Here is a 143,195-nt window from a genome sequence, read left to right as displayed (position 1 = left end):
TTGTTAGGTCTGCTATATCAGTTATGGCTCATCTATTTGTCTTCTAGGTTTCAAATATTTTTGTTGCTGTTGTCTTTTCTCTTGCTCCTTTTTTTTTTTTTTGGTCATTTTATCCATTTTTTAAGTGTACAATTTTTTTTTTTTTCGGTATGTGGGCCTCTCACTGTTGTGGCCTCTCCCGTTGCGGAGCACAGGCTCCGGGCGCGCAGGCTCAGCAGCTATGGCTCATGGGCCTAGCCGCTCCGTGGCATGTGGGAACTTCCCGGACCAGGGCACGAACCCATGTCCCCTGCATCGGCAGGCGGACTCTCCACCACTGCGCCACCAGGGAAGCCCTAAGTGTACAATTTACTGGCATTAATTGCATTCACAATGTTGTACAACTATCACCACTATCTATTTTCAAAACTTTTTCACCACTCCAAACAGAAACTCAGTACCCATTAAACAACAACTCCCCATTCTCCTCTCCCCTCAGCCCTGGAACATTTATTCTATTTTCTGTCTCTCAGAATTTGCTATTCTAGACATTTCATATAAATGGAATCATACAGTAGGTGTCCTTTTGTGTCTGGCTTATTTCACTTAGCATCGTGTTTTCAAGGGTCATCTGTGTATCAATGTTCTGTTCATTTTTTTTTTTTTTTTTTTTTTTTTTTCTTGCGGTACCCGGGCCTCTCACTGCCGTGGCCTCTCTCGTTGCGGAGCACAGGCTCCGGACGCGCAGGCTCAGCGGCCATGGCTCACGGGCCCAGCCGCTCCGCGGCATGTGGGATCTTCCCGGACCGGGGCACGAACCCGTGTCCCCTGCATCGGCAGGCGGACTCTCAACCACCGCGCCACCAGGGAAGCCCCTGTTCATTTTTATGACTGAATAATATTCCATTGTCTGGATAGTCCACATTTTGTTTATCCATTCATGTGTTGATGGACACTTGAGCGTTGTTTCAACTTTCCGGTTATTGTGAATAATGCTGCTGTGAACGTTTGTGTACAAATATGTATGTGCGTTTTTAAAATATAAATTTATTTATTTATTTATTTTGGCTGCGTTGGGTCTTCGTTGCTGTGCACGGGCTTTTTCTAGTTGCAGCAAGTGGGGACTGCTCTTCATTGCGGTACGTGGGCTTCTCATTGCAGTAGCTTCTCTTGTTGCAGAGCATGGGCTCTAGGCTGCGGGCTTCAGTAGTTGTGGCATGTGGGCTCAGTAGTTGTGGCACGTGGGCTCAGTAGTTGTGGCACGTGGGCTCTAGAGCACAGGCTCAGTAGTTGTGGCGCACAGGTTTAGTTGTTCCGCGGCATGTGGGATCTTCCGGGACCAAGGCTCGAACCCGTGTCCCCTGCATTGGCAGGCGGATTCTTATCCACTGCGCCACCAGGGAAGTCCCCAAATATGTGTTTAAATCCCTGTTTTCAGTTGTTTTGGGTACCTACCTAAGAGTGGAAATGCTGTGTCATATGGTAATTCTAGTTTGACTTTTTGAGGAACTGCCAAACTGTTTTCTACAGTGGGTGCACCATTTTACATTCCCACCAGCAATGTATTAGGGTTCTAATTTCTCCACATCCTCACCAAAACTTGTTTTCTGTTTATTATAGCCATCCTAGTAGATGTGAAATAGGATCTCATTGTGGTTTTGATTTGCATTTCCTTAATGACTAATGATGTGGAGCATCTTTTTTTTTTTTTTTTTTTTTTTTTTTTTTCTTTTTGCCGTATGCGGGCCTCTCACTGTCGCGGCCTCTCCCGTTGCGGAGCACAGGCTCCGGACGTGCAGGCCCAGCGGCCATGGCTCACGGGCCCAGCCGCTCCGCGGCATATGGGATCCTCCCAGACCGGGGCACGAACCCGTATCCCCTGCATCGGCAGGCGGACTCTCAACCACTGCGCCACCAGGGAGGCCCTGTGGAGCATCTTTTCATGTGCTTAGGGGAAGGAGCCGTTTGTGTATCTTCTTTGGAGGAATGTCTGTTCAAGTCTTTTGCCTATTTATTTACTGGGTTGTTTGTCTTTTTGTTGTTGAGTTGTAGGAGTTCATTATATATTCTGGATGTTAAATGCTTAAGAGATAATGATTTGCAAATATTTTCTCCCATTCCCTGAGTTGCCTTTTTACTTTGTTGAGAGTGTCCTTTGATGCACAGAAGTTTACATTTTGATGAAGTCTAATTTGCCTATTTTTTCTTTTGTTACCTACACTTTCGGTATCACAATTAAGAAACCATTGCCAAATCCAGAGTCACAAAGAGTTGCCCCTGTGTTTTTTTTCTAAGATCCTGTTTAATTTTTCTTTTAAAAAATTGCTTTACTGCCAGTTTAGTGTGGAACAGAACAGAATGCATGTGTTCACTCCTTCTTTAACTAGAATCCCCTCTAGTCCTTCAAGATGTCAGTATCTCAAAGGTTTATAATGAGCATGTCATATTTTGAAATGAAGATATGAACATTAAACAAATACAACAGTTTTTCAGAGCCTAGTTAGAGGTTTCATTGGTTTGTTTTTTAACCCGGGTACCTTTTCCTTTCTCGGCGCCAGAGAATTTCCGCTGCCTGTGCACGCATGAGAAGGGCTTTGGCTTCAAGGGCAGCAGCTTCCACCGCATCATCCCCCAGTTCATGTGCCAGGGAGGCGATTTCACCAACCACAATGGCACTGGGGGCAAGTCCATCTACGGGAAGAAGTTTGACGATGAAAACTTTATTCTCAAACACACGGGAACAGGTAAGACCCGATCAGTGGCTGGTGATTGGTGGGCTGGGCTGGGGCAGGATGACTGTGTGGGGGGAATGATGGGCTGTGGTTCTGGCTGACAGGTTGGGGGTCTGGAGGGGACCCACCCAGTGAACAGAGGAGAGGCGTTCGGCCTGGCTAAGCAGAGTGAGCTTGTTTCTATTCATGTACTGCCCGTCCCCCCACCACATCCGCACTCCCTGTCGGCCTAGCTTATATTCTGTGGTCGGCCAGTGTAAGCCCTTGTCTTCCCTCCGCCCCAGCACCCGCCTCGCTCTGTCAGACTCATCCAGTAAAAAATTTCAGTCGTTGTTCCCCCAGCAACTAGAAAAAACACAGAACTGTACTGAAATTTATGACCGAAGCTCTGCAGGAGGCCCTCGGCAGCCGTACTAGATAGAGCTCCCTAGTTCACACTCAGTCCTGGTCAGAGACAATTCCATCCCTTCCTTCATTCCCGAAGCCTCCACGTCACCCTCTGCCTCAGCTGATGCTTGGCCTCCTGCATCTGTCCACACATGCCCGCTCTGACTTCCCTCCAAGTACAGGGGCTGAGCTGTCTTCCCTCTGCTCGTGGCCTGGACCCCTACTCCTCTCCCCTCCTTCGGAACCTGGCTTCTGTGGATGTGCCCTTGCAGCCTTGTGTAATGTGTTTCCCCTGCTCTGCTAGATCAGTCCATCAGCACAAAAGCACGCGGCGTCCATCTTTCAAAAAAATCTTTGACTCATGTACCCCCTCAGCTATCACCCATGCCTCTGGTCCCCTTTGTAAGCAAAACTTCTTGAAAAAGTTATGTAGACTCCCTGCCTTCCGTTCTCTCTGTCCCCCTCTAGACAGACTTCTAGTGCCACCTGTCCACTGAAACCACTCTTCTCAAAGATGCTGGCAGCCTCCATCTTGCCTGTAGTCAGTTCCCGGTCCACATTCCATTCCCCCTCCCAGCAGCATTTACGCTCCGCCCTCTACTACCAGACGTCCTGAGGGCCGGGAGCAGGGTGGAGGGGCTTGATGTGGTCATTCTCTCCCCCAGGCCTGCTCTCCATGGCCAACTCTGGCCCAAACACCAACGGTTCCCAGTTCTTCCTGACATGTGACAAGACGGATTGGCTGGACGGCAAGCACGTGGTATTTGGGGAGATCACGGAAGGCCTGGATGTCTTGCGGCAGATTGAGGTGGGCGGCCGCCCGGGCCCCCGGTGCACAGCCGTGTGGGAGGGCAGGAGCGGGGGCTCCGGGGCCTGGAGAGAGAGGCCACGGCTGCTGCTGCTGGAGAGGGTGGGGGCAGGGGGCGGGGCGGGTATCCTGAGCTGCCCTTTCCTCTCCACCCTCCCTCCCTCCCCTGATTCCTCCTCTTCTGTTTTGCCTGCAAAGGCCCAGGGCAGCAAGGACGGGAAACCCAAGCAGAAGGTCATCATCTCCGACTGCGGGGAGTACGTGTGAGAGGGCAGCTGTCAGCCCGGGGAACCGGCAGCCCAGGTGTCCCGTTTGCAGCAAGCAGGGCTTTGTGTCCTGGCCCTTCCTTGGGGTCAGCGTGGGGCAGCTCCTCTGCAGGCACGGCCTGGGCCGCCTCTGGCTCTTCCCCAAGTGGGGCCGTGAGCCAGGGTGCTGCCCTCCGCACCGTGCACGGCTGTGCGTGCCCTTCCCAGGCCAGGGCCTCTCCTGGGCCCACCTGTGTGGATCCTAGACGTTTTCTTCTGGTAAAATAAATTCTAGCTTTTGAACTGCTGCCTCCAGCTAGTTCCTGGGAGTTGTCAGAGGTTGCATCTAAGGCTAAACTGTCCCCCGAGACAGGTTGGTGAAGGAATAGGAAATAGCGTCTTCCCCACAGCTTTTCTTTCTTCCCTCGGGCAATTCCCTGAGATGTCGGATGATATATCTTCAAGCCAGATACCCTTGTCAGACCATTGTCAAGACCATGGGAATCAAAGACAGTGGAAAAGTTCCTGTCTACAGTGCCTCCACTCCCAAATCATGCTGCCAGGCTCGTAGCCAGTGGGTGTACTGCTCAGTCTCTGTGATTCATTTGCTCACTTTCATTCTACAGGTTTTTTAAATGATATTTTATTACCCAAAATGCCTTCTCCATGCCAGGTACCGTACCTATTTGTCAGGAGACAAGAGGTCAGCAAACCCGTTGGGTCTAATCCAGCCCACTACCTGTTTTTGTGAATAAAGTTTTATTGGAACACAGCCACACCCATTTGTTTACATACTGTCTGTGGCTGCTTGCTTACTACAGTGACAGAGTTGAGTAATTGGTGACAGATACTGTATGGTCCCTGTATTAGAGTTCCCAGAGAAACAGAACCAGTAGGGTGTGCCTATATGTTCATAGAGAAAGAGATTTATTTCACGGAATTGGCTCTGCAGTCGTGCGGGCTGAGAAGTCTGATAGCTGCAGGGCAGGCCAGCAGGCTGGAGCCCCAGGAAATAGTTGATGTTGAAGCTTGAGTCCAAAGGCCGTCTGGAGGCAGAATTCCTCCTCCCTCAGGTGATCCCAGTCTTTCTGTCTTAAGGCCTTCAATTCACTGGATGAGGACCACCCACGTTATGGGGCGTCATCTGTTTTACTCCAAGTCAACTGATGTAAATGTCAATCACATCTGAAAAATACCTTCACAGCAACATCCAGACTGGTGTTTGGCTAAAAAGTTGATACCATGGCTTAGCTATAGACACAAAATTAACCAACGCCGTCCCAAAGCCTAATATATTTACTATCTGAACCTTTGCAGAAAGTTTGCTGACCACTGATGAGACAAGTGGTCTCACCCATGCTGAGCTCACAGTGTGGTCCCTGTGTGCAGCCACTTCCTGGAGCTCAAGTCAGGCTGGCTTCCCTCCGCTCCCCTTCCATGGACTGGTCAGCCAAGTGACTTTAAAGAACCCTGACCTGCTGAAGGCACTGAGCAGAGACTGAGCCCTGTGGCCACTAGATACCTCCCTGTGGTGGTGGGGGCGCTACTCAGACCATTCAGAGTCTACCCGGCTGGGCTTTTACATGTTGAGTAGAAATCTGGACGAGGCAGGAGTGTGGCCTGTTGTCCCCTGGCCCTGGTGACCCCAGGAGAGCTCCTGTTGAGGGACGATGGCACTCTGGCTCTACCTCTGGCTCCCATGTGCCGAATGGACTCCTGGTCCTCAGCTGAGCCCCCTTTGCTGCAGCGGACCAGCTTTCTGTCTCCTTGGGCCTCAGGTGTACCACAGTTACCCCTGATCCTTATGGAGCTGCCAAAAGAGACCCCCCACCTCAAGGCCCAGGCGCCCCCTCTGAGTGTAGACTGTGGCCGTCACAGGTCAGTCTACCTGACTGCCCACAGCGTTAGGGCAGGCTTTAGTGAAGCAGGGTGATGGCAGTGACTTCAGGGCTTTTATAAGAGCCAAGAAAGGATATGTATGAAGAGCTTAGTACAGCCAGCCCCCCAAGAGAGGACCGACTCCTGATAGCCTAGGGAGGTTGAGACCAGCCAGCAGGTTGGGAAGCTCAGTGGGTTTGGAGCTACAGTGGCCTTCCCAGTGCCCCTCCGGGTGTCCACAGGTGTTAACTCACTGTCTCCACACCAGAACCCTGTGCAGAGGTCAACCAAGGCTCAGGTGACATGACTGTTCAGGTCACCCAGGATGACGTGGCAGAGCTGGGGTTGGAAGCGTGGCCATCTCCCCATCAGTCGTAATGGAGTCCTGGGGTGTTTCCTGAGCTCTAGCCTCAGTCTACAGCAGGGCAACCCCAGGCCTGTGGGGAGACAGAGTCATGGTCCCCATGGTTGGTCTGGGCCCTACTCTGCCAGGCAGGACGGGGAGCCCAGAGTCTAGGGAGCAGTGGCCTAGCCACCTCGCTCAGCCAGTCACAGCACAGCACTCACCCTCTGTTGCTCAGAAGGGCTCTGGCCTGTGGGAAGTGGACCCGGGGCGCTGTGGGGGCTTTGCTGCAGGCTGAAGGTCAAAGCTGCCTTCCTGGGACTGCCTGGCCTCCCCGTCCACGTTTCCATTGCTCTGTTGCTCCAGCACCAGGACTGAGAACATGGGGCTTCGCTTTGCTCATGCATCCCCTCACTAGCTCCTCCAGGGCCGGGCCCCATCTGTGCAAGCCCTGTGACGGCTGCATGGAGGAACAGACCTGGGGGTGTAGCCCTGGGACCAGTCCTGTGACTGCTGGACTTTCTCACAGTGTGTCTGCTCCAGATGATGCCAGCACAAGAAAGTGGTTGTGGGACCTACTTTTTAGTAGTGAAAACTGAGTCTTATGGAGTTCAGGTGATGGAAAACTAGACAGCCATGTTTTCAAAAAATATTTATTAACAGGGAAAATTACACCATATAATAAAATGGGAAAAGCACATCTAAAGCAGTTTATATAATACAGTATGATCCCAATTTTGTACAAATACCTATCCGTAATATGTAAACATCTATATTTTATACGTATTCTAAGAAAAAAGCCTAGAAATAAATTCAACAAAATTTTTCTAGCATGTTTATCTGACTTAGAGGATTATAGTGATTTGAATTGTTTTATTTTTTGTGTTTTTCAAACTTTTCTCCAAAACTGCATTACTTTTGTAATAAATGAAAAGCACATTTTTTTAAAAAGTGGGTCAAGTGCTCACAAAAGGCCTCCCCATAAGGAATAACACTTGGAATGGACAACCCCTGTTTAAACTGCCAAAAGGGCACCTGGTGGTGCTGAGTGCCTTCAGCAGGCCACTGGGATCCCCTTGTCTCTGGGAACACAGAGCACAGTGTCACAGCCCTGGCCACTGCCAGCATAACTGGACACTTGTCCCAGGCCTTTAAAGCAGGTGAGAACACAAGTCCTGCCCTCAAAGGACTGCGGTGGGAAAAGCACAGCTCTAAAATAAAACACCACAGAATACATTCTGGGAGGAGGAAAGGTTTAGTGGACAAGCACGGAAGGGGCTCAAAATTAGCAAATTCATTTGTAATAATACCAACAGGTACCAGCTGTTAAGCATTTATATGCCAGATGTCCTCAATGTTTGTGTCCATATATGATCTTTTTAAATAGCTTGGAGGGAAAGCCAGTATCCTGCTCTACAGAGGAAGAAGAACCACGATTCAAATCCATTTGGCCCCAAAAATCTGTACTCTTGCTGTGCTGCCTCTTTTCCTATTTCTTAGGGATTTTTCCAGAACATGTTACTACCTATGTTAGTTTGAAGACAGTGAACCTCACATTATGATGGCTTGGTCTTGAGGCCGGGATTGCACCGCAAACACCAAAACTGTTGTGCATTTCACCTTAGCCTTTTTTCCTACGTGTCCTCCCTGCCTATCAACTGTCACTGATTTCTTACTGCTGTCAGTGGGTCTGAACTGACCACCCTTATTTGTTCTAGTCTGGCCAGGTAAACAAGCCAGGCTCTGAGCAAGAGTACTGCAGCTGCAATGCTTGGCTAAGCAAACAGATAACTCTCGGGATAACATACATGGGCTTCGTGTCCATTCACAACTGTTCCACTCCTCAGGGCTTTTCCTATTTGATTTCATTTGGTAACTGGATGGCAAAAGTTGCTGGAAGTCTGACGGCCAGGTACATAAGCAATAACTTACTGTTTTTCAGTTGTTCTGCTTGAAAAAGGATTGTAACTCCACTCCTGCTGTGCACAGCTTGATTGGTAGATGAGGTGTACTCCACATCTACCAACCTTTGGATAATATGATAGACATTCCTGGTGTACCTGGCCAAGCTAATCACTGGCTGGGCCTAAAAATAGCAAATTAAAAAATTGTCAAAAAAAAAAATTAGTTGTCAATTCCATTTTAATGGTAGTCATTGATGAAATTACCATTAATACTACCATTTTTTCTGGTAATTTGTAGCTGTGAGCTAACATGTTTTGATTTTTCCATTTCTGCAATAAAAAAAATTTTGAAATTCAGAAAATTACAACTAAAATTTTCAAGTGAAAAAAGTTAGTTCTCAAAATAATCTGCTAATTTAAGATTTATATTTACCTAAGAGATAATCCTCCATGTTGGGAAGAGAGAACTGTTAGGTAAGTACTAGAATAACAAATAGGTTCCATGTTACGTGCCAGCTCTGATTCGTGATGGCCACCTGAGCTCCGTGTTCAGGGTTACCAAGCTGCCTCTGGGCTCAGTGTGAGACAGGGATGGCAGACAGATTGCCTGGCTGAAGGCCCTTTTCAGATCAAAAAGTCCATGCTTCATGTTACAGATGGGAAATAGGCCCAGAGGAGGAAGCCACCAACTCATGTTCCCTAACATGTAGGCCAGAGCTTAGATCCCTACACTGATGGGAAGCTCACCACTTTCCAGTCCCCTGTGTCCATGGGGAGGGTCTCTTCCTGTGCACTGGCTCCCAGAGGCCCTCCCAGGTCCAGGCGGAGGGGCTGCTGTCCTGCAGCAAGGCCCCAGCCTCCACCCCTGCTGCCAGACCTGCGCTCCTGGAGCCCCTCCTTGGGGCGCAGACTGAATTCCAGGGCTGCACGTCCCGAGCTGTGCCCGTGGATTGGGGCGGGCCCAGGCTCTGCTTTTAATGACACAGTATTTCAGGGTTCGGGCAGCTGGACGCAGTCTGCTCCACCAGGTAAATTAGAGGCTTACCAAGTCAGAAATCAAATAAACACTCCAACTGCCGGCGGCCGCTCCAAGGAGAGCAGTGGTTTCCGGGAACCTCCCCACCCAGCTCAGCTTAATTACCTCCTGTCACTCCCCTGGGACGGGGGCCTTTTCTCTGGCTCACAGGCCCCAAGAAACAGGACAGGGCTCCTGGGCACACAGGGTGACGCAGACTTGGCTGACCAGGCTGTTTCTGACAGCTTCTGGACACGGGCAGGTGCTAACAAGCTTTGCCCTCGCTCCACGCCTGGCCCCACGCTGCCCTGCGTCCCAGAGCGCTGGAGGCAGGAGATAGCAGAGAGTTTTCACTCCACATGCCAACTCTAACCTGGTGGTGGCCACCTGGAGTTCTGTACTGGTCATTTTGAAATTCTATCCAGATTTGAAAGAAAAAATATCAAGGTTGATTATTGATGACAGCCGTGCAGAAGGTTAAGGGAAACTATGTCACCCGTGCTGGGCATTGTCACCCTGGGCCACCCGATGTATCCACCATACTTGGCTCAGCAAAAAGATAACTTTTCCACAGAGCTGAACTCCTGATGGTTCAACATGGTGACAGACAGATGGGGTCAATAAAGCCCCCAGGATTTTTTGTTTCCCTAAAGTGTCCGTGCACTGCACGTCTTCCCCAGACAGCAGAGGCAGGTCAAGGGAGGAAGACAGGGAAGATGAATGCCATCAGCCTTGGCCCTAAATCATGCTGTTCATTTAGCTCTTTCTAGAGGTGACCCACATGCCTCCTTGTGGCCAGCGGTTTGGTAATTCAGATCCACAAATATAGCCCACCGAGGGCAACTCCACACTCTAACAGAAGTGCCCAGAAATGCCCAGTTTTGCACCTAGGAAGGGCAGGCAACTGGAGATGGAACAGGACCTGTCTACACAACCCCAGACCCTGTCGTGGACGGTGAAGGGCCTGAGGTGGCCATCCTGGGCTGCAGGTGCCTCTGAGTTCGTCCCACACCTGCCCACAGCTGGGCCAGCAGTGGACAAGGGCAGGTCCTCAGGACTCTCTGCCAACCCCAAAGAACGGTCAGCCCGTGCCTCTGGGGAGGGGTCTGGGGTAGGACCCTGCTGCGGACGTAGACCACCAGGCCACAGTTCCACCACCGCCTCAGGCGCCGGGCGGGGGCGGGGCAGAGGACCAGCCCCTGGCAGGATATGGGCAGCGGAGGGGCGCCCTCGCTGCCGCCCTGCCTGAACTGTGAGGGCATTGGGGGGTGCCCCCTGCGGAGGGCTGACCTGACCCGGTAGGGGCGGTGCAGCAGCCGGGGCGGGGTGTCAGTGGCAGCCGCAGGCGCGGACCACCATGTTGCGGTGCTTGCGCAGGATGACGTTGTTGCTGCTGTCGTAGTAGAGCACGGAGGTGGCGCTCAGCTTGGTGGGCGCGCAGCACGCCTTGGGGACCGCGTCAGGCTTCATCAGGTGCACCTGGCGGGGAGGGGGCGGCAGGCAGAGGCGTGAGAACCGCGGGGACCCCGTCCCAGTCCCCAGCTCCTGCCGGCCGGGCTCCAGCTGCTGGCCCCTCCCCGGCGCCATCTCTCCCCGCAGCCCTGCAGGTGCTGGCGCGAACTCTGCGCCGGCCCCGCCCACCCTTGGCCACCCCGCCGCTGCCCTCAGGCCCAGCCTGGGCACCTGTGGCTCCTGTCACAGCCCCTCCCCCCAGACAGGACGACCCTGACCCTGCTGGCCCCCGGCACGTGTGCCAGGTCCTGCCTGCGCCCCTGCAGCGCCGCCCCCGGGGTCCCCTCTGCTTCTCTCTCCTCCCTGCGCTTCTGCAACGTCCCTGATCGTGTCTTGTCCGCATGAGCTGTTTCTGGTCCGTCTCCCCCTCCAGACTGGGAGCCGGTGAAGGTCCGTGTTACACCTGCTAGCGGCCAGACTTCTAGGCTCACCCTTGGGGTGTCCGACACTGTTGTTTCTCAAAGCACCTCCACCCCTCCTAACAATTTCTAGGCAGGGATTGTTCTGGGCAGATGACCACTGAGGGCACAGGGACCGAGTCACCTGCCCAGTTCCATGGCTGAGGCCGAGGCCGCGGCACGACTGGGACCTGGCACGGGGATCCCGCTACCCTCCTCCAAACAGCTCTACCCCTAAAGACAGCCCGACTGAGTGAGCTCTTGCAGCCTCTACAAAAATATTTATCTGGAGACTGGGCAGGATGAGCTGCCGTTCACCCTGGACTCTTCATCGGGGCCCCACATGGAAGGGCCCTGAAGGCAGCCCCCCAGCCTGTCAGGGGCTGGAGAGAAAAGGGAACCTGCTTCCATCCACCGGGACCTCCCAGGCTTCATGGAGGCCGCTGAGCAGGACCTGGGCGAAGCCGTCTCATGGGGGGCCCTGTCCGGCAGCCTGGCGCCCGGTCCCCAGAGCCCAGCCTTACCCCAGAAGCCCCAGCTCTGAGCAGCCTGCTGCCAGGACAGGCTCCATCACCCCGACCTTCTTCAAGGAAGGCAGCTCCCCAGGGGTCCAGCAAATCCCATGTGACCATTGGGAAAGGAGGCATTATCCTGGGGTCCATGCTGCCTTAACTCACTTGCTCTAGGGCATCACCTTGAACAACCTGTAACTACAGTGTCCAGGTCAATGTTCTAGAAAGAAGCCTCAGCACTAAAAAACATTTAAAACACTTAGCAATAAGCAGCAGCAACAGTGCTCCCATTAGAAACTTTTTCAGCATTTAAAGTTTCCCCAGACACCAGGGCATCAAAAGCCTGTAGAGACACAAAGAGCCTAGAGGGGGGACCCAGAAAAAAGAGCCAACGGGAAAGGAACGGGAGGGGAAACCAGAAGGGCAGGGGGTACCTGGTGACTCCTGCACAGGAAGAGGGGGCAGAACCCACACGTGTGTCACCCACCCCGACCCTGAGGGTGTGTGTGACACACAGGAGGCCGAACGTGCCTGTGAACATGGTGCACGTGTGTGTTCCGAGGGCACAAATAGCCGTGTGGGATGCCCGCCTATCATGCACGGGCTGTGCCTCTGACCACCAGCAGGCGGGGCTTTATAAGTCTGGTACCCACCGCATGGACATGAAGGTCCCCCACGTGCACGTGTGTTCAGGTGCACGGGTTGGGGGTGGCCCACACGGGGACCAGTTTCTGCACCGCTGTGGGATTTCACTGCATGTGCACACAGAAAGGTTTCCATGTAGGGAAAGCTCCCTGACACAGCAGCGCTGCCATCACCTGCTGGCTGCACACGCCCCTCTCCCCTGCAAACCCCTCCCCTGGGCGTCCAGGCAGAGGGACGTGGTACTGACCAGGGACTGCAGGATGGCGTGGTTGGTGGCGTTCATGCAGGAGTCCAGTGGGAAGGAGCACTCCCCTTCACAGTAATAGGCTGAGTAGCCTTGGGGGGCGATGACCCAGTCCTGGGGGCAGGTAATGGGAGAAGGTGAGTCCCATCCATGTGCCCCTCCCGAGCCCCCCAGTCCAGCACCTGTCACAGCACAACTCAGGGCTGCCCCTTACCCCCCCTCAGCCTCAGGGCCCATCAACCCACCCTCGGGCCCCTCCCAGAGCAGTTTCCCCCAGAGGCCTGACATCCACCGGAAGACCCTCAGCAGACAGGGCTGGGCACGATCTCCGTCCCCTTCATGCACCATCAGCGCTCAGCTTCGTCCTCCCCAGCCCACCCCCAGTCACAGCAAAGGCCAGAGGCACTGCCCACCCTGGCCTCAGTTTTCCTGTTGCAGCTCTGACATTTTATGGCTAAGGATTCAGATAGTCTCCATTTTTTCACAAAAAAAAGCACTTTTCAGTACAGAAGCAACACATTCTCCCTTTAGAGAACTTGGAAAAACACAGAGGAAAATAAAACAAGAAAATCCAAATCCCCCATGATTCTACCTCCTCTTGGACATACACTTGCCATCTTCAAGGTGGGGACTGTCATTTAGGAAAGAGGGAGAGTCAGGAATTACCAGCCAGCCAAGGTCCTGGAAGCTGACATAGAGCTCATGCCGACGGCACACCTGTCGCCCATGGGAGCCGTGGACGTCGTCTGCGGGGGACAGAAGGGGCAAGGTCTTTGCTGGGGCTCCTGCCCTGTGCACCCACCACGGGGAGCTCCTGGGGCGGGGGACGCCCTGATGGGCTCATTTGTTGAGTAAATGAATGATGGGAAACTAACACATTTGGTCTCATAAAGCCCAGCTCTGCAGCTCTGCTGGCGCCGTGACCCTGGTCAAGAACCTTCAGTGGCTCCAAATGATTCCCCGTGGTTACAGCCACCCCACGCTCAGCCCAGCCTCCCCTGACTTTCAGCCTGTGACTCCCGATGGTCCACTAAACAGCCCGGGGACCCTGTGCCGTCCAGCAGCCCCTCCTCCTTTCCTCCGGAGACACCCCTGACCTCATCCGCCTCTCCAGCCATGCCCATTCCACAGGACAAGTGGCTCCCACTGAGGCCAAGCAAAGCCTGGCTCCCTGTGAAGGAAAGGAGGGCACCAGGGGGCTCTGATCCCGATGGGCTTGGCCTGGTAGGGGCACCTTCACACAAACGCTTGGATCCTGCGGGGCTCCCGGGGCAGCACCGAGGGCCACCAGGGGCATCTGATTTTGACAGGGGTGGCGGGGAGGGGGGGCCTGGTGAGCCAGGGAGGGCAGGAAGGGACTTCAGGGCGGCGAGGGCAGATGCTCAGAGCCCTGGAGACCGTGCAGTGGCTGGTCCCCAGGGTGCAGGGGCAAAGCGGTGTCAGGAAAGCTGGCTGGGTGACTGACCATCAGCCTGACCCCACTGAGGCCAGGAGGGTTCTGTCCCCACCACTTGGTCCCCAACCTCACCGAAGATCCCCGGCAGTTTGTTTGGGGGCGGCAGCTCGTTGGTTCTTTTCGGCAGCCTCCTCTTCAGGGGCCTCACTGCCCGAGGGGCTCGGACGGGGCCGGGGCTCGCCCTGAAAAAGGTGACCATGAAAGGCTGCTTGGAGCGCGGTGCCTGTTGCCCCAGCAGACCGGCCAGGCCAGGATCCACGCTGCGCCCTGAGACGGAGAGAGCAGAGAGGGCGGTCACTCGAGGGTGGGGCCCTGCAGGGGGACACAGCAGGGACCTCTCTGTGCGTGGGCCAGGAGCACGGAGCCTGAGGCTGCAGGGGACCCACTGGGCCTCGGTTTCCTCCTCTGAAGACCCGAGTCCCAAGTCCAGCCCCAGCCCCCAGCGGGCAGGTCTGCAGGAGAGGGGGAGGGTCCTCGGGAGCACAGGCTCGGGATTAGTGATGGGCCAGGGCACCGCCAGTTGTGACAGCGCTTTACAGCCTTCAGTCAGTTCACGTGATGATCTCAACCAGTCTTCATGGTGACGCCAGACCCATCATTTCACTGGGAAACATCAGAGCCCCTTGGTGACGGCTCGGAGCACCACTACCGGGGACTCTCAGAACCAGGGTTCCCGTCCATCTCGGGGCTCCGAGGCCCGAGTTCTACCTTCCACCCCATCCTTTCTGGGGATCAGTGTAGGATTTACAACACCCAGCTGGCGGGAGCGGCTGCCAGGACTCAGTGCTTGCTCTGCTGAGCACCGCCCGAGAGCAGGCCACTCACCGTCCTGATGCCCCCAAACGAGACCCCAGGCTCCACGGGCAGAGACATTTACCCCAAGTCCACGTTCAGACACGAGCATCTAATTCCAGAGCCCTTCTTATCCATTTAGGTTCTTAACCAGCGGGTTTGTGGTTTGAAAAGGAAGAAAGAGAGAAAAGGCTGTGGGCAGCGACATGACTGGGGCCTCAGCCTAGGAGTAGTGATGCTTGTAAAACTGGGATTTTACCCGCAGCTGCTTAGAGCCTGAAGATGCTGGAAAAACACACTGGTTATCCCTGGAAAAGTCACCTCCACCAGAAAAACTATCTTCCTGTACCTCTCTGTAGTTCCAATGACCTCTTGTTTTTTAATTGTCAAAGTGATATACAACAACTGTAAAGAAACTTAGAAAAAATATCACCCATAAAACCCCTCCCCTGCTACAATGCATCATTTTCATTTTTCTGGGATATTTTCATATGTTAATTTAAATTGTGAGCGTAAGAAAGAAGTCTGTATTTTTCCCAATTTTTCCACATAAACATTTTCTCGGTTGTTAAGTCTCAACTATGAACATTTCAAATGTATAAAATTCCTTTGAGTAGGTATATCTGAATATTTAGATATTAGTTCATCTTTAGACATTTATTTCCTGGCTTTCATCATAAAGATGAGAATGTGATAGAACCTCTTCATTTCCTTTCCCTGTGGAATTTTCTCACACTAGACAACAGGGGATGACTACAAGCTCACTGTTAAGGTTTCTTAAAACACAGGGCCGAACATCCCACTTCCATGTACATTTCACCCCAATGTTGCAACAGTGATGCACAGGCATATACACACATGCACATATATGTATGTGTACACACACGTGTGCATTTATACAGCTAGTGTACATATGTGCACATGCATAAACGTTGTGTTCTATTAGTGGGTCTCATGATCCTCCACTGCACATTACAGGTCAAGGACATCGCCGGCCCTTACACAGCTGTGCATTATCCCTGAGTCCATGCGCCAGAGTTGACTAAACAACTAATCGACCAGAGACTAACCTTTGACCTATGACATCACCTGCCACAAACACGCACTGGGCCCATCAGAGGTGCCACTCAGGGATGACCCTGCTGAGACAGGAGCTGACACTGGAAGGGGCCCAGGGAGAAGCCGTTCGGGGAGTCTGGGTGATGGCAGGTTAGGGTCACGAGGAAGAGCAGGCCCGTGAGGATGCAGAGCCACAAGACACACAGCAGCGCCGCCACAGCCGGAAAGGCCCGTGAGGGCAGCAGGAGGAGGCCGTGAGCGACGGGGGCAGGCGGGCGGCTGTCCTCCACGCGGCACTGGAGCGGAGCTCCACACCTGGTGGACACATGCGGCGGCCTTGGCCCAGCAGCCCTCCAGGCCTGTGTGTGCAGCTGCCCTGTCCTGTGAGTCCCTGGAGAGCCCTGTCCACTGAGAGGCCAGGGAGACCTTCGGTGCTCCTGAGGCTGTGTTCACTGTAGGCTTTTCTTTGTGCAACTGTCTGGCCAAGGATCGTATTGGGGTCTCCTGGGCACAGAGATATTGGGTCACAGGGCAGGCCCCGGCTGTCCAGGTGGTGGCCCCCAGGCTGCCTGGCTCTGGCAGGACCCTTTCCAGAAAGCAGAGGCAGGAACTTCAGAAACCTCTGAGGCCCAGGGTCCCTGCTTCTAGACCTGAACTGTGAGGGTGCTGGCAGGCATGCTGTCCCCTTTGTGAGAGACGTGGGATGTGTGGCCACACCTCGAGATGAGGGCCACACTGTGGCTTCCCCCTGCACGCAGGTCCAGATGAAGATGCTGCTCCTCTGGGCCAGGAAGGCCCCTGACACCTCCAGCCTCCCCCCATTTCTGAGTCTACCCCATCAGGGCCCGGATGTCTTGGCAGCTCCCCTGACCTATCCCATCCCTGGGGATTCATGCCCCCTCCCCCTGGGCCAGGCCAAGTTCTCTCCCCAAGGCCTCTTTCTGCTCTGGGTGCCACCTGCCCCTTCCCTGCAGCCCCTGCCCCACCTCAGCCTGCGGTCATGAATGTGACCCTAGTGCCACATTGAAGGACAATCAGGACGCCTGGCTGAAACCCTTGGAGGGGAGCCAGCTGTGACCAGGTGTGCTTTTGTCCCACAGGGTATTTATTTCCTCACCGCATGAGAACTAGGAACTCAATGCTTTTCCTTCTTTCTACTGCTGAACAGCCCTGTAACCCGTCTGCTTCTGGAAACCTCTGCCTGTCCCAGGCTGATGCTGGAAGACGTCTCCCAACATGCAGGGCAGATCAGGTCCTCCTCCCCAGAAGCCCCAGAAGGTGCTGCACAGTCCACTCAGTGACATCCATCCACTGCCCGCCTGGTCATGGTCCCCTGATACTCTGTGGCTGTCCCCTCAGGTGCACTGTCGCTCCACTCCAGGATCCGGGCCTCCCGTCAGGGTGAGGCCTCAGGGAGACCTCTCTGAAAGGCCTTCCTTGACTAGCTGTTGCTTCCTGTTCTTACCTATGAGCTCCCATCCATTTTGTGCAGCCCTAGAGCCGCACTGAGAAAGCTCAGCTTCCATGGCAGGCCTGGGTTTGAACCTCACACACGCACACACACGCAAACAAATACTCATTTTTTTCTGTTTAGTTTGTGAGACTGTGGATTCAGGATGAAGTACCTCACTGCCCCTCATGAGTTTCAAGGGAGTATGAACAAGAGGCTGGTTTAGGCTCCATAACAGAGAAGGGTCTAAGTGTCTGATCTGGACGACACAGGAACACTATGATTTAAGAAGAGAAAACCCATCTAAGTCCATTGCCCGGGTTTCTAGAACTCCTCCCATCCTAAGCCGCAGCCTTTGGCCACACACAGACGAGCTGTTTATTCACAGAGGAGACTTCCTGGTGGAATGTCGGCACCAAACAGTCTCTCCCCCTTCAGTTGCCCCTATTACCAGTTTACTGGCCACCTAGACGGTCGTGCTTCCCTTCTAGAGACATCTATTTAGCTACGAGGGGGAGAAATGTGAGAGGCAGAGGAAGTGAGGCTACAAGGAAACAAAACTTAGCGACAAAATTAAAGTCCCCAGAAGGAAAGTCAATAGGGCCAAAGGAAAAAATCTTTCATTTAGACAGCGTTTCTCCTGGTTACAAATTCACATTTATGTGTGTATGTTTTCATTGTTCCAGTACACTAAAACGGTGACTTCCGCAGACTCTGGGTGGAGTTGTTCCTCCCCCATCACTTTTCCCTACATTTCATGATTCACTCACGAGAGCAGGCACTTCAGTGAAACCTTTCCCATGGGATCATCTCAAGCTGCATAGAATTTAATGTAAAACCACAAACAGGGCGGAGGGTGATTGGAGCAGAGCTTTCTCAGAGCTCACAGGACGTATGTATAAGGTCAGTGCCTCTGTTTTCCTTTTCTTTTTAACTAAAGGCATGTCCCTCTTGAGAGAACAAAGCCTATCCAGTGGCAGCCAGTCTGGGACAGCAGGAGAAAGCCGGCCAGATGCTGGTGAAATGTAGAAATGTGATTGTGGCTTTCTCAGGATGCAATCCAGGAGGTTAAAGGGAGAAGCACACGCTCTGGGACCAAGGTTCACTTTCTGGCTAGGTTTCGACCTGCTGCATGGGTCTGAGATTCGGGGAGACGGTAAAGGTGCTCCCCGTGCTTTTTTTGATGTCCTCCACCATCAGGCCATCCCAGAGCTCGATCAGGGTCAGTCCTCTCTTTTTCTTTAATTAATTTATTTATTTATTTATTTTTGGCTACGTTGGGGCGGGCTTTTCTCTAGTTGCGGCGAGTGGGGGCTACTCTTCGTTGTGGCTCGTGGGCTCAGTAGTTGTGGCTTGCGGGCTCTAGAGTGCAGGCTCAGTAGTTGCGGCGCACGGGCTTAGCTGCTCTGCTGCATGTGGGACCTTCTCGGACCAGGGCTCGAACCCGTGTCCCCTGCATTGGCAGGCGCATTCTCAACCACTGCACCACCAGGGAAGCCCAGTCCGCCCTTCCTGTGCATGTCAAACACGGCCTTCTCGGTGATGATTCAGTCCACACACCGCTTTCCATTCAGCGGCATGGTGCATTTCTCCAAAATTTTGGGTTCATTACCCTTGGTGCAGTGCTCCATGGTGACCATCACTCTGGTCTCGGTTCTGGACACCAGATCCATCGCACCCCCCATTCCTTTCACCTTCTTGCCAGGTATCATCCAGTTAGCCAGGTCACCGTATTTGGAAACCTGTGTGGCTCCCAGCAAGGTTAGGTCGATGTGTCCCCCTCGAATCATGGCAAATGATTCATCGCTGGAGAAAAAAACAGCCCCCAGGAAGAAGGGTGACTGTTTGCTTGCCCGCATTGTTGAGATCTCCGTCCACCTCCTCTTTCAGTGGAAACGGACGCGAGCCCAAGATTCCATTTTCACTGAAAAGATGAACGGTTATACTGGGGCTGATGTAGCTGGTGGCCAGAGGAGGGATTCCTATGCCCAAATTGGCATACAGGCCGTCCTCAAATTCAAGAGCTGCCTGCTTGATGACCCGTGTCCTTATATTATCTGCAGACTTGCATATTTCATCATCCTCTTTCCGCATCGTTAAACGCTCATTTTTTTTTTTTTTTTTTTTTTGCGGCACGCGGGCCTCTCACTGTTGTGGCCTCTCCCGTTGCGGAGCACAGGCTCTGGACGTGCAGGCTCAGCGTCCATGGCTCACGGGCCCAGCCGCTCCGCAGCATGTGGGATCTTCCTGGACCGGGGCACGAACCCGTGTCCCCTGCATCGGCAGGCGGACTCTCAACCACTGCGCCACCAGGTAAGCCCAAACGCTCATTTCTTTTCTCATATTTTTCCCCCTGTATTCCTCGATCTAAGTAAATGTTAGGAACATGGATGTCCTCTGGGGCAAACGACCCCAGGTCCACAATTTCTTCAATCTCTACCACTGAGGTTCTCGCAACTTTGCACATGGGCACGTTGAAGTTCCTGGCGCTGGCCCTGAAGATGACGTTTCCTGCCGGGTCGGCCTTCCACCCTTTCACCAAAGCAAAATCGGCCGTGACGTCGTGCTCCAGAAGGTAGTGCTGTCCGTGGAACTCCCTCACCTCCCTGGGCTGACTCAGGATGGCGATGTGGCCGTCCTCTAAGTACTTGCTGGGTGCGCCTCCCTCCTGGGCCAGGGTTCCGTAGGCCGTGGGGGTGTGGAAGGCGGGCACGCAGGCGCCCCCCGCGCGGATGCGCTCGGCCAGGGTGCCTTGGGGCGAGATCTCCAGCTCCAGCTCGCCCGCCAGGTACCGGTGCTCGCAGAGCGAGTTCTTCCCCAAGTACGAGCAGACGCTGCGGGCGATCTGCTTGGTCCCCAGGAAAAGGCCGAGCCCGAAATTCCCCTCCCCCACGTTGCTGCTGACCACGGTCAAGTCCTTCACGCGTTTCTGAGCAGCGCCCCTATCAGGCTCTCCGGGATCGCGCAGAGGCCGAAGCCCCGGGCCATGATCCTCGCGCTGTGTCTCTCACGGCCTCCACGGGGTCCGCGTAGGACTTGGCACGCGCGCGGGCGCTGCTGGCGAAGCCGCACACACCGCCCGTCGCCAGCGCGGGCACCGAGCGGCCGGCGGGGACCCGGCGCCCGAGCGCAGACTCCAGGAGCCGCAGGGCTGCCATCGTCCGCTCTGCTCCGGCTGGGGCTCCGGCCCCGGGCCCAGTGGGGACAGGAGGCGGCCGTGCGCGCCCCGCCCGCGCGTCACAGGGCAGGGGGCTCCCGGCGGTGACGCAGCCGCCCGGCTGGCTCCCCGCCGCCCCGCTCCGTCTCCGCGCTCCGAGGGCCCGAGGCGCCGAGCTTCCCCGGGCCGCGAAGGCGGGAGGCGGGACCGGTCCGGACCGTCAGGCGGGACTGGAGGGATCCGGGGACTGGCGCACGGAGGCCCCGAGGCGACGTCCCTCCGGGGAAGCCTGGGCGCCGTCTCCTTCGTCTCCTTCCTCTCCATCGTCACCCTTCCTCCCCGGCGCGCTACTCCCGTCCCCCCGCCCCCAGATCCACCTGCACGTCAGCGGTTCCTACACCTGTGTCCCCAGCACGTACTGTCCTGGAACCACAGTTGTCACAACTAATCAACCAATATTGGTTTCTTATTATTTACTAAACATCACGATCTACTCAGATTTCATTAGTTTTCTCCAGTGTCTTTTTTCCAGGATCCCACCCAGGGTCCCACATTGGCATATAGTCATCACAACTCCTTAGGCACCTCTGGGCTGTTACAATTCCTCAGACCTCCCGTGTTTTTTGATGACCTTGACAGTTTTGAGAAGTACTGGTCAGGTATTCTGTAGAATGTCCTTCAGTTCCAGATTGTCTGATGTTTTTCTCATGGTGAGACTGGGGTTCTGGGTTTTGGGGACGAAGACCATGGAGGTGAAGTGCTGTTCCCACCCCGTCAGATCAAGGGTGTCTGGGAGCTACATGACGTGCTCATGGGAGCCTGAGCACCCGGCTGAGGGGTGCCGCTCAGGTTGCCCCTGCAAAGGTACTGCCCCAGCCCACGGCATACTTTGGGAAGCAAGTCTGTAAGCGTAGCCCACACTGAAGGAGGGGGAGAGATGCTACACCCCCTGGAGGGGGAGTGTCTCAGAGGGTTGTTTTATAGAACGCTGAATCAGATCCTGTCCCCCTCCACTGCTATTAAATAAGATGACATTTATTTCAGAGTTACTCTTTTGCCCACTTCTCTCAGCCTCCTCACAGCCGTTGCCTAGCCCCCTGTGCTCCAGCCATGGTGGCCCCCGCTGTACCGCAGACACACCAACCCTGGGCCCACCAGGAGGCTCTCCCCCAAACACCTGCTAAATGAATGAAGGTGTGAATCCTCATTCTACAGATGAGGAAACGGAGGCTTAGAAAGGTAAGTAACCTGCCAAGGTCACCGAGTTAGAAGGCTGCAGAGCTGAGATTCACACCCAGGCCTCTGCCTCAGAGCCTGAGGGTGTGAGCGCTTCCCCTCGCCCAGCCCAGGACGGGAACTCCTGGTGCAGAAGGCAGCTCCGTAGAGTAGAAAGAATCTCCCATTTCTTGGGGAGGGAAAACATGGACTCACTCTGAGCATCACAACTGTTGGTCCTGCAGAAGGAGAGGAGGCACTCTCGGCTGGTAGGGGGTCTCCCGCTGTCCCGCACTGCGGGAACCTCGCTCTCTACCCACTGAGCCCCCGCGGAGGGGTGGAGGTATCCCCCAGCGGCACAGGTGGAAAAGGCCAGGCCTCCAGGGCCACGTGAGGGGCTCCAGCTGCGTCTGCCGCCAGCAGCTTCCTCGGAGGAGCCCCCGGGGGAAGGTTCGCTGATGACCCGAGTCTTACCATCATCTGTTTCCACATAGAGGCGGAGTCCCAGGTCCTTGTGACGGTTCAAGAGCCAGCGGTCACTGGCTGCTGTCACGTCCAGCACCAGCCAGCCCTCATCCCCAGATCGGAGCGTCTGAAGATCCAAAAAGAACAAGTCAGACTCCCTGTGGACACGAAAGAACAATTAACCGAGGGCCGGCACAGCTGCCTTTGTGTTTCCAGTGCCCTCCTGGGGGACCATTAGTGGGGCATCTACCCGGCCTGGCTCTGACCTGGGGGCCTTACATGCCTTTTCTCACTGCGTCTACCGTACAAAGGTGTTACTGTGCCCGTGTACAGCTGCGGAAACTGAGGCTCAGGAGCTCAGTGACCTGTCCATGGTCCCACAGCTAGGACAGTAGGATGGGGACTTGAATCCAGGACTGATGCTGGGCCTCTCCCCACGGTGACACGAGGCCTCGGGCCAACCATCTTTCTTCTCTGAGGGTGGGCTGCCCAGGAAGCTCCCCTTCTGTCCTCCGGGAAATGTCCCCCCCGGCACCCAGGGCTGGGCCGGACCCTCCGACAGAGGCTTGAGCGGGCCCGCGGGGCGCAGGGCAGGCACCTGTTGGACTGCTCCAGGACCACCTCGAACATGCTGACGTGGAGGGTCCAGTTGAGCAGGTGGGTACTGGGCAGCTTGTAAATCCTGAACTCCGCGGCCGTGACGGCCTCCCCCGCCGGGATCTGGGTCAGGTCAAAGCGGAACTCCTTCCACTGGAGCTCCTGGTGGCCCAGGGTGCGGTCCCGCTCCACTGCAAGACAAAGTGGGGCTGGTGGTCACTTGGGGTTCCAGCTCGGGCTCTGGGGTGGGCAGGGCCAGGTGGGGTCTGGGGGCCTGGGCAGTCTGGGTGGGACCGCTCCCTCCTCGAGAACAGGCTTGTCCCAGCTCTGCCTCCTGGGTGCCGAGAAGGCTCCGGGAGCTGTGTCATGAGGCGCCTGGCACGGCACCTGGCACACGGCAGTGCCACAAGGGCAGTGTCCATGTCTGGTCCGCAAGCCCCAAACCCAGCCTGCCCAGCTCAGCACCCTGCTGGCTCTGGGACCCACAGATGGGGCACAGGACAGGTCCCTCCTCTGGGGAGATGGACATCAGACCCAAGGCAGAAAAGGGCCACGGTGGCAGCAGGGACATAGCTGAGTACACTTGAGCAGGATGGGGCTCCCGGAGTCAGCCGGTATGTGGATGGGAGTTGAGGGGAGAGAGGGCTTTGGAGCTGGGCCTTGAGGGGTGAGAGTGAATTTGCCACGATGTCAAGGGAGAAGGACGCTGCAGAGGCAGGGTCCAGCCTGAGCAAAGGCCTAGAGCCGAGGAACGACAGCACTGGCAGGGAAAACAACAGCCATAAGACCCAGCAAAGGGTGAAAGGATGGCAGGACCCTTTTTGGAACAAGGGGAAGCAGGAAGGGGGCCGGAGGGAGACATGGAAAGAACCAGGAAGAGATGAGGTAGGATGACAGCTCCTGGAGATGCTGGGTCAAGTGCTGGGGAAGCTGGAGGGTCCCATGGCATGATCTGAGCAGGCTTCCCGGAGGAGGTGACACCTGAACTGGCCTTGAAGGATGGGACTGAGTCTTGGTAGGTGGATAAGGTGGGGGAGAAGACATTCTAGGCAGAGGTCCTGCACAGGTGTGAGGTGCTGGGGCCGCCCACCATCCCGCAATATGCGGCTCAGGGCATAAGTCTGGCTGTGGCCTGACTGCGGAGAGCTGGAATTCTGGCCTCGGAGCGTGGGCTGTGCTCTGGCCAGTGGGGGGTCAGGGCTCTGGGCAGCAAGGGAGTGTGGTTTGAGGGTAGAGTGGAAGCTATTTGTGGAGGCGAGGGTAAAGCCCAGGCTGGAGGGGACCCAAGGCAGGCCAGTGGCAGGGCTGCTCTAACAGTCTGGGCGAGAGACCACAGGAGCAGAATAAACCCCATATTTCCCCAGCTGCCCGGAAATGCCCAGGACAGTATATTTAGAGCGTCTCACTTTAGCCTCCTGTCACTTTCAAACACTAAAAATCTGTGTTTCCGCAAAGCAGGGGCGGGAGCCTCCCAGAGCCTTCCCCCAAAACCAACACTGAGATTTTAATTACACGTCTGTGAGTCTTTTTAAAAATTCTCTCTCTGGCTACTGGACTCAGAGACCACAAGTCACCAGGCTGGTGGCAGAGGCGGATGTGGGAGCACTTCCTGTCCTTGCGGTGGAGACCAGGTCCGGTGATGGATGGGCAAACAGCTGTGCTGGGCGGGGCCAGTAGACGCATGTTTGGGCAGGAGATGGGCGTTTCATCCCCTGACCAGGGAGGAGAGGAAATAGAACCTCCATTGTCTGACAGGGTGCTGGAGCCGCAGTAAATGCCCAGCCACGAGCCAGGCTGTTCCAGGGGCAGCGTGACATAAGAGGATCCGGGTCCTCCCATACAGGCAGGGCACGGAGGGCAGGGTTCTGGACCTTTGCCGAATGATGCTCGCCATGAATATCACCATAAGAGTCCCGTCCTCCCTACACACTCACACACAGAGCTTTAGGGACAATTTCTGTGGATTCGGTAACTGCAGAGACCACCTCGGTTACATGGCTGTGTAAGCATCCCTGATCTGCAGGATGAAATAGGTCCCGGCTGTTGGCTGTCACAGGGTGTGGCCCCGAGAATAAGGAGGGGTCACTCAGCCACGCCCTGAGCCCGACCCCTCTCAAAGCATTCTTAAGTATATCTGCCCCCAAGGCACAGTGGGTGACCCTTGGTGTGTCACTGGGAACCTCTGTCTGCAGGCCTGACACTGACTCATTCATGTTGTATCCACGACTGAGGGAACAACCACAAACCTGCCAGCTCCTGCGGGCACCAAGCTCTGTGGCCTCCCTCCCTTGCTGAGCTGGGGGCCCGCATGTGCTGGGTCAACAGAGCCCTGTTCACCTGGGCTGACCCCAGTTCCAAACTGCCATCCTGTGGGTTTGTGAAATCGATGCCCACCCACACCCTCACCCCCGCAACAGTTCCAGCACAGGAAACTGCCCACCCCAGCAGTTCCAGGCAAGCACTAGAGGTGGGACACTTTTAGGAAAATGATTTTCATCAGAAATTGGTGAAATGTCCTGAGTGTGGAACTGGGTAAAGAGAGTAACTCCTTTATCTGACAGTCAATGGAGAGGGGAGGGCGAGGCCACCTGTGGATTTGCAGGTTTTTCAGTGCCTGTGGCTTTGAGTTAGGAGAGAGAGTTCCCAAAAGCTGGTGTTCTGGGAAAGCATTTTCTGGCACCTCTATTTCCCCCTCATTAACTGTGCAGACCGAGCCTGCTTTAGCCAGAGAGGCAGCTTAGGGCATCCTGGAGGGTTCTGGCCAGTGGTCAGGGGCTCACTGCAGGCCTGTCCCTGCACTGACCAGGTATGGAAATCCCCTCTGGGCCTGGTCTTCTCCTGTGTGAACTGGGAATGAGGAGACACCCAGCTTTCCTCACAAGTCCATGAAAGGACTTTGTAAATAGGCAATGGACTGGGAGGGATGGCTGTTCAACAGGAGTTTGGAATGAGCCTGACTTGCAATCTCCCAACTTTGAGCCAAGATGAGATACCCTCATCTTTTTTTTTTTTTTGCGGTACGTGGGCCTCTCGCTGTTGTGGCCCTCTCCCGTTGCGGAGCACAGGCTCCGGACGCGCAGGCTCAGCGGCCATGGCTCACGGGCCCAGCCGCTCTGAGGCATGTGGGATCTTCCCGGACCAGGGCACGAACCCGTGTCCCCTGCATTGGCAGGTGGACTCTCAACCACTGCGCCACCAGAGAAGCCCGGAAGGGGAGATTTTGAGTGATTGTTTTCTAAATAAGTGTACTCATCATTTATTTATTTATTCATTAATTTATCAAGTTCAATTTATAAACAAAATTATCAAGTTCTTACGGTATGTAAGAGTCTGTTCTGACTGGGAGCACAGCAGTGAACAGACAGAACAAGACAGTGCATTCACAGTGTTTACAGTCTAACAGGGGAGACAGAATAGAAACAAACAAGACAAATAAAATAGGGAATGTCATTTCTATTGTAAGTAAAATACAGAGCATGATGGTTTCAAGAGGATTGGAAGGGGTGGGGGGGCTTGTCCTTGGGTGCTCAGTATGGCCTGTGAGAAGGAAACAGGTAAGCACAGATGTGCGTATTCTCACATGGTGCTGGTAGGGATACCATGGAGAGGAATTTGGCAACATCCTTTTGCAATACCCTGGCAAAATTACCTATGAATTTATCCTTTGACCCAAGATTCCCAAAGACACACTGGCAAAGACATGAAAAGACAGGCACAGTGCACTTCACTGGCCACAGACAAGGGAGCAGACAAAGGTACGTCTGGCTCCATAGGTACCTTGACATGTTTATTTTCCACAAAATTATAAAAAGCTGCCCAAAATGTTCAATCCCTGAACCAGCTTTTCTGTCTGGAGAAGCAGCAGCAAATTAATTTACTTTCTGGATCGCCTTAATGCAGCCCCCAGAACAATAAGCAGTCACGATTCACCAGTGAGTGCTAACTGGACCCTTGGCCTTCGCCTCCAGCCCCTGATAAACCAGCTCCGGACCCCGCGGTTGAGGGGAGGGCCCACAGGAGGAGGCAGCCTCCACCACCCCGTCTGTGGCCCTCATTCTGCCTTTCCATGTCTGAGGCCCTGCACCCACAGCTCAGGCTAGAGCTCCAGGTGCCACCCGCCCAACACCTACATCGGCTTTGGCTATTTTTGTGCCCTCAACAAAATGTAGAGTCACCCGGACAACCTAAATCTGTCTTGTTCCTGACCAAAAAGTAAGACTTCAAAAGACACCCCCTTCCTCCAGTCCAGTGTGGCTATTAAGAGAATGGCATCTTCTAACCTGACAGTCCTTCCTGCCCTCAAACCCTTCCCCAGCCCCTCAGGGCCCATGGGAGGGTCTTACGCTTGGCTCTGCTGTCCAGCCACCGCCCCTCACCCACACAGGCTGGCCCTGCCCATCCTCACGGCCTCCTGGGCCTTCTGGTGCAAGCACCCTCCCCCTGGAGTCCCTCCTCGAAGCCGCTCTCTCCGGGGTTGCCCCATTCCGCCAAGTATAGAGGCTACTTTCTTCTCGGTCCAGCTGTGAAAGCCCCCTTGCTCGCCTCTGACCCCACACACATCAGCCTGCCGGTCTCTCCCTTTCCCTGTCCCGGGGGTCCCCGTCCCCGGTTCATCTGCCCTCTGGGCGGTGACCAATTTGAGGACAGAGACTGAACAGTGTGGGGTGGAAACGGGAGGCCTCAGCAGTCTGCTCATCCAGCCCCTCGTGCCCCGGGGGCCCAGAGAGGGGATGCCCGGCCCCTCATCCCAAGGGCTCCTGGTCCCCAGGACAGCGGCTCAGCATCCAGCAGCGCAGCCCCTGGGCTGGGGCGTCCTGCTGGTCTGGGAGTGGCTTCCGCGTCACCGAGGGTTTCCAACCCAAGCCACCCACGTTCTCACTTTACTGTGGGACTCGCCTCCGTTCACGGCCCAGCCCCCGAGGTGGAGGACAGGCTCCCTCGGGGCCCCCGGAGGCAGATGGGCTGGGCCCGTCTGGCTGGTCCTGCCAGTAACAAGGCCGAGGGGCCCCTCAGACCTAAGGAAACACCCAGGTCTCCGCGGCCCGTGCGGGTCCCGAGTGAACTGCAGAATCCATCACCTCCCGGTTCTGCCTGTTCAGGGCTTCCTCCCGCCCAGGAATCTCAGCGCTGCCCAGAGCAGGCCCCCCGCTTCACTGCTGGGGGTATTTTTAGTCAGTTCTCATTATTGACTTTTTCAAGCGCTGTTTCCATAAATGGCTCTGTGCTTATAATTACTGGTCCAGGCCTCGGCCGGCTTCAGAGCCCAAATTGAAAGGGAACAACCTGCCCACTGCACCACATCAAGCCCGCCAAGGCCAAAAATAGATCCAAGGAGATGTGAGCAAGAAGGATGCGGTTCCTCCAGTTCAAACCCAGGAAAGACCTGAACTGTGGGGCTTTCCAGAAAGACGTGGTCACGGTGACACATCCCCTCTCTCCCGTGGAGAATGGGTGCCCGTGAGGAGCGGCGGGTGTCCTCCCACCCTGTGCCTCAGCCCTGGAGGAGCCCCATCAGTGGGCAGGGAGGGTGGGGGGCACATTCTTTTGTGGGAGCTGGAAAGGCCTTCGTGGCAATCCTGCATGGATGGGAAACTGAGGTCCAGAGGGGCAGAGACTTGCTTGGGGTCACGTGTCAGGTTAGGGGCCCTTCACGTGGACTTGCAGACTTGGAGCCCATGTAAAATGAGTGGCCCTGGACTTTCTGGGTGGCGATACTGGTATGGGGGAATCACCTCTCCACAAGATTCTTCCATCCACAGGTGCCTGAGAGGTGGCCTGCTGAGGCCACTGTTCTCCAGGCAGGGCCCTGCGGGGACTCGGGTCCCAGGGGAGGGCCAAGGTGATCTGAAAAGATGGGGAGGCTGGAGGGACCTCCCTGGCAGCCCAGTGGTTAAGACGCTGTGCTTCCAATGCAGAGGGCGTCGGTTCCATCCCTGGTCAGGGAACTAAGATCCCACATGCCGTGCGGCGTGGCCAAATTAAAAAAAAATAAGCAATAATAAAAAACAAAAGACAGGAGGCTGGCCCTGCTAATGTGCCATCTGTCCAGGCCCAGAGTCAGATTTGGTCCCCGTTCTGAGGTTGTTCATAGTTTCTTAGTAGGGCCGGGGCGGGGGTAGGAGAAAAAGGGACTGGACGTGCCCCTGAATCACACAGGCAGAAAGCAACTCCATTCCTAAGAGAAATACAGATGATCAAGGTGGAGGGCGCTCGTGGAGATGCCTTGGGGAGGAGTGGTCAGAGAACACTTTTCTAGGCAACATAGTTGAGAGTGGTGGAAGAATTCTGACAAGCAGAAATCGAGTAAAGTATCTGAGGCAAAGCACGGAGGTGGGAAATAATGCGTCAGCTCCCATTTTTTGAGCACTGAACTGTGTGTCAGGCACCATCTTGGACATGTTACACAGGCCATTTTTGTTCAAGTTTACCTAACTGTGTTAGTTATCTATTGCTGTGTAACAAATTACCCCAAATATAGCAGCTGAAAACAACCAACACTTATTATTTCACATGGTTTCTGAGGGTCAGGAATCCAGGTGCTTAGCTGGGTGGCTCTGTCTCAGGCTTTCTCATGACGTGACAGTCAAGCTGTCAGGTGGGGCTGTGGTCTCTGGAGACTTGACTGGGACGAACAGATCCACTTCTCAGCTCACACTTGTGGCTGAGGGTAGAAGGCTCCTCATGTGGACCTCTCACGACATGACCTTTCCTCAGAATGAGTCATCTTGGGGGGTGGCAGGTAGACGGAAGCTGCAGTGTTTTTATAACCTAATCTTGGAAGTGACACAGCAACCCTATTGTCACATCCTATCGGTCACATAGGCCAGCGCTGGCCCAGTGTGGGAGGACATAAGGGTGCGAAAACCAGGAGGCAGGGATCATTGAGAACTATACTGGAAGCTGGCAACCACAGCAACCCCGTGAAAGAGGCATTCTTCACCCCATTTGATAGCTGAGAACACCGAAGATCAGGGAAGTTAACGGATTTGCACAAGACCACACCCAGAAGCCCCCAAGGTGGGATTAGAGTCTAGGTGTGTCTGTCTCCAAAGTCTACATTCTTTCTCCCCATCCACAGCCTCATCAGGTTGGGGACATGTCAAGGGAACACCACAGGGTTCTGCTGGACTAGAATGTCAAACGCCGAGTGCCAGGCTGGCAAGAAGGAACACGCAGAAGGATCCCAAGCAGGAGAAGCCATGAGTGGATTTTCACTTGAGGAACTGGAGTTCCAAGAACAGGCTGAGAGCTTTTTTACCTCCATGCCTCCCCTCTGCCTGGACACCTTCTCCTTTCACCCGCTTCTGACTAAGTTCTACCCTTCTTTCAAGGTCCAGCACAATGCCACCTCCTTCAAAGCCTTCTCTGTCCCCCAGCTAGGAGACCATTCATTCCTCCCCCTCTTCTGGCCTTGTTCATCCGCCACGAATGAGAGAGGGACCTGGTCTGTCCTCTGCAGCACTGAACCTTCATGCTCATATCTGAGTGGGGGAATGGCCATTTCTCCCACTTTGCAATCATATACATTGAGTTGTCTGTGGGCCTAACTTTCCCACTGTAATGAGCGGATCTTGGGCTGGGGCTTGTGCTTTGGAGTGGGCACCAAGATAACCAGGGAGGGCAACAGCACACAGTAGGTTCCCAGGAGTGTTTGTGAAGCAATGACCTCAGACTGAAGGATCCAACCTTCTCCATACCTGGGTCTTGCAGCCTTTGGCTTCCCCAGAACCCTTCCTGTATTCAGAGCCCTAGACTCTTCTGAAGGAATGGCTGCTGAAGGGGGCAGAGCCAGCAGTTAAAGGAAATAACTGGGTTTTACTTCTGGTCTTGTCACTGACCAGCTGGACTTGGGCTAAAAACAAACAAACAGTCAAACCAGGCTAACATTTACTGAGCATTTACCAGGCACTCTTTCAGCCCTTTACATAGAGTAAGTCATTTAATGCTCATAGCCATCCTAGGAGGCAGGAACTATTATTGCTCCCATTTTACAGATGAGGAACCTGAGGCACACAGCAGTAAATAACTTACACAAAAGTCATATAAATATATCTTAGGTCAGACTTCCTGGGCAACAGGCTGAGTGGGTAGGTTTAGTGGAGAGTGTTCTTGCAGGGAACGAGCAGGAGTGGGCACAGCTGAACAGGTGACGCAATCACAAAAGGGCCAGCCCAGCCCATCTGCACGGGGAGCTCTGGGCTGATGGCCCTTCACAGTTGTCCCTCCTTGAGGCAAGGGGGCTGGGCATTTATACCCCAATAAGCCAGTCATTGGATGTGGGGTGTCCTCAAGGAGGGTGCCCAACCTTGAGCAAGAAGCTGGTGCATTGATGTTGAGAGAAGAACCCAGCCGTCAGCAGCCCACCCTCCAAGCAGCTGGTGCAACAAGTGACTCAGTCCCAAAGAGAGTATCTGGGGAGCACCATAGCATCCACTAAAAACAAGTGGTAGAATGGGGATCTGATCCTGGAACCGTGCTCTTACCAGTCGGCTCCAGGTCGCCAAGCAAATGATGGGGGCGGGAGGGTAGACAAACACAGCAGGCTCTTCCTCATAATTCTGGCTGCTGTTTACTGAGCGGTGCCAGGCGCTTGCTAAGTTTTTCAATGCCTTAACCTATATAACCATTGCACTATGATACAGGTATTATTATCCTGATTTTAAAGATGAGGAAACTGAGATGCTGAGCCTTCAAGTAACCTGTTCAAAATCTCACAGATCTCAAGTAGCAGACCCTGAATTAAAACCTGGTCTTCCCCACTGTGCTCTCCCACCTCCAAGGCCAACCCTCCTCACTGCTGTGACCCAGTTTTCATATCTGCTCCTTTGGATCTGGGTACCCAGGACCTTGGGCCAGTCAGTTATACTCTTTGAGACTAGACTTCTCCCCTGTCACCTAGGGGCAATAGTAGTCATTTACCTCAGAAGGGTGAGAAAAGACTGAGAAGATGGGGGCAGGGAGGAGTAGCCAGTCATCAGGGATTCATAGGGCACACCATTCTGATGGCCAAACCGGGTTTTGGAGAAAAGAGACCCACCTTCAACTCTTGGAAAGAGAAATACCTTTGGAAACCATCAACAAAATGAAAAGGCAACCTACTGCATGGGAGAAAATACTTGCAAACCACATTTCTTGGTAAGGGGTTAATATCCAAAATATATAAAGAACACATACAACTCAATAGCAAAAAAGCAAACAATCCAATTTTTAAAATGAGCAGAGGAACTGAATAGACATTTTTCCAAAGAAGACATACAAATGTCCAACAGGTGCCTGAAAAGGTGCCCGACATCACTAATCATCAGGGAAGTGCAAACCAAAACCACAGTGAGCTAGCGCCTCACACTTGTTAGAATGGCTACTATCATCACAAAGACAAGCGATACCAAGTATCTGTGAGAATGTGGGAAAACGGGAACTCTTGTGCACTTTTAGTGGGAAGGTCAATTGGTGCAGCCACCGTGGAAAACAATATGGAGGTTCCTCAACAAATTAAAAATAGAACCGCCCACCACATGATCCGGCAATCCCACGTCTGGATATATATCCAAAGGAAATAAAAACAGGATATCAAAGAGAAAAACGTGTAAGTATGGTAGTGGTCACTTGGCGATACGTACAAGTATTGAATCATTATGTTGCACACCTGAAACTGATATAATATTATATGTCAAATATATCTCAATTTCAAAAAAGATATCTGCACTCCCATGTTCATTGCAGCATTATTCACAACAGCCGAGATGAGGAAATAACCTCAGTGTCCATCTACAGATGAACAGATAAAGAAGTTAAGGCACGCGCGTGTACACACACACACACACACACACACACACATACACACAAGGGAATGCTATTCAACTATGAGAAAGAAGGAAATCCTTCCATTTACGACAACATGGATGAAACGTGAAGGCATTATGCTAAGTGAAGTAAGCCAGAGAAAGACAAATACTTCATGATATCACTTATGTGTGGATTTTAAAAAGTTAAAAAGTCAGAAGAGTAGAAAACTGGTTGCCAGGAGCTGGGGGTGGGGGAAATAGGGAGAGGCTGGTAACAGGGTACAGTCTTTCAGCCATAAGTTGAATAAGGTCTGAGGAGCTAATGTAAAACATGGTGACTATAATTGATAACACTATTATATAATTTTGAAATTTGCTAAAAGAGTAGAAATTAAATGTTCTCACACACAAAAAAGAATACATATGTGAAGTGATGAATGTGTTAATTAACTAGATGGGGGGAATGTTATATGTATATGTATAGCAAATCATCCTGATGTACACTTTAAATAACTTACAATTTTATATGTCAATTATACTTCAATAAAGTTGAAATAAAAATAAATGAATAAAAGGTAGATAGATAAAAAGAAAAATAATGTGGTCACTTAATAGTCGACTTTCAAGATGGATAAAGGATTTATTGTTAAGTGAAAGGCAAAATGGCAAAACGGTGGGCATTTAGATTCCACTTTGTAAACAAGAATAACACAAATTGATAAAATATCAGGGCTGGTTGCTGGGGAAGGGCTAAGCTAAAGGATTAAACATTGGTTCTCCCTGAGGTAGACAGAGGATTACTAGGAGCTTCCATATTATATGTTTCTAGACATATGGTCTGAATTTTCTATCATGAAATTCTATAATGAATCTATACGGTATGCATTTTCTACAGTGAATATGCATCAGTTCTATAAATCCCAAAACAAAGATATTTTGAAAATCATGTTCCCAGTTTACAACACACTGTATTCACATTGAATACAGCCCAATTCAGCAGCACGTACTGTACCTAATGATGGGCCCTGGGCCGGGGGAGAGGCAGCTTCCGTGTAGGACAAGAGCAGAAGATGTGCAGGCAGGGACACGACCAGCTGTGTGGCCTTGGGAAAACCACCTAGCTTCTCTGAGCCTCACTGTCCTCTTATTAAACAAAGATATGACAGTAATTGTGAGATGAAATGAAAGGACAGACATGGAGGTTCTGGGCATGTGGTCACCACTGGGTGTCATCTCACACAATCCCTGAACAGCCCCTAGCGTGGGTACTGTGAGTATCTCCATTTTACAGAGGAGAAGACTGAGGTTCCTAGAGGTGGACTGAAAATGCAGATCACACTGAGAGCAGTGGGTGGAGTCAAGATGCAAATTCTGTTGAGTCCCAGGTCAGAACCCCCAGCCCAGTCCTGCCTGCCCTCCCACTGTCCATCCGCTCCCGGTTTCCAGAGAGAGGCGTCACTGTCTAGACCACGTGACAATCACCTTGTGGCTGATGTACTGTTATCTGTCTCTCTCTCCCACTGGAAGGTCAGCTCCACAAGGGGGGACTTAGTTTCATTCCCTGTTATATTCCAGGAACTAGAACGGAGCCTGGCACAGAGCAGGTGTTACATGACAATTTGTGGAGTGAATTCAGGAAACTATGTAAGAATTGCCTACTAAAGAACCAAAGAAAGTGACCCTGGGGCTCACGGAGGTGAAGGTCAGGGGGCTGAGCAGGACCCGGGCCAGGTCCCTCGCTCGCACTGAGCCCTGTGTCTCCCGAATCCAACAGCCTCAGCTCATCCTCACCCCTGTCCTCAGCCACCCAGGATCACGGGAGTGAATTAGTCCAGTCCAGGGAAGGGTCAGGACAAAAGTGAAGATGGCTCATCCAGTTCTGACTACACTTCTGCCTGCAGTGCTGTTTGTGCCTCAGTTTCTCACTCTAGAGCATGGGCACCTGGTGCTCCAAGGAGAGGAGGTGGAGAAGGGCTCGGGAGGAACATGCAGAGGTGGTCTCTGCTGCCTCATCCCTCCCTCAGGGCTGGCTGGGCCGGCCGAGGCCCTCGGGGGTCCAGCCAGTCACACCGAGCTGGGCGGAGGGATGGGTGGTGGTGTGAGAAGCTGCCTCCCAGGAGCCACAGGGCCGGAGCTGGGAGGCACCTCGTTTTTCTGACACCATCGCTGTGGACTGGACAGGAAAGCAGAGGCCCAGAGAAGGGAAGGGATGTGGCTCGGGACGTGCAGGAGTCCACGGCAGGCCCAGGAGGGACAAGAACCTGGGCGCTGCCTCCCAGATCAGGGCCTCCTCCCCTGAGCTCAGGCGGCACCAGAGACAGGCTCTGTCTGCTCCTCGAGGGCACCGGCCCCGTCACTGTGTCCTGGCCAAGGGGAGCCAAGAGTCCACAGGCGGAGATCGACAGGCAGGCCAGGCAGGGCCCAGCTCTGACCGCAGCCTTGGCCCCCAACACAGGCCCTGTCAGTCACGACACGGCTCCTAAAGCATCTGCTCAAAAGCAGAGGCCTGACCCCTGGACGGCAGGCCCAGGCCTCTGGGTCCTACAGATGCCACTGACGGTCAGGGGCCCAGCAAGCACCAGGCCCGGCCGGCTGCTCAGGAGCTGATGAGGCCAATAGCAGAGGTGGAGCTGGAGCCAACAGGTGTGGGAGCCTTGGCATGGGCGCTAACGCCACAGCAACTCTGCTGTAAGACCCCACTGTGGTTCAGGGGCCGCTGACATTCAGGGGCCTGGAGCCGGGGCCTCCAAAGGAGGAAACCATCCTGGTAGGTTCTAATCCCCCACATCAGCCTAGGTAATTACCAGTTAAAACTACTTGAACTGAAGGAGTTTTACTAGTGCAATTAGTACGTGAGAATAAAGAAGGCCCTCAGACAGCTGGCTGGACTGCCCACAGGCCAGGCTTCCACTGAACAAAGATCTGCTTGTTAATCCACAGCGTCAGAGGCCTTAGATCTTCATGAAACACACAGAGGTGGTGTGGGAAGAAACTGAGATTTGGAATCCACAGCCTGGATGATGCCATGGACGTGCTGTGTGGCCCTGGGTTGGTTATTTAACCTCTCTGAGCCCATGAAATGAGGCTGGTAAAACAGCTTCACAAGTTGCTGCATGGAAGAAATGAGTATTTATAGGACTATGGAACTTCAAATGCTAGTTTTTATTCAAAAACAGATAGAAACACCTTTGGCTGACTTTAAAAATCTGTTTCTGGGTTTCACATGTCTATAAGACATGTGGGGACATTTCCATCACATCCACACCAAGGCTGAGCAGCAGCTGGGAGGGTCTGGTATCAGCACTGACCAGGGCCAGGTTCACCCTAAAAAGGGGGCTGACTTTCTGCCCCTCCCCCTCTGTCAACCTATCACACAACAACTCTGAGGATGGATCACTAGGAGCCCCATTTTACAAGGAGAGATCTGAGGCTCAGAGAGGGCAAGGGACTTCCCTAAGATCACAGAGCAGAAGCAGGAGGGCAACCAGCTCCTCCTGAGCTCAGAGTGCTGCTCGACTCACAGCAGCAGCTCCAGGGCAGTGCACCCCTTGCCCCAGGGGATGCTGGGGGAAGAGGGACATGGGCTAGGCGGTGACTCATTCAGATGGACGGCTCCCCTGGAGGCATTCTCAGGGTGACTGCATCCACAGCTCTTCTTGGTCCTGAGCCCGGGGTCAGCATGACCCCAGCACGGAGCTCCAGCCTCAGTTCCACATGTGGTCGCCACCCCTGCCCTCTAACCAGGAAGGTGGCATCTAGAACCCGCCAGCCCAAGTCCTGTGCCTGGCACTGGGCTCTCCATAGAGGTTAACAGCTGCCTCCTGCTGCTCGCTCCCCCACCTGTGCCCATCACGAGCTCAGGTTTGGGGGGTACGGGCCTCCTTGAGGCAAATGGCTGAAGACCCACAAAACTTATTGTCACTCTGACCCCTGGGTTCCTCTGCCGAAATCCCTCTGAAAGCTCTCTCCACCTTGAAAGCCTGCCCTCCTGACACAGAAATGTCACCTCCTTGAGCACTGGATGGAGGGCCAAACAACCTGGGCCTGTCCTGGCTTGGCCACATAGAGGCCACGTTGTCCTGAGCAAGACACTGCCTCTCTGAGCCTCACTGTCCTCATCTGGGACATGGGGGTGAATATCATGTCGCTAACAGGGTTGTTGGGAGGGTCAAGAGTGGTGCTGTAGGTGAAGGGAGGCTGGTGACCATGGCAAGGGTCCTCTCCCTGCTCTGGGTCCCAAAGCTCTCCCCACCTGGGGCTGAGCTGTAGTCCTTGGGTCCCCAGGTCCAGCCTAGTGTCTGCCTCAGCTCAGACTCCTGCCCCTCACCGGCCACAGACAAGAGGCAAAGCAGATGGGGGACATATGTTCATGAATGTAGATTAAAGAGAGTTTAGTAATGGAAAACTTATCTTTGAGAACTTTAAGGGTAAATGGCTCTACGATTTGGAGTATAATTTCTGCAGAGAGGAAAAGCTGGGCTTTACCTGGGAGGACAAAGAGGGTCCAAGCTGCCCATCAGGTCATTCAATGGCCTGGACACTCATGCCATGACAAGCCAAGTCCCGGGTGTGAGCCCAGGGTGACGAGACCACAGTCCCTGCCCCGCTGAGCTCAGAGTCTACTCCTTCCCCACCGTCCCACCCCCCAGCAGCACCCCACCCCCGGGTGGCCCAGGGAAGAGGCTGCTGTGGACTCAGAACATCTGGGTCCTCATCTCGACTCTGGTGCTTTGATGACGTGACCAGGGTTCTCCACGCTGAACTTTGTCCCTCTCTTCAGTACCGCCCTTATCAACGTGACGGCATCACAGCCTCTGTTTATTCATCTGTCCCCCCAGGACGAGACTGTCTTCCTGGCACTGCCCGCGTCCCCCGACACTACATGAATCTTACCATCGGGTGTGTTTGGCCGCGGGTGCATGTACGCCTCTGGGACTCACATCCCTCATCTGTCCCTGCCGGATCGGCAGCTCACCGACCCCCACCCCCCTGAGACTTCGCTGCCCTGACCCGGGCGGTTTTCCCTCCCGCGGTTCCTTGTCCACGACAAGGGGATTCCCCGTTCCCAGCAGGGCGCTCGCCCTGCCCGAGGTGGCGCACACGCCCCCGCAGCCCTCGCTCAGCCCCCGAGGGGCCCCTCGGCCCGCCGTCCCCCACGCGCCTTCACGCTAGGTCGCCGCCGCCCACCCCGGGCCCGCTCTCACCCATGTTGACGAAGCTCATGACCAGGTCGGCGCGGCCCAGGCGCCGCTCGGGGGTCCCGCCGTCCTCGTCGTCGTCGCCGGCCATGGCGCGATACATGTCCAGCATGAAGAGCGGCGCGGACGCGGGCAGCCGGGCGGCGGCGGGCGGCGCGCGGGGCCGGGGCCGCCCGGGCAGCCCGAGCACCGCCAGGATCTCGCGCTGCAGGTCGCGGCGCTCGCGCGGGCCCAGGCGCCGTTGCGGGCAGCCGGGCGAGGGGCGCGGGACAGAGGCGCCGCCGCCGCTCAGCGCGCACAGTGCCAGGCCCAGCAGCCAGAGCGGCCCGGGGCGCGCGGCCATGGCGGGACCCGGGCGGCCTCACCGCGCGCGCATCCGCTCCCGGCCGGGCCCGGGGCTGGGGCCGCCCCGACGGCGAGCAGCGGACCGGGCTTGGGGACGGCGAGACGGGGCGGGCGTCGCCCGCTAACGCAGCGCAGTCCCCAGAGCGCCCGGCCCGCGGCGCCTGTCGCGGCTCCGAGTAGTCGGATGGGGCAGAACCTCCTCGGGCAAGGGCTCCTCCGGGGACCGGGGACCGTCGGCTAGTCTGGCTGTGCCGCCGCGCCAGACAGTCCGGCTGCTGACGAGGCAGCTCAGCTCAGAGGCGGAGGGCGAGCTCCCGCCGGGCTCCGGGAGGCGCGGACCCTCAGTCTGCGCCGCGCGCCCCGGGCCGAGGTGGCCTCTCTCAGTCCAACTTGCAGCCGTCGGGTCCCGCCCCCTCCGGACCCGACCAATGGAGGTACAGGGGCGGGGCCAAGGCCGCGGAATGTAAGCCCCAGGAAGGAGCGCTGGGGGGCGGGTGTTGATGCCCCCGAGATACTACCCACTTGTGGGTGGCGGGCGGGACTGCCGAGGAGTCCGCAGCCCCGCCGTTGGGGCCTCGCGGTCGTCCTGGGCTCCCTTCCCGCCTCTGGCCACGCTGTCGGGCGGCCGCGGGGACTCGGCCTGGGGACCCAGGGTAGCCGTGCGGTTCGGGGAGATCAGACCCTGCGCTGCAGCGGGGCATGTCCTTGATCGCCCTTCCAGAGCTGGATCCCAACTCTCCGTCCGGCCCGCAGAGTGACCTTGCAGCCCCACCTGGTGCGCGGAGTGTCGCCTCAGGACCCGAAACGCCTCAGGTGGGTAACAGCCAGGCCCGAGAATGGGGCGCATACCCCTGCCAGCAGCCGGGCCCGGGTTCCCAGCCACCGCAGCTCCTCGCCGGCCTCTTGGCGCCTTCCCCGCAGTCCCCTTGCGTGCGCCTCTGCGAGCTCTTTCCCGGACACCTGACGCCGGCTCCGTCACTGCTCCTGACGCGCCCACCCGCCTGGCTTCCGCGCTCTCCCGGCTGGCGCCTCCGGCGGGCCGCCCCGGCAGCTCCAGCAGCCGCACTGCCACCACTAGGTCTGGCTGGGCGCACTTCGGACCCCGGTGCCGGTCCAGCCGCGCGCGGGATACGCGCACCCGCTTCCCGCCTCCCGCCGGTCAGGGAGCTCTGGTGCCGTTCCTGAGCCTTTGCGCATCTGAATTGTCACGGCCCTCAGCGGCTTGCGAGAGAAGACTCCTCACGGAAACGCCTCCATTGACTAGCCCCCTTCTGCACACCCTACTCTTCCCTAGGCGCCTTCTCACCGCATTTATTCGTTTATGGTTAAGGCGCTGCGCTGAGGGGAAGAGACACTTAGACTGAGCTCTGAAGGCCGGAAGGAATTGTTTGGGATGAAGGAAAGGTCAGTGGGAGGAGAATGTTCCAGGCAGAGGAAATAGCTTGTGCGAAGGCCGAGACTCCAAGGAGCATAACAGTGGCAGGTGACAGTGAGCACTGTCCATGTGCCAGCCGTGTTCTGTACCATTTCTTCATGCTCACACGTTGTCATAGGGTAGATACCTAACCGCCCCTCCCCCACCTCATTTAACAGACCAGGAGACTGAGGCACACAAGGGTTAAGGGACTTCCCTCAGGTCACACAACGCTGGAGCTGGGCTGCAGCAGGTGGGCACGTGCAGGTGAGCTGTTCAGTGGAGGCGGAGAGCCTGGGGCGCAAATGGCCAGCTGAGGGTGAGGCTGGAGGCACTGACAAGGGACAGACCACAGAGGGCCTTGGAAGACTAGAAGAGGGCTCTGGGCCCCTGACCATAATGGTGCCCTAATGTAAATTCAAGAGTAAACTTTAAAATTATGTCCAATAAAATTCACATTTTTCCATGATCACTTCAAAAAATTTTAAGTATCAAATAAATCCTTAAATAATCATCTGCTCTTGCCTTAGCAGCATGCCTAGTCTGTCTTACCCAACAGATAGATTTCCACACCCCGTGTAAGGCAAGATAAGAATGCTGAACTTTATCATAAGGATAATGAAGATAAGCCATTGAAAGTGCCCAAGACAAGACCAGAGCCTGGATGCAGAAGGGACACCAGGTTGGAAGGAGGGAGACTGGAGTCAGGGCCCACAGCTGGGGCAGGTACAGTAATGGGAGGGCAGGAAGGAAGACAGTAGCAATGGGTGGAAGGCAGAGGAGAAGGTGGTTTAGGAGGCTGAATCCACAGGGCTTGGTGACTGCATGCAGAGGCAGTGGGCCGAGTCAAAGCGGGTGTCCCCTTGTCACACTTTGTCAGGGTCTCTGAATCTCCTGCCCCCTTCACTGTCCCTGTCTATGTCCCTGGGCATCCCTCTGCATTCCCCTTTGAGTCCACACCGCATCACTGGGGGTCTCAGATCGAGCCTGTAATTCTCTGGTTGTGTATTGTACAATGCTGGCCTCCCAGCAAGACTGCAAGCAGCCCAGTACCAGTATTCTTGTAATAGCTGAGATCATTTATCTCAATTTCAGATGAGTGGAAATAACTGTGATCTTTAAACAATAGGCTCACATTCCCATAAACCTAAACAGCAGGTTATAGCCAGTCCGAAGGGCATCACCCCACAATTCAGTTTAGCAACAACCACAGGGGGCGCTCTGTGCTGTGCTCCAAGCCAGAGATGAAGCGGACCAGCTCCCCGCGCCCAAGAGGCCCCACTCTAACAGGGGTGGCCATCAGGTGAACATGCAATCTTTTCCAAAAGCAGAATGCGCTCTGACAGAGGGGCCGGCAAAGTGCCTGGAAAGACAGAGGAAGTGGGGACAGGTGATCCTGGAACTCCTGAACTGGAGGGGAACTGAAATGAGGAAGGTTTCTTGGAGAAAGTAGTGTCAAACAAGGGCTTCCCCAGCCACCTGGCAACTCTGTGACCTTGGGCAAGTTACTGAACCTCTCAGGTTATCTCTCATCTACCAGCGAGGCTCATGATTGTAGGATTGTGATGGGAATTACATGAGAATGTACATAGAGCACTTAGCACAGTGACTGGCACACGGGAAGCACTCAATACATGTTAGCTATTGTTATTTTTACTATTATTAACGTATTATTATTACACTATTCAAAGCACTAAAAAAACTTTTTTTCCTGATTACAAAAACAGGTTGCTTATTGCAGAAACTTTTGAAAATACAGAAAGATTACAAAAAGAACAAAAATCACCAAACCCACGTTCAAGAGATAATCACTGGTAATATTTGGTGTATTTTTCTTAAACACATCTGTACATTTTTAATGCAAAAAAAAAAAAAACAGGATCACACTTGCTCTATTGACTTACAATATATTGCAATATTTCACCGTGCCGTTGATTATTTCACATGTGGTTTTTTTTGGCTTCATGGTATTTTTTCATTGTATGGCTATCATAACATTTAACCAAGTATACTTGATTGAATAATATGTTTTTATAATATTATGCGCATTGCTGTTACAATCTTGTCGAATAATCTGTGCTCACCCATGGTGATTTCTATAGGATAAATTTCTAGAAATGGAATATTTGGGTCAAAGAGCATACACAGTTTTTAAGGTTTTTGCTACTTATTATCTGCTGCCCAAACAGTATGAGGGTGCCCATTTTCTTTCACCCTTGCCGACACTAGGTGTTATTCTTAAATATGTAAATAAATAAGTCTCTGCCAATTTGGCAGGTAAAAACATCTCTCTACCGCTGTCATTTGCATGTAGGGGAATTACTGACTGTTTTCTTCTTGAAACACTCTCTTCCCTCGGCTTCCAGGACACCCGCTCTCCTGCCTCTCCCCCTTCTCCTGACTACTCCGTCCTACCTACTTCTTTTTTTTCTTTTTCTTTTTAAGTACTTATTTACTTATTTTATTTTTGGCTGCATTGGGTCTTCGTTGCTGCACGGGGGCTTTCTCTAGTTGTGGTGAGCGGGGTCTACCGTTCGTTGCGGTGCGCGGGCTTCTCATCACAGTGGCTTCTCTTGTTGCAGAGCACGGGCTCTGAGCGTGCAGGCTTCAGTGGTTGTGGCATGCGGGCTCAGTAGTTGTGGCTCGTGGGCTCTAGAGCGCAGGCTCAGTAGTTGTGGCGCACGGGATTAGTTGCTCCGCAGCATGTGGGATCCTCCAGGACCAGGGCTCGAACCAGTGTCCCCTGCACTGGCAGGCGGATTCTTAACCACCGCGCCACCAGGAAAGTCCCAGGCTCATATTTAAGATTTCAATAAATATCTGTGAATTTACTAGTCTCTGACAAAAGAATAGCCTCCAACTTTCATGAATCCTTCCACTACAACTTGCTCACTATTGCGTGGGAGCAATGAACAGAACAAAGCTGTGTTGGAATGTGGGCGTCAGCGTCCAGTAAGCCTTCCTCTCTTGCTGTGTGCCTGGCTTTCTTGCATGCCAACCACAAATGCAAATCTATGAACTTTCATTACTGAAACCACAAGGTTAAATTCATGATCGCCAAGACCTACTCTATATAGAATATGAAAAAGAGACAGCAGTCTAAAAGAGCAGAGGGAGGGGCTTTCCTGGTGGCGCAGTGGTTAAGAATCCACCTGCCAATGCAGGGGACACGGGTTCGAGCCCTGGTCCTGGAGGATCCCACATGCTGCGGAGCAACTAATCCCGTGCGCCACAACTACTGAGCCTGCGCTCTAGAGCCCACGAGCCACAACTACTGAGCCCACGTGTCACAACTACAGAAGCCCGCGCACCTAGAGCCCGAACTCACAACAAGAGAAACCACCGCGATGAGAAGCCCACGCAGCCCAACGAAGAGTAGCCCCTGCTCGCCGCAACTAGAGAAAGCCCGTGCACAGCAACGAAGACCCAACACAGCCAAAAATAAATAAATAAATTAAAAAAAAAAAAAAAACAGAGGGAGTAACTTGGTGGCCTAGTGATTAGGATTCCTGGCTTTCACTGCCATGGCCTGGGTTCAATCCCTGGTCAGAGAACTGAGATCCTGCAAGCTGCGCCAGGCAAACTAAATAAATAAATAATAAAAGAGCAGGGACAAGTTTCTCATAAGAGATACTACAGGAGTGGAGATTATCCGATGTTATCACCAATACATGTAATCTTTGCATTTTGTGATCTGAGGACCTATCATAGATATGAATACAATCACAGGATCCTGTCCTGAGCTCCTATGTCATGATCATGTCAGACCCACAGGCTGCCTTGGTGTAGGCACACTATAATGCCTCATTAAATGACCAATGAGGGGCCTCAGAGGTGCCTCACTCACCTTCCTGACTGCATCCAGGATGCTGGGAAAATCCAGTTCATCATGCTCCGAAGGTGTGATTACATGGCAAGAATAAACATATAGATATAATGAGACAGTCTTGTCTTCATGGGGAATCTCCAGCCAGTGGGTAAGGTCACCTCCTGTTAATGGACTAAATGCTCCAATTAAAAGTCAGAGATTGTCAGATGAGTTAAGGGAGGGAGAAAAAAGCAAGAACAAATGATAAGCTGTCTATAAAAGATGCACTGTGAATACAAAACACGGGTTGGAAGTAAATGGATGGAAGAAATATATCATGCAAATAAAAAAGTAAGAAGGCTAGAGGGACTGTATTAATATCAAGTAGACACTAGACTTCAAGAAAAAGAATGTTAGCAGAGATAATGATAAAAGTGTCACTTCATCAGAATCCATCCAACTGAAACAGGAGGGTATTATGCACCTGAACATGACAGGCTCAGGCTACACTAAATATTGATGAGTATGGTTCCAAAGTGGTTAAAAAGTCCTCACGTTTATTTTGGGAGTCAGTGGAAATGGGTGTCTTTCCACCTGAAATTAAATCCATTTTGTGACCCAAATGACACCAATGGATGATTGGATTGGGGATGGGGGTGGAGGTGGGGGAAACCTCTCGAAGTGACGTTTACATATCGCCAAATCTGAATCAAACCAACTTTGGTAAACTCTTTGTGGCTGACACAGAATCCTGGCAACAGTTTGTTTAAATACACAGAGCAAGGAGCTGCCTCTCTGACAAGCAGAGATACAGACATTTTGAGACTTCCTTTCTCCCCTAGGAGGGTACCATGAGCCTAAGGCACATACAGGTGGAGGACCCAACAGCTTTGCCCTCCATGAAGCCCAGATCTCATCCCTCACCTTGTGGGCATCCGTGAGGCTCATGATGAGGTTGAGATCCCCGTGCACAGGCTGGTCCTCAAGCCAGCTGCGGCTCCACCTTGTACAACCAGTTGACCACGGCCAGCAAAATGTCCATAAACTGGCCTGAAAACAGCAGGACCTCCATCAACTTGTGCTGCCTGAGAAAAGCATACAAACCTTACCAATTCAGGGGATCTCTTTTTTATGAATAGCCCAACTGAAGGGGAATATTGATTGAACTCTATATAGAGAAGGACCTCCATATTGGAGGTTAGAATGGTTAGAAATGCAGTTAAAAGTTATCAAGATGATGGGAATTCCCTGGCGGTCCAGTGGTTAGGACTCGGAGCTTTCACTGCAGTGGCCCTGGTTCCATCCCTGCTCGGGGAACTAAGATCCCGCAAGCTGTGCAGAAAGTTATCAAGATGACAACAAAGCCACAGACAACAAAAGAAAAAATAGATCAATTGGACATTAACAAAATTTAAAACTTTTGTGGATCAAAGGACACTATCAATAGAGTAAAGGGATAAAAGGCAACCCACAGAATGTAAGAAAATATTTGCAAATCATATATCTGACAAGGAATTAATATCCAGAATACATAAAGAACTCCTAAAACTCAGCAACAATAAAACAAACAACCAATTTAGAAATGGGCAAGGGGCTTAAATAGACATTTTTCCAAAGAAGATGTATAGATGGCCAATAAGCACATGAGAAGATGTTCAACATTACTAATCATTAGGGAAATGAAAATCAAAACCACAATGAGATCCATTAGAATGGCTACTATCAAAAAAACAGAAAATAACAACTGTTGGTGAGGATGTGGAGAAATTGGAACCCTTGTGTATTGCCAGCAAGAATGTAAAATGGTGCAGCCAATGCAGAAGACAGTAAGGAAGTTTCTCAAAAAATTAAACATAGAAATACCATATGATCCAGCAGTTTCACTACTGGATATATATCCCCAAAATTGAAAGTCCTGAGTTGAATAAATATTTGTACACCAATGTTCATGGCAGCATTATTCACAATAACCAAAATGTGGAAACAATTCAAATGCCTATCAACAGATGAATAGACAAACTGTGGAATATACATACAATAGACTATTATTCAGCCTTTAAAGGGAAGGAAATTCTGACACATGCTACAACATGGACAAACCTTGAAGACCTTATGCTTAATTAAAGCTAGATACAAAAGGACAGATATTATGATTCCACTTATATGAGATATCTAGAGTAGTCAAACTCATAGAGACAGAAAGTAAATAGTGGTTTCCAGGAGGTGGGGGAGAGGGGAGTGTTTTTGTTTTTGTTAAATTAATTAACTTATTTATTTATTTATTTATGGCTGCGTTGGGTCTTCGTTGCTGCACACGGGCTTTCTCTAGTTGCGGCAAGCAGGGGCTACTCTTTGTTGAAGTGTGTGGGCTTCTCATCACGGTGGCTTCTCTTGTTGCTGAGCACGGACTCTAGGTGTGTGGGCTTCAGTAGTTGTGGCTCGCGGGCTCAGTAGTTGTGGCTCGTGGGCTCTAGAGCACAGGCTCAGTCGTTGTGGTACACGGGTTTAGTTGCTCCGCGGCATGTGGGGTCTTCCTGGGTCAGGGCTCGAACCCGTGTCCCCTGCATTGGCAGGCAGATTCTTAACCACTGTGCCACCAGGGAAGTCCCAGGAGTTATTTTTTTTAATGGGTATGGAGTTTCACTGTGGGATGCTGAAAAAGTTCTGGAGATGGTTGGCAGTGATGTTTGGAAAACATTATGAATACACTTAATGCCACTGAGCCGTACACCTAAAAATGGTTTAAATAGTAACTTTTGGGACTTCCTTGGTGGTGCTGGGCCCTTGGCCCTGAGTTCCTCAGCTATGGTGCAACCCACTGCCTGTATAGGTTCCAAACTGGCCCCACTACATCACCACAAAGGTCTTGGAGGCATATGTTTGTACGTGGGGGAGATTGAGCCATTAAAGTCTTTCCACTAAGGATGGGTTTGCTTTCTGGCTTCCCTATCATCCTCTATAGTTATTGACAATTGCCCTCCCCTTGGGTCACATTCCTTTTGTTGGGTCCCCGGATAAAGAGGATAGTTCTAGGAACTGGGAGCATACACTGACTCCTGGTTGTATATAAGCAGTATGAGTCTTGTACCTGCTGAAATTCAAGCTTGCCTTTTATATCTTTGAACGTAGAAAGTTATTTAAAGGTCTGTCTATAGCTCCAATATCTGAAGCCTCTGAGAGTCCGTTTTTCTTATCTCTTGTTCTACTGGTCTTGTTCGTGTTAACTCCTTGTGTGCTTGTTGTGTGTTTGTGTGTGCACACATGCATGTGCTAGACAGTCACTGTATTTGGAAAATTCCTTGTAGGAATTTCAGGCTGAGGGCGGTGTTAGCTTCCTCCAGAGAGTAAGTCCAGAGAGGACTTACTTTTTTGTTTTTGCCCAGCACCTGGAGAAATTTGCAATCCGGGATCGCCTTAGTACAATTTCAGGGATTGTGATGGTACGGAGTGGAGGTGAATTTTTTTTTTTTTTTTTTTTTTTTGGCTGTGCCCTGTGACATGCAGGATCTTAGTTCCCTGACCAGGAATCGAACCCGGGCCCCCTGCATTGGGAGCATGGAGTCTTACCCACTGGACCGCGAGGGAAGTCCCTGAGGTGCATTCTTTATGAAGATCTATCTACTTCCCATTTGTCCTTACATACTCCCAGAGGTTAGCCTTTTAGTGTCCTAACTCAGAGGGAGGGGCGTTCACCAAGGAGCCCTCCTTGATGGTCCTTGACTCCAAATCCTGTCCCTCTTACCCTGCAAATTTGTGGAAGTACTACTCAGCTTCTAAGCCTCCCCCTCAGGGGAAAAGCAGCCCCAAACGTAAGCTCACCTTCCTGAGCCTCTACAATCCCAAGAGTCTTGGCCCAGTCTTGGTAACTCTTCACTAACTTATTACCACTCCACTGCCTTTGTGCTAGTTATTGATTGCCAAATAACAAATAATTGCTAAACTTAGCAGCTTAAAATAATAAACATTTATTATCTTACACAGGTTCTGAGAGTCAGGATCCAGGATTGGCTTAGCTGAGTGGTTCTGGCTCAGGGTTTCTCATGAGGTTGTGGTAAAGCTGGTAGCCAGGGCTGCAGTCATCTGAAAGGTTGACTGGGGCTGGAGGACCCACTTCCAAATGGTGCACTCACACCTGGTGAGATGGTGCTGGTTGTTGACAGGAAGCCTCAGTTTCTTCACCTCGTAGACCTCTCCCTAGGGATGCTTGAGTGTCCTCATACCATGGCAGTTGACTTCTCCCAGAGTGAGAGCAGGAGGAGACCGCAATCTCTTTAATGGCCCAGCTGTTCACAGTCACTTACACTCTATTTTATTCATTAGAAACAAGTCACAAAGTCCAATCCACACTCAAAGGAGGGGGAATTGGGCTCTACCTCTTGAAAAGAGGCATGTCATCAATAATTGGACACATTTTAAACCCATTCACTTGTTAAGTAGAATGATTTTTAAATGATTCTACTTTGTCCAACTTTTGTCCAACTTTTCTGTTCCTCAAAAAGAGGATTGATTAGAATTACCCTGTCCATAATAACCTGAAGCACAAGACTATCAATTTGCTTTTTATTCTAGAAATGAAAATTATTTGTCTTATTTTGTACTGATTCTTGCATGTTAATAAATATTCTAGGCTCTTCAGATTTGGACACAGCAATAAAAGATATCCCAGGCTGTGATGGATTATTATTGTTATTTCTTCTTTCTTCTTTCTCCCTGGAAAGGAAGATTCACACTTAAAATATTTAAAAGAGGGACTTTCCTGGTGACGCAGTGGTTAAGAATCCACCTACCAATGCAGGACACACAAGTTCGAGCCCTGGTCCTGGAAGATCCCACATGCCGCAGAGTAATAAGCCCGTGGGCCACAACTACTGAGCCCGCGTGCCGCAACTACTGAAGCCCGCATGCCGCAAGTACTGAAGCCCATGCATCTAGAGCCCGTGCTCCACAACAAGAGAAGCCACCACAGTGAGAAGCCCGTGCACCACAACTAAGAGTAGCCCCTGCTTGACACAACTAGAGAAAGCCTGTACGCAGCAACGAAGACCCAATGCAACCAAAAAATAAATTAATTAATTAAAAAAATAAAATATTTAAAAGAAATGTTAAGAAACATTCAACATTTCTTGTCTCTTCATTTTGGTGTTTGTTTTTAAAGTTTTACTATAAATCTTAAATTTACAAATATCAAACCAGTGATGGTTCTAAACTACAGAGTGTTCTGTAAAGACTGCTCAATACATCAACACAGTCACCCTGCAGCATGGGCTATAGTCCCAACTGGTCCTGGCATTTCTTTTTTTTTTTTTTAATTAATTTATTTATTTTTGGCTGCGTTAGGTCTTCATTGCTGCGCGCGGGCTTTCTCTAGTTGTGGTGAGCAGGGACTACTCTACGTTGCTGTGCGTGGGCTTCTCATTGAGGTGGCTTCTCTTGTTGCGAAGCAGGGGCTCTAGGCGTGCAGGCTTCAGTAGATGTGGCACGCCGGCTCAGTAGTTGTGGCTCACGGGCTCTAGAGCACAGGCTCAGCAGTTGTGGCACACAGGCTTGGTTGCTCCACAGCATGTGGAATCTTCCCGGACCAGGGATTGACAGGCAGATTCTTAACCACTGTGCCACCAGGGAAATCCCAGTCCTGACATTTTGAATCGTCCGGAAGGTCCATTGGGCAAGTCCTGACATCCTACAACCATAGCTTGAACTAAAGAGTTATAGAAGAATTGTATTAAGTTATTGATTGTTACAGCTACAATTGTACTATTTACCAAACACTACAAAAGTATTCCAATATTTTAACAACTGGTACAGCCTTACCCATGATACTGTTGCTTAATTATCAGCCCTGGATAGGCAAGTTCATTCACTGCAGTATTGTTTGTGATAGCAAACGTCTGGAAACAGCCCAAGTGTAATTAAGGAAGGAGCTAGCTAATAAACTCTGCTACATCCCATCATGTACTAGAAAGCTCATAGAAGAAAACTCTCTATGGACTAATTACAAAACACCTTTTCAAGTGAAAAAGGTAAGATACAGAGCATGGTATGCCCTCCTTTGAGTAAAACAGGGGTGTGAATGAATAAGAATGCATATTCCTATTTGGTTGTGTTCACCTGAAAAGGATACATAAGAAACTAATAAAGTGGATTACTTATAGGGCATGGATGAGGTAAGTGAAGGAACGCAGATAGAGGTAGAAGGAAGGCCTTGTAAAGTATATCGTTCTATATGTGGTTTCTTGGATGTTGTGAATATATTACTTAACCAAAATATTAAATAGAATAAAAATGTGTTGAATTAATGAATGCTCCATATGACCCTAAGGAATTTCTTTTCCCTAATCGAAACCTCAGTTTCCCCACGTGGCCTGGAGGACCACTGAGGGCCTTCCCATCACTGATTCTTCTACTTTGTGTACAGGCTCTAGGACTCTGGTCTACTGCTCTGGCCCCAGACCTGATAGAGGGTCGGAAGGGGTCTGCCTCATGTCAGGTGCCTCCCTCCTCTTAAGTCAGGCTCAGGGTTGTCAGTGCTTCAGTCCCAGTGCTGCTCCCTGGGGCCACTGAGCCAGAGGGACAGTTCTCCATTTGGTCCTCCAGTGGGATGGGGCCAGCAGGATCACACTGAGGGGCCAACCAAGCTCTGTGCCTTACCTAGAAGCCGAGTCTCTGCTCACTTGCTCAGATGGTGCCCCTGCTGGGGTTGAGGGCATTTGGTCCTCCAGTGGGATGGGGCCAGCAGGATCACACTGAGGGGCCAACCAAGCTCTGTGCTTTACCTAGAAGCCGAGTCTCTGCTCACTTGCTCAGATGGTGCCCCTGCTGGGGCTGAGGGCCGTGGTGGGGTCTTGGAGCTCTCACCACATTGCATGCCTCCGTCCCCTCCCCGCCCACAAATGTGACTCCCCACTGCACTGATGTTGGAACCCTCCTTCCCAACTGTAGGCACCTGGCTTCTGTCTGGTGGCTACTGTGGGCTACGTACTCCTGTATACTACCTCTTTGCATCCTCACAACAGTTCAGTTTGGCAGATAAGGAAACTGAGACCTAGAGAGGGTTTGGGGCTACAGCAGAGGTGGGGAAGGGGGAAGCAAAGAGAGTTGAAGTAACCTTTCAATGAACTCACCTAAGTGAAGGGATGCTGGGAGCTGGGTGTGGTCAGAATACAGGGAGCAGAAAGGTACAGGGTGACTGAGGCTGCAGAGGCAGGTGGGGTCCCAGAGGGCTTGGCTGAGGGACTCAGACAGCCGTCCAAGATGGGGCATTGGCAGATGGAGCAGGATTGAGGCTTTTGGAGAAATCCAGATCATGAGGCCTGGTCTAAGAGGTACAGGGGATACAAGAGGAACCAGAACCAGCAGGGCTTGGTGACTGTAGGACGTGGAGGTGGAGGAGAAGAAGGGGTAATGATAATGATGGGCAGGTATTGGGCACATCCTGTGTGTGACCCAGTAGCAAGTGTTTTATATTCACTGTTATACTTAATCCTCACAACATCCTGATGATGGTGGTACTATTATTATCCCCATTTAACAGATGGGGACTGGGGCTCCAAGGGATAGGATCCTTGGTGGAGGACACATAGCTAGTGCCCAAGTCCTTGGGAGTTACTGTTTTCTGGCTACCACTTCCCCCGGGTGCTAGGCTGCTGATGTCCACCAGGGAGCAGAGAGAAGCCAGGCATTCAGACTCAGGCTCCAAGTTTGCCTGAACTTCCTCTTGGCTTTTCTTTGTGGTGAGAGATCTTGGTGATCAGGGATCTGACCTCTGTTTCTCGGTTTACAATAGGGTAAACCAAGGCCAGGGAGGTATAGTGACCGACCCAGGTGGCACAGCCGATCAGAAGCAGAAGTGCAACCAGAGCCCAGGACTCCAGCCTCCCAGCAGCTACGACCTTGGCCCTAGACTCAGGTGACACTCAGCACCTGGGGGGAGACCGGGTGGGCATGGATTCTGGACTGTGATTGGGGCTCCTCCCCTAGCTGTGAACTCCACAGACACCCGTGGCCCCATGCACAACCCACACTGCCCTACACACAGAAGGGATCCAGCTGCATCTCCTGAACAAGGCTCATCCTCACTAAGTCATTACCAAGTTCTTTGTAAAATGGGGAGAGCGCCCCGCTCACAGCGCTGTTGCGAGGATTCATGCAAAGCACTAACACAGAGGAAGTTCTCGAGAAGTGGTGGCTATATTATTGTTGCTGCTGCTGTTTTTATTATTAATAGGAAGTTGTCCAGCAGCCAAGGGAGACGGGCATCATTTAGGCCCGTTCTGGAGAAAAGGAGGTGAGGCTCAGGGAGTCCTACGGCAGCAAGGGGCGGGGTCCTGGCGCCCCGGGCCTGGGCAGCCCCTCCTGCCCCAGGAGGGGGCCTCTTCCTCTGGATGATTCTTTCACTCATTCATTTGTGCAGGACTCACCCCAAGCTGGCCCTGTCGTGGGTACAGGGTGCCATGCCCTGGGCCCTGTGGTGAATGATGGGGACTGAAATGAGCAGAAACACGCTTGCAGGCCCCGAGCCTACGGGCTCCCTGGTCTGGGCACTGAGCAGTGAGCTCGGGCCAGAAAGCCAGGCCTGAGTGTGCCAGCTCCATGCCACCTGTGCCTGATCTTCCACATAGACTGACACATTGCAGGTCAGAGCATCTCCTGGGTAGCATTCTGCCCCCAGAAGAGCCTCGAGGCTACCAGCAGAGCTGGGAGCTTCTCATCCAGGGGCTACTCCGGGGCTAGAGAGTGCTGCCTGGGAAGAAGTCTCCTTTCAACGGTGTTGGGAGCTTTTTCTAAGAGACCCCTCCTGAGTCCTTGCCCTGCTGTCTGGAGTTGATTTGGGCCAGTGAAGAGGGACCACCTCTGGAATGGCCTCCTTTTGTCCAGCCCGGGGAATATCCAGGTCAGGGGAACAGGGTTTGGCCTGGGAATCAGGGGCCCAGGGTCATAGTTCAGGGATTATCCTCCCAGGCATTGTTGCCCCTGCATAAGACAACACAGCTTGGATCTGTGCATGCTCACATAAATGAGAAGCAAGAGGGGGTTGAAGGCCAGCTCCATGCCCTGCTCCGCTTAGCACAGCTGGGGGCCCTGGAGGAAGGCTGTGTCCACCTGGAGTAAAGAGCTTCCTTTTCTGAATCATCATTAACCACCACACGGGCTGGCAGTGGCCCTGATGGCAGGGGTCACTAGAGCACTGTGGTGGGGTAAGCCTTGATGACGGCCGGGGCTGGGAGTTGGGCCTGGGGCTCTGGGCCGGGACCTGTTTGAATGAAAGAGCTGCAGCGTGGTGGTCTCTTGCCCAGATTCGTGCTCCCGAAGTCTTGCTCACAAGAAGGAAGGAAGGAAGGAGAAGGAACAGGTCATAGGCTGGCCACCGCCTCAGGAGGCTGCACCTCCCCTTTGAGGAGCTTCTAGTGCTTTGCTCAAGATATGTCTAACACGAACCACACCACTGCCCTCGGGGGTCCAGAGTCTTTTCCACTTTTCACTCTCCCGGGCCCCTAGTCCAGACTTACTCCCCCAAATTCCTGGTGGCATGTCCAAATTCCTCTGCAGGGCCATTGGTTCTTTACCACAGACTCACGTCTGTCCGGTCTGCTCCTCTGAGCAGCCATGGCTGTTGAGACGGACCTCCTGGCTGGGAGGAATGCCAGGTCCTAGAGCCCTGAAGCCACCTGCCCTGTGAAGACACCTTGGGGGGGTGGGGGGGTGGCAGTAACAGGAGGTCCAGGCAGCCCAGCAGAGCCCCTGGGTGGGAATGGGGTGAGGTGAAGGCATCCCTCTGGGACGCCCACCCCAGACAGCCAGGCAGGCGTTCCACGCTGTGCATCAAGGCCTCCCCGTGGCCTCCTGAGGCCGTGTAAGGACCAGACCTGGCCTGGCCCGGAGGTCAGATTCCTCAGCCGAGGCACTGCAGGCACAGGAGAGGCGGCCAGTGGAGGTGGGAGGACTCCTTTGTTCCAGGTATTTTCTCAACGGCGGGGCCGGGCTGCCTGCCAGGTGCCAGGGCGCGGCTCTGGCCCCCCCGCGCACAAGCAGCTTTGCCGCCAAGCTCTGCGCCCGGCCCAGCAGCTCCTTCCCGCGCTTCCTCTGCCAGTCCCGGCAAAGCAAGAGGCAGGACCCGGGGTTGGGGGGAGGGCGGACAGAGCAGGCCCCCCAGCCTCCTGTCAGGACTCACTCAGGGCTCCTCGTGGTGTTCAGTCTTGAGAACTACATTCTTCCAGGAGAATGGGTTAAAGATATATAAAAATACAAACTGGCTCAAGAAAATATGATAAAACTGCAGCGTTGGGCATGGGCTCTGTCTAGATGTGAATCCCAGCTCCATCACCTCGTAGCTGTGTGGCCATGGCAAGTTACTTACCCTCTCTGTACCTCAGTTTCCTCATCTGAAAATGAGGGATGATAGTTGTACCTACCTCGGGGGAATGTTGAGGATTTAACAAGTTATTACATGTAAAGCTCTCAGAACAAAGTCTGGGGCAGGGTAGGAGTTGTAGAAGTGTTTGCTGAGAGTGTGATGGTGACATCAGTGAGGTTAATGTTAGCCAAGACTCTCGATTGCACAAAACACAAACCGCTCCAGCAAGTTGAGTAAAAGAGGAATTTAATACAGGTCTTCAGCGGTGTCACACGGAACCCAAGGGTAGGGGGCAATCAGCCCTCAAGGGAATGAGGATCCTGATTAAAACCATGGAGCAGACAGCAAGCTTCTCTTCCTCTCTGGGCCTCACTGTCCACTTCCTAAACACACGGCCAAATGTGACCCGCTCTTGGTTCTCAGGGCAGGTGAGCAGCAGAAATGGACTGGCATCTCTGAATCCCAACAGCAAAATCAGGGGAGGGAGAACCCTCCCTGGGTTCTGCACGAAGAGCCCGTCAGCTGTGGCTGAGGGCACAGCCAGGCACCCAGTCCTAGTGCCTGGAGACAGCGGCATGGGCTGGACAGATGTTCCCCAGAGCATCTACCTGCCCCAGGGGTGCTCCGGAGTAGAGTTCAAAAAACTTGTGCACTAATCCTGGTTTTGCCTCGGGAAATCGCTACGTCTCTGGACGCTCTTCCTCTTCCATAGTCCTTTATCTTGGCACTTGGGTTATATTATAATTATGTGTTTGTGTATCTGTCTTCCTCACTAGGCTGTGATTTTCATTCATTCTTTCAACATAATAAATGTCTACCAAGCACCACCCAAACGTTAGGGATACAGAGATGAATCCAACTCAGTGCTTGCTCCTTCCCAGGGGCTCCTTCCTCAGTGTGGCGTGGGGTGTCATCGTGTGAAACAGGTCAGCTTCAATGGCCAGTTCTGCCCAAGTTCAGGTGCTGCAGACTTTCCCACACCACTGATACTCAGCGTCAGGGTCCCACCCTTTGTTTTATGAGGCTTATAATGTCCCTGAGCTGCTGTGGAAAGTGGGTGTCCACAGGAAATGGCTCACTTGGGGCATGGCATGGGTGGGCATCACTCCTGCTGGGTGATTCAAGGGCAACAGCAGGTAGCTGACGAGAGAAGGACTTCGCCGGCAAGTGATCGTGGCTCCTCAGCACAGGTGGTGGCAGTGCTGATGCAGGGGGCCATGAATGGTTACTGATGTTGGCTTGGCTGTCATAGCACCACCTCGCCCAGCTGCCGGGCAGTCTCTTGACACTGACTCTGCTCCTCTCCACATCTTTGCTTCCATCTCAGACCACCCTGATCTCCAAGATCAACTCCTGTCCCCATTCTCCACCTGAGTGACCCCTAACCAGCCTTCCCACTAGCAGGATGGGCTCGGCATCCTTCTACGCTCTTACCGGTCCACCACTGGGGACTGAAGAGCGGGTGGGTTATAAAGGTATAAACTTTACACCGTGCTTCCTTTAGGACCACCTATTTGGGTTTCCATAAAGCCCACCACTTGGCTTTCAGTATTATTCACATTGTCCACATTGAAGCCTAGTTTGGAAGTTAAAAACCTAAGCATAGGTTTTTTTCCCCCCCTTTCTCTTTGTATTGTACTCTTGCTATAAAAATACTTTTTTTTTTTTTTTTTTGTGGTACACGGTCCTCTCACTGTTGTGGCCTCTCCCGTTGCGGAGCACAGGCTCCGGACGCACAGGCTCCGGACGCACAGGCTCAGCGGCCATGGCTCACGGGCCCAGCTGCTCTGCGGCATGTGGGATCCTCCCGGACCAGGGCACGAACCCGCATCCCCTGCATTGGCACGCAGACTCTCAACCACTGCGCCACCAGGGAAGCCCTAAAAATACTACTTCTTGAAGGCAATGTGAATGACTCAGGGACTAGGCGGAAGGTCACAAACAAGGACATGTGGAAAAGAAAAGCACAAAGATTTATATTTCAAGGTGTTTTCCTCCTACACACATCATCAAATAATTGTAAAAACAATATGATAGGGTCTCTAGTTCAGGTCTGCAGAGTTTCCAGAGTGCGGGCCTGTGGTGGGAGGAGACAGCAGGGAGGCCTATGCAGAGGAGGTGGTACTGAGCTGAGCCTTGAAAGGATGAGTAAGAATTTCCAGGGACATAGGAGTGTCGGGAGAGCATTCCAGACAGCATCAATGGGTCTGAAAGAACGTGGGATGATGGAAGGAAAGACTACTGTGTGCCAAGCACTGTTTTAATAAGTACATTTAAATTATTAATTTAATCATCACAACAACCAGGTTTTTTAAAAGATGAAACCAAGGCACAGAGAGGTTAAGTTATTGGCCCCAAAATTCATATATGGCAAGTGGTAGAGCTGGGATTCAAGCCTGAGGCACTTGGCCACAGAAGCTGTATAACACACGTTATTCTGTATATGGAGGCATCGAAAGTGGCTTTGTGAAGGCGGGAGGGAGATTCGGCTGAAGGACTGAGGGGAGAGACCACAGAAGACCTTGTACAGCATCTTAGGAGCTCAGACTTTACCCTGAGAGTAAAGAGGGGTCCATAAAAACTTAACCAAGAGAGGAGGGCATACAGGATGCAATTTCAACGATAATGGATCGGAGGGGGCAGGACCAGAGGCAGAGACCAATTAGGAAGTGGTTTTATGAGTCTACATGAGAGACGACATGACCTGAAGAGCAGAGACAGAACAGTTGGAACAGGAATGTTAAGTGGGTAGAATGGTGTGAAAGAGCCACAGCCTAATGATTGGAACCTGTGGATGTCACCTTATGTGACAAAAAGGACTTTACAAATGTGATCAACTTAAGGACCCCCAGATGGGTAGATTATCTTGGGTCATGTGGGTGGGCCCTATGTAAATCACAATGGTCCTTAAAAGAGGAAGACAGGAGACCAGAGTAGTAGGAGGAAGGCAATGGGAAAGGAAGGCAGAGACTGAAGTGAAGCAGCTATAAGCCAAGGAATGTGGGCAGCCTCTAGAAGCTGAGACAAGAACAGATTTTCCTGTGGAGCCTCCAGAGGGAACCACCCCTGCTACACCTTGATTCTACCCCCGTAATACTCATTTCTGACCTCCACTACCGTCAGATAGTAAAGGTGTGTTGTTTTGAGCCATTGAATTTGTAGTTATGTTATATAAGCAATAGGAAACAAATACACATGGTTAAGACCCGATGACCATGTAGTTATGCAAGAAGAAAAGGGAGGGGACACAGAAAGGGTTGAGGATGATGGCCAGGATTTTGGCTTGGGTGATGAGGCTGGTAGTGGGATCATTATGATCAGGATTGAGAATCGTGAGAAAGGGGCAGTTTGGGGACCGGTGAGAGGCTGGGATGTTCAGTCTTGCACATATCAAGATTGAAGTGCCCAGGTGAAGTGTCCAGGAAGAAGGTCTGGAGCCTATGACAGAGCTTGGACACCACCTGTGTGCACAGGTTCTGGTCTGAAACTGTTGGGAGACCCCTATGGCCAGAGACATGGGTTTCCTTTTCTAGCTCATACCCTGTGATATGGGGTCAAAAGGCTCTCCTAAATGCAGCCGTTGAGCACCTAAGCCCCTGTCCTAGCATCCTCCTCATACCCCTCTTTGGACTGGATGGCAGACTTAGTCCAGATGGCAAACAAACTTGACTCTTCCAAAGAGGTACCTAGTATCACGTTTGGTGGCACAGGAAGCCTCACACCTGCCAGGGCCTTGCAGGGGGTGCGACCTTTACCCACAGGGCAAAGGTCCAAGTAGGTGAGCTCTGTTGAGCCACTTCTGGGTGAGCTCTATGGGATCCCACTGGTTCATTGGAAGACGCAGTGTAGTGCATGAGCCAATTTACCTCAGGTGTACCTGGGGACAGCACCAAGGTGTTTCTCACAGGGACAAAAACGTCTCAGTGGAGTTTCCCATGGGTCAAACTGAACATTCAGACTCTGAAGACAAACTGTGTAGGGTGAAAGTCACATATCGTTAAAAAAACAAAACAAACAAAAAACCAAAGCCTGCTCATCCTGCAAAACAAGTGGGAGCTGAGGCCTGAGAGCAGATGAGATCATTGAGATCATTCAGGGAGGGCTTGTGGCCCAAGAGGAGAAGAGGGCCAGGGAACCCAACTTCCAGAGGGTGGGCAAAAGAAGACGGTGCGGGGGGGAAACCCTGACATCCTCATCTTATATCCCCAGGACTGACATCCAGTGGGAAGTCAACAGATGCTCCATGACTGGATTCATTTGTATTTTATCTTCTGTAGAATATAAAAAGGAAAGAAAGAGTATGTGGGGAAATATGTGTACCAATAAAAACAACAACCCAAAAACCAAATGCATTTATTTTCCAAATAATTGAATTAAGCATGTAAGTGTGAAACTGGATTCTACTCCGAAAGGGCTTAAACTATAAACAAGATGAATATAAAGTGATCTCAGGAAAATGACGGTCTTACCGGTGAATAAAATAACTGCAAGTTCAGTTGCCTTAAGACAACATTATAGGCCCATAAAGCTAGAAATAACAAAGATAGGTAACGAAGCCCCAAGTTGGTGAGGCTGTGGGAAACAAGGGCACCGCCAGCCACAGGTGAGAGCAGCGTGGCCATCTGGACAGCAGCTATAATAGCGTGCATACCCTGGAACAGGGGTCCTTAAGTTGCACATAAAAGAAATCCATTTAAGCAAAACTGGTTTAATAAGGAAGCGGAGGTGTCCAGAAACCCAAGGAAGCACCTGAGGCCTGGGCGGGGTCAGAAACCAGGAACTGGGAAGCCAGCAAGAACCTCTCTCTCCTCCTCGTCTGGGCCTCCTTTGCACATCTGCTTCTTTTCTCCTTCTCTGCAGATCTTTCTGCCATGCACCCATTCATACAATGAATATTTATTTTACGTATATGCCCAAACATTACATTTCTGCGTTCAAGTGTACCCAGCAAAGACTGAGTCGCAATTTGAAATTCTCGGGAGGAGGAGTCTGATTGACTCAGCCTCGGGTCCTGCACTGCTCTAAGCAGCTAGAACCCAGCGGGGCGGGGTATTTCTTACCTCCAAGTGGGTTGGAAATCTCTGATTCCTTTTTCCACAGGAAGATCTCCATGTAAATTAGTAGATGTGATTAGATAAACTGGGGAGGGGATGTCCCAGAGCAGAGAGCCAACTAACATTAACCATTAACCCACCCAGAACTTCTGAACTCCAGGCCCTGCTTCCAGCCAGAACATCTTTTTCCTGCTTCCGCATTCCAAATCCTTACAGTCCATTCTCCACATAGCAGCTAGATTTCTTTTATTTTTTTCCCGGTACGCGGGCCTCTCACTGTTGTGGCCTCTCCCGTTTCGGAGCACAGGCTCGGACGCGCAGGCTCAGCGACCGTGGCTCACGGGCCCAGAAGCTCCGCGGCATGTGGGATCTTCCGGGAGCGGGGAACGAACCCGTGTCCCCTGCATCGGCAGGCGGACTTTCAACCACTGCGCCACCAGGGAAGCCCGAGATTTATCTTTTAACATGCAGATCAGACTATATTCTTCCACTGCTAAAATCAAACAGACAAAACAACAAAAAACAAACCAAAAAAAACCTCTCTCCAACTCCTTCCAGTGGCAATTAGGATGACATCCTTACTCACCATCACTCGAATTTTAATTTAGCAGGCCCTCTCCACCCCGTTACCTCCCTGACTTTATCTCTTATAAATCTCCCCCTCCTTCACTCTGCTGTAGCCACTCTGACCTTGCTTGTCCTCGAATAAGCCAAATTCGTTCCCCTCTTAGGGCCTGTGCATTTGCTCTTCCCTCCCCCCCATTTTCGCACAGCTGACTCCGTATCATTCCAGACTCAGGTGACACCACCGCCTCAGAGGCTCTTCCCCGACTGTCCCATCTAAACTAGTAACACCTACCTCAACACACATAACTCCAGTTACCCTCTAACCTGTTCTTTAATTTTTTCTTCATAGGACTTAATAATACCTGTTGAACTTCCCTTGTTTACTAGTATATTTTCTTTCTCTCCGTATTAGAATGTAAGCTCTATCTGAGCAGGGACCTAGATATTTTCCCAGCAGCAGAACTGAGTCTGGTACATAGGAGACACCACATAACACGGAAGGCAGGCCTGAGTAACTTGGTTTCAGTGTGGGACCACCAGGCACGGCACTTCGCAGCCAACCAAGGCTTTGGAGCTGGCTGCCTGGCTCGCCAGTCCCCGCCCCCACCCCCACCCCCACCCCCCCCGCGCTTCCTGTGTAAACTTGCACAAGTTGCTGGACTTATCATATGCAAAATGGGGAGGATAACAGTACCGCTCCCATGGTATTGTTTGAGGACTGAATGAGTTCACACATGTAAAAAAGGGTTTACAAAGTGCTTGCCACAGAGTAAGGCCTCAACGTGTTTTCACTTACTATTCATTATTAATCACTAGTCCATTCATTTTTGAATTCTTGAAATTCACCTTTCATTGTTCCGCCCTCCATATCTCCAATTTTATCTTCTTTTCATAGCTTTATCGGCGTCCTCTGGGCTCTGGGAGACCATCTGAAGTTGGTTTTCCGTTACTAAATCAACGATGGTGTTCAACCTGGCCGTCACTGCTTCTATGCAGTTTTTAATTCAACAGCCACATTTTTAATCTCCCCCCTAATCCTTCCTTATTCTTCCAACAAATGATTCATTTGTTGGATTGCTAGCTCTGCATTACTTATGTACATCTTTTTGAAGCCTACTGAAACATCCATCAGGCATTGCCTATATTTTCTTCTGTTCCTTGCGACAGGTCTTTTTCTGAGGTAGGCAGCTCCTCTGAATCTTCAGAGAAGTGATAAACCACCCTCTTTGCAGCTGCAGAATATTTCTTACTTAGCCTTACGGAGGGAAGTCTGTATCCAGGGTAACCAACCATCCTGGTCTGCCCGGACCGAGGGGTTTCCCAGGACATGTCACTTTTTCATGCCAACACCAGGAAAGTCCCAGACTAAACAGGACGAGTTGGCCACTCTACCTCCAGCTGTAGACGGCGTCAGGGAGGTGCCCTGTCACACTGGTACCGACGCTCCTCCAAATCTTTCACAAAAGGAGGAAACCATTTTCTAGTACTTAGAACTACTAGCCCTTCCAAGCAGCATTTAAACATGTGACAGTGTCTCGGAAATAAAGGAAATCACCAGCAACCCCAAGCCTCCCACTGGCTCTCTCCGTCCTTTGGTAACTTAAAGATCAGACCACATTCACTATGGCCACTCTCTCTCCTCCTGTTTATTCCTCAAACTTCTGAGATATGGCTTCCACTTTCTAACCATCCACTGAAACTTCCCTTGCCAAGGTTATCAGTGATGTTGTCACTAAAATCCACTGAAATGTTTCTCATTCCTTATCGTATGTGGCCTCTCTACACATTCTCCCCTGCTGCCCACTCCCTTCTCAGACTCTTTCAGTGGTCTCAGCCTCCTGGTTTCTCCCCTCTCACTACTCCTCAGTTTCCGATGCAAGCTCCTCTTATGCAGTTGTCGATGTTCCTCAAGTTCTGTTCTGGACCTTTTCTCTTCTCACTACACCCCCTGCTCCAGTGACCTCATCTCGTGCAGCTTCAAATACCATGAGTGCTGATGACTTAGAGATCCCTATCTCCCAGAATTCTCTCCGGGCTCAACCTGAATATCCAGTTCCTTACTGTACCTCCCATTAGGTTTCTCTGCAGACACTTCAATCTCAACAAGTCCTCAACTGAATTCATCTGATGCCTCAGGCCAATCCTCAGGCATTCTCTTCCTCCAGTGCTCTCCATCTTGGCCAAAGGACCCACCATCAATCAACTGCTCAATTCTTGACCCTTTCTACTTCTTCACAATCATCAAGTCCTGTCAATTCTACCTGGTAAATACTAGAACCATCCCCCCCCGCATCTACTGTCTCCAGGCTGTCTCCAGCCTGTTAGAGTGATTTCTCTAGTAAACATGTCTGAGGTTGCTCTCTTGGGGTTAATGGTTTTCAGGGCCCTCTATGACCCGGTTCCTACAGACCTCTCCAGACTTTCTCCTAACACTTCCCTACCTGACTCACTCCTGTCACTTTTTCTGGTGTTTTCTTAGATGTCATTTCCTCAGAAAGTCTTCCCAGACTCCTCTGAACTGGGTCAGGTACAATCATGAGTATTCCCTGGACATCTCTATTATAGCATTTATCACACCCACTGAAATAGCCTGAGAGACTTGAACTTCTTTGAAGACAGGAACTGTCTTGTTCACTTATATATCTCTAGCACCTAAAATGGTGAAGAGTAAGCATTAAGTCTGTCGAACAATTTAAACAGACATTCCTAATCATAAAGCTCTTATGTTTATTGGATTAGGCTCCCAGAGTTCTCGACTTGCCTTTGTGTTAGTCCAGTTCAAGTTACTGTGAGCCTGAAGAAAAAAACAACTACTCTTTTGGAGTGCTCATTCAAAATAGCTAGAAGCAGCATCACACAGTAGAAGGAACACAACTCCTAAGCCAGGAGACCAGGGTTCCAATCTCAGCTCTGCTGCTCTTTGTGCTGTTGTGGGTGACCACTTAGCCTCTCTGAGCTTCAATTTCTCCATCTGCGAAATAAAATGGCTACTCTACTCTAGATCAGTGATTTTCAAAGTGTGTTCCACAGGGGAGGAGGCTGAATCAGAGGGTCCAGAGGCCCGTGACCAACCAAGACCCCAAGCCACTTTGCTCCTATCTATATTATATATTGGAATTCAGGTGAGGTTTTCCTTAGAGAAAGAAAAAAAAGGATCCACAGCTAAAGCAAGTTTGAAAACGGAACCATATGATCACTGAATTCCCTGCTCTCTTTACATGCTGACATTTAAAACAAATGAAAGGCAGGGGTGTCGTTATCAAGAAGGTAGTGTCTAAAAAGCATGTGAGGACTCTGAACATCTGGTGGGCTGGCACCTCCGTCTGCCATTAAGAACTCACTGGTTGTCATGCAACTTTACCTCATTATGCAGATCTAGTAGGATGCAGAGACATTTCTGAATCCACAAATAACATCTACAAAATCATCTTTATCCCTCAATCCCCTTGATAATAACCAGGAAGCTCAGACCGAAAAGATACAGGCCTAAATGGTTCTTGTCCAAGTCTTGCTTTCAGATGGCTCATCACTCCAAATCTGGTGACTCAAAGGCTGACCCCAGCCTCACAGGTGAGATGCACTGTCCTGGGGGCCTTGCACAGAGAGGGCCTTCCTTTTGCATGAAAAGTACTCAGCAGTTAGTGTGTGTGTGCCACTGAGGACTGCAGTCAGAAGACTTGGGCTTCTCTCATCTGCCACTTACTTGCTCTGTGTCACTGCTGTGGACACGTAGGGTTTGCTCTACTCAGCATCAATCCCATCCCCTCCTTCTTTCTGAAAACTGTTTTCTTCCCCCAGCCCCATTCTAGTCCTATGGTTCTATAGTGAGTTGCCAAGTTCTCGGGTGACTGGTTCTCTTGATTAATCTGGGGTGGGGGGTGGACAACAGAATTCAGCTCTACTCAGAGTCCTTCCTTGGGATTTCTAAATTTGGGACTCGGGTCCACTTCTGATGTGAGGCGTGGAAGCTTCCAGCCATCAACTGTTTGGTGTGGAGGAAAAAGTGAAGTCAGCATACAGAGAAGAGAAAGGAGGGGCAGATAGAGCCTGAGGTGGTGCCTGAGTCCCTGGTGGCAGTTGTTCCTGATGCCCAGAGGCACCTGACCTGCCCTTCAGGAGGGACTTGGTTGTTCAACTTGTCCACAGGTTCCATGAGCCAAAAAATCCTTCTTTATACCTAAATTAGTTCAAATTGGATTTTAGTCCCTTACAACTGACACCAACCCTACATTAAGTCACTTAAGTAGTATGAGTCTGTTTCTTCATTTGTAGAAACTACTTCAAAGATTTTTGGCAAAGACTAATGAGATATGTAACTCTGTTAAAACCATACTGAGCTATAACTATGTAAGGAGTGACTACGACAGATGTCTGATGGTGAAGATAAATGCAAGTGCTACCCCAGTGGTTTGGACGTAGCGTAAGACCACCCCCGATGCTACAAAAACAAGTGTCTTGCTGACCAGAAGGCAGTTACTCCACAGTGGATACCCACTGCTTGTCTGTCCAGTTACCCTCCCTCCCAGCAACCCACACACCCTACCTCTGGAAATCACTCCACTTCCATTCCATCCACTTGGTTTCCATGGGAACTGCCCTATCCTTTCAAGACTCCATCCTAGTCTGGTTGATGGGCCTCAGGGTAAGCGCCAAACCCAAGCTAAGCTAATGAATCCCTTTCCTGGGACTCTTTTTTTTTTAAATTGTGGTAAAATACATGTAACATAAAATATACGATCTTAACCATTTTTAAGTGAACAGTTCAGTAGTGTTAAGCATTTCATATTGTTGTGCAACCAATCTCCAGAGCTTTTCCATCTTGCAAAACTGAAACTCTACCCATTAAACAACTCCCCATTTCCTTGCTCCAGGCCCTGGCAACCTTCATTCCACATTCTGTCTCTATGAATTTGACTACTTTAGATACTTCATATAAGTGGAAACATACAGTATTTGTTGTTGTTGGGTTTTTTATTTTTTAAAACATTTATTTATTTTTGGCTGCACTGGGTCTTTGTTGCTGCGCGTGGGCTTTCTCTAGTTGCAGTGAGCGGGGGCAACTCTTTGTTGCGGTGTACTGGCTTCTCATCGCGGTGGCTTCTCTTGTTGTGGCTCACGGGCTCTAGAATGCAGGTTCAGTAGTTGTGGCACATGGGCTTAGTTGCTCCATGGCATGTGGGATCTTCCCGGACCAGGGCTCAAACCCGTGTCCCCTGCATTGGCGGGCGGATTCTTAACCACTGCGCCACCAGGGAAGCCCCAGTATTTGCTCTTTTTTTTGACTGGTTTATTTCATCTAACATTAATATCCTCAAGGTCTATCCATGTTGCAGCATGTGTCACAATTTCCTTCTTAAGGCTGAATAATGTTCCATTGTATGTATCTACCACATTTTGTTTATCCATTCACCTGTCGACGGACACTTGGGGGTTATTTCAACCTTCTGCTACTGTGAATAATGCTGTGAACGTGGGTGTACAAAAATCTCTTCAAGACCCTGCTTTCAGTTCTTTTGGGTATATATCCAGAAATGGAATTACTGGATCCTATGGCAATTCTATTTTTAAGTTTTTTAGGAACCACCAAACTGTTATCCATAGCAGCTGTACCCTTTTACATTCCCACCAACACAAGGGTTCCAATCTCTCCATATCCTCATCAACACTTGGGTTTTTTTGTTTTTTGTTTTTAAATAGAATCCATCCTAATGGGTGTGAGATATCCTGGCACTTTTGAACTTAGAACCAGAGAAAGAATCAGCACGATCTCTCTCAGATGTAAAAGCTGGAAGAGGTAAAGCTTAGGTGCTATGGGCAGTCCTGTCTCCCACCAAAGAGAAAGCCTGTTTGCAGTGACAGAAGAAAGAGAGGGAGACTCCACAGCACCAGGGTAGGTGGTACTGGTTGTACCTGGGGCCTTGATCCTTTCCTCTGCTTGAATTTGATGAGATACCTCAATAACCCTATCATAAGATCACCTTTTTGCTTAAGGTCATTTGAATCTGGCTTGTTTCATTTGTAACCATAAGTCTTACCTAACAGAAACATCTTAGTAGAAGGGTTACTTCTTCAGGAATCTTTTTTTGCTTTTTCTTGTCTTGATTCCTTCTTATACATAGATGGGATATAAATAATTTGTACATTTGAAAACCCCTAAAGGAATGCCTTTGGAGAAGTACAGCTTAATGGTTACAGCATAGGTTTTAAGGCAGCCCAAACTGGCTTCATATCCCCCCTCAAGAAATGTTTAGGGACTTCCCTGGTGGTCCAGTGGGTAAGACTCCATGCTCCCAATGCAGGGGGCCCGGGTTCGATCCCTGGTCAGGGAACTATATCCTGCATGAATGCTGCAACTAAGATCCCGTAAGACCCAGCATAGCCTAAACAGATAAACACATAAATAAATAAATAAACAAATATTGAAAAAAAAAAAAAAGAAAGAAATGTTTACCGAGTGCCTTTCAAGCAGCAGGCCCCTTGTAGGTGCCAGGGATAAAGCAGTTAACAGTGGACAAAAATTCCTGTCCTCACAGGACTTTCTCTCTAGTCCTCAGCAAATGTTTGCATGTCTACTCTGTGCCAACCATCATTAGGCTCTCTGTATATATATGCCTGTTTATAAAATGGGAATAATAAATTTCCTTGTCCATTTGTTTAAAGAAATCATTATAAGGTATGCGTGTACTTAACACAAAATGCCTGACACACAGCAAAACACCCAATGAAGAGTAGCCATGTTTACATTTAGACATGGAGTCATGTCCTGTCTAAACCAGCCTTAATATCTATTGGGTACCCACTGTGCGCCTCACATTTGCCTTAAGGTAGGACTCACGTCATGGCAGGACTTACTCTCCAACGAGAGCATGAGATAGTTACAGGTGATATGTGGTGTAGCAGAGTAATGAGGAGGGAAGAGAATATGGTGGCTAAGAACACAGACTTTGGAGCCACCCACCTGGTTTCAAATCCCAGCTTGCCCTCCAGAAAATCACTTAACTCTTCTACTCGGTTTCTTCAACCGAAAAACAGAGCTAATAACAACAATGATGATGTAAGGACTAAATGAATTATATGTAAACTACTTAGAACGTGCCTGGCACGTAGTACCATATGCTACTATTATGTAATAAACTGCTATGGGAACACGTAGGAAGGAAAAACTAAACCTCCCTAAGGAGCCAAGGAAGCTTTGTCTAAGGAGAGGACATCAGATCTGGGCCTTGAAGGATATGCAGGAGTTCACTAAGTGAAGAGTAGGGGAAAGGGCATTTCAGGTGAATGAGACTGTTCGAGCAAATGAGCTAACTCATGAAGAAATCATATGCATTAAAAAACAACAGCAGTAATGACTAACAGCTGAAGCCTGGTTCAGTGACAGGTAAAGCTTGAGGCACAATTTTTCGCCAGTAGCCCCATTTTTAGCCAGTAGCCCAGTGGACCACCAAACCAGTCAGTTTTGAGTCAGAGCTTGCCCTGATAACTTCTGGGAACTGACACCATACTATAAACCAACACTTTAGTAGCATTAACCATTTTTTCCCCAATGAAGCAAATAAATCCAATTTATACCTACCACTTACTAGGCACTGCAGTGCCAAACACCATGCTGCTTTCAGAAGGACCTCATTTAATCCTTACAATGTCCCTTGGAATGGAGGTAATAACTCCATTTTATATACAAGGAAATTCAGGCTGCTTGAACAACTTTCCCAGGGCCGCACAGACAGCATATTAGACAGGAAAGCCTTCAGCTGCAGGTACAAATAGCAGTTTCTTTTTTTTCCCCCTCACATCAAAAGAAGTCTGGAGGTAGATGGTTACGGCCCTTAGTTCAGGTATTCTGCAATACCACCAAAATACCTTCCATCTTTCCTTTCCACCATCTTTAGAGCATTAGCCATTGGCCCCAAGGCTCACTCAGTCTCATGTTCACTGTAACGATTTTTAATTCTCATCTTAAAATCTCAGCAGCCAAGATTTTGTCAAACTTTACTTTTTGAAATATTTCAGGTCAGCTCATACAACTCACTAATTTCACAGATGGGGAAACAGAGAGACTTGCCCCTAGCGAGCTAGCAGAGCTAATTAGTTAAACCAGTGTTCTTTCCATGAGACTAATTTAGTGGAGACTCCAAGTTGCCCACCAAAATCTGTTCTCCCATTCTTTCTTGTCTTGACTACATTTCTCAGCCTCCTTTGCAGGTTAGGTGTGGCCACGTAATTGAGTTCTTGCCAAAAGAAAGTGAGCAAAAGTATGTGTGCCACTGCAGGGTCCAGGCCTTAAGGCATCTGGCGTGCCTGCTCCACGCTTTGTCTCTTTCCCACTGGCTGGAACCAGAGATGAGCCAACTTTAACCAGGCAGGTGTCGACAATGCCCCCCAGAGGGTGGAGAGGCAACATGATACAGGGAATCTGTGTCCCTGAATGACGGCTTAGAGTGGAGCTGCCCCACTGACCTGGACCGCTCACTTCGGAAATGTTAACTCCCCTCAGAGTTGTTATGTGAGGAGGAAACAAACTTCTTTGTTCTTTAAGCCACTGTATTGTTGAGTCTCTTTGTTACAGCAGCTTAGCCTTTTACCCTAACTAATACAACCAGGCAGCGTCCTTTGTACGTATTCAAAATAGCTTTACCAATGACCCTTTGGCCATCTTTTCAGAAAACAGCCCTAACCACCCAAGTAGGTGATAATCAAATAATGAAATTCCTTCCTGTGGCTACTATCCCAAGGTTTCTTCATCTTAGTTAAAAGCTATTTAACAATTTAAAGCAGATTATTTATGTAGAAATCCACTTAACTGTGAGGCTTTCACGCAACTAATTCAACAAATATTTGACTTTCTAGATGCTGGGGATACAGAGACAGGTTACTGCATTCATAAAAGCTTACTTTCTAGTGTTTTTTTTGTTTGTTTTTATTGTTGTTTTAATGTTGTGCTGAGAGTTTTAAGCAGAAAAATCTTCTTTGTAGAATGTGGGATTGAGGCTAAGAACATAAATAATTACTGAGAATTACAAAGGCTCAAACCATGTACCTAGACTATAGATGAAATGTTCTTTTGCTGAGCCCTAAAAAACAAGCAAAGTATTTTAACGACTAAGAATCCACCTCTCTTTCCGGAGTCAAAGTATTTCCTACCTACTTAAAACAGCATTGTCTGAACTACAAGAAGTGTCTAAAGTCTAGTCAAGATTTCTGTTTTACCTGTCAATTATCTCTCAATAAAACTGAGGGGAAAAGGTTTTTACTGACAGAGGTAGATGGACCTAATAGCTTGCTGAGCGCTGGAATTAACTGCCAAAGCTATTTAGATAGCACTGCTATGGACTGGAGACTCTGGGTACCTGCACTGAAAGGCTCTGCTTGTCTAGGGATTATCTGAGGCAAGATGGTACAAAATGGCATTCCTTATCCTCACTCCAGGCTGAACAAAATGCCCAAAGCTGGCCCCTTCCTGCTCTCAAATGAGATTTGGTATGAGACTGGGCAGTTGAGTGAGAGAGGAGACCTCAGGCTTGTTCTGGCTTTGTCAAAACTTGCTCTGTGGCTGTGGAACATCCACGTTTTGGGCCTCAGTTTCCCCATCCGTACAAGAAGGTGCTAAGGAGCCTTTCATCTCTACATATAGGAAAATCATTAGAGCTACTCCCTTCCCTACGCGCAACAGCAAAGTCATTCAGAGGGCAGCAGGCAGAGAGGGGACATCTACCTCAAGGCAGTGCCTCAGACCAGGGCACCAAGTAGATTCCTAGTGAGGGTTCTGCCTTCCTCAGGCCCTCTGCTGCTGGTAAAGGAATTCCATCCTGCTGAGTCTAAGAACAGGGGTAGCAGGCACAACCACAGTGCCTTAAACTTAGTTAAATATTGGGCACTTTGATTCTTCTTTTTCAAGAAATCCCTGATTTCCAACTGCCAGAGAGATAGCAGTGAGTTAGTTCAACGAGAAGTTACTGCTCCAGGTATTTCAGATGGACGGATTAAAGGTTTTTAAGGAAGGATTATTAAAACTAGTTTTTCCTGCTTCTCCACTGAAACTTTTTTTTAAGCCTTAAAACATATTTAGCAACTTTGTGAAGAGCATTTCAGAGACTAATGTTCCTCCTTAAAACCAGCCACCTTAACACAGGGCTCAACAGCTTGAACTCTTAATTCTGTGGCCTCGTCTCAATCCCGGCTTTGCCACTTACTAGGTGGGTGCCTTTGCTGAGCCCGTTTCCCCATTAGTAAACATGTATAGAAACAGCATCTCTTTCCCAGGGCTGTATGAGAAGCTAATGTATATAAACTGCTTGGTCCCCCTTGGCTCACAATAAGTATTCACCTCCACTTCCAGTGGGAAGATGCCGCTTCCCACCCCATTAGCTCCTGAAGTGGTTAATAAACTGATTGGGAAAATTACACATTTAATCTAAAGAATAAGATGACGTGGATTCAATGACAATTTCTTCTCTGACCAAGGAATACATTTATTCTTGAGATTCAAATCAGTTAACGTGGCTAAGTCTCAATAAAACTCAAGGGGCGGGCCTCCCTGGTGGCGCAGTGGTTGAGAGTCCGCCTGCCGATGCAGGGGATACGGGTTCGTGCCCCGGTCTGGGAGGATCCCATATGCCGCGGAGCGGCTGGGCCCGTGAGCCATGGCCTCTGGGCCTGCGCGTCCGGAGCCTGTGCTCCGCAACGGGAGAGGCCACAACAGTGAGAGGCCCGCATACTACAAAAAGAAAAAAAAAAAAAAAAAAAAAAAAAAACTCAAGGGGGCCAGGATATCCCACAGACTGGGGGAGGAGAAGCCACTGAAGTCAAGTTGAGAAGCCCAGCTTTCCAGATCACGGGATACCACGTGCAGTCTTGGCTTCAGACTCCTGCCCCAGCATCCTGCTGTGTCACACCATGCACCTTGACACACACCTCCCTACACACACAGACACACACACAGACACACACACACACACTCCCACACACCAAGCAGGGGCAGGACTGTGGATTACCTGCATTCACCGCGAGTGTCCTTTCTTTATAGCCCTTACTACAGCTGTAATTTTTTTTTTTTTTTTTTTTTTTTTTTTGCGGTACGCGGGCCTCTCACTGCTGTGGCCTCTCCCGCTGCGGAGCACAGGCTCCGGACGCGCAGGCTCAGCGGCCATGGCTCATGGGCCCAGCCGCTCCGCGGCATGTGGGATCTTCCCGGACTGGGGCACGAACCCGTGTCCCCTGCATCGGCAGGCGGACTCTCAACCACTGCGCCACCAGGGAAGCCCCAGCTGTAATTATTTGATCAATGTGGACTTCTTTGATCATTGAATTCCCAGAGTCCAGCACAGCACCTGGCACATAGTAAGTTCTAAAATATCTGCTGGCTGAATGAAAGAGCTGGCCATAGCTTAAGATTTCCTCAGAGGCTGGTGTTGGCCTAACCCTGGCATCTGAATGAAGTTCAGTACACTTATGGGCTGCTCTCAACTGGGGGACCCTCGGGAGGGTGGTAAAGAACAGAAACGGGAGACCTACCAGAGGAGGCAGGGGAAACCCATGCACACCCAGGTACTGCCAACAGGTAAGGTAACGGATAAAGACAGTATGTGCTCTTTGTTATCTTTTGGGTAAGGGGAAGAAATAAGAATATATATTTGTATTTGTTCATATTTACTGATACTTAAAAAAACACTTGAGAGGTATGTAAAAAAACTAATAAGTGGTTATCTATGGGAGGAGAAGGGGATGGAGGTAGGAGTGAGATTTCTCAATGAATGTCTTTGTCTTTTTATATCATTTTGATTTTTGAAAATTGAACTATGTAAAAAAATCTAGTGAAAAAATAAAACTTTTGCATAGCTAGCTCACATACATTCACAAAGAACTGCTTTTTCAGGTCCCACAGAAATGCGCCTTCTTCCACAATCCCTCCCCTCTTCCCTCCAAAGTGAAATTCTATACAGCTCTTACGGTCTTTGATAGTCTCTTACCTAAATTTGTTGTCTGTGTATATATAAGATATTTACAAGCTCCCTGAAAGCAAGAACCACATTTCATTGTATCTCTGTATCCCTCTAGCCTACTCTAGGGCCTCTCATATAGTAGATTCAAAACAAATAAAATACTGCTTGAGTGGGGAGTTACTGCCTAATGGGTGCAGAGTTTCTGTTTGGGCTGATGAAAAAGTTTTGGTTGCACAACATAAACGCTGCTGAACTGCAAACTTAAAAATGTTTAATTTTATGTTATATTCATATATATGCATACTCACGTTACTGGTAGCTCAGGTCACTCCAATAAGAGAGCTTCAACTGGAGATAACAAATCTCCAATAAAAAAAAAGATCCTCTCCAGATGTTTTCCAGGAATATAGTAAGTGCTCAATAAACATGTGTTAAATAAACAAATAGATAGCATATTAAGAACATCGACTTTGAGAAAAAGCTCTCATGTTGAAAACAAAGCATACCGTATATGTTAGACATGAACATAAACATCTTTTTAAGGACTAGAGAGGTTCTTGCAAACTTTTTCTTTATTTAACTTTCAATAAAAATATAGTCTCCTAACTCAATAGAAAGATAGCAGTGATTATCACACAGGAGGAGCTCAACAAATGTCAGTCTTCAGTTTTCGAGTTCCATGTCACAACCACCTCAGTCTGATTCTCTCCGTCTCGATGGAATTCCAAAAACTGGTTTGGTTCACTTGATTATCTCACTGGGGCTGATCCTTTACTGCCATTCACCCAAATCCAGAACTCTTGAATTGTGGCTCACAATAACTCAATCATCTATACAAGTGTCCGGAAATTAGATATTTCCAGCCAGAGTCAAGGACATAAAACTTTTTTTTAAAGGATACAGTAAATCCCAGTATTCATCACCAAAAAGATCAAATGTAAAAAAGTGCAATCTGTGCCTCTTTCAAAAATAGAAACTTTAAGGTTAAAAGAAAAAAAAAAGCCCTTCCCAAACTCATTACCAGACCAGACATATCAGCCACACAAGGAGCTAACAAGGCCTGCTGTTTCCACGACAGAGAACATGAGAGGTTAAAACCACACCACTGAAAAAAAAAATAAAAAACATAAAACCACACCACTGAATGAAAGAACTGGACCCCCGACACCTTTGCAAAGGCCACTGGACAAGTGCCTTAAACGCTGGATTTCAGCTCTTCATCATTCTGCCCTAGGGATTCCTTTTCTTTAAGCTCTTTATCATGGTCTGGGGAAATACTCTGACTTTCTATGGTAGTGATGGCATCTGAGTCCAACCTTCTTCTTTTCTTCAGTTGGTGCAAGTGGGACTTGGATTTCAGGTGTGCTAAGGCAAAACAAACAAAAAAAATTAGGATTTTCTACAACTAATCCTGGAAGCATACAAAATTAATTATACAATCCTTTTCTTTAACAGTAACAGGATAAACACATGTACTGGTACAGCTGCTTAGCATTTTTAAGAGAAGAATAAGTCATATGGCCAGCTAGCTAGCAAACTAGCTACCACATATCACGTATATCTGCTGGGGGCTTTATATCACTAAATCCACACAACAATCTTGTGGGACAGTATTATTCAGCTCATTTTATAGGGCTGCCTGTTACAAATACATTTCAACTCACACAGCTCAAAAGTTACAAATCCAGGGCTTCCCTGGTGGTCCGGTGGTTAAGAATCCGCCTGCCAGTGCAGGGGACACTGGTTCGAGCCCTGGTCCGTGAAGATCCCACATGCTGCAGAGCAACTAAGCCCGTGCGCCACAACTGCTGAGCCTGCGCGAGCCACAACTACTGAAGCCCATGCGCCTAAAGCCCGTACTCCACAACAAGAGAAGCAATGAGAAGCCTGCACACCGCGATGAAGAGTAGCCCCCGCTCGCCGCAACTAGAGAAAAGCCTGCACGCAGCAACGAAGACCCAACGCAGCCATAAATACATACATACATAAATAAATAAATAAATAAATAAGTAAGTAAGTAAGTAAGTAAGTAAGTAAGTTACAAATCCAAATTCTTATCTGTACTGCAGGACAGATGGCTCAGGCCTACAGTACCCAGAGCCGCCCTTCCCTCTTCTTAACCAGCTCGCTCAGGTTGCCCCTCCTGATGTGACATCCCTACGCCTGGGTCGGATAAGCCATCTGAATGACTAACCCAGATACTCACATTCTCCAGCCCACAATGCACCAGAGAGATCACAGCAAGTATTCTTTTCTGATGATCCCTTTCAAGGATCCACAAAAGCAGTAAAGTGAAAAGCTACTATTGGCTGATATCAATTTCTGACCTCTCACCCCAAAGACAGTTCTCAGCTTCTGACTAACTCACACAAGCTCCTTTTTACCATCCTGTTCTTTTTCAAGGAAATCTTATCTGGAAACACCTAAAAAGATAGACAATGAGATTAAATTCTTTTATACTTACTTAAAACATCATTTTTAGGGATTTAGAAGCAAAAGTAGGTAAGGAAGAGGTTAGAAGTCAAGGAAAAGTTTACTTGAGGGAAAAAGTCAGCTTTGTCTCCAGCTAGAGCCTATGGCAAAAAGTGGCCTTCTGGACTGACTCTCCATGGCAGCAGGAGATGGGAGAGCAAGGACTTGACAGATGGCACTATAGAAGGGCTTACACAAGCTACGCTCACAAAGGCTCACAAATGTTGCTTCTCTGTGGCAATCCCTGAAGGACATTCGACAAATCAAACCACTAAGTTTCCTTTAGAAAAAACAATCAGACACTCTCTTTCTCTTCCCCTTTCATCATTATGAACCAACGATAATTGAGGCTTCTTCTGCTGCTTGGGCAATCACAGCCATCCCCAGTCTCTGACAATGCAGTTCATTTTGCCAGCGTTAACAGTTAATAGAACTAATCGTTCTATTGGTTGGTATGGGGGAAAAAATCCACTTCTATGAGAACGCCATGCAAAGCAGTACTCTGAACAGGATTCCAGCCGCTGGGTAAAATACAAGCCCTACTTGTGCCTAAAAGGAGTGAGCCTTAAACAAGTTTCTAAACACAATGTAAATTCAAGGCTTAGAGGCTAAGGCCCTTTTGAGCTTTGCTGGATTACTGCAGAAATCCGACAGGGGGGTGCAATGTGGCTCTATGGCAAAGACAGATCCAGGCTCTGAAACAGGGAACTAGAACCTCGGTGCAGGGCTGTTCCTGGGTTGGTCAGGAGCGCCTTATGAAGAAGACAGTACCTTTGACCACCGTCCTTCTGCGTGTCTAACCGTCTTGCTTTCACACAGTTTCCCTTAACACTTTTCATCACAGTTTTTGCAACCAACACCATTTCAACACCAACACCATTCCACAACAAGAGAAGCAATGAGAAGCCTGCACACCGCGATGAAGAGTAGCCCCCGCTCGCCGCAACTAGAGAAAAGCCTGCACACAGCAACGAAGACCCAACGCAGCCATAAATAAATAAATAAATAAATAAATAAATTTTAATTTAATTTATTTATTTCAAATTTTTATTTTAAGGTATTACCTTAAAAGTTACTGGAGAGACACCACTTTTGAAGAATGTACTCAGGAGGAGTAACTGCACTTCCTGTTCCCTCCCAGCTGTTTCTGCTCCTTTGGCCTCTTGGGTGAGTTGCCTGGCTTCCCTTACAATCCTACCTCACCCCCACTGAGGTCTAAACATGAGACCAAGAAACTACTCAGGCAGGATCATGAAAGTCAAAGGAGCTCTGGCAAGTTAACTGCAGACCTCTCAGTAAAATATCTACTCTAGCTGAAGCTAGAGGGCATATGATCTTCCTTTGAAATTGAGAATACAGAGATAACTCTCCCGTTTGAGAAGGCCTCTCCATGAAATTTGAACAAAGGCTGTTAGAGGAATCTGGCCATTTTTTTTTTTTTTTACAAACAAGCAGACTCCAGCATTCAACCTACCAAAGACCTTAAATTTTTCATGAAGTCAGTGTGACCCACCCTTACAGATTTCTCTATCCTAGACTCTACCTGCCCATTCACGGTCCCCAATGATGATTCGATCACAGAGGTCACACATGTGATAACTTCTCTTGTTCTCAGTTTCACTGCTTGGCATCTTCACTGGAGTGGCTGCAGGCTTGTGGCCCTGAAAAAAAAAGGCAGGGATGGGGGAGAAGCATTTGGTTCAAAGAGATTTGGATATCATACTCTGATATTAAGAGGAGTGAGATTTTCCCAAATTCCTTTTTCTCATCCCAGAGAGCAGGTGGGCTGTGAAGAGATTTTAACAACAACCTTTCTGAAAGTGAAAGTAGAAATGCAGCCTCCAGGGATCTAAAAGCAGCCTTCTGCTCTATTCCATGGAAAAGAATGCTTGGTTCCCAGAATAGCAACAAAGGTGTCAGCAAAGGAAAGCTTTGTGAAAACCAGACAATAGACAGTACCATGATTAATAATCACCTGGATGAAACTTCGCACAATTTCAAGAGCAGGTTCAAGAACAGACTCTTCCCACTTCGAGACATCAGATACTTCTAAGCCATATACTGGGGGAACACTGGGACCAGGTCCTAATGATGACAAAGAAAAGTTGTGAGAGGCCAGCCTCCAAGACCCAATCTATTCTGCTCCTAGGACTCCAAAATCCTCAAGGGAAACATATGGGGTCAAAGAAATAAACATTCTGACCATGCCATTCAATCTAACCAGAAACATGAACCAAACAGCTACACACAATCCAAGAAAGACCCAGAAGGTTGACTGGTCTGCAGCCAATAAGTCTAGCTGTATAATCCAGAGTCTCAGGTGTAGGATCTTCCAGATCAGTCAGGAAAACAATATAGAGTAACAGCTCTAGTGACCACTGTATGGGCTACAATATAAAGGTAGCACGTGACAGGAGGCAATTAGCAGCTTGAAGTGAGTGCCTGTTCTAAGGTCCATATCATCTTACAGTGATGTCACTCTGTGGCAAAAGAGTTCACAGCTTTCTTTAATCTCAGGTTTGTATACATCCCTTCAGCAGTCTAGCATTCATGAAACTCATTAATACCATACTGATAATCAATGGGCTGGCAACAGCAGAGTATCAACCAGTGAGCTGCTGAATCTGAAAATTAGAAAAAAGCCTTGGAATTGAACTAGTTGAGCCCTGTTTCTAAGAAACAGATCTAGAGGAGTATTCAAGAAATACCCTCTGGTAAATACTTCTGAAGGGAGATAAGACTGGAGGTAGCCGAAAGTATAGCTATAAGCATTTCATCCATCTGAGCCAACTATGTTTAGTCTCTGCTGGTAGTTTCCCCAGTCTGTGGATACACTAAATTGCCTTCCACATCTAGGTTAAGTCAGTTGCCTAAAGGCAAAGAGCACTGCCCCATGGACAAAAACATCAAAGTCCTCAGAATGCCAACGGCTGGCAGGTGCTGGCCTCTTGATAGTGCCAACCACAAATAAGATTCTTCATAAACTGGACTGGGCTGCACCTGCCACCACATGGAAAGGTGAGACTGGGAGGGTGCAGGCAGCATCCACAGCACACCTGGCCTTGGCTAAGCTCTGCACCTGTTTCCAGGCCACTCTATATTTTCCTTTCCCCTCTAAGTCCTTTGTTGGGCTTCTGTGCCCTGTCTAAGTACCTTTCAACAAGTTCTCGGCTCCCAGCTGCTATTTCTGGCTTGGGTCCAAGGCCAAGCTGGGGTGGGGAAGTCCCTCTGGCTTCTTGCCAGAACCTTACCCCAGCAGACCAGCCCTTGGCCAATCACACACGGCTCCTGATTTACAGGGCAGCTGTGCCTTTCACTCTTAGCACCAGGACTGCGCCGGCATACACATGAATGAGGAATGGGCATATGATGCACTGTGCATCAAGCCCTCATGACTCAGAGATGGGGGAGTTATTGTGGCTTTACCACAGGAAGAAGTTCTAAATCATTATCCAAAAAAACCCATCTTTTGTTACAGACTAATTGTTAGCCCTGCAGAGAAGAGAAGCTGCATTAGAAATTTGTAGTAGGGAACTTTGTTTCAGCTGACACAAAGACTTCTATCTAAAAGGACATGCAGAGAAAGCAAGGTAAGTAGAAGAAAGTGTAAAAAGCCCCTTGGCGTGAGAACTACACTGGAGAGCTCTAGCAGAGAGTGAGAACCGAGAGAGAGATCCTAGGGTCAACAACATGGCCCAAGGTGTTTCTGTTCAGAGGCACCGAGGAGGAGGGGGAGACCTCAGCGGTACGTATCTGTAACTGAAAGCAGAAATCCAATGGCAAAAGGTAAACAGGGATGATTCAAAAGCATATTAAAAAAGGGCCCAAAAGACAAAACTAGGGTTTCACTTATGCTTAATCTCCTTTAAATTAATCTCCTTTTAGCTCGTAACCACACAATTTCTTACCCGAGGCCCAATACTAATGCTGTCCAGCTAAAGTTATAACTAAAGGAAATAAGAAGCATGGTGTAAAGCTGAGCGTGGACTTCAGAGTCTGGCCTGCATTCAGTACTCTACTGCTTATTAGCTAGGGAATTTTTGGCAAGTTATTTACCTTCTCTAAGCCTCTATTTACTTATCTGCAAAAAGAAAAGAATACCACCCACCTTGAAGGCTCAGTAACATATGTATGACACCAAATTTAGTGCTAAGGATGCAGTACAGGGTCCAATGAATGAGAATTTCGTTCCCTTTTCCTTAAAAGTGCTGTTCAACTGAAGTTAGAGTTGCAGCAGCCTGAAGCACTACGTATCTGAACACAGAAGCGATGCTGGGAGAATTGGTGAAAGTTTTGTCTTTTTATACTACTTATCTGGCCCCCAAACCATTTTAATTAGGAAAGCCTCCCTATGGAAATCTGACTGTTCTTCAGGTACAAAATCTGAAGCTAAAAACAACCCTGAGCACCAACTCCGCTAAGAAGGTATTGTTATTTTGTTCTTCCCTGTCTGCAGCCAGCACTCATGTGTTCAAGGCATAAGGCAGATTCTTCCTTGGGAAGAACTGTTTTCTGAGGCATCACAGGAAAACACCCCTGGACAATCACTTATGCAAAACCCCCCAGGTCAGGTCCCAAATCTTAGAACAGATCCAGAAACTAAAGTTCATTTTCTGGGTGAGCTGAGAACATCTATGTTCCACTGAAAGCAGACCCAAGGCATAAGGAAAAACAAGGACACTTACTGCTCAAAAAACGGTTTTTAATCCATCGGTTTTGCTTCCGGGCATATCTCTTAGTCACTTGTTTCAGAGCCTCAATACCTGAAAGACAAGGTAGATATAAGAACCTCTATCTAACCACTTCTCACTCTGCTGAAAGGAAGGCTCATCCAGCCCAGCATTAGAGAAAACTAGCCACGTCAGCACACTGGTGGATACTTGGTAGGTGAAAATCTCAATTCTGAGCTGAAGGCCATTTGGGTCTCTTTTAGCCTCAGCTCCTTCTCAGGCCATAGCAGCAGGACACTCTGTCACCCAAGGATGTCCAAGGCTAGGTTAGATGGAGAATTCACACCTTTCTTTAGGAGCTGGTTTCTAGCCTCTGGTGTGCATTTTCCCTCAGTGATCAGGTACTCGTGAAATTCCTTGAAGCCAATTGATTGGAAGATACCATGTTGATAGTCCTGGCTGGGAACAGGAGAGCATCAGCAGATGAGCCATTGAATCTGAAAGCTAGCAGGGCATTGGAGATGATCTAGCTGAGCCATTTCATCTCATAGATGAGGAAATTGAGAACCTTAGCAGTTACTACCTCTCTGGAATCCTTCCTCCACCTTCCCCACCAGCTCCCAGGTTGCTTCCCTTGAAAATTAACTTCTGGGAATGTCTGAGATTAGAAAATTGCAACTGTAACAACTACACCAAACCTCCTTCCAATGATGAAGGGTAGCAAACAAGTAGATCCAAAGCCAGTATTATATGTTTACGGTCTTTTGACCGTAAGCAAGGGGTGGAGAGTAGGTGAAAGTAATAGCCAAATTCTCACCTGTTTTCCACAACTTTCTTCTCATTATAGCGTTTGTGAAAACCTCTTAGTTCATCCAAGAGCCCAGCGGCGAGCATGTTATCCACCCTCTTATCCAAGCGCTCATCTAGAACTTGAATCAAATTAACCCATCAACCAGCAAGCCTGCCGAAGGTGTGTACTATACATGATGAATGCATAGGCTGCCACAAAGAAGAGAATTTGTTCAAATGGAAGAAAAGGTTCAGAGTCCAAAGATTATACAATAATTCATAATTATATTTAGTCACACTTAAAACTCTGCAATTTCAATAAAAACAGCCAGAATGAGGCATGTCTTCTTATGTAAAGAGCACACAATTACAGCTACTAGGAAGAACAAATATTTTATTCTTGTATGGAATGTATATCCATTGTTTATTTTAGAGGCAGCTGAGAGCCCCGTTTTACTCTTACTTTTTTCCATTGTATTTGTTACTCTAACTTTATGCTATTTCATATTTAAGAACTCTCAGATGACACCTTAAATAGGAATGAAAAACTTTAAACCAAAGCCATCCTAAGTATATCTTGAACTACTGAGCCAGACAAAGGAGCAAAGAGTGAGAGGTGATAATCATTCCAATGTGGTGGTCAAACACAGCTTTATTATGAATCAGATACCACTGTTTGATGCTGCACTCTAACACATGTTTTTATTTACAAAATGTTCATTATTAAAACATTACCTTTTTTTTATAACCTTATAATTTAAGTTTGAGATAATATAGTTTGAGATTAATTTAACAAATTTCCACCATTTCAATTATGCTCTTCTACATCTCTGCCATTGCTATTTCTTGGCTTACAATGATAATAACCTTTTTTTCTATCTTCCTAAAAAGTTTGCATTTATTGAGGACTCACCATGTGCCAGGCACATTCTGAGCACTTGGCATGCATTATTAATTCATCTAATCCTCAACGAAGCTATGAGATATGTATTATTATTAGCATCCCCATTTTATAGAAGAGAAAATTGGGACACAGAAAGGTAAACCAACTTGCCTTAAAACTCACATAGCCAGAGACAATGGAGCAGGAATTTGAATCCAGACAGTCTGGCTCAGAGACATGTTCTTTTTTTTTTTAGTTTTTTTAATTTATTTATTTATTTATTGCGGTACGCGGGCCTCTCACTGTTGTGGCCTCTCCCGCTGCGGAGCACAGGATCCGGATGCGCAGGCTCAGCAGCCATTGCTCACGGGCCGAGTCGCTCCGCGGCATGTAGGATCTTCCCAGACCGGGGCACGAACCCGTGTCCCCTGCATCGGCAGGCAGACTCTCAACCACTGCGCCACCAGGGAAGCCCAGAGACATGTTCTTAATCACTAAATTATACCGCCTGTTCCCATAACGATCTCATTTTTCTAGACCTAGCTCATAAGTTACCTTTACAAATTGGTCCCTGACTCCCACCAGAAAATGCTCATCATCCCTTCTCTGTGGCCCCACAGCACCTTCTAGCCCAGCGTTTATCACAACATAGTATCTACCTCGTTATCTGTTGCCCCACTAGACCGGAAGCCCCTTAAGGACAGGTACTGTCTATATTCATCTCTGAAATCCAAGTACTACGTAGAACACTTGGCACTTCATTGAATGCTTGCTGTTATGTTTGTTGGATAAAGAAGTTACTATAATCACAGGGCGTTAGCAAAAAACCAAAAAGAAATACTATCAGTTAGCTAGCTAACCATCATTCCCACTTCTCAGGCCTACTGATTCCAAAATAATCAGTGATCCAGGCTTTAGCCAATCCAGAGAGTCAGACCTCCTTCCACAGGAGCCTTCCTTCTCTTTCTCCTTTGGATTTTCTCTGGATGGCAGTCTCTTTCCCATCCCATCTTATCTCATCCTCAACTTATACTAATCTTACACTCATCTCATGTTATACTAATGCCAGGGCTACCTTTACCTGCTTTCCAGAAAGATACCTAGGGAAATGGCACTGTGTCTTACTAAGTCAATGAATAATGATCATGATAATAAAATGAATAGCTAACACTTGTTTAGTGCTTATTATGAGCCACTCATAGTTCTAAAGCATTTTTTTTTCAAAACAACTTTTTATTGAAGTATAGTTGATTTACTCTAAAGATTTTATACACAGTAATGTATTACTATAAGCTCTGTCTCAGATGAACTCTGGGACACCCAAGGGCTTTTACCTGTCTGTTCAGCATGAAGCCAGAGGATGCATGGGTTAGGGAACTTCAGAGGGCCTCCAAGGGGACCACCACCTTCCTCTGCATGTTGACGATGAAGAAATTCACTATGAGAGATTCCTGTTTCTTCAAACACTTGCAAGCTCCTAAGTCATTTGAAAAGGGAGGGTGGGCACACCCATAACAACCATTAGGAAATATTAATTCTCAAGTGAAACAGGGGAGAGGCTATTTATTATAGAATACCTCACTGTCATTTTCACTGCATAAGCCCCTGAACACATGAAGGTCTGGGGTTACTGCAAACCTATAGCTACTCAGAAAAGGGTTCTAAAGAAAACTTTAGGTAAAGAAAGAAATAAAACTATTCTAAACATATATAAAATTTTCTGAAATCAGTTAAACAGGTTCAGAAACAACAGGTTTCTACTACACAAAGAGAACAGGCCATATTCACTTTCAGGTAAGCAGTAAAAGCTTGTCTGGGACACTTTGCTATAAGCCAACAAGTCTAGTCTCGCTGGAATGCCTTTCCCACAGTACAAAAGTATGCTGTATATCCAGCTCATCAACTTTCTTTTTAAATATGTCTAAAATTAATGAAAAATGCTTCTGACTAATTCAGTACTCTACTAGCACAAAGATCACTGAAGAAAGAACTGCACACTTATTCTTAAGCCACTATCCACTCTGTCAGCATCTATTATGTTATGCAGCACTAGGTAATTTAACTCTCAAATCTATACTCTACCACTCTGGGTGATTGCAACTTATCAGCTTGAAAGTGATCTTTCCCTTCCTGATCCAATTCTACTTCCTGAAACCCTAACACAAGAGGAGAGACCCCTCGTCTTTCCCTATCACTGGTCACTCAGAGAGGACCTTAGAGGGAAAAATGTAATAGATATCTTACTTATCTGGAGGCTAGAATACAGCCTCAAACTAAAAGAAAGATGAAAGAAGTCCTCCAATCTTCTTTTAGAGACTCTAGAGCTCTTGCTTAGAACCTACTGTTCTTACGAAAACACATTCTCAACTCCTTACTAATTTAGAAGTCGCAAAATAAGGAGAAATGATAAGAACTGATTAATAAAAGGGGCAGATAGTAACAACCAAGCTCTAGACTCATACCATAAGACGATGCAAAAATGAATGTTCATCAGAGTGTCCCTGAGTTCTCCAAAAGTTTTTGGGAGATTTCTATTTAAATGTTTAAAAATAAAATGTTTGGTGACTGTAAAGTATAAACTTCATTTAACTAGAATATGCATTATCGACAGGGTGATACTGCCCTCAAGGGAGCAAAAACACCTTAGATATTACAGTGATGTGTGGCGCTCTCCCAAAATCTTATTCTTCAGTATAAAATTTCATGGAGGGGAGGGAGGGAAACACAATTAGGAAAAAAATTTCTAAAAAGGCTTCAGGGGCAGGGGGGATAATAGAAAAGGATTAAGAAACACTGATGCAGAATACTCATTTGAGTGGAATACTTCATAACCCCTGTCAATACCAAATGTTGCTATAAATATCTAATGTGTATAACCATCCATATAGTAGGTCCTCTACTCTGCCAGATAAGGTATCGCTTCCGGTACTACAGAAAAGTACACCTAAGTGGTGATCACTTTGTAATGTATAGAAATATCAAATCAGTATGTTGTGCACTAGGAATCAACATCGTGTTCTAGATCAATTATACTTCAAAACAAACAAAGTCATAGAAAAAGAAATCAGATGTGTGGTTACCAGAGGCTGGGGGTGGGGGAAGTGGGAACTGGATGAAGGCAGTCAAAAGGTACAAACTTCCAGTTACAAGATAAATAAGTACTAGGTATGTAATGTACAACATGATAAATATAACTAACACTGCTGTATACTATACATGAAAGTTAAGAGTGAGGCCTGAGAGTTCTCATAACAAGAAAAAATCTTTTTATTTCGTGTCTATGTAAGTACACTAAACTTACTGTGGTAATAATTTAATGATATATGTAAGGAAAATCATTATGCTGTACACCTTAAACTTACACAGTGCTGTATGTCAATTATATCTCAATAAAACTGGAAGGAAAAAAGTAGATAAAATGACGGATAAAATGAAGATGCAGTCAGAAGTGAACACAATATGGAGCCAATGAAGATGCATATTTATGGAGGAAAAAATAAACCATCTAATCTTAGGAAGGAAGGGAGGGAGGGAGGGACGGAAGGAAGGAAGGAGGGACGGAGGGAGGGAAGGAGGGAGGAAGGAAGGAAGGAAGAAAAGTATACCTAACACACGAGGCTACAATTTCAAAGTGACCTAACAAAACATGGTTAATGAACTCATAAGGTCATCTCTCTCTTCCCTTCAAGAAAGTCTCCATGTGTAAAGGTGAACTAATCTGTAAGACAGTTTATAAAACCTGCCTCCCACTGGGCAAGCTGCTGGGGCAGAACTCAGCATTGCACAATCAGTTATGAAACCTAAATCACAATGTCAGCTGACTGCATGCCAGAAAAAATGTATAAGGAAACTGTTATAAAAGCAAAGATCAAATAGAAAATGAAGCAAGATTACATAGGCCCTAGGGAAAAACTGTATTGCATTATGCATTTTAAATGTAACAACAACAAAGTAGGGTGCAACTATTTATTGAGGGAGTTGGACTGAGGCAGTAACTCTGGGCCTCCTAACCTCCTAAGCTAAAACACATCAATCTCCACTAACTGCTATTACCAAACCTGTCTCACCCAGGCACACTTAAGAACTGACTGCCCTCTAACTCTAAAGGGGCTTGGCGTCAGTTGGCTCCCAGCTTTCTTACCTGGCCACTTTGCGCTTGTCATGTGGGTGCAGCTTGGCAGCCATTTCTGGGTCCACCTGGCTTAGGCGTTTGTGGAGTGCATGGCCATCCTCCTTTTCAAGCTCAACTTTCTGGTCAATCACTTTCTCAGTGCCCATCTCCCAGGGCTGTTAAATGAAGGTTTAGCAGTAAATTTAATTCAAAAATTCAACAAACACTGAAACACTGTATGTGCCAGGCACTTTACTAAGTGTTCAGGAACACAGAACAGAGATGAATCAGATCTTGCCATATAGTGAGAGACAGATCATAAACAGAAAATTCCAATACACCATGGTAGTGCTGTGAGGCCACAGCAAACAAAGAGGAAAGAGGACTAGCTGTCTAGGAAAGTATTCAGGGAGTACAAGCTACCCAGGCTAACACATCTATATTAACACATCCAGGAGGCTAGTCTTCTCAACAAGTGTAACCAGAGTGGACCAGAATTTCCAGCACATTATAGTTTGCAAAGTCCCACCCTATGCAACAGCATCTCTGTAAGAATGGTTAGTGTCAGATGTCTCCCCGACATATAGATTGTTTCAGCCAGGAAATGCTGAATCAGACTAACGTACTGTTAACTTACATGGAGATGCTAATTAATCTACAGAGGAGCATTTTTCCCACACACAGTCCCTGTCCTTAAGCCAGCCTGGAGAAGCACACTTCACATATGGAGGTGGCATTTGCTTCAGAATATTAAGTAGGAAAGTTAGTACAGTTGCTGAATACCCATTAAAATTAGCCAGCAAGAAAGAAGAACCCATTTCCTCATTGAATTACAAGTGAACTAAACATACCTTAGCATTGACAAGAACTTTCCAGAGCAGAGACTCAATGTAATAATTGGTTCCTCCCACGACAATAGGAATTTTATCTCGGGCAAATATATCTTCAATGTGAATGTTAAGAAAGACATCACAATATTAATATCAAGAAGAAAATCTGACTCACTTGGAAGTAGGGTATTAGTAAGAAACCACATTCATCATATTTTTGATACTAGTCTTCACCGTTTCTCATGAGTTCTCAGAATCATTTCCTATCAGCTCTGGAGGGACTTGCATAAACCATAGACAGATGCATGATGGTAATTCCTTCCAATTCGAGAACTTTCTAGGCCTTGCTGCTAAAACTCAAAGCTTGCTTAGTATTCAAAATCAGCTTAACAAGCACAAGCCTAAGGACTCTCACAGAATTAAGTGTCAACTGCTCAGGAAGCCACTAAGATGATATCCACTGTGTGACTTTGCCTTCTAAGGCAAATTACAAGCTGGTTTCTCTAAGCCGTAGTTCTTAGACTCATCTTCACCATTTTGTGGTAGTAGTGCACATTTTAGCCACTTGAGACTCTACCAGATGAACTGGGAAGCACAGGCTGTGAAGACAAACAGATTTCAATTACCAGCTCCAACACTCAGCAAGTCATTCAACCTGTCTGAGCTTCAGTTTTCTCACCTGTAAAATCCTCATGTTTTTTTTTTAATTCTGGCTGTGTTGGGTCTCCATTGTTGCGCGTGGGCTTTCGCTAGTTGTGGTGATCGGGGGCTACTCTTCGTTGTGGTGCACGGGCTTCTCATTGCAGTGGCTTCTCTTGTTGTGGAGCACGGGCTGTAGGCTCATGGGCTTCAGTAGTTGTGGCTCACGGGCTCTAGAGCGCAGGCTCAGTAGCTGTGGTGCAGGGGCTTAGGTGCTCCACGGCATGTGGGATCTTCCCGGACCAGGGCTTGAACCCGTGTCGCCTGCATTGGCAGGTGGATTCTTAACCACTGCACCACCACAGAAGCCCCTCATGAGTTCTTATGAGCATTACACGTGACAGTGCGAATAAAATCCCTAAGACAATGCCTGAAATACTTTTTTCAACTGAGTAAGCACTCAATTTACTTTAGTCATTATTTTTACACCACTGCTACTTGGAATTTTTCTCTTTAGAATCTCTGTTGAACAGATAATTATCTGCTTTAAGAAGGGCTTTCCTTCTGAGAATAACTGATAAAGAGACTTTCAACCCAGATAAAGACCCATTTACACACTTCTTCCCCTTGCCAGCCAGTCTGTGGGCATAGAGATAGATGACCTCTCTTCTGTCAGAAACCCTCTATAAGAGGTTGGGGTAGGGTGGGGAGAAAGATGTTACTAATCAAGGAGCATAAGGAAGAAACGTGTCTATTCGTTTTTTAAAAAGAGAAACAAATTCTATATCTCCCCCTATAAATTAAGTATAAGAAACATACAATTACACAGTAATTGTAATAAAACTTCAAATATATAATCTGACTAACAAAGGGAAAGGAAGCAAGGAAAATAAAAGGGGAAGGGGAAATGGTGAGATACCAGAAGGGAGAGATGGAAAAGAGGGAGGGAGATGGGATAGGAGTTATTTGGTGGGAAAAGGTTTAATATGTTTGCCCAAGCCATGAAGCAACTGTGATGCTAAGCAAAAACCTTTCTCTCTGGGCCTCAGTATCTACTACCCTCACCTGTCAAATCAAGAAGGTTGATTGAATATTTCTTAAGGTACTTTCAGTTCTGACACTCTGATTCTAGGTTCTTACTTAAATTCACAAATCTCCAATCCTCTAAGTGATCTGATTAAGTCATCCCCTGTTGTTGCTGCCCTTTAACTCTTTTAATTAGCTCTCCACTTTCCATCAGTTCTTTCTGAACAACTGAACTGTCTTACAGCAACAATGTTCATTTGGTGATATGTTTTTTGTTTTTTGGGTTTTTTTTGCGGTACGCGGGCCTCTCTCTGTTGTGGCCTCTCCCGTTGCGGAGCACAGGCCCCGGACGCGCAGGCTCAGCGGCCATGGCTCACGGGCCCAGCCGCTCCGTGGCATGTGGGATCTTCCCGGAGCGGGGCACGAACCCGTGTCCCCTGCATTGGCAGGTGGACTTTCAACCACTGCGCCACCAGGGAAGCCTGGTGATATGTTTTAATGTGCAAAGGGCTTTCATATACATTACTTCATCTGATACAAGTGCCTTATAAAGCAGGTAGGGCAAGAATTATTATCCGTATTTTAATCTCTGCCCACTTGATAGGCAAAAAAATATTATCTCATTATTTTGATTTGCATGGCCTCGATTAACGGCAATGGTAAACTCTTTTTCATGTTTATCACCATTTATATTTCTTCCTTTGTGAATTACTACTCATGCTCTTTAAGTATTTTTTGAGTTCTTCATATATTAAGTATACTAATGTTACAGATATTTTCCCCCTGGTTTATAGTCTGTTTTTGTTGTTGTTTTCAAATTTTTAATTTTTTGGCCGCATCTAGTCTTTTTAATTTTGTTTCTAGTGAGCTGGGTTTTTTTTTTTTTTTTTTTTTTTTTTTTTTTTTTTTTTTTTTTTTTTTTTGCGGTACGCGGGCCTCTCACTGTTGTGGCCTCTCCCGTTGCGGAGCACAGGCTCCGGATGCGCAGGCTCAGCGGCCATGGCTCACGGGCCCAGCCGCTCCGTGGCATATGGGATCCTCCCAGACCGGGGCACGAACCCGTATCCCCTGCATCGGCAGGCGGACTCTCAACCACTGCGCCACCAGGGAGGCCCTGGGTTTTTATTTTTAATTATAAAATATTCAGTACATACAAAAGAACATTTGCAGCATATGTAAATAATAAAGCCTAAAAATAAAACAAATACTCATGAACCCAATGTAAGAAAGTGAATATTATCAATTCTTTTGAAGCTTCCTATGTAGTAATTCCCATCACAACTCCTTATTGCCCCTCTCTGAGGGAACCATTGTCTTGAATTGTTTTGTGTATTGTTTGTTTTTCATCATTCCCTTACTTTTCTTTACATTATTACTGATGTATATAAAACCCTAAACAACATATTGGTTAACTTTGCTTGCTTTTTAACTTTTATAATACATGGTATGACCATATATGTATCCTTCTATAATCTCCCACATTTTATGTTGTTTCTGAGATTCTTCCACATTGACTGATGCATGTAACTGCAACTTATTCATTTTCACTGCTGAAAAAGTACTTATATGAACAAAGCACATTTTATACATTCTTCTGTAAGTAGGACTTTGGGTATTTATATGTTTTTGCTGTTAAGAGCAATAATGTTAAAATTAGATCTACCACCTATCTCCTGGTATACTTGTGGCAAGGCTTCTCTAGGGTAGATACCTAGGAATTGAAATGGTTGAAATACTTTCTTGCCAGTACGAATTCTTAATTCTAACATATCCAAATCTAGCTATTTTCCTCAAAAACCCCCCCAAAAAACAAAAAAACTATTATGGGCACAGATGGTAGTGATGGCTGCACAACAATGTGAATATATTTAAGACTACTGAACTATACACTTATAAATGGTTAAGATGGTAAGTTTTATGTATATTTTACACAATAAGAAGGAAAAATTGAATTAAAAAATCCTTAAAAAAAAAAGACTGTATCTACAAAGTCCTTCCCTACTCTAAAATCACATAACTACTCAATTATATATTATCCCATTTGTTTCAAAGTTTTGTTAAAAAAAATACATATTTACTTAACTCTGAAATCCATCTGGAATTTATGTCCATATAATAAGGAACTGATTTTTTTTTCCAAAAATAATTAACTGTCCCAGGAATAATTATTAACTACTACATTCTTTCTCCACTGTTTTGAAATGCCACCTTGATCATAAGCTAAATATATACATCCATTTGAATTTGTATCTGACTTTTCTAATCTGTGCCATAAATTTGTCTAGTATTATGTAAGTTCCATGCTATTATAATTATTATGAATTTTCAATACATTTTAATATGTAGCAGTCCAGATATTAAAGGCAGTCTGGACATTAAAATATAAGGGCAGCCCCCGCCTTATGTTATTCTTTTTTCCAAAATTTCCTGGTGTTACCCACAACAATTTTTTCCTAATCCCTTTGGAATTCTAACTATAATTCCATTATATTTATAAATTAATTTCTTATCCCCATTTAAAGGGTGGGAAAGTGAAGCTCAGAGGGGTAAATGCTTTACCCAATTAAATTTTTTTTTTTTTTTTTTTTTGCGGTATGTGGGCCTCTCACTGTCGCGGCCTCTCCCGTTGCAGAGCACAGGTTCTGGACACGCAGGCTCAACGGCCATGGCTCACGGGCCAAGCCGCTCCACGGCATGTGGGATCCTCCCAGACCGGGGCACGAACCCGTGTCCCCTGCATCGGCAGGCGGACTCTCAACCACTGCGCCACCAGGGAAGCCCCCCAATTAAATTTTTGTAGTCAAACGAGGCAGTTCTAAAACTAGGACATGGATTTTCTGGCTCCTAAATCAGTGTTCTCTCCACTAAAATGGCACCTCTCAAATTTTCACATGCATGTGAATCACCTGCGACTCTAGTTAAATGCAGATTCTGATTCGGTAGGTCTAGAATGAGGCCCAAATTCAGCACTTCTACAAGCTCCCAAGTGATGCTGATGCTGCAGTCTGAGGACAAGACTCAGAGTAGCAAGAACACTATATCTTTTCAATCCAAGTAGTTCTCATGGGAATGCTACTATTGATCTTGGGTACCTCTGCTTAGGAGAAATTGTCACTAGAAAGAAAACTTTCTTGGCTTGGGCTGCCTTGCAGCCACCAAGCCTAGTTGCTGTCTTTCCTAAGGATATCAGAGCAGTTGCTTTGTTCCTGAAGTCCACCACTGTGTAATTTGTCACAAGAGGATCCACAAAGCTGATCATGTGGTGCTGGCACATTCTCTGCTCTTGGGCAGAAACCTTGTTGGTGATGATGTCTAGGCCTTCATAAACCTAGGGGAAAGAAAATTAGCATGAGAAAGTCATCTATCTCCATAAGATGCACACTTGATGGGCAGAAATGGTGATCTATTCCTCTCTGCAGCCAAACACTTGACTGACCCAAAGCACCAGAGGAAATGTGTTCTAACCAGAGCGCAGCCAGATCCACATTATCCAAGACAAAGGAAACAGAAGAAAACAGAACATTGGCTTTCTTATCAAATAGTGGCTATTAACTCAGACTTAAAGATAAAAAGTATATGTAAATCGGTGCCCAAATAAGAACTAACTCTGCAAGATTAACTGGAGGTTCTTTGGCCTGAACTTCAAGCATTTAGAAGTGGGCAGGTTGTTACTACTTACCACAAGTCTCCAGAAAGGTAACATTTTGCATTGCTCATAGTTTCTACTTCAAATGCTTAGATATTTTTTGGATTTAAATGCTCTGAAAGGTTTTTAGAATTTGTAAAAGATTGGCTCCATTTGTGGAGAAGTGGCCTATCTACAAAGATATATATAAAACACACACATACACGCTTTGAAGTCAGAACCCCTAATACTGCTGAACTGTAGTAGAAACAGTGTGCCAAATTACTGCTTCAGGAGGTCAGCAAATACAGTCTAAATACTCAAAGGCAATATCCTGTCTGTAAGCTCTTGATCTGCCAATTAAACTAAAAAGTTCAAGTGTACTTTTTCTAAATGCAAGGTCTCAGATGGAGAACAGATCTGAAAATACTAGTTTGAAAATAGGGATGAATGCTTTGGGATTAAATGTTCTCTCTGTAATCACTGATTCTACAGGGAGCACTGAATGAACAAATAATAAGTTCCACAGAGACCACAAAGATGTTAAGAACATGTTTTAATCTCACATTTCCCTTTACTTATATGGGTGTCAAATAAGTACAGTACAGTATAACGGTTAGGAGGAAGGACCCTGGTGCCAGGCTGCCTCAGATCAATTCCTAGCTCTGCCACTTACTAGTTATTCGTACTTGGAGTAGTCAGTTACTAACCTCTGCGTGCCTTAATACCTCATCAGTAAAATGAGGATAATAATATCTATCTCATATGGTTGTTGTGTAATTAAATGAGTTAATACATGTAAAGAACTTAGTTTTTGCCAGGCAGATGGTAAATACTATATAAAGGTCACTACATTACCACCCATATTACTACCATCAATACTATCACAACACAAGAAGAATGGGAAATAAGTTCAGTCTCACTATCACTCTGAAGCCTCTGTGCTCCTAGCTACTGAGGTTACTTACTCAACAAGGATATAAGCTATCTTCAAGCAAAAAGAAAACTGTTAATTAGTAAGACAGCACACAAGAATCTAAAAAAAGAGTGGATATATGTATATGTATAACTGATTCAGTTTGCTGTACACCTGAAACACATTGTAAATCTATACTGCAATAAAAATTTTAAAAAAAGAAACCTTATAGTACAACTTTCTCTGAAATAAATAAACCAACAGCCCTCTTTAAAAAAAAAACCAAAAAACAAAACAACACACAGAAAATATATAAATAGAGCCATAGAGAAAGAACTAGTTTTGCCTTTTTTTTTTCTTTTTTTTTTTAAGAAGGATATTTATTTATTTTTGCTGTGTTGGGTCTTCATTTCTGTGCGAGGGCTTTATCTAGTTGTGGCAAGTGGGGGCCACTCTTCAGCGCGGTGCGCAGGCCTCTCACTATCGTGGCCTCTCTTGTTGCAGAGCATAGGCTCCAGACGCGCAGGCTCCGTAGTTGTGGCTCATGGGCCCAGTTGCTCCACGGCATGTGGGATCCTCCCAGACCAGGGCTCGAACCCGTGTCCCCTGCATTAGCAGGCAGCCTCTCAACCACTGCGCCACCAGGGAAGCCCTAGCTTTGCCTTTAACTAACTCATTTATCTGTGCCTGACAAGAGAACTGCATTCTTACACCTGAATATTGATGGAATCTTAAATCATAGGGTGTTCTTTTCCCTGTATCTTGAACAAGACTTCTTTCAAACATTAGACCACAGTATACAGTAGGGTATACTGTATACTGTGGTCTTCTGTGCAAATTAAGAAAACTAAAGGAGGGAAAAAGAATTAATAATTGTGTGCCTCTCCTTCTTTTCCCACAGCCTTCAGTTGGCTCTATTGAAGCTTAGATTCCAAATGACCCAATGTTAAAAATCAAGCAACAGGGCTTCCCTGGTGGCGCAGTGGTTGAGAGTCCGCCTGCCGATGCAGAGGACACGGGTTCGTGCCCCGGTCCGGGAAGATCCCACATGCCGCCGAGTGGCTGGGCCCATGAGCCATGGCCGCTGAGCCTGCACGTCCGGAGCCTGTGCTCTGCAACGGGAGAGGCCACAACAGCAAGAGGCCCGTGTACCGCCAAAAAAAAAAAAAAATCAAGCAACAACTTGATTTTGCCAAAAGAGGACTTCTGACCTCTGTAAATAGATTCTCATTTTTAACACTGAGATTAACGTTAAGAAAATGTATAGTTGCAAATGCATAATTATCAGCCCTCACCTCCAGAAAAGCCAAAATGTAAACATCTCTACCAGCACATTCTATCAGATATGTAGATAAATTTGAAGATATATTTTCATCCTGTGTTCTGCCTTTAGGTGTATTTTCTAGAGCCCCTTAAAATGGCCAGTTTTAATAGATAAACACATAAACATAAATCAAACAGAGGGGACTTCCCTGGTGGTGCAGTGGTTAAGAATCTGCCTGCCAATGCAGGGGACATGGCTTCGAGCCCTGGTCCGGGAAGATCCCACACGCTGCGGAGCAACTAAGCCCGTGTGTCACAACTACAGAGCCTGTGCTCTAGAGCCCGTGAGCAACAACTACTGAGCCCACATGCCACAACTACTGAAGCCTGTGCACCTAGAGCCCATGCTTGCAACGAAGAGAAGCCACCACAATGAGAAGCCTGAGCACCGCAACAAAGAGTAGCCCCCTGCTCGCAGCAACTCGAGCAGCAACGAAGACCCGACACAGCCAAAAATAAGTAAATAAATAAATTTATTAAAAGAATAATAATAAATCAAACAGAAGGTAACCCTAGAACTAAGCTCACCTTATTTGCTGAAGGAAGTAGCCTAATGTACTGTTTATGGTATATTTACAAATGTCAATGAATATCAGGAAGAAGAGCATTAATGGTTGAAAAAAAACCAGAGTTCTTGCTGGTAGAGTTAACAAACTAAAAACTGTAACTGAATCTTGGTTAGCAGTGTAAACTGTCATCTCTGAGTGACTTGTTAACCCTTTGTTTCCTGTACCATCAGATTAAAAGAAACTGATCATAAAGATATAGGTGATACAAACTAGGTGTCTGAAGATAAAAGAATTATTGTTAACTTTTAGGTATAATATGCTTCTATGGTTCTGTTAAAAAAAGAGTACTTAACTTTGACATATACAGTATTTTGAAGTACATACAAATGAAAGTATATGATGTCTTTTTTTAAAAAAAGAAATCAGGGGACTTCCCTGGCAGTCCAGTGGTTAAGACTTCGCCTTCCAATGCAGGGGGAGCGGGTTTGATCCCTGGTCGGGGAGCTAAGATCCCACATGCCTCAAGGCCAGAAAACCAAAACGTAGAAGAGAAGCTATATTGTAACAAATTCAATAGAGGCTTTAAAAATGGTCCACATCAAAAAAATCTTTAAAAAAATAAAATTTTAAAAAGAAAAAAGAAATAGGAGCTGCATAGGTAAAGGATTAGTGGTTGCCAGAGGTGGGGGCATGGGGTGGACAAAACAGATGAAGGCAGTCAGAAAGCACAAACTTCCAGTTATAAAATAAATAAATCACAAGGCTATAATGTACAGCATGGTTAATAATACCGCTATTGCATATTTGAAAGTTGCTAAGAGTAAATTTGAAAATCTCATCCCAAGGAAAAAATAATTCTGTAACTATGAATGATGATGGATGTTAACTATACTTATCATGGTGATCATTTCACAATATATACAGATGTCAAATCATTTTGTTGTACACCTGAAACTTATATAATGTTGTATGTCAACATTTATACCTCAATTAAGAAAATATTAGAGGTAATTCAAGGCTATGTCTATAATGATGTTGCTTCACTCTTTCCCGATATAATATGACTTCTTTTGACAGGTACTGATATGCTGTTATAGTTGTGTTTACAAATGACGAGGCAGCTTGCGATCACAGTAACTGTGTATTTTAAAATTTTACTCATAAATTGTTAACAAGCAAGAAGGCAAAGGTAGATGAAAGGCATATGTACCTGCACTGTACAAGAGCAAGAATGATGCTGAGAAAATATTTGTTAATAACGACACAAGAGGTATGGATCACTGAATCAAACACACAGCTATGATGCAAGTAAAATTCACAATACACTACTTATATTATAACATTGTTTTATGCTTTATTTTGCTTTAACAGAAAAAAAGAAAGTTTATATATTATAAATCAACTATACTTCAATTTAAAAATTAATTCGTTTTAAGTTTATGATGACTGGGGTCTGCGTTCCAATAGTGGGGGAGGAAGGACAGATTATAATTGGAACAAGATGGGCCAAGTGTTCATAATTATTGAGGCTAGGTGACAGATATATGGGAGTTCAACTACTATTTGCTCTATTTTTTACATATATTGGGAAATTTCCATAACAAAAGGAGTCTTTAAAAATTTTTGGAAGCACTTCACACCCATTAGGATGGCTATTATTAAAAAAACAAAACAAAACAGAAAATAACAAATGTTGGTGAGGATGTAGAGAAATTGGAATTCCTGTGCACTGCTGGTGGGAATGTAAAATGATGCAGCTGTTGAAAACAGTACAGCGGTTCCTCAAAAAATGAAAAGTAGAATTACCATATGATTCAGAAATTCCGCTTCTTGGTATGTACTCAAGAGAACTGAAAGCAGGGAGTTGAACAGATATATATATACACCCATGTTTATAGCAGCATTTTTCACAACAGCCAAAAGGCAGAAGCAACCCAAGTGTCCATCAGAAATAAATGGATAAACAAATGTGTTCTATACTTACAATGGAAGATTATTCAGCCTTAAAAAGAAAGGAAATTCTGACATGGATGAACTTGCTATGACATGGATGAACCCCAAAGACATTATGCTAAGTGAAGTAAGCCAGTCACAAAAGGACAAATATTATGATTCCATTTATATGACATATGTAGAATAGTCAAATTTTGAAACAAAGTAGAGTGGTGGTTGCCAGGGGCTGGGGCAGAGAGGAATGGTAACTTAGTGTATAATGGGTACAGAATTTCAGTCTGGGAAGAGGAAAAAAGTTCTGGAGATGGAGAATGATAATGGTTGCAGAACAACCTGAATGTGCTTAATGCCACTGAAATGGTTGGTAAAATGGTAAGTTTTATATATTATGTATATTTTTCCACAACTTTAAAAAGACTTGATGATAGACTTTAGATACAATGAGAAACTAGTGAAAATTAGCAAAATAAAATAAAAATGTCAAAGATCTGTTGAATTTTTCAATTCTTTTGAATATATACCCAGAAGTAGAAATGCTGAATCATATGGTATTTTTCAAAATTTATTGAGAGGGCTGGTAGTGCTCTATTTCTTGAACTGAGTTGTGATTACACAGGTATTTTCACGTTTTGATAATTTATTGAACTCTGCAGTTATGAATTATGTGTTTTATGGTGCACATTATTTATCAATTAAAATCATACTGCTAAAAAAATCATACTGCTAGGCCAAAAAGCAAAAACAGAGCAATATTTTATACATTTGCATTAAGGATAAATACCTAAACAAACCTAGAAACCAATCAGCTTTATAAATGTCACATTTGGTCCATATTCTTATTATAAATGCCACAATTGGGCTTATAATTTTATTACCTGTCTAGAAAACATCATTCCACAAGAACAGGTTTGTAGCTGACTGCCTGACATTTTGCCTATTTTCCACCTTTAATTATAGTTTCAGTGTGACTCTACCTATAGCATAGTCAGCTCTAGGTGCTAGAAGAACTAAAAGGATCTGTGTTATCTTTTAAAGGCAGCACGTCACTCTGTTCTATTTCCCATTCTCCCAGAGGACACCTGTGATCTGCGTACATAGAAATGACTAGATAAAATGCTTCTCTGCACAAATTAGATTTCGACAATACTAAGGGAACTCTGGCCTCTTTGTAAGACTTGATAACTGAAATAATCTGAGAAATTGCAGGTTTAACCTACTTAGCCAATTATCAACAAAACTGGCTTATCTCAGCAAACATTTACTGAGAGTCTACTGTGTGCCAGGTACTCAGCAAGACGTTAGGAGTGCAAAGACTTAAAAGGGTCCTTGTCCTCAAGAAGTCCAGCTAGCTAGAGACACAAATATACTATAAGGAGATAAGTGATATAAAGTTTATAAGAGAGATTAAAGATTGACTTACAATCTTCTCTAAATATCATGATCATTAAACATTTAATGTTCTAGGTATTTAACTGGGTACTATAGGGAAATAACGCCTTTGTCTCACCTCTATTGAGAGGTTATTTTCAGACTGAAAAAATTCTGAAAAAAGGCTACAAGGCCGAAATAACCCAAACTCTACAAACCAACAGAGCTCAAGTGCCCAGAGGAGCTAATGAAGGTGAGGGAAATCTACAACAGAGACCTAGAAGAAAACCAGCAGAATCTAGAGCTGTGGTTGTTTGTAAGCCGGAAGTGAATTAGTCCATCAGGGGATGCTTGGCAACGTCTAGAAACATTTTTGTTGTCACAATTTGGGGGTGGGGATGCTACTAGCATCTAGTGGGTAGAGGCCAGGGATGCTGCTAAACATCCTACGATACACAAGACAACCCCCTGCCCCCACAACAAAGAATTATCCAGCCCCAAATGTCGAGAGTCTCAAAGTTGAGAAACCCTGATCCAAAGAAATTTCACCTCGGAGAAACTCCCCAAAAAGCTGTACAGCCAAAGGTCCCACTCCTTGAAGCTCCAGCCCTTTGGGGTTGGCATGCTGTAGGATGGCCCTAATGAGTGTGCTAACCAGCAGAGACACTGGGAAGATCCTGGAGCTCTGTCCAAGTGCTGGCTGGCTATGATGCACCAACACAGCTGTCTACAAGCAAAAGGAAAAGCTACCCACCACTAATTTGGTTCCATCCTCTCAAGTTATCTTCCCCCTTTTGACTTCATTTACTTCCTAATCCAAATTAGATGCTGAAGCCCTTCAATCCCTTTCTTGCCTCTAGGGATTACACCTGCCTTGAAAACCACCTATCCATCCACCTTCTCTGCTGGCTGCCCACCACTGCTCCATGGCTATCTCCCTCACTGAGATCACTAACAAACCCTGACTGCCAAATATAACATTCTTCTGCTAAGCTCTCAAAACATGTAATGGAAATACAACAATCTGATACTCCTGAGCTCTCCTTCATAAATCATTCTCCTCTGGGGACTTCTCTGGTAGTCCAGTGGTTAAGAAACCACATTCCAATGCAGGGGATGCGGGTTCGATTCCTGGTCAGGGAACTAAGATCCCACATGCCACGAGGCAAGTGAGCCCATGCGCTGCAACTACTGAGCCAGAGCCACAACTAGAGAGAAGCCCATGTCGCAACGAAAGATCCTGCATGCCGCAATAAAGATCCCGCGTGCCGCAACTAAGACCCAATGCAGCCAAATAAATAAATAAAATAAAATTTAAAATAAATAAATAAATCATTCTCCTTTGGGACTTCAAATGGCACCATCTTCTCCAGGTTTTCTTCCTATCTCACTGGACCTTCCTCAGTTTACTTTACTGAGGCCAGCCACTGATCTATTAGCAATGCCTGTCATGGGAACAATATGGAGAAATGGCAGTCTTTATGTCATCTACCTGCCATTTCTGTACTATAAACTTTCTCTGGGTGACCACCATGGCTTCTACAACCATTTTTTGTGCTGATAACTCCCGAAACCCTATCTGCAATCTAGTTCTCTCTCATGATGCTAGAACTGTACATTTAACTGCCTAGTGGACATTTCCATCATCTATGAGAGGTATATAATATAGTGATGAAGCAGTTAACAGTAAGGACCCTAGAGTCTGCTTGCCACGACTTAAATCCTGGCTTCACAACTTACCAGCTATGTAACCTTGGGCAAGGCAGTAACCTCTCTGTGCCTCATAATCCTTATTTATAAAGTAAGGATAATCTTAAATCTACCTCAAAGGATTATTGTAAAAATTAAATAAATGATACAGCAAAGCATATGGAATAGGCCTGCCCTATAGGAAGCAGCAATAAATGTTAGGTAGCTATCATCATCATCATCACCCCAAATAGGCACCTGAAACCTGCTATGTCCAAATTGACCTCCTTATCTTCTAACCCATACTTGAGTGAACCACCTCGATAATCAAACCAAAAATCTTTAAGTGATCCTAGTATCTCTGTCTCTCTCCCCTCACATTTCCAATCTGTCTCAACTTCTATTCACACAAGTTCCTAAAATTATCTCAAAGCTTATCACCATTACATTTCCCACTGCCATTATATCAATAGAAGGCTTCATGATTTCACAGCTGAACTGTTCCATCAGCTTCCTCATTGATCTTCCTTCCTTTAGCGTATAACTGTTCCAATTTAGTCCACACTGCAGCCGGTGATCTTTCTAAAATCAAAATATGGCTTCATGCAGCCCCGAACTCTTTAGCACCACCTCTAATGAAAGCCTGCCTTGAGAACTCTCCCCAGTCCTTCCCCATCCATGCTTGTCCTCCATGCTTCCACATTACCCTGTATTTACCTCTATCACAGAACTTCTTGTACATGTGAAGTATTTTGATCTCCCCCACTAGACTACAAGTTCTGAGGGAAGACTGTATTTTATCTCTAGTCTCAGCACCTGGTACAGTGTCTAATACATGGAATATACTCAATTAGTACTCTGTGCCAGAGGTACAGAGTGCTAGATCTTATGCTAAGAGTTTCACACCCTATGATATTATGTTGCCTCATTTCACCAGTGAGGAAATAGAAACGTAGACACATTAGGTAACCTGCCTGAAGTCACACAGCTAGTTAGTGGCAGAGATAAACTTTGAATCCATGTCTTCTGACTTCACAATCAGTGTTCTTTTCCCACTATGTTGCTAATCTCTGCTCTGTACAAATCAGCTTTGTGACTTTGGAAAGTCAGTTTTCATGTCTGGAACCTCAAGTTCCTCATATCTAACATCCTTTCTAGTTCTAACAGCCCAAGCTTCAGGAAAAGTTTTGGCATAGGAGGATAAAAGGAAAAAAAAATTTTTTTTTAAGATGTTGACACTTGCCAGAAAGTTGATTTTCCTTTTTTTTTTTTTTTTTTTTTTTTTTGGCGGTACGTGGGCCTCTCACTGTTGTGGCCTCTCCCGTTGCGGAGCACAGGCTCCGGACGTGCAGGCCCAGCGACCATGGCTCACGGGCCCAGCCGCTCCGCGGCATGTGGGATCTTCCCAGACCGGGGCACGAACCCGTGTCCCCTGCATTGGCAGGCGGACTCTCAACCACTGTGCCACCAGGGAAGCCCTGATTTTCCTTTTTGATTAAAGGAATTTGAATTTGGTTATTCAACTGAAGAGATGTTGAAGAGTAGAGAAAAAGTCAGTCTCTTGGCTAACTTTTCTTTAATAAAAGGATACCTTTTAAAAAAATTTACACTTCACTACATTGGAAACAATGAATTAGCTGCAGGAACATCATGGCAGGCGACTACTCCTTTTAGCTTTGTTTAGCAGAGATCCAACTGCAGACACGTTGAATAAACAGCCAGAGTAAGATGCCCAGGAAGCAGGAGAACCAGTACCTTGACCTGTTCAGTCAGTCTGGTAAAAGGAGTGGTTTGGAATTTATAATGCCAATCATGACTTTTACTTTCTTATGGCTATCTCTCTTCAAAGGAAAAGGGATTAGAATCACATAAAGCTATGCTTATCAAATTAAGAAGTGCACACAGGGCTTCCCTGGTGGCGCAGTGGTCCGCCTGCCAATGCAGGGGACACAGGTTCGATCCCTGGTCCAGGAAGATCCCACATGCCACGGAGCAACTAAGCCTATGTGCCACAACTACTAAGCCTGCGTTCTAGAGCCCTTGAGCCACAACTACTGAAGCCCACGCGCCTAGAGCCCGTGCTCTGCAACAAAGAGAAGCCACCGCAATGAGAAGCCTGCACACTGCAACGAAGAGTAGCCCCTGCTCGCCACAACTAGAGAAAGCCCACGCATGGCAACAAAGAGCCAATGCAGCCAAAAATAAAATAAAATAAAATAAACAAATAAGGAAAAAGAAGTGCACACAGCGAGTTCACTGGTGGCCTAGTGGTTAGGATTCTGGGCTTTCACTGCTGTGACCTGGGTTCAATTCCTGCTCAAGGAACTGAGATCCCACAAGCCTCACAGCACAGCCAAAAAAAAAAAAGTGCATACATAATATGTATGTGATGTATTCTTCCAGAGCATCAATTACTTGGTGGCAACAAGAATTTGAAACATTTGTACATCTGAATAAATATAGACAGATAAGAACAGAGAATGCAAAATTAGCACATACTTGTAAGTTAAAATGAGAAACTTTGCAATGCAGAGTCTATGCTGTGGCTGCTTAGAAGTCCACCTGCAGGGGACTTCTCTGGTGGTCCAGAGGTAAAGAATCCACCTTCCAAAAAAAAAAAAAAAAATCCACCTTCCAATGCAGGGGACACAGGTTCACTCCTTGGTTAGGGAACTAACATCCCACATACTGCAGGCAAACTAAGCCCACGCACCATAACTACAGGGCCCATGCGCCCTGGAGCCTGTGCGCCACAACTAGAGAGAGAAAACCCACAAGCCACTACTAGAGAGAAGCCCAAGCACTGCCAACAAAGAGACTGCATGCTGCAACGAAAAGATCCCGCGTGACGCAACTAAGACCCAACGCAGCCAAAAAGAAATAAATAAAATAAATATAAAATTTTTAAAAAAAGCAAAATGTTAAAAAAAAAAGTCCACCTGTAAACACTGATGAAGCATGGATATAAGGAAATTCAGAGATAATGTAACCAGTCTTATCACCTAAATTTTATGTTGAGAATACTGAGGCTCAGAGAGCTCCCCTGGCCATATAGTTGATGGTAGTGGAGGCAGGACTAAAGCCGAGATGCTCTGCCTATAACCCAAGCTGTTTCTGCTGCCTCTTATCAGTAGAAGTTTTATCGTCATTTGACTCTGGTCTGTTTGCTTGCTTGAAGTAATGAATTCCTACTGAGGTGGAATTAAATTCAAGAAGCTGAGGAGAATACAGCTACCATACTCTTGAGAACCTTGAAGGGGTTCAGTGTAAGTGTGACAGAAAGCTAGAAATATGCACACAGACAATGCCATGTGACTATAAGGCTGAGACAGAAACAAAAGGGCTACTTTGAGAAAAAAACAAAATTAATGATAAAGTTTCTATTTTGTGGCCATCTTCACAGCCTCAAGATCGGCCCACTTTTGATGGTTTGAGTGATATTTTCTCTTAGGATAGCTATGATAGAGTATAACAGCTGAGATGCTCCATTATTTGGAGGTGTATGTCTAAGTTAGGGAGAGGAATATAGCATAATAGAACCAGAAAATCCAGGTTCAAATCTGGCTCTACAGCCCAGTTAGCCTTCATCTGTCAGGTTATTTATCAAAATAGTGGCTTAATGAGTATGGGATTTTCTTTTGTGGTGATGGAAATGTTTTGGAACTAGATAGAGGTAGTAGTTGTTGTACAACACTGTGAACGTACTAAGTGCCAATGAATCGTTCTTTTTTTTTTCTTTTGGCTATGCCACACAGCATTTGGGATCTTAGTTCCCCCACCAGGGACTGAACCCGTGCCCCCTGTCCAGGGAAGTCCCTGAATTCTTCATTTTAAAATGGTTAATGTTATGTGAATTTAATCTCAATAAGGAAAATAATATAAGTAAGCATATACTCTTGGGACTTCCCTGGCAGTCCAGTAGTTAAGACTTTGCCTTCCAGTGCAGGGGGTGTGGGTTCGATCCCTGGTCAGGGAGCTAAGATCCCACATGCCTCAAGGCCAGAAAACCAAAACATAAAACAGAAGCTATATTGTAACAAATTCAATAAAGACTTTAAAAATGGTCCACATCAAACAAACAAAAAAATCTTTAAAAAGTATATACTCTAATAAAGCTCTTAAAAAACTGGAAGAAGAAAGTAAACATGTACATCCTCTCATCCAGCAATCCCATTCCAGAAATTTACCCTGAAGAATCACACAAATGCAGAAATGTTTGTGCAAAGATGTTCATCTCAGCATCATTTATTAAAGCAAAAAAAAAAAAAAACTAAACCTACTAAATGTTCTTCAGCAGAAACCTGGTTAAGTAAATTATGATACACCTATAAAATGGAATACTACCCAGCGATTAAAAACAATAATGTAGAAAGTCAGACAGCTTACACTATCAAATTTCAAGACTTATTATAAAGCTACAGTAACTAAAGACAATGCAATACTGGCAAAAGAACAGACACACAGATCAACACAACAGATTAGAGGCCCCAGAAGTAGACCCACACAAATATAGTCAACTGGTCTTTGACAAAGGTGCAAAGGCAATTCAATGGAGAAAGGACAGTCTTTCAAAATCAGAGCTGGTACAACAGGACATTCATACGTATCTTAAACCTTTTATAAAAATTCACTCAAAACAGATCACAGGCCTAAATGTAAAATGAAAAGCTATAAAACTCATATATAGGGCTTCCCTGGTGGCGCAGTGGTTGAGAGTCCGCCTGCTGATGCAGGGGACATGGGTTCGTGCCCCGGTCCAGGAAGATCCCACATGCCGCGGAGCGGCTGGGCCCGTGAGCCATGGCCACTGAGCCTGCGCATCCGGAGCCTGTGCTCCACAACGGGAGAGGCCACAACAGTGAGAGGCCCGCGTACTGAAAACAAAAACAAAAACAAAAACACCTCATATATATATATATATATATATATATATATATATACACACATATATATTTAAATATATATAATATGTATAAATATATAAAACTTCTTTTTTAAAAAATAGGAGAGGGCTTCCCTGGTGGCGCAGTGGTTGAGAGTCCGCCTGCCGATGCAGGGGACACGGGTTCGTGCCCCTATCCTGGAAGATCCCACATGCCGCGGAGCGGCTGGGCCCGCGAGCCATGGCCGCGGAGCCTGTGTGTCCGGAGCCTGTGCTCCGCAACGGGAGAGGCCACAGCAGTGAGAGGCCCGCGTACAGCAAAAAAAAATAAATAAATAAATAAATAAATAAAAAATAGGAGAAAAATCAGCATGACCTTGGGTCTGGCAATGAGTTGGGTTTTTTTGCTTTTTTGTTGGCCACGGCACACTGCTTGCAGGATCTTAGTCCCCAGACCAGGGACTGAACGCAGGGCCACGGCAGTGAAAGCGCTGAGTCCTAACCACTGGTCTGCCAGGGAATTCCCTGGCAATGAGTTTTTAAGATATGACACCAAAGCCACAATTAAAAGAAAAAAATAGATAAATTGGACTTAATGAAAATGTAAATTTTCTTCTGTGAAAGACACTGTGAAGAGAATGGAAAAATAAGATACAGATTAGAAGAAAATATTTGCAAATAACATGTCTATATAAAGGATTTGTATACAGAATATATGAAAAAACCCTTAAAATTCAACAATAAGACAGCCCCCCCCCCAAAAGATCTGACAGACACTTCACCAAAGATATACAGATGGTACATAAGCATGTGAAAAGATGCTCAACGTCATCCACCTTCAGGGGAATGCAAATTAACCACCATAGATACCAGTACACACCTATTAGCACTGCTAAAATTAAAAACAACAATACCAAATACTGGAAAGAATACAAAGAAACAGAAATTCTCATTCACTCACTGCTGGTAGGAATCCAAAATGATACAGTCATTTTGGAAAATAGTTTGGTAGTTTCCTATAAAGTTAAACCAGTCCTGTAAAGTTAAACCACTAGCTATGTTTATAATAGCTTTCTTTACAACTCCTAAAAACTTGACACTCAGATGGCCTTTCATAGGTCAATGAACATATTACATACAATGGAATAATACTTGACAACAAAGAGAAATGGACTCATGCAACAACACTGAAGAATTTAAATGTATTTTGCTAAGTGAAAAAAGTCAGACCCCAAAAGCTGCATGTTGAATGACTCCATGTATGTGACCTTCTGGAAAAGACAAAACTATAGGGGCAGAAAACAGATCAGTGGTTGCCAAAAACTGGTGTAGGTAGAGGAGTTGACTACAAAGAGGGCACATAAGGCAATTTTGAGAGTGATGGAAGTGTGGTATGGTACTGTGATGGTGGATACCTGACTCTCTCCATTTGTAAAAACCCACAGAACTGTGCACAACAATGAATGCACTCTACTGTATGCAAATTAAAAAAAAAATAACCAGAATGTCTGAAGAACCAGGACAGAAAGCAGACTGCAATAAATGAATCTAATTATATTACAAATGTATGACATAACCTTACTGGAGAGGGGGTGGGGAGGAGCTGACCTAAGTAACTTTGTAAAACAATGTTATGACTAGACACTATATGGCTAAAATGAACAAAAAGAACTGAACACAAACATCATACTGTAGTTGGTAAATTTGTTTTCATAGTATTAACTACTAAAACTACTTTACAGGTTGTACAAATAAGAAAATATTTGTAGACAAGGAGAGCCAGGTTCCTTACTCTGAGAAAGAAGTCACAAATAAGCAAGAAGGGAAGATTAATATAAACCCTGTGGTGGAGCAGAGCCAGAGATATCAGTATAAATTCATGTTTATTTTAATATACATACAGACAGATACAGAAATAAATATAGATATTTGTGTATACATGAATTAGTGTATATACATATGTTTCCTAGCAACAAGCACACTTAGCACCCAGCTCTTGGTATCTAAATACCATTCACCAAAAAAAGGAACCAGGGAGACTTCCCTGGTGGCACAGTGGTTAAGAATCTGCCTTCCAGGGCTTCCTTGGTGGCGCAGTGGTTAAGAATCCGCCTGCCAATGCAGGGGACACAGGTTCAAGCCCTGGTCCTGGAAGATCCCACATGCCGCGGAGCAACTAAGCCCGTGCGCCACAACTACTGAGCCTGCGCTCTGGAGCCCACGATCCACAACTACTGAAGCCCGTGTGCCACAACTACTGAAGCCAGTGCGCTTAGGGCCTGTGCTCCGTAACAAGAGAAGCCACCGCAATGAGAAGCCCATACACCGCAATGAAGAGTAGCGCCCACTCGCCGCAACTAGAGAAAGCCCGCACGCAGCAACAAAGATCAAACATAGCCAAAAATAAATAAGTAAATTTTAAAAATAAAAATAAAAAGGAACCAGGGCTCCTTGGAGAAATGGATGATTCTAGGACTGGAGCAGGACAAATGTAAGTTGAAAGCATCCTGTAGTGACAGAAAGGAAGTGCTAAACAAACAAATATGGGGCATGCTGAAGGACACAAGAGTCAACATGAAAGAGCACCCAATAACCAAGTTGAAATAGTTTGAGCAACAAAATAAATAACTTAGTACTGGATTATAACCCAAGAAATAAAATAAATATCCCTACTGATGTAAGTAAATAGGGGAGAGAGAACAAATCTCTGCAAAAGAATTTCAATTAATAAAAGTAGGAGGACTTTCCTGGTGGCGCAGTGCTTAAGAATCCGCCTGCCAATGCAAGGGATATGGGTTTGATTCCTGGTCCGGGAAGATCCCACATGCCATGGAGCAACTAAGCCCATGCGCCACAACTACTGAGCCTGTGCTCTAGAGGACGTGAACCACAACTACTGAGCCCTCGTGCCGCAACTACTGAAGCCCGTGCGCCTACTGTCTGTGCTCTGCAATAAGAGAAGCCACCGTAATGAGAAACCTGCACACTGCAACAAAGAGTAGCCCCCACTCACCGCAACTAGAGAAAAGCCCGTGTGCAGCAATGAAGACCCAATGCAGGGACTTGCCTGGTGGTGCAGTGGTTAAGAATCTGCCTGCCAATTCAGGGGACACAGGTTCGAGCCCTGGTCCGGGAAGATCCCACATGCTGCAAAGCAACTAAGCCTGTGTGCTACAACTACTGAGCCTGCATTCTAGAGCCCGCAAGCCACAACTACTGAGCCCGCATGCTACAACTACTGAAGCCCTCACGCCTAGAGCCCATGCACCGCAACAAGAGAAGCCACCTCAATAAGAAGCCACGCACCGCAACGAAGAGTAGCCCCCCGCTCGCCACAACTAGAGAAAGCCCATGCACAGCAATGAACACAGCCAAAAATAAAAAGATAATAAATAAATTTATTTTTTAAAAAAGACCCAGGCTTCCCTGGTGGCGCAGTGGTTGAGAGTCCGCCTGCCGATGCAGGGGACACGGATTCGTGCCCCAGTCCAGGAAGATCCCACATGCCGTGGTGCGGCTGGGCCCGTGAGCCATGGCCGCTGAGCCTGCGCATCCGGAGCCTGTGCTCCGCAACGGGAGAGGCCACAGCAGAGAGAGGCCCGCATACCGCAAAAAAAAAAAAAAAAAAGACCCAACACAGCCAAATAAATAAAGACCCCAAACATACACATAATTTAAAATAAAATAAAAGTAGGAGGAATGAAGGAAATTACCACAATAATTATAGCAAGAAAGATTCATTGATAAATGTTAAAATTAGGAGGTGAAACTTTAAGGAAAAACAAGATATCTGCATTGCCTCAAGCAACTCCCCTAAAATATTAATTACTGTGGTGCTTTTAACATATGCCCACAAATTCTTTGATACTCCTCCCTTCAGGATGTGGAGCTTAAATCCCTTCCCCTTCAATGTGGGATGGACTTAGCAACTCATTTCCAACAAAGAGAGTATAGAAAGGGAAAATAGAGATTTCCCCAGTGGTTAAGACTCTGAGCTTCCACTTCAGGGGGCGCAGGTTCAATCCCTGGTCAGGGAACTAAGATCCCACATGTCACACAATACAGCCAAAAATAAATAAATAAATTTTAAAAAATGAAAAGAAAAAGATTTAACTTTACAGTAGAGGAAGCTGGCAGACACAACCTAAACCAAATGATCAAGGTTAACATCACCAGTTGATGTTAAATCATGCTGACATTATACCCTGATATGATGCAATGAGAAAGGTACTTCACCTCTGTGGTATGCCTTCTCAAAATTCATAATCATGTGAAACCATCAGACAAACCCAAATTGAGAGACAATCCACAAAACAGCTGACCAGTACACTTCAAAAAGTAGCAAAGTCATGAAAGACAAGGAAAGACCAAGAAATCTGTCACAGATTGGAGACAAGCAGACATGAGGACTAAATGTAATATGGTATCCTACACTGGATCCTGAAACGGAAAAGGGACATTAGTAGAAAAACTGGTAAAATCCAAATAAAGTCTACAGTTTAGTTAACAGTATTGTGCCTATGTCAATCTCTTAGTTTTGATAAATGTGCCATGATAATATGTTAATTTTAGAAGAAGCTGGGTGAAGAATATACAAGAACTCTCTGTACTATATTTGAAACTCTTGTGTAAATCTTATAATTACTTCAAAATTTAAAAACTAACAGTAATGTAGAACAGGGTTTCTCAACCTCGGTACAATATATTGATATTTTGGGCCAGATAATTCTCTGTTGGGAGAAGCTGTTTTATGCATAGTAGGATGTTTTGCAGCATTCCTGGCCTCTACCCACCAGACGCCAGGAACCCACCTTTCCATTTGTTACAACCAAAAACGTCTCCAGAGATTGCCAAGTGTCCCCCAGGGGGGCAAAATTACCCCAGATAGAGACTGAGATGAGGGTTCAAGAAAGTAATTTTTGGGAGGGGTGAGATAATAATAGGGCCTACCTAATAAGGTTGTGGTGAGGATATTAAATGAGATAATATATGGCAAACTTCTAGAACACTGCCTGACATATATTTTATTATTGTTATTATTTTCAGTATTATTAGTATTCATGGCACAGTGTTAAGAGCTTGAACTCTGGCTGCCACAATGAGGAAGGAGCAGCAGTGAAGTTCCAGCTCAGAAGTAGGGCCCCAAAGGTAAGCAAAGAGACAAACAGGACCCTGGTCTGATTCAAACTTATCTAAAGAATCCAACAAACTATACAGGAAACCACAACCAGTTCAGTTAAGCCATACTAGAGTATATGCAGAGCACATAGGTGAATTCCTATATACCCAAATAACTTACACCCCTCAAACATATATTCCTTCTTGAAGTGGAGCTGTTTCAACACCCTGCCCCAGGCACTGAAACATCAGGGCAGCACCTCATCCTCACAAATCTGAAACTGCAAGTCCCATTTGTGCTCTCCTATGGTTTCCCATTTAGCCAGTAGTCACTTCTCTTTCCTTATGTAACATGGGAGGTTTGACTCTAAAGTTCTTCACACAGCTGCAAAAAAACTGAATATATATGTACAACCCACCCAAGCTTAATACTGTAGCCAAAGGAAAACCAAATTCACTCACAACGGATGTGAACACAGGGACCCAGAAATTAATAAATATTTTTTTAGATGAGTCAAAAATTTTGAGATTTCCTCTGGCCTACTCTCAAGCTCAGTCCTTTAAAACACTGCCTCTGTAAGTGGTGGCAAGTAGCCTCTGGATAGCCCTCATTTCTCCTAGTTAACAGATTTCTCTAGCTTTCATTTTTATGTCCTAGTAAGCCACTGTGATCCACTATCCCACCTCTCCTTTCATATCTCTCCCCCATGCAACCCGGATCTCCCTTGAGCACTATCAAACAGTCCTTTGGTTAAAAAAAAAACACTGCTCCTGGACTTCCCTGGTGGCGCAGTGGTTGAGAATCTGCCTGCCAATGCAGGTGACATGGGTTTGGGCCCTGGTTTGGGAGGATCCCACATGCTGCGGAGGAACTGGGCCCGTGAGCCACAATTACTGAGCCTGCGCGTCTGGAGCCTGTGCTCCGCAAAAGAGAGGCTGCGATAGTGAGAGGCCCGCGCACCACGATGAGGAGTGGCCCCCACTTGCCGCAACTGGAGAAAGCCCTCACACAGAAACGAAGACCCAACACAGCCAAAAATAAATAAATAAATAAATAAAATTTAAAAAAAACAAACAAAAAATCACTGCTCCTAAATTATGTTCCAAAGCAGACAAAGAATGCAGAACTCCACATTTATTAGGTGACACATAGCCTGCTTAGTAGTCAGACTGCCAAAAATAATTTGCTTCCCCTCTTGTAGGTTTAGGCAAACACAAGGGAACTGTGCTCCTATGTATGACTATTGCTTCTCCACAGGACTTGAAGAACTAAGGCATTAGAGATACTTCCTCTCTATAAACCCAAATAGAACACTTTGTTTATTTTCTCTTGGCATATAGTTGGTAGTCTGTATTTCCAGGCAGCCATTGTACATCTTTTGGCAAGTGCCTTCAAATTTCTCAGTACAATGTTTCATCCAGTCACTGAAGGCGATGCATTGTACCTTAAATTTACATGCCAAGAAAAAGACTCAGACTGAAAAGAAGACCTTCAGTATCATCTTCCTGCAATATATCAGACACTACACATGAGTTAGAAGACCCAGATCCAATTCCCAGGTGTGCAAGTGTCTTGCAGTGTGATCTCTAGTCTGCTCTTTAATCTTTCTGCACCTCAGTTTTTCTATCCTGGAAAACAGGGATTGTATTACCTGTCCCTCCTTGAATTTAGACTCTTACTGCTAGCTGAGAATATTTATGCTTCTACAACTTGTGAAACTGGGGTTTGGAAAACTCAGAAAATTAAGCACAAATGTTTCTCACTTTTGTCAGACCTACCATGAAAAATCCACAGTTGAGGGCTTCCCTGGTGGCGCAGTGGTTGAGAGTCCGCCTGCCGATGCAGGGGACACGGGTTCGTGCCCCAGTCCGGGAAGATCCCACATGCCGCGGAGTGGCTGGGCCCGTGAGCCATGGCCGCTGAGCCTGTGCGTCCGGAGCCTGTGCTCCGCAACGGGAGAGGCCACAGCAGTGAGAGGCCCGCGTACCGCAAAAAAAAAAAAAAAATCCACAGTTGAGCCCAACAGAAGTCCCTAAGCAAGTAATCCCTCAGAAAGTTAGTTCTGACTTCCCACTCAACAGACCACTGACACAAGAATGAGAAGTGAGAGGCCAGGCAGGACCTCAGGTGCTACATGGCTAAAAAAGCAAGTCATTGTCTATTATGTTCCCTGACAATATTGTCACCCTAGACACACTACCCTTAACACTCCACTGTGGTTTTCTCTCAAAGAAGCTACCTCAATACTTAGAGCACTTACTTCTTCAATGTTTACAAAAAACAAGCACTTTCCCTGGATGGGAAGTGCCCTGCTGGGATTGCCTTGGGATGACCCTACAGTTAAGGTAAGACAAAGGGATGACAAAAGAAGTATGAGGTGCAAGATAATTTAAGATTTAAGGCAGTGTTTTACAATCCTTTCTGAGTTACTGGTACAATTCTGAAATACAAAACTCTGGGCAGCATTCCAAAAGAGATTATTAAAATTCAAATACTGGTTTTTAGAAAGATCAATTTGGAAACTTGAAAAACCTTTCTAATTATCCACTTTCCATTAGGTCCCCCTTCAGTCTGCGTGGCTGTCACAACAAGGAAGTTTACTGCTCAGTCTAGGCTCTCCACAAGGCCTAGTTTCCCTCTGTTCCACTAAACACTGCTTTGGTGTCTTCGAATTACTGACATTAAATTATATCTCAGCTGCAGTAAGTTTCAGCCCCCTAGCAATGCATCACATGGCCAACACTCAGCTCAACACTCAACTTGAGAGATATCATTATGAATTCACACTAAGATCCACAATATGAATCCTCAAATACATTTTATACCCTGATCAAAATGTAGCACACTCCTGTGAAGGATGAGTGTCATACAAGTTAAGAAATACTCTCTAATAATTGAATCCCACAGCTCCTGCCTCATCTAAAGGGATAACTTTGTGTATAGATAAGGCAGGCACTGAGCATGGAAAGTAGAGACCTATGTCCAACTCCAGGTCTGCTACTTACTGTAAGACCTCGTACCTGTTTTCTTAACTGTGAAGTGATAATAATGTCTACCTTACAAGGTTATTGTGAGGATAAAAAAGCATATGTAAGCATTTTATAAACAGTGCTATTCAAATTTAAGTTATTATTCTGCCCGTGGATTTAACTAAAGCTGAAAAAGTTCTTTTAAGAAGCTGGTTAGGGACTTCCCTGGTGGCACAGTGGTTAAGAATCTGCCTGCCAGTACAGGGGACATGGGTTCGAGCCCTGGTCCGGGAAGATCCCACATGCCGCGGAGCAACTAAGCCCGAGCACCGCAACTACTGAAGCCCGTACGCCTAGAGCCCGTGCTATGCAACAAAGAGTAGCCCCCGCTCTCTGCAACTAGAGAAAGCCTGTGTGCAGCAACAAAGACCCAACACAGCCATAAATAAATAAATAAATAAATATATTAAAAAAAAAAAAAAAAGAAGCTGGTTAACTCCAACATTAAGAATGTCATTTGTTCACATGCTTACAAAAATTTTCTGAGTCAACCTCAAGTCACTGAAAAGCATTATCTCCTTCCATTGGCTAAAAAACAAGCAGAGTAGCACTACCCTACCAGGGGCATGGTAAGCAAAGGGAGAAATGAAGAACTACGTATACCCACAGTGAATGGGGCAGAGATACTTTATTTCATTATTTGAACTGAAAAGTAAAAATCAAAGGTCAAAGTTTTCCAGCGGGTCTGAGAGGAATATATCCATGTTATGAATATTAAACACAACCTATTGCCAGTTCAGAAAGCTCAATTATCTTCAAAGTGTTTTTCACACATTAATTAATCCTCATGGCATCCCAAGGATGAAAGAAATTTAATTTTCATGTTCTAGTTATTTATAACAACAGGAAGAATCTAAATGGATCGTGATGTGCCATTTTGATAAGACAGGTCAACAAATGTTTCATCAAATGTTAAGGATCTACCATATCATCAGTACTATATAAGGCACAAAGTGTCTAACTGATGTGGCCTATTTCACATCGAGCAAGACCTCTAGCAAGCTCAACCTTATGGTACACAGCTATGAGTAAAGAAACATTTCTGAATAATGGATAACAGCAATTACAGAGCTATAACCAATCCTTATTGCCAGAACCCGCTAATTTACTTAAAAACATTTGTAAAATTAAGATATTTTATTGAGAACACTTTCCTGACAAGGACTATGTGTGGTACATGAGGAAGAGGCAGAAACAGAGCAACAGTGTGTTGTGTTGTTTTAAATAGGATTGTCAGAGGCCTCAATAAGATGACATCTAAGTAAAGACCTGAACAAAGAGAGGAAGCAAGCCACATGCGTATATAGGGGAAGACATTCCACCAGGCAGAGGGAACCTCTGAGTGTAAGAGTCCTAACATGGGATCATACCTGCTGCATTCTTCACACACCCACTAGACTCTCCCCATGGATGTCCTGCTGTCGCCTCCACTGTGCCCCGCCAGATCTTCCTGACTTGCAGGCTCACCATACTCTCCCAGGCACACAAACCTGAAACACACTGTGTGCATTGCTCTCTTCTTTCCACAATCAGTGACCAACTCATACTGTAACATGATACTACCTTCAAAACGTTACATCTTTCTCTTCCATTCATTCCCACTAACATACCAGCCCAAAATTACAGAACATTAAGACTGCAATGGACCTTAGATATTATCCGTGAAACGCCATCTTACTGAAGCCCATATTACCCAAGTCTCGGAAGTATCAAGCCAAAGATCTATTATTACTACATTCTTGGATTTTTTTGGTATGCCCCTCCCACCTACCCCCAAATTCAATTCATCGGCATACTGCTCGCAAATGAATGCTTCTTACACACTGTCTCCATCATGTTACTCATCCCCCATTCCACAATATCTACAATACCTGTTAAATAGTCTCCTTTCACTGTCCTACATGCACACTAAGCTCATTTCACCTTCTAAATCTTCACTCACTTTCCTTCCTTTGATACAATGCCTTTTCTTCTTTATCTATCTAAAACTCACCTATCCTTCAAGTCCCTTTTCACAGAGCTTTCCATGACTATATCAGCTTTCACTGGTTTCTCTCTTCTCAGAAATTCTATGGTTTATCATAAGATCTAACACGGCAGTCTCTCTCCTCCCCACCTCCCATCCCCACCCCTTGCAAAGCATCATTAATAACTCACTTCAAACACGTATTAACTTGCTTTGTTTCACGTTTATCTGGACTAAAACTCCTTGAAGACAGGGATTGCAGTTTTGTCTCTCCAAAAGGACCTTGCAGAAAATAGCACCTAATCATATTTTTAGCACTTACTGTGTGCCTGATATTGTATTAAGTGCTTTACATATTTAATTTCATTTAACCATCACAGTAATATCGTGTTATTGATATTATTCTTCCTATTTTACAGAAGAAACAAAGACATGAAGAGGTCAGGCTGAGGTTGCATATCTTAGAAAAGGCAAGGCTGGGATTTGAGCTAAAGTCTGCCTCTCAAAGCCAGCACAAAGTAGAGGTTGTGAACAAAGGTTTCTTGAATTATTCTAATCATCTGATGTGTGTTGATGGTCGTGTCATTCCACATGAATTAATGAGGGTGGAAACCATGCCCAGAGTTTACGGGGTACAGTGGGGAGAAGGACTGCCCCTCCTTGCTGAATACCCATCAGGTGCTAAGTTCAGCACCGGGCATTTCACCGAGCATCTCATTTACACTGTGAAAACTCTTAACTTGTAATTCCTCATCGGAGATTTACCCCAAATGTCACCCATCCTCAATCGGAGCACAAATGCTCCCAGGTGTGATGTGTACACGCTCCTTCTGGGCCTCCCTGTGGCTCAAGGAAGAGGGCAAAGCCTCCTGATTCCCATCAGTCGGTAAGTTAAAAATCTCAGCATCATAAAGCATTTGCCAAGTGCCTGGACTTTTTCAGGACGGGCCACCCTGCTCTTCTTTCTAACACTCATGTTCTCACTTATTAAGCACCAGAACCCTGTGAAGTAGGCGGCATTTTCTCCACTTCACAGATAAATAACGTCCCCCCAAACCGACGCTGTTTAGGTCACGTGGCCGATGGCTGATGAGGGAGGAGAATCCAGGTCTCCTGATTATCTACCCTGCTTCATTCCCTCAGCAGACACTGGTAGATGGTAAATGATTTATCCTGGTGTCGCTGGGAACTCTAAATAGCAAAAGCTCTGGAATAATTTTCCTTCAAAAGGTATATAATGGACACCCATAGGTCAACCTTATAGGTTCAAATACCATCTCCACGTATTCGCTTAGTGACACAGAGATAGTCGTTTCACCTCCCTAGGTGAATTCCCTCATCGGTAAATGGGGATAATAACAGTACCTACACCAAACAGTGATATCCTGAGAAGTAAATGAGATGATGGCAGTGAAACACCTGGCACGATGGCCGGCATATGGTGGGCGCCTAGGAATTATGAGTGCCCTTCTCCGGCCCCCTCCGCCCCACAAACCTCGGGGTTCACCCACTACCATCAAGCGACTGGGTATCCACTCAGCCAGAGGCCCACGCACGGCCTCCGGTTTATCAGGCTGGGGACAGCCGCACTGTCATACCTGCATGGAGTCAGCGCTGACGATCTCGCCACCGAGTCGCTGGCCTAGCTGTAACGCCAGCGTGGATTTGCCGGTGCCCGTGGCCCCGAGAATTACTACAAGAGGCAGTGTCCGTTTTAGGCCCCGGAGCCCAGGGCCCGCAGACACAGCTCGTGCAGCCGCCACTGCCGCCATCTTAAAGAAGTCTACGCTTGCGCAGGAGCAGCTGTCCCCATGGCAACCGTCAGTGCGCCTGCGCGGACCTCGGGCTCTGAAGGGAGGGTGCGGAGGGAGGAAGGAGGTGAGGGACCCAGGTCCCCACGCTCAGAAGCTCCCGCTGTGACTGCCATCAACTAGCTGCTGATGTGAGAACCTCAACTACCTCCTCTCTTAAGTGGGGCATGGCAGTCGTATCTAAAATAGATCTAACCATATTATTCTCTCTTTCACGGCACCCAGTTCTTTTTCTTCATAGCGCTAATTACAGTATGAAATTATATATTGATCTCTTGTCCATTGTCTGACTTTCTCTCCAGACTGTTAGTTCTATAAAGGCAAGGAACAGATTCTGCCTAGGTCACTACTGTATCTCCAGTACAGTACCTGATACCGAACAGACACCCAATAATTGTTAGTAGAGGGGAGAATGGCTTGCTTATCTAGTGCTACAGCCAGTGAGCTCAGAGGTGTGGCGTTCTCCAGGATCAGATCTACCCAGTTCTCAGGCAAGGGCCGCTGCTCTAATGTTTTCACCCAACAACTCAAACTGAGACACAATCATAAGGCGGAACAAGATTTTTCATCTATTTGGCGAAAAGATGCAAGAGATGGGGTGAGAACAGATAAAAAACAAGCAAGTAAACAACCCACAACATACAAAGAGAAGAAATAAGGAAGGCAGAAAGGATAAAATAGTAGCAAACCCTCAGATTAAAGTGAGGGTGGGGAAAACTAGGTCCAGAGAGGACCAAAATTCTGTGGACTACACAACTTTTAAGAAAGGGCTATGGGGCTTCCCTGGTGGCGCAGTAGTTGAGAGTCCGCCTGCGGATTCAGGGGACACGGGTTCGTGCCCCGGTCCGGGAAGATCGCACATGCCGCAGAGCGGCTGGGCCCGTGAGCCATGGCCACTGAGCCTGCACGTCCGGAGCCTGTGCTCCACAACGGGAGAGGCCACAGCAGTGAGAGGCCCGCGTACAGCAAGAAAAAAAAAAAAAAAAAAAAAGGGCTATGGGGGTGCTTCACTGGCGGTCCAGTGGTTAAGACTCCGCGCTTCTACTGCAGGGGGCACGGGTTGGATCCCTGGTTGGGGAACTAAGATCCTGCATGTGGCGTGTGGCCAAAAAAAAAAAAAAAAAGGAAAGAAAAAAAAGAACTCTGGAGCCAGATGAACATGGGTTCAAATCCCCACTCTGCCACTTACCAGAGTAAGTGACTGAGTGACTTCACACAATTCGCTTAGCCTCAGTTTTCTCATCCTTAAGTACCTCTCAGGACTGCCATAAGGAGAAAATGAAGTAATGCCTGAAAAGTGCCTGCTACAACGCCCTGGCACATAATCACCACCATTTGTTAAACATTTTGTATTATAATAGTAACACCCCATCTGCCTTACTAAAGAGGTTAGAGCAGCAGCCTAAGGGCAGAGGAATTTTCAGTAATGTGTGAAAGTGCCTAAATACCTATTCTACTAACCCTTTGTTAGCCAGTTTAAGAGTCTTAATTGCTTTCTGCCTGAGATTACTACCTGGCTCTGCCTAGCTCACAGGTCATATCACCCTTGGGTCAGAGGAATCACCCCTGGATGGTTAGAGAATATGATAGGCCTGCCCTGAATGACTGCCAATAAATACATTTCTCAATCACTTGGATCACCCCTGGCATAATGGCCATTCTTGCAGACCCAGCCTAAACCTTGTAGTCACATGTATCCCAGGGTCCTTGTACCTCCTTTTCTCAATCCAGCCTGCTTTGATCAAAAGGCTTGTTCTCTCCAATTTGTGGTACCCGCCTGGGGCTGGTTTTAAAATCAAGATGTGTGGCCACATATTGGCAGACACTCTCACATGATGGTTGTTAACTGTAGAGCCTTTGCCTGCAGATTTTCCGAGGGTACGGTTACCTTGACAACAAGCAGAAAGAAGGCAGGCCGGAGAAATGATGCAAATAAAGCAAAAGGGAGGCTAATTTCATGATGACAATCTGACCATGACAGACGAGGCTCACTCACAGATGGGAAAGTACTGTCCAAGTCATGACCAGGTGACTGTTATGAGAGAGAGAAAGAGAGAGAGAAGGGGGGTGGTGGTGGTGGAATTTACCACTGAGGAACCAGAAGAGGGAGAGGCTGGTTACCAAGGCAACTGGGGAGCAAGGAATGAAAAAATGAGGCTTCACCACAGCAGCAGAAAATTGCTTCTAGCCAAGCAACACAGGACTGTTGCTATAGAAACAAAGAGAACAGGGATCCTGTAGACCATGGGGAGAATTATCACTGAAATACTGAGCAGGAAAGACTCCTAAATCAGAATGGAGCCTGTGGTCCAAAACAAATGAGGAGAAGTGAGAAAAAAACATCATACCATTTCCATTCATTGTAATTCTGCCAGCCCCACCAAAGGAGAATGGGAACATATTTTTTTAATACCTTTGGGCTATTTTATTTGTACCTCTGTCTCCCTAATGATCTTCTGAACTCTAAATTATACTAAGAATAGTTCCTGAAAGATAATCTGTAACTTGAAATCCTAATTAGAGAGATTAAGTTCAAGGGAAAATTGGGAAATTGAAGTCTATGATCAAGAGTTAATAAGTATTTATAAAAAACAACATAAAACCCTCTAATGGGCAGCTTTGCAGGGTAATAAGGAGACAAAAGGCGGCAAAAGGGAGTCAGAAAAGCTATTTGTGGTCATGCCCAGGTATTAGCCCTGACCCCTCTCTGCCTTGTATGAGGCCAGATGGGAAATAGCTTATTCTGAAAGATAGCTCAACAGGAAAGGGAGTCTCTCACTCAAAGTGTATGTGTATATCTAGAGGTGAGGATGCAGAAGCCCATCTCAACACACTCCACTGCTTACAGATTATTTGGGGTTAAAAAAAAATCTAGTTTACAAGGCAAAAATGCTGGAATACGTTCAGTCTGGAAGATCATGTCTAAAATGCAGGAATGAGGTACTAGGGATTCTCAAATTACTTGGAGGGTAATAATTCTTGCCTGCCCTTCTGAAAGTCCACAGTCAGCCACCTAATTGTTACCGCCGGTGTGGGTGTGCTGTACCCTAGGGCAGCTGGGTAGTCAGGATGCGCAACCTCTAGGTTGCCTCACATTCTTTAGGAAATTGAGAGCAGTACATGGGGTGGAATGGGCATGGGAACATGGCAGAAAAGGAGAAAGGGAGAAGTGCAGAAAGTTAGAGGGGAAATCTAGGTGATGACCCAATTAAAATTTTTTTTACAAAAAGAAAGAAACATAAGGAGAAGGTAAAGGTGAAGCCATTAAGAGTGGAAGGGTCATTCAAAATGGAGCATCCAGGAAGTTTGAACTTTTTGGAATTCTACAGGATGCTGTGACATGGAAAGGAGGAGGTATATGTCATGGAAGGCCTGAAGCATCTGTTCCCAAGGTAAGAGAAGAAAGTTGGGTCAAAGATAAACACTAGCTTTTTGGTACAATCCAAAGTGCAGGGAATTCCCAGGCAGTCCAGTTGTTGGGACTCTATGCTTCCACTGCTGGGGTCCTGGGTTCAATCCCTCATCAGGGAACTAAGATACTGCAAGCCGCACAGCCAAAAAAAAAATTTTTTTTAATCACAAATTAAAACAAAAAAGCAAAGTGCCTTTGCAGCCTGACCCCCATCCTAATTAGGCATCCCAAATAAAAAATGTTTCATGCAGGAATATTTCATGATGAACATGGTGACTGTATTTGTTTCCTAGGACTACCATAACAAATTACCACAAACTGGGTGGCTTAAAAAAACAGAAATGTATTCTCTCACAGTTTTGGAGTCTAGAAACCCAAAATCAGTGCATTGGTAGGGCCACACTCCCATGCTTCCCCTCTAGGGAAGAATCCTTCCCTGCCTCTTCTAGCTTCTGGTGGTTGCTGGGAATCCTTGACATTCCTTGGTTTGTGGCAGGATAACTCCAATCCTGCCTATCTCACATGGCCATCTTCTCTGTTGTACGTGTGTCTCTGTCCAAGAATTTCCCTCTCTCTCTTTTTTTAAAAATAAATTTATTTATTTATTTGTTTGTTTCTTTAATGTTTGGCTGTGTTGGGTCTTCGTTGCTGCATGCGGGCTTTCTCTAGTTGCAGCGAGCAGGGGCTACTCTTCGTTGCAGTGCGCGGGCTTCTCATTGCGGTGGCTTCTCTTGTTGCGGAGCATGGGCTGTAGGCACGCAGGCTTCAGTAGCTGTGGCACGTGGGCTCAGTAGTTGTGGTGCATGGGCTTAGTTGCTCTGCAGCATGTGGGATCCTCCCAGGCCAGGGCTCAAACCCGTGTTCCTTGCATTGGCAGGCAGATTCTTAACCACTGCACCACCAGGGAAGCCCGAGAATTTCCCTCTCTTAAGGACACTAGTCACTGGATTAGAGCCCACCCTAATCCAGTATGACCTCATCTTAACTTGATTATATCTGCAAAGACCGTATTTCCAAATAAGGGCACATTCACAGGTTCTGGATAGTCATGAATTTAGTGGGGGACAATATACAACCCAGTACAGTGCCTGTGAGTCATCACAACACCTTCTATTAGTTTGGGGAATGGCTGCTTCCATTACTGTTGCCATTGGTGATTGGCCAATACAAATCTAGGAGCATCGGAATGGCTCAAAACAAGTGAGGGGAAGAAGAGAGTAGAGCTCACCATAAACCATGGAGTTACCAGGGTTTCTGTAACTCCTAAAGTTGAGTTATAGAGTTTGCTCCAGAGCACACCAGAATTTTCTCAAAGAGAGCTCACTTCCTGCCTTCTCAGATCTCCATGAGAGCCTACACACACACAGGGATCCCCGAAGGCTGCAAAATCAGAGTGGGGAAGTGCAAAAGGGCAAAAGACGCAGAGCCATCAGAGGTCTTTTCCGGTTCTAATCTCATGGCTCCCTCAATCCCTCTCCTCTACTTCTCTGGCCCTGTCTCTTTCTTGTGGCTTGGCACTGTGGGCCTTCATCATCTTCATATATTGATGAGTCTCAAATCTGTATCTTCATTTCAACCCCCTTTCTAAAACTTTAATGTCACATTTCCAATTTCCTGTTGGGTGCTCTATTTTGAATGACCCCATTACCTCAATCTCATTGTGTCCCAAACCACAATCGGTTTCTTTTCCTGACTTCCCTATTTCAAAGAATCACAGAGGATGTTTGTGGCAAAAAGATCCTCTTAGAAATCCAGGGCAACCCCTCATGTTTTGTAAAAATGAGACCACCTGGCCTGCAAATCAGACCAGATTCCTCCCCCTTCCCCAGATTCCACACAACCTTCCCAATCCTCTCTTCCGCATAGCTATTCCCTTAGCTTAGAACACCTTCTTCCTCCTCACCTAGCCAAATACTCCTGGAACTCGTATTTCCAGTTAAAGTCACAGTAGCTCCAACAAGAACTTTCTTGACGACTCCAAAGTGCTCTCTTCCCCTTCTGAGGCTTGCAGCCCTTGTCTGAGACACATATTGCTTTTCTTTGTGATCATGTTTGCACACTCATAAACTTCCATAAGGAACCATCACTTCATATATCATTGCTCTTACTATGTGGGCACTATTCTAAGCACTTTATTTTATTTTAATTAATTTATTTATTTATCTATATTTGGCTGCGTTGGGTCTTTGTTGCTGTGCACGGGCTTTCTCTAGTTGCGGCAAGCGGGGGCTACTCTTCGTTACAGTGCGCGGGCTTCTCATTGTGGTGGCTTCTCTTGTTGCGGAGCACGGGCTCTAGGCGCACAGGCTTCAGTAACTGTGGCTTGAGAGCTCTAGAGCACAGGCTCAGTAGTTGTGGCGCATGGGCTTTGTTGCTCCACAGCATGTGGGATCTTTCCAGACCAGGGATCAAACCTTTGTCCCCTTCATTGGCAGGTGGATTCTTAACCACTGCGCCACCAGGGAAGTCCTAAGCACTTTAAATATAGTAACTTATTTAATCTTTGCAACAGTCCTATGAGGTAGATGTTAATACTATATCCATTTTAGAGAAGAAGGAAACTTCTAGAACTCAAGGGGGTTGAGTGATATTCCCAAACATCACATAGGTAGTAACCCCAAGTCCCTGTTCTTAACCATTTTACTATGCCATCTATACCACCTTCTGTGAATATTTTTGTATCTCCACAGGACATGGCTCCAACCCCTTGTTCCAATGTTTTTCTAAGTGTGAGCTCAAGACCTCCCTGCTTGCTTGTCAGCAATGTAGATTCCTGGTCCTGACCTACTACATCAGGGTCTTGGGGATGCATAGATTCTTAAGGTCCACTCAGGTTCGAGGATCATTGCCTGAACAAAAATAGGCATTAGAGGATTTAATGACTGAATGGAGTCATTGACTCCAGCTCAGTTTGAAGACACTGCAGTGCCCAGTGAGGACAATGGAGGGCCCTTATGTGCAACAGCATCACAGACTCACAGCTCCTGCCTGCCATGGGTCATGAGATGCTGTGGACCAGTCAGAGGCTCAGGTCTTTGCCCTCCTTTACTCCTCTGTTCATCTCAGTCTCCCAAAATCCTGTCTCCTCCTTCCCTGATGATTTATTGCCTCTTGAGACATTAATATGTCCATTTCAGATTACTTTAAGTACCCCTTCTGGGAAGATTTCTTATTTTACCTATCACCTTCCAAATATGACTGATCTGTGTGGCTTGTTAGATGGTTTAAATAATACTAATCATTTACTGAGCACTTAATATTGTTCACAACAACCCAAAGAAGCAGGTACTATGATTTATACCTGTTTTACAGATGTGGAAACTGGGACTGGGAGATGTTAATAATTTGTCCGAGCTCACAAAGCTGGAAAATACAGAGCCTGATTTGGAATGGAGCTCTGTTGGGTGTGGGAGGCTACTTAACCATACTGCTTCCCACAAGTTTAGAGGCAATCCAACACTTACTTCCTGGGCACCGACTGGACCCCTGGCACTGAGTCTAATTGTTTAATAACTCACCTGATTAGAGACTTTAAGAACATATTTAGATTTGCTCACCAAAAGAATGGTAATCTTAATACAGTTGATCCCTTTGGCAGCAGTTCTAAATAAAGACATTAAGAAGAGTTGTCCACTGGGCTTAAAGTAGAAATGCCCACACCCCAAGGGAACCTTAACTGACACATTTACAGACCTCCCCTTTACCTTCCCCAGTCACCAGTCATCAGTCACCTCCCAACTGGTTATCTTATCCTTAGAATCCTCTTTCACACCCCCTATCAACTTCCAGATCAACAAAGCCATCCCCATCATCCCCTTCTCCTTCTAATGTGCATATTCTGAAATATCCTGACCCCAGGGGGCACTTAAGACAAATTCAGCACTTTTGAGATAGTTCAACCTGTCTCAGTTCCCCAAAATAGCTGTCAATAGGGGCAGGAGTTAAGCACTTGGTTTAGCCTTTGATTGTCTAACAGAGAGGATGGCCTTTCTTTTCCACTCCACGTGTGGCTTCTCAGCTGTCCTTTATTGTCTACGTCCACAACCCCGAGTTGTGTACTTAGTCCCTTAGGTATACTATTCAGAGGAAAACCTAATTTGTAGAAATTGTTCTCCGAAATCCAGGAATAATCTCCTGGCTATTTTCAGACAAAGATAGAGGTAGGAGCCTGCAGAAGTGAGCTAGGAAGGAGCTTAAAATACTTCACATACCAGAAACACCCTCCCTTCCCCCCAGGAGATGGCTTTATTCCCAATCCTTTCTCAACAGTCAGACTCAAAGGAGCTGAAGCTTAGAGGCAGACAGTTGGTACTAGCTGCCTGGGCTCAGACAAATGACTTAACTGTCTCTGAGCTTCAGTTTGCTCACCTGTGAAATGGGGCTGACACCACCCTGATCTCCAGGTTATTGTGAGAGTTAAGGTATGTAAAACCACATCAGCATCAGCGTTAAGGCCTGTACCTAGGAGTCCCTAAGATTTTATTGAGGGCTCATGAATTCTTTTAAGGTCTAGTAAAGCGAGAGAAGCTCTACAAACTAGTTTCTTGACAAGTGGAAGGATGAATGCACTGGGAGCAGAGTGACTATAACTAAAAGAGGGAAATGGAGTTTTTATTTATTTATTTATTTATTATTTATTTTTGGCTGCGCTGGGTCTTCATTGCTGCACGTGGGCTTTCTCTAGTTGCGGCGAGCGGGGGCTACTCTTCGTTGCAGTGCACGGGCTTCTCATTGTGGTGGCTTCTGTTGTTGCGGAGCATGGGCTCTAGGTGCGTGGGCTTCAGTAGTTGTGGCGCATGGGCTCAGTAGTTGTGGCTTGTGGGCTCTAGAGCGCAGGTTCAATAGTTGTGGCGCATGGGCTTAGTTGCTTCGCGGCATGTGGGATCTTCCCAGACTAAGGCTCGAACCCATGTCTCCTGCATTGGCAGGCAGATTCTTAACCACTGCGCCACCAGGGAAGTCCTGGAAATGGAGTTTTAAGAAAAGAATCCCAGTAATCCAAGACTGTTTTTATCAAACAGCTATTTATGTCCTGGGTTTGGGGACATAGGGGCAGTGGGGGTGGAGTGGGAAGTTTACCTGACAGGAGACTGGGTTTGGGATTAGGATTCTGTTCTGTGACCTTGAGCAAGAAAACTGTCTGAGGGAATTCCCTGGTGGTCCAGTGGTTAGGACTCTGCTCTTCCACTGCAGGGGGTGTGGGTTCAATCCTCGGTCGGGCAACTAAGATCCCGAAAGCCCGCACAGTGCAGCAAAAAAAAAAAAAAACCTGTCTGGGCTCCAGTACCAAGTGGCAGATATTGCTTATTTACCAGGTTGTGATGAGGGTCACTTTGTAAATGTGAGGAATTTACATCAATAGTAGCTTTTGGACTCAACTCAGGCTTCGCAGGAGTGCAGGTGGGCAATACCGACTCAGGTCTCAGCTGTAAAGCAGGATTACATGAGACAAAGTGGCCTTCTCCCACCATGATGCTCATGCCTCTATGAACAGCAACTGTTTTCCTTTCACAGTCCCAGAAGGCACCTCTCTGGGGCAAGACAAATCTACCCAGCCCACAAATGCAGCAGAGTGGCTGGTCATGGAACATTTGCTCCACTTCATCCCAGTAAGTGGCAGGCACAGTGGCCCCAAGGAGAGACAATTCCAGCAAGCAGTTAAGTGATGAAATTCCCTGTCTACTTCCTTCACACACCCTATGCTAACAAAACAAGCTGATCATTATTATGCAGTGGTTCACAACTCTGGCTCTGCAGATAGGGAGAGCTGGTTTCAAATCCCTTGAGCTCATTTACTTACTAGCTGTGTAATGCTGGGCAGTTATGTTTCACTCTTAGAACCTCAGTGCCCTCTTCTGTAGGCCTTGGCATGTGGTTGGTGTGGTATAATGTGTAGGAAGGAGCAGGGTGCTTAGACATAGGCAGTGCTCCATGAGGAATGGCTATTAATAAATTCTCCCCTCTTGCATTTACGGCAAGTTTCTGAGAACTATGGGAGGGAAAGGGAGCCTTCATTTTCCTTTATTAATCAAGGGAGAAAGAAAAAAAAATCACATCACACCACCAATTCTCATAGAATTTTTAATAATATTTTTGGTACACGGGCCTCTCACTGTTGTGGCCTCTCCCGTTGCGGAGCACAGGCTCCAGATGCGCAGGCTCAGTGGCCATGGCTCACAGGCCCAGCCGCTCCGCGGTATGCGGGATCTTCCCGGACGGGGGCACAAACCTGTGTCCCCTGCTTCGGCAGGCAGACTCTCAACCACTGCGCCACCAGGGAAGCCCCCTCATAGAATTTTTTAAAAGACATCCTGCAAGCAACTTCCCTGGTGGTCCAGTGGTTAGGACTTTGCGCTTCCATTGCAGGGACCACAGGTTCGATCCCTGGTCAGGGAACTAAGATCCTGCAAGCCATGGGGCATGGCCAAAAAAAAAGGCATTAAAAATACCACTAAGGTAAGAACAGTACCACCCTAAAGGATTTAAAGGTTTATAGTTTAGAAAGTGGTTTAAAGTCTATACTTTGGGAATTTCCTGATGGTCCAGTGGTTAAGATTCTGCACACTCACTGCTAAGGGCCTGGGTTCTATCTCTGGTCGAGGAACTAAGATCCCACAAGCCATGTGGCCGAAAACAAGAAAAAAGAAAAAAAAAAAGTTTAGCCCTCATTTAATGCCTGCCAACCCCTTGTGAAGTAGCATTTATCCCCGTTTTACAAGTAACAAACTAGGGCTTTTAGCTTTTAGGTAAAGCTAAAAGCACAGGACGAGTAAATGGTGGAACCCTGGGATTTCAAGCCTTCTAAAATACAAATTCAGCCCTCTGCAATTCACAAGGTGCTTACCGAGTACTGAACCTACATTGTTTAGACATGTCTGAAATGGCATTTCAGGAACCCAAAGTGGAGTGACCAGGTTAGCAACATGGTTAGAGATCACTCGTGGCTACCCTGAAACAATTTTCCTTGGTTCCGGGGGATGCGGTGGGCATAAGCTCTGCCCCCACTCTGACATGTTTGAGAAATCTTTTATTAGAAGATGTTCCAGAAGGCAACATTTTAAAATCAGGCAATCAGTAATCACAGCTAAATACAAAATTTCAGGTAAACCTGCCTTTTAAAATAAATCAGACTCTTGCAACAGGAGAATTGCCCCAGAGCTTTTTTCTTGTACAAAAACAATTAACACCACTTTGCAAAAGGCATACAAAAATACAGTATTAAAAAAAAAAGAAGACTGCTGCCGGCATAATACCCAACAGCAGCTCATAAAACACAAGCTATTCAGATGAGACATCAGTAACCTACATCTCAACTGTTCTCCAAAGACAGTTCCAGAAGTCAGTTGGCTCCCAAAAACCATGCTCCAGAAGGTAGGGAGGCTTTTTCCAAACTTCCACTGGGGTTCTCTGAGGCCAGGAAGCAACCTCAGGAACAGACCCTCATGCATAATAGGTTTGGAAGTAGCAGCTGGCTTCCCAGAGCCACGTACAGCACTCTACCATCCTTCCTTCCCCTACTTTCAAACCCCCATCCAGTAGGCACCTGCTGCCCTGGGCAGAGTTCTGGAGGGGCTGGTCTTTCTTCCAGGCTAGGCTTAGGGGCTGCTGAGGTTGCCCACATGACACCTGTTGGGTTGGGTGCCTTTCTCAGAACGGAGGCTGCGCCTGGAATCCACTTGGAGAGGCTCAGTCCAGCTGGGGTAAAATCCATCATGGTCCACTAAGCCGAGCTCCTAGAAGCTCCTTAAAAACCCACCAGGAAGCTACTCTGCCTTCCAGAGCACTGGATGCGTCCCAGCAGCTCTCCCAGTAAGAACTGCAGTAAGGCCCAGATTCTGGGAAAAGGATCTGACTCATGTCAAGCTGGCAGAAGGCCAAGGGTGGCTACAGAGCCAGCAAGCTCCTTGGAGTTGCATGAGAAGGACAGGTTTGCACGGTCCTAGTAGAACTTCAAACTTATCAGTCAGGGATTGAGACGAGAGGGAGGTGGGAAAGAGGAAGTGGTACAGTTCTCCCTCCCCAGGTGCCTGACATCTGCTTTGAGAAAATTTTAACATGGAAAACACCTGGGCAGGGAACAGGTTTACAGCCAGGACTCCAAGCCTTCCCCAGGCCACAGTCTGGGACACTTTGCCCTGTGTCCCAGGGAAATATTTCTGACCTGTGGGAAAGGGGGTGCCTTAGAGCCCATTGCATAACAACGGCAGAAGGAAACAAAAAAGTCCCTGGTGAGGACTGAATGGTCTCTGCCCTCAGAGGAAAGGTCCCAGGGGGCTTTTAAACAAAGAATCTAGAGGCCAAGCTCTTTAAATGTTCTCAAGGTCGCAGCCTGGAGAGTGGTGGGAGGAGGGGTGTCATTTAACATCAGAATATATATATTAAAGGTGTCCAACTCCTCAGCTACTGTAAAGTGTCTGACAGTGAGGTAATGGTCCCTGCTGATCAAGTCTGCGAGCTCATCTTCACCCAAGACAGCTTGTATGTCTCCTGGAAAAAGGAGCCTCAGGGAGAGTGTCCAGGCCCAGCTGTCCCAGCGTCACCCCAGAGACACCAGTGGGAGCATCCTTTCCCAGCTTAAAGCTCATCCGGAGTGTGAGATTTCATGCAGGCTGGAGCCCCCCGACGACGTCCACCACCTGTTGCATAGCATCTGTCGGGCTTTTCTTCGGAGCTAGTGAGCTAGGCAGACCCCAAGGCTCCTCAGTCAGCTGTCTGCCTGAGAAGCCAAAGGCGTCAGAGAAGCCACAGCGCTCCCATGAGTCAGGGCAGAGGGAGAGCTGGGTTGCAAGGTTTCCAAGAATGCAAGCCCTTCTTGTGTGTGCTCCGGCTGCAATGCATTCTGGGATCTACTGTCCAGGCTGTCCCACTGGAACCAAAATGTGCAAATTCCTATGGGGGATAGGGGAGGTTAAAAAATAAATTCGGGTCTTTGTTAAGACAGAGCAGTCAGGCTTTTTGGTCAGTTAGTAGCCACTGAGGTACGCAATTCTTTTCTGCAGTTGCTGCTGCCGACACCGGAGCTGCCTTTTCTCTGTAGCCATCCTCTTCTCAGCCCCCACTAGGGCTTGCAAGTATTCCAAGGCCTTGCTCAGGATCACTACTTTGGGGGCCTTGGAGCAGCTGGCCAGGGTGGGCACCTGGTCTCTCAGGGCCAAGAACCTGGAACGGAGGTCATTCCGTCTTTTGCGCTCCAGGAAGTTGTGGTTCTTCCTCTTGGTCACGTCCTCAGTGTCAGAACTGACAGGTTTGGGGTGGCAGGACTGGGGAGGCTCTCTTTCTACAGGCGGGGGGCTCACAATTTCTTCATCTGCCTCATCTTCCTTTTCCTCTGGTACATCTCTCTCCAGACCCTCTTCTTGGGGCCCTCGCCCTGGAGCCTCTCCTTGGGAGCAGCTTTCTGGAGGAAAACGGGCGGCATAGTTGTGCTGTTGTTGATGGATGGAGATGTGGAAGTGTTTCATGCAGGGGTCCAAAGGGTCTGCTCGCACTGTGATGGTGACCGGCTTCCGGACACCCAGGGACTGTCTCTTCTCCACGGTCACAACGTCGATTTCTTCACCCTCTGTCCAAGAAGAGAGATCAACAGAAGAAACACACCCCATGAGAAACACGTACTCAGACCCTATATTGGAGTTTGGGAAAGGAGGTGACATTTTCCCAATTTAGATATAAACAAATTCAAGGGAGGAGAAAGACAGCTGATTCATCTGTAATGAGGCTAAGGGCAGTGTGAAGGAAAGGAAGTGAAATAAGCAAGAAGGAAAATATTCTCCAATTTCTCTTTGCACAGCAAGGCTTAGATAAGAACAAAAGGCAGACCCAAGCCAACAGCCCCCAGTCTGCACAGGCTCTCCCCTCCCCCACTGAGGGGATGGAGAAAAAGAGCTATCAGCCTGGGACAAAGTTTAGCTCTAAAGATCTTCCCCAGTCGGGCTCTTTCATGGCCCATCAGAATTGTAAATGAGGGGTCTGTGGGCAGAGCTGCCCTTTGTTCCAGCCCAGCACAGCCTGCACTTGGGAATTGTTACTTTTCACAAGTTATAAATCCTATTATTCCCCCACCTCTCTATTCTGCCGCCCCTTTCAGCTGAAGAGTCGGAGAAGGGAGGGCTACAACCCATCCCTCCTCACCCAGAGGGGAGGGAAAGGGTTTGCCTTAGCAGCATTTTGCTCCTGGGTTCAATGGGTTTCTAGAGTCATCCATCATTTATAGGTTGCCTGCCCCACCCCCTTCCCTGACCAGAAGAGGGTTGGATTTGTAATCACAGGTCGGCAAAACCTGCAGGAACTTCACAAAGGTACAAGCGACCATTTCCAAGCTACCTATGCCAGGGCAGGAACTGAGCAGCATGGGAATGTTCTGACACAAGGGCCAAAACACTAGCAACACCTGGACATGCCCCCATCATTCCCTTGCTCCAAGGTCTTTTAGGTTACCCCAACCAGGAGAGGGATAATTTGGGGAGAACCTTCCTGCTCCACACGTTTTCCAGCCCCTGCATAGTAGGCCACCTTAATGCATTTCAGCCTGACAACAGAAAAGCTCAGTTCTCGGCCTCTTTTGCATATCAGGATGCTTGAGCCCCTTTGTCAGGAAGGCTTCCATTGTGTGGACAATCGCATTATTTCTCCATTAATAAAACCTGACCGTTCAGCCCTCCTGGCCCCAAGGACTGTGATTGGCTGGCCAAGCGGTGTTTTGAAGGCTGTCTTACCCAGCCCCTGGCCCCTATTGGCTGAGCTTTGCCGTCAGTCACTCTTCCCACCCCCCCCCCTCATTGTTTGCAATCTGTTGCATTTTGTTCTGGGCCATGTGGCCTATGAGTGAACCAGGAGCTTGCAAACAGGTTCAGGTTTAAAGGGCAGGTTAGAAAACGAATCAGGAGGCTTCCCCACATCCCAAACCTTTAATATTTCAGGGTTAAACCTCATAGCTGTGGAAGGCTCTGCCTAAGGAAGAAATAAGGTACAACACGATTCTCCTTTCCAGAGAGTAGTGTCTAACTCTACCCAGACAAGGAAGTGTCCTCGGCTGGACAATCAGGTCATACTCCATGTGCAAAGGGAGAAACTGAGACCCAGTTCAGCCAAGTCCACACATCACCTTTGTAATGTTCTGGATCTCAAACTAAGGTCTCCAGACTCCCAAAACAATGCTCCTTCCATTCTACCACTCCATCGGCCTTTGTAGAGATACATCTTTATTGGTTTCTTGATCTCAAATTCCCATTCCAGCCACTAAACAAACAGAAGGTCTTGGTGTAGAAAGCAAGCAGGTTAAAAATGACCTTAACACAGTGGACCGAAAAAACTGACTTTTAATTGTTCTTGTTATCCTTATTTTTACCTTCAAGTGTATGACAACCTCCACACCCATTCCCCAGTTCCCTCTAATGGGAGGTAAGTTATTCTTAAAAGCTACAGTGAGGTTTCAGTCCTGATTTTCCCGATGTGAGCCTCAGTTTGCACCCCATAAAACACCCTCCCCAATATTTCTCATGGGCACTTCTGAGAAGAGGTTAGGCTAAGAACAACATAGTCTGGTGGCACAGGATGCAGCAGGCTGTCCTCAGTGAGGTTTACACTTGCCTTCAAGGATAGGGAAGGGGAACCTGGAGCTCTGTATCTGTGACCCCAGCACCAAGCCCAGAGCTTAGCACAAAGTAGGGGCCAGCTAACATTTGTTGAATTCAAATGAAGCATCTGAAAGCCCTCAGATGAATTGGGCGGGACCTAGAGGAACACCTTCCCACATCAGGCCAGAGCAAAAAGGCAAGATGTACCACTTCTCAGATAAGCTACCACGAAGTTCCTCTAAACCTCAGAGAAGTGCCTGGTTGGGATGGAGGACTGAGCAAAAGAGGCTGGCTGGATGGCAGGAAGCTGGTGTTCACTTCTGGTGATTTCCTATTTCTAAGCCTGTTTCCATCTGTTAATGGGGAGTGGTCATTCCTCCGCTACCTGTCTCATGGGTGATGGTGTGGATGCACACATGGTAAGGGGTAGGGGTGCAAGAGAAGCCATTATTGTCTTTCGAAAGTAAACCAGGCAGGAGACCAGGTTTCTGAAAGGATGAAGGCTTTGGATTTGCACAAAGACTCCTCAGCTTCTTCTCTCCTCAGGGGAGTGAGTTTCCCAGAGAAAGAGACAGGAAAAAAAAAAAATTCAAGCTTGGAGTGACACTTAAGGGACCCTTTCCAGCCTTAGAAGGACAGAAATCCCCTACGGTCCAATCCCCGTATTGTCCTCCTAAGCGCCAAGCCCCAGCCTGTCTCCCTGTCTCGCTTGTCCCCTGGGGCTCCAATCATCATCAAAGGGACGCTGGCTCCCACGCCACTTCTTCAAACTGTTTACTAACACACCCACGTGCCAGACAGACACCGCTGGGGGCTACACCGGCAGCTTCACCCACAGGAAGGGGGAGGTGGCGGAAGGGCTTGCGCAGACCCAGTGCCTGACCTCAGCGGCAGAGGTTTGGCCACCCATGAGGTGCCCCCCTCTTTGATGGCCCAGGGCGGTCCTTACCCGAGTCGCTTGGGCTCTCGGACCCCGAGCAGGCCTGGGTCTTGGGCTCGCCCAGCGGACAGGGGGCAGCGGGCGCCGGGTTGCCGGCTTCGAGGCTGGGAGCGCAGTCCAGGGCGGCGGGCGCCTTGGGCGGGTTACCCCGGGGCGCGCCAGCAGCGAGCCGGTCGCTCACCGCTCTCTCCAGCCGTTCCCGGGCCGAGAAGCCGCTCCACATGCAGTCACGGCGGATGATGGAGGCGTAGTTCCTGCCCCAAGCTTTCGAGTGACCCCGGGATTCTGCCTCGTCCCCGGCGCCTCCTCCGGGCCACGGCTCTGGAGGACCAATTCCAGGGGCCGGGTCCCCGGCGCCGGGACCGGAGCCCCAGGGCGGCGACGTGGGGGGCGACGGCACCAGCTCGAATTTCTTCCAGATGTCCTCGCTGGGCGCCGTGGAGCGGTAGAAATCCTCCCCGCAGTCATAGTCGTAGAAATAGTGCTGGTACGAGTCGAAGTCCATGTCCGCTCCCTGCGGGAGGGAAGGGGGACGTGCTGACCCGGGTGCGGGCCCGGGGAGGGAGGCGTCCCCCCGCCCCCCAGCACAGCTGGCTGCCAGGCTCTCGTCCCTCTCCAATCTCTCGGCTTGGAGCCCGCGCCCTTTCCTCGCAACCCGGCAGCCCGGCCGCGGGTCAGCGTGCCCAGGGAAGCCGGTCACAGCGCGTGGACTAGGGTGCAGGGAGCGAGTTCAAAGCAAACTTTGCCAGCGCCGCCCGGAGCGCAGCTCCCAGGGCCCGGCCGGGCCGGGCGGGGGCGCGCTGTGCCCAGAAGGCGGCCTGCAGCCGGTTCCCCGGGACCCGCGCCCGTTTCCCGGCCGCCCGCAGCCTCACCTCGCTCCCGCCGCCGACCGCCTGGAGCGGACCGGCTCCCCGCCGGCTCGGGGCAGCCCGGCAGCCCGCACACATGCACATGCGCGCCACCAAGCGCGCGGACCGCACTCAGGAGTTCGCCCCCCCGCGCGCGCTCCCGCCCTCGCTCGCGCACGGCGGCCCGGACGCTCCCGGGAGCGGCGCGGGAGCGCGAGATGCAGGCGCATTGTTTCCCGGCTGCCTTATATCTAGTCGCGCGCCCGGGGCTCAGAGACCGGGGGCGGGCCCTACGGGACAAGCCCCGCCCCTCCCCCCGCCCCTCCCGGTCGACAGGTGGGGGTGGTGGAGTCCCAGCCCCACCCCTCCAAGATACCCTCTCTCACTCTATTCTATTCCCTGTACCCTTCGGAATGAATTGCACACTGGGGAGCGCAGAGCAGGCGGCGAGCTGATGTAGCCCGGCGGTCGCCTGGTGGGGGCGTGACTCTTTAGCGAGGCCGGGGTGGTCCCCTAGAGACCGAACGAGAACCGCGCTCCTTGCAGATTCTGGGCTGGGGAAGAGAACTACTCCCCGCCCCACGAGCCTGCTTCCCCGGGCTCGCCCCTCTTGCTTCTGGTGCGTCTGGCCCGCGGGGAACAAGGTAGTTGGGGGCAGCCGCACCTCCACCGCGCCACCTGGTGGCCCTCAGCCCTGAACTGGGGCTGGTCCCCGGCACCCGCTTCATCACCTTTTGGCCCGTTTCATCAGCTCGGTGTTCCTAAACCTCAGCGAAGCAAGGTGGTGAAGATTCCGGATTTTGGAGCCCGAAACTTAACCTTTCTAAACCTTGGTCTCATCTGTAAAATGAAGGGATGGTAATACCTCACAGGATTGTTGTGAGGGTTTAAGAAGATAGACTATCTAGGGAAGGGATTAGACCAGGAGAGGCAAGTAGAACAAACTTAGCCCCTGGTATGGGTGGTAAGGAGAATTTTTCCCCAGGACCAGGGCTGAGATTCCCCTCCCTAATACCACACACAAAACACTCTGTAGCAGCTGTACTAGTAGAGGAAAGAATGGAGATTTGGAGTCTGGAAACTTCCTTCAAGCCCTTGCTTTGCTACTCGCTAGCTGTAGAGCCAAGTCCTTTGAGACCTCTGTTTACTTATCTGTAAAATGGGAACTTTGCTTGCAGCTGCATCTCTAGCCAAGATGATGGACATATAAGCCTTGTGTCCTCTTCTATGCAGACTTCCTTCAGTAGAAGAGGAAAAGCTAAACTATAGGGGCATTCTATTTAGACCAAGGAAAGTAACTTGGGGTAGCAGCCAATACATCATCGAGAATGCTCTAACTGGCATTCAAGGTCTGGTCTACAAGCAGCAGCCTGATTACCTGCTATCTTTCTCTCCCACCCCTGTGGTCTAAGAACACCAAACTACTCACTGTTGAAATCCCAGCAGAGGGATGTGAGATGTGCAAGCAATTCAATGTGTTTGGAGTGTGGGACACCAGGTGTGAGTTGATGTATGGGTTGAGAGAAAAGGGAAGGAAGATGACACCCTTAGTTTTGCATATGTTAGCTCCAAGATGCATGCAGGACACCTTTGAAGGCAGCAACTAGCTCTTACTAGCTTTGCAACCTCAGTACATAGAACAGCTTCTGGCTGAACTTACTGAGTGACTCAGCCAACCAGATTTTAGTGAGACAGCCTGTGTGCCCTGCTTTGTGCTGAATGGAAGGTATACAGATCAGAGAGGTTCCAGGTTTGGTTGCAGCCCCGAGGCAGAGGGGTTGGGAACTGCCTTTTGGGGACTTGTTCTCTGGTCCACAGATGTCCGAGTTCTTGGTTACAAATGACAGATACATTTAAGCAGAAAATCATTTTACTGGAAAGATTTGGGGCGTAGAATCCATGGGAGGCTGGGAATATATGCTTGAGAAGTGGGTCTTCTTTCTCTACCTAGATGAGATTCCTTACTCAACAGCCCCTCCCCATGGTTCATTGTAGTAGGTGATATCTAGGGACAGCCAGGAGGCGGCCTCACCTCAAGAACTAGAATAAAGTGAATTAAGTTGTCTTCTGAGAGTTAAACTCCTCCTTCACTTTGCATACTTTGATACTTTGTCTTCCTCACCAGACTGTAAGCTCAATGAGGGCAAGGACAAATGTCAGTCTTGTTGACCACTGTAACTCCAAGGCTTAGAACAGAGCCTGGCACAGCGTGGGTGCTTTGTCAATGCGTTGCCTGTTTGGACACAAGCCTCTAATGCTTTAAAGTAGAGATGTGTGGATGAATTGGGAGATTGGGATTGACATATATACACTATTGATATTAAGTATAAAATAGATAACTAATGAGAACCTACTGTATAGGAACTCTACTCAATGCTCTGTGGTGACCTAAATGGGAAGGAAATCCAAAAAAGAGGGGATATATGTATATGTAGAGATGTTTCACTTTGCTGTACAGTAGAAACTAACACAACATTGTAAAGCAACTATACTCCAATAAAAATTTTTAAAAAAGAGGGAAAAAAATAAAGTAGAGATGTGCCAGTCTACCTGCTGGAGACAGAATCACTGTCAGGCCCAGTCTAGACTGTAACCTGAAAAAAGGTATTAATGCAGCTAAAGAGAAGAAGGTGCCAGTCAGGAGGGGTCTGGACAGTCAACAAAGCAGAGATCAAGAAGGGTTGTCAAGGCATTCACCAGAGTGTCCATCCTAGCACTGTCTGGGGACAAAGATGCTGGTCCAGGAGATGGAAGCATCATTCTTTGAAACCACCCAATTCATCCCCCACTTCACTTGTGCTCTGGATCACCAAGCGACCTGCTGAAAAACCACTCTGTTCCCCATGTAGATCCGCCCACAGGGGGAGAATGCACTCATCAGTGAACAAGATGATCCAGTCTGCTTCAAAGCCCTGCTTCCCCTTAAAACTTAATGAATTGGCATCTGATTTGAAGTATCAGTCTCATGGGCCTGGTTAATGTGTGTCTCTTCTGCAGAGACGCTGCTGCTTTTAGGGCTAATAGCTCTGCTTTCTGAGTGATGTCTGGACCCAGGATGGTGATGAATTCACGAAGGTAACAAATGCTACTCTAGGGACACTCAGTTTTTCTGCAATTTTTAATTTCCTTTATTTTTCTTAAAACATATTTTGAATCAAAATAATACATGTACATAATTTTTCAAAATCAACTAAATGTATGACAAGGTTAAAAAAAAAGGCAGCCTTCTCCCCTACCCTCACCACTCCTGATTCCCACTCCCCAAAGGCAACTACTGGTTTAGCTGTTTTTTGTCCCTGATATTTCTTTCCACATTTTGACCAATACAGATAATCTATTTTAAAAATTGGGGGGTGGGGTGACATAAAAACAACAGAAATTTATTTCTCACAGCTATTGGATGGGAAGTCCAATAGGAATTTTAAAATTCCTATTGACCTTTTTAAAATTAATTAATTTTTATTTATTTATTTATTTGTTTATTTATTTGGCTGTGTCAAGTCTTAGTCGCAGCACGTGGGATCTTTTTTGTTGCAGCGCCGGGCTTCTCTCTAGTTGTGGCATGCGGGTTTTCTCTTCTCTAGCTGTGGTGCACAGGCTCCAGAGCACATGGGCTCTCTAGTTTGCGGCATGTGGGCTCTCTAGTTGAGGCGTGCGAGCTCAGTAGTTATGGAGCAAGGGCCTAGTTACCCTGTGGCATGCGGGATCTTAGTTCCCCGACCAGGGATCGAGCCCCTGTTCCCTGCATTGGAAGGTGGATTCTTTACCACAGGAGCACCAGGAAAGTCCCCCTACTGACATTTAAAATAGAAGGAGAAGTAGCTCTTATATTTCCCTTCCCACCATACATACTTTAAAAAATTTTTTTATTTATTTAATTTATTTATTTTTGGCTGCATTGGGTCTTTGTTGCTGCGCACAGGCTTTCTCTAGTTGCAGCGAGCAGGGGCTACTCTTCGTTGTGGCACGTGGGCTTCTCATTGCGGTGGCTTCTCTTGTTGTTGAGCATGGGCTCTAGGCATGCGAGCTTCAGTAGTTGTGGCACACAGGCTCAGTAGTTGTGGCGCACGGGCTTAGTTGCTCCGCGGCATGTGGGATCTTCCCGGACCAGGGCTTGCACCTGTGTCCCCTGCATTGGCAGGAGGATTCTTAACCACTGCACCACTAGGGAAGCCCCCACCATACATACTTGGTCTTCCCTTATTCTCCCAATAGATTTATAGTTCAATTATGAAATAAATATTCAATATCTATAATATTTTGACTATATAAGTCAAATATTAGAGTATCAGAGTAATATGGAGTACTCTGACTACAATTCCTCTCTTAAAAAATTTTTTTTCAGAGTTAAATTGTATTTTTTTTTTCATTTTGGCTTAGATTTCAATGTAGATATTTCTTTCTATGGATATATTTATTCTATGTATATGAAGTTAACCCTACACATTCCCACCAGAGCTACAAAGACCACTTCATATGGTCAAATGGGACAGTTAATCAATCTATCAGCTCCATTTCTTTCTTGGAAACATCCCTTTTGGAGCCCTTTGTTTTTCTGTTACAATTTGAACTTAATGATCTCTAGGCCTGCTTCACAACTGTCATTTTGCAACTTCCCTTCACCATCATCCTGGAAATTCCCTTTGCTTCTCTCCTGTCTTGGCTCTCCTGTTTTCTGAAGCTCATTGCTTCTTCTTTCTTGATTTACTTCCTCACATTGGTGGCGCACATCCTTTAGCAGCTGCCTGAGAAAGGGTACTTGGTAAGTGAAATTTTTGAGGCCTTGCATTTCTGAAATTGTCTTTATTATACCCTCACCTTTGGTTGATAGTTTGGCTGGGTATAGAATACTAGATGAGAAATAACTTTCCCTAAGAAATTTAAAAGTATTGCTTTCCTGTTTCTTAGCAACCAGTATTGCTATTGAGAAGACTGATATCATTTGATCTACAAACCTTTGTATGTGACCAGTTTCTCTCTCTGGAAGATTTTAGGATGTGCTCTTTGTCTCTGGAATTCTGATTTTTTTTTCACTGCTGTGCTTTGGTGTGGGTCTGTTGTATAATAAATAATTTGACTGGCCCTTGTCACCTGTCTTTAGGAGGTAGCCTCTAAATTCTTGGAATTTCCAGAGTGATAGGACTGTCTTTGTTACTAGGGCCCTGATAGTTTATGCTCATGAGGTTACTCATGGTGGTCCCCTGGATAGTTTAAGATGACTCAGGATAGGGGTTGGTCAAACAAGAAAGGCCAACCTTGTGATTAGGGGGTTAGAGCTTTAAGCCATACGATACTGTCTGACCTCTAGAAGAGGGAAGGGGGCTGGAGATTGAGTTCAATCATGCAGTCAGTGATTCAATCCATTATGCCTATGTAATGAAACCCCAATAAAAACTGGACACTGAAGCTCAGGTAAGCTTTCCTGGTTAACAGTACTCTGCATCCATGTGCTGGGAGGGTGATGTGTTCTGACTCCACAGGAAGGGGACACTGGAAGCTTCACATTTGGGACCCTCAAACCTTGTCCTATGTGTCTTCTTTTGGCTGGTCCTGATTTGTATCTTTTTTTGCCCTAATAAATCTGTAACCATAAGTATAGCATTTTCCTGAGATCTGTGAGTTGTCCTAGTGTATTATCAAACCTCAGGGGGTAGTGGAAACTCCCTGAATTTGTAGTCAGTTGGTCAGAAATGTGGGTGGTTTGGGAACCCCTAAGCTTGCAGCTGGTGTCTGAAGTGAGGGAAGTCCTTTGGAGGACTATGCCCTTAACCTGTGAAAGTTGGCCTACTCTGGATAGCTAGTGTCAGAATTGCATTGCAGGATCTTTTTGCATTATGAACCTGCAAATCTGAAAAAATAATTGCACTCTGCAATTATTTTTTTGAAAAATTTCCCCACTCCATTCATTTTCTTTTCTTCTCTCTTTCTGAAACTCCTACTATCCTTTTCTTATCTTTTCTTCAATTTCTACCTCTGTGTGTGTGTGGTTTTGTTTTGGTTTTTGTTTGTTTGTTTGTTTTTGACTTTCCAGGAGATTTCCTCTACTTCCAACCTATAGATTTAATTTTTGGACTACTATATTTAAAAAAAATTTTTTTAGAGCTCTTTTTTTTGTTTGTTTCTCCAATGTTCCCTTTTTGTGGCTTCTTTTTTTTCCCCATGGACACAATTTTTCTCCCTCTTTTCCCTCTGAGGCTATTAATAATGGTTTTTATATTAATTATAAATTTTGAAGTTTTCTTCTGCTCCCTGTTTTCCCTATTTCCTTGGAATCTGTCTCCCCCACCCCACACTTGCTTTGCTCTTTCTTTTTGTTAGAGGCTTTCATCAAATGTCTGGTGATCCTTGCTGTCAGCTTTTACTTATATTAAAGAGTGAAGTATTAAAAGCTGATTGAAAGCTCTATGTGTGTGTGGTGGGGACTGGGTGGGCGGTGGTTTTTTAGTTATGGAGCTTCACTAAAGGGTGAGTAAGCAGGTATCTGGCTGTTTTACCAGGAACTCTCCAACTGTCTGTATCTGTGGGTTTTGAAATTTCCATGTAGAGAAGTCCTCTAATCTTCTACCAGGGGCAAGGTAATAAGCCTGCTTGACAGTGTTCTGGGAACCAAGAGGGGAAAAGGGGTGAGAGGGTCTTATAGTTCAGCAAATCCCCCCTCATTACAGTACAGTCTGTTACTCCTATTCTCAGCTGTGCCTGGTGTTCCCAAATCTAGAGCCTCTCAATTCAATCTCCTGACAAGCTGGAAGAGGGTAGTCACTTGGCTGCAGAGGTTGAAGGAGGAGATTTAGGAGTCTAACTCCTTATGCTTCCATGCAAGCCTCCCCTTTTCAGCCCCATCCTACAACCTGCCTTCAAATGTAGCCAGCGCCTCCTGTTCCTGAGCTGTTCTTGCGTTCTGATGCAGTTATAGACTTGTTTCTTGTTGGCACTTCTCTCTCTTCCTCACTCCCTGGATAAGGAGTCGTATTTCAGCTTCCTCTGGCCTTTTGCTAAGGCAGCCAGCCCTTATCCATCTGGTTTCCAGCTTCACATCTCTCAATTGCTGTTGTCTCCCCTACTCTTTCTTTCTTTTTTAAAATTAAAGTAGGGAATTCCCTGGTGGTCGTGTGGTTAGGACTCTGCGCTTCCACTGCAGGGGGCATGGGTTCGATCCCTGGTCAGGGAACTAAGATCCCACATGCTGTGCAGTGTGGCCAAAATAAATGAATAGAGAAGTAAAGAAGTAAATAAAAAATTAAAGTAAAATTCACATAACATCAAATTCACCATTTTAACCATTTAAAGTGTACAATTCAGTGGTTTCACAAGGTGGTACAACTGTCACGTCTAATTCCAGAACATTTTCATCTCTCCTCCCCCCAAACCCGTATCCATTAAACAGTCATTCCCTGCACTCCTACACCCTGGCAACCTTTAATCTACTTTCTGTCTCTGTGGATTTGCCTTTTCTGAACATTTCATATAAATGGAATTATACAATATGTGACTGTTTGCATCTGGCTTCTTTTGCTAAGCACTGTGTTTTCAAGGTTCATCCATGTTGCAGCGTATATCAGGATTTCACTCTTTTTCATGGCTGAATAATATTTCATGGTATAGATATGTCACATTTTGTTCATTCATCTGTTGATGGACATTTGGGTTGTTTCCACTTTTTGGCCATTATGAATAATGTTGCTATCAACATTCATGTACATGTTTTCGTTTGAATATATGACTTTGATTCTTTGGGGTATATACTTAGTAGTAGAATTGCTGTGTCAGGTGGCAACTCTATGTTTAACTTTTTTTAAAAAAATAACCTGATATTTATTTTTTTATTTATATTTATTTATTTACTTATTTGGCTGCACGCGTGGGATCTTAGTTCCCCGACCAAGAATCAAACCCACGCCCCCTGCAGTGGAAACACGGAGTCTTAACAACTAGAGCGCCAGGGAAGTCCCTTATGTTGAACTTTTTGAGGAACTGCCAAACTGTTTTCCACTGTGGCTGCACTATTTTATATTCCCACCAGTAATGTATAAGGGTTCTGATTTTTCCACATTCTTGCCAACACTTATTTTCAGTTTTTATTACTGTTATTTTTATTGCCATCTTAGTGGATGTAAGGTGGTATCTCACTGTGGTTCTTTTGGCGGGGGCGCGCCTCGAGGCTTGCAGGATCTTAGCTCCCCGACCAGGGATCAAACCCAGGCCATGGCAGGAAAAGTGCCAAGTCCTAACCATTGGACTGCCAGGGAATTCCCCTCGTGGTTTTGATTCACATTTCTCTAACAACTAATAATATTGAGCATCTTTTCATGTTTATTGGCCATTAGTATATCTTCTTTGGAGACTGTCTCTTCAAATCCTTTGCCCATATTTTAATTGAATTGTTTGTCTTTTTGTCATTGTCTGGATACTAGACCCTTATCAGATACATGATTTGCAAATATCTATTTCCATTCTGTGGATTACCTCTTCACTTTTTTCATAGTGTCCTTTAATTCACAAAAGTTGTTAATCCCAATGAAATCCAATGAATCTACTTTCTCTTTTGTTGCTTGTGGTTTGGAGCATCATATCTAAGAATTCATTACCAAATCATGCAGATTTACCCCTATATTTTCTTCCTAGAGTTTTGTAGTTTTAGCTTTTATATTTAGGTCTTTGATTCACTGGAGTTAAATTTTGTATATGGTGGGAGGTATGGGTCCAACTTCTCCCATTCCTTTCTTTCCTTTTTTTCTTTCCTTCTTTCCTTCCTTCCTTCTTTCTTTCTTTCTTCCTTCCTTCCTTCTCTTTCTCTCTCTCTTTCTTTCTCTTCTTTCCTTCTTTCCTTCATGCAACCATCACCACAATTTCCAGAACATTTTCATCACCCCCAAAAGAAACGCCACACCCATTAAGCAGTCATTCCCTTCCCTTGTGAGTTTATACTTTTTTCCTAATCCATTTACTGTCATTTTAGTGGAATTTCAGGAATCAGTGGAGATAAACCCATGTGATCAATGCTCATGTTCAGCCAGAAATCTGTTCTCCCTTTCAAACTTCAACAATTCTCACTTTCATTAGGCAGATTCCTGAGCCAGGTGGTCTGAGAGGGCTTACTGGAAGAGGGAAATTTCATCTGAGCCTTAAAAATGTTTAGGATTCCAGTGGAAGTTAAGGAGATGAAGGTGGGAGAAGATGAGAAGGGAGAGTTAGGGAAGAGAAAGGGAGAAGGAGGGGAGACGAAGGACTCTGGCGTCAACACCAGAAAAATTTAATCAGATTAAAATCTGGTTTCTTATCCCAAGTCTGTGGCTCTGCTTGAGTTTCACTGAAAAGCAATCCTTTCCTTAGAACCCTAAGAAATGTGGCCTTGCCTTGAGTGCAGTGAGAAAGGAGTTCTGGGGTCTTTGCACCTCACTCTGCAGCCAACCTGGGGAAGGGGCCAGGTCTAGAGGGACAGGGACAGCTTTCAAGAACGGAGATGGGTAGGCTAAATATAAAACTTCTCTGTTTGCAAGCTGCGTCACACCGAGTCAGCTTGTACTGCCTCTAAGTTTTCTCATCTGTAAAGTGGTTATCCTTATCTAGTAGCATTATTGGAGAATTAAATAATACTGTTGGCAAAGCACTTAGCACAGTGCCTGGCCCAGAAGAGAATTTCAAAAATGTCAGTCTTCTTTTCTTTCTTTCTTTGGAGATTCAAGGTAAACAATATATGTGGGGTCTCAATCAAGGTCTTGACTGTATGGTGAAGGGGCTTGAACTGAAGCTGAAAGCAATGGAGAATTATTGGAGGTTTGTGAGTGGAGGAATGACACAGATATATCTGTGCTTTGGAAAGATCACTTCTGGAAGAAGAGAGTCTTAAGCATAATGCAGGAGAGGGAGCCCCAGCTCTGCATCTAATTGACTCCTTTTTCTCATGTGTGCCCGATACATATGAATGGTCCTCATCAGTGTTTTACAAGTGGACTATGAATTATGTGAAAACTTAAGCCCTAATACAAACAAGGCACTCACAAGTTTGCCTTTTTTAGAGGTAGGCCTGATGGGAGTGGGGGGAGCTGATGTAGCCAGCCTGAGCTATCACATGGGGGATGAGATGGAATTTTTTTTTTTTTTTTTGGTACGCGGGCCTCTCACTGTTGTGGCCTCTCCCATTGCGGAGCACAGGCTCCGGACGCACAGGCTCAGCGGCCATGGCTCACGGGCCCAGCCGCTCCACAGCACGTGGGATCTTCCCAGACCGGGGCACGAACCCGTGTCCCCTGCATCGGCAGGCGGACTCTCAACCACTGCGCCACCAGGGAAGCCCCGGAGATGGAATTTTTGAGAAGCTCTGGAGATCATGATCATGGCTGTTGTCCAGGGGCCCTCCACGACTGCCCCTCATAGAGATGGAATATCACGTGCCTCGTGCCTGAGGATAATTGTGAAACCATATGAACTCTCCTTAAGAAACTTTGTCTGTGAGGGATGACAAAACCTCATCCACACGCTGCTCTGGGTTCTGACCTCTGGGCACAGGTGGAGCCAGGGAATCACCTGGAATCACCCTCTGTCCACTAGAGGGAAACCCAGGCTAGAGAGCCGGTGACTCCTGTGTGTAGGAGCCCGAGGCAGGAGAAGGAGCTGCCACCCTTGGGGCCTGAGTGACCTAGGCCCAGTGCTGTGCTGGAGTTGTTGCCTTTTCAGGAATCGTGGGAACTGGTTGTTACATGTGGTCATTAAAAATTAAATTATATAAATGTACATTTAAATAAATATGAAAAACAAAGATAGTAGAGACTCCAAACTCATCATTCCCCAGTTGTTTTACTGTATTTTACTATTATCTACTATATCTGTTATGGTGGAAGTATTATAGCATGGTGTGCTACTGTCCAACTCCCAACTAGAAAGTTCTCCCCCATCAGAAGGGTGCTTCCGGGCTTCCCTGGTGGCGCAGTGGTTGAGAGTCCGCCTGCCGATGCAGGGGACACGGGTTCGTGCCCCGCTCTGGGAAGATCCCACATGCCTCAGAGCGGCTGGGCCCGTGAGCCATGGCCGCTGAGCCTGCGCGTCCGGAGCCTATGCTCTGCAACGGGAGAGGCCACAGCAGTGAGAGGCCCGCATATCGCAAAAAAAAAAAAAAAAAAAAGAAAAAAAAAAAAAAAGAAGGGTGATTCCTTCCGGAAGCACCCCCCTGGGCCTGTCTTCCCAGGCCTGGCTCCAGTCCCTGGCCCCAAATGTTGGATCAGCTACACAGAACACTGTGCAAGAACAAGCAAGACACTGGTGTCAGACAGATCAGGGCTCCACCATCCCCTCACTGCCTGATCTGAGAAAGGCACTTAACCCATCTGGTCTTCAGTCTCCTAACTTGTCAAATAGGGGTAGGAATACTCATCATGCATGACCATTGTGAAAATTAAACGAGATCATCCGTACAGAGCTCTCGGCTGGGCCTTCCCATCACCTAGGAAGGTGTTCTCATGACGTAGAAGCTATTATCATTATCATATTTGTGGAGGGGTGGGGTGGGTGCTGAATTTAAATTGACTCTGAGTCCTGGGCCACCCTGACACTCGGTG

The 143,195-nt window shown here is 47.3% G+C and overlaps 4 protein-coding genes and 1 pseudogene across 8 annotated transcripts in view; 1 reads left to right on the top strand and 4 right to left on the bottom strand.

Annotated features, from left to right (window-relative positions):
• The window catches only part of LOC308612622 (peptidyl-prolyl cis-trans isomerase E), a 15,991-nt gene extending 11,537 nt beyond the window's left edge, over nt 1–4,454 (top strand). Inside the window, exons 8-10 of the mRNA XM_081225255.1 lie at nt 2,538–2,723; nt 3,764–3,906; nt 4,105–4,454. Coding sequence (XP_081081381.1) covers nt 2,538–2,723; nt 3,764–3,906; nt 4,105–4,173 — 398 coding nt within the window. The 3' untranslated portion in view covers nt 4,174–4,454. The remainder of the gene's footprint in view (nt 1–2,537; nt 2,724–3,763; nt 3,907–4,104) is intronic.
• Nucleotides 4,455–10,620: 6,166 nt separating this feature from the next.
• Nucleotides 10,621–38,119, bottom strand: BMP8B (bone morphogenetic protein 8b; the record flags this gene model as incomplete). 2 transcript variants are annotated; one of them, XM_081225247.1, is made up of 7 exons in its annotated part: nt 10,621–10,770; nt 12,549–12,716; nt 13,269–13,348; nt 14,131–14,325; nt 22,206–22,354; nt 22,795–22,984; nt 37,783–38,119. In XM_081225247.1, 7 exons carry the CDS (start codon nt 38,117–38,119, stop codon nt 10,621–10,623), a joined length of 1,269 nt encoding a protein of 422 aa, XP_081081373.1. The 2 variants fall into 2 exon arrangements, with proteins under 2 accessions (XP_081081373.1, XP_081081374.1); XM_081225248.1 differs by having other exon boundaries at nt 12,606–12,716.
• On the bottom strand, nt 18,473–20,517 carry LOC308613136 (succinyl-CoA:3-ketoacid coenzyme A transferase 2, mitochondrial-like; annotated as a pseudogene). Its single transcript has 3 exons — nt 19,625–20,517; nt 18,849–19,416; nt 18,473–18,588 (listed from the first exon to the last, which is right to left on the bottom strand). The product of its transcript is annotated as a succinyl-CoA:3-ketoacid coenzyme A transferase 2, mitochondrial-like (transcript).
• A 33,692-nt stretch (nt 38,120–71,811) lies between the features above and the next one.
• TRIT1 (tRNA isopentenyltransferase 1) lies at nt 71,812–114,828 on the bottom strand (the record flags this gene model as incomplete). 3 transcript variants are annotated; one of them, XM_081225243.1, is made up of 11 exons in its annotated part: nt 71,812–72,622; nt 75,273–75,390; nt 75,705–75,814; nt 78,415–78,492; nt 78,746–78,858; nt 79,217–79,328; nt 81,406–81,548; nt 84,213–84,358; nt 85,034–85,132; nt 89,865–90,005; nt 114,655–114,828. In XM_081225243.1, the coding sequence occupies 11 exons, from the start codon at nt 114,826–114,828 to the stop codon at nt 72,453–72,455; spliced, it is 1,404 nt and encodes a 467-aa protein (XP_081081369.1). In that variant the 3' UTR covers nt 71,812–72,452. The 3 variants fall into 3 exon arrangements, with proteins under 3 accessions (XP_081081369.1, XP_081081370.1, XP_081081371.1); XM_081225244.1 differs by lacking the exon at nt 114,655–114,828 and adding an exon at nt 112,461–112,554; XM_081225245.1 differs by lacking the exons at nt 85,034–85,132; nt 89,865–90,005.
• A 10,463-nt stretch (nt 114,829–125,291) lies between these two features.
• MYCL (MYCL proto-oncogene, bHLH transcription factor) lies at nt 125,292–131,834 on the bottom strand. The gene is made up of 3 exons (XM_081258871.1): nt 131,668–131,834; nt 130,805–131,309; nt 125,292–127,841 (listed from the first exon to the last, which is right to left on the bottom strand). The coding sequence occupies exons 1-3, from the start codon at nt 131,746–131,748 to the stop codon at nt 127,243–127,245; spliced, it is 1,185 nt and encodes a 394-aa protein (XP_081114997.1). The 5' UTR covers nt 131,749–131,834; the 3' UTR covers nt 125,292–127,242.
• Nucleotides 131,835–143,195: the final 11,361 nt, after the last annotated feature.

Source organism: Mesoplodon bidens (assembly GCF_964165515.1).
Source record: "Mesoplodon bidens genome assembly, chromosome: 2".
NCBI classification, from domain to species: domain Eukaryota; kingdom Metazoa; phylum Chordata; class Mammalia; order Artiodactyla; family Ziphiidae; genus Mesoplodon; species Mesoplodon bidens.
This window is presented reverse-complemented; position numbering and strand designations above follow the sequence as displayed.

Excerpts from the sequence above, each read along its gene's own strand:
- MYCL (XM_081258871.1), bottom strand. The coding sequence starts at position 131,748 with ATGTGCATGTGTGCGGGCTGCCGGGCTGCCCCGAGCCGGCGGGGAGCC. Across the intron at positions 131,310-131,667 it reads CGGTCGGCGGCGGGAGCGAG|GGAGCGGACATGGACTTCGA; the intron begins GTGAGGCTGCGG and ends TCCCTCCCGCAG. Across the intron at positions 127,842-130,804 it reads CGAGAGCCCAAGCGACTCGG|AGGGTGAAGAAATCGACGTT; the intron begins GTAAGGACCGCC and ends CTTCTTGGACAG.